Source organism: Temnothorax nylanderi, unplaced genomic scaffold, assembly GCF_030848795.1.
Source record: "Temnothorax nylanderi isolate EJ_2023f unplaced genomic scaffold, tnyl_v1.0 TNYL_tig0107_pilon, whole genome shotgun sequence".
NCBI classification, from domain to species: Eukaryota; Metazoa; Arthropoda; class Insecta; order Hymenoptera; family Formicidae; genus Temnothorax; species Temnothorax nylanderi.
Window position 1 is genome coordinate 1 of NW_027249169.1, and position 108,566 is coordinate 108,566.

Here is a 108,566-nt window from a genome sequence, read left to right on the forward strand (position 1 = left end):
TTACGACGATGGCGCGCAATAAAGCGTAGTTCTCGTTTCTTCTTTTATGTCGAAAATCTACCCGAAGCTGCGCATCGTAAAATTTTTATTTCGCCACGGGAAAAAGAGAGAATAAATCGCGTATTAAATGTTTCCTTCACAATGGGGCTGAAGTTTAGCGCGGAAAGTGAGAAAAGCGGGGCAAGCTCTCGCGTAGAACAGCAAGACGCACCTTCCCTCTCGCGCGCGCATCCTTACAATGACAATCACCGTAGACGAGGACACTGAGAAAACACGGGACGAGAGAGGGACAACGGCGAAAAAAGGTTGGCGAAACCCTTAAATTTACACGCGTCGCAAGTCGCCTTTTGCGATTCCTCCTGCCCTCGCGAGCTCGTTAGAAATCCTTTGTAACGGCTCTGGATCATCTTTTATTCTCGAAACTGTGGCGTTTTTTTTTTATCATCGTCGGCTGATCGCGCGTTATTACGGAACATGGTAATACGGTCTACTCACGAAAAACCGGGGAGGCGCCAAGATCCAATTAGGACACCAGCAGTATCACCTTACCTGAAACAAGGAAAATGATCGTTGTCAGTTACACCGCCGTAATAAAGTAATGAGAAATGACACTTTAAAGATCACGAATATTGCAATCGCATTTAGCTACCTATGTAGTATCTATGTAAAGAGAGAGAGACAGAGAGAGAGAGAGAGAAATGAGACAAAAAGCATTTTGCGTTACGACATAGCTCGCATCGCAGGATTGACGAACGGACACGCATCAAGTAATTCGAGACATCGAATGTTTCCACGTGGTAATCTCTTTCACGGGCATATGCGGTGCACGCTGTACTCCGACGAGAACACGTGCGCGTTCACGCGTAATGGTACTAACCCGGCGATTGCACTCGTTGGCTTTTTCATAGCGCGATGGCGTCCGTTCTTTGACAATGGAATCGTTCGGAAAATATTTGTCGAAAGACTGGGGAATATGGTAGCCGTCGCGTTGTATCAATCGGTCGTGTAATTCGTTGATAAAGAATATCGAATACACGCTGTACGTGCGCATCGATATTCTATAATGCGTCAATTATTATTTGTAATCCGTTTAGCGTAGACTGATAATGGTAGCAAATATCGATGATAATGCACGATATTGTTATAATACTATATCACTGTATTATTATGCAGGATATATGTGTACGTTTATCGACGTCGAATTACACTTAGCACACACTAAGGTGTTGGTATTTTACTAAATAAAGATATGCGCGTGACGATTTAGAATAATAACTAAATTAGTTTATAAAACGTTGTTAAAACGTTTCTGCAAGTAATATTTGATGAAGAAAAATATTGTAACAAGCCATTGTTTTCCACTTTCAATGATTTAATGACTGTAATGGGAAAGAGCGGCAATAAGCTCTACCGGTAAGAGACCTCGAGAAAGAAGTGGAGAAGATGAAGTAGGAACGAGGAGAAAGAAAAAGCGAACGTGCGCAATTGCAATTGCTGTCGACGACGACATTTTACCTTCGATATCTGATATTTCGAGAGTATTAAATTCCCTGGGTTTGCACGCCCACGCCCTTGTAAGCGACAGCCCCGAGGGAGAAGGTTTTCAGCATGGCGGCGGTAGCGAAAAAGACACCATCTCACTCTCTCTCTCTCTCTTTCTCTCCATTTCTCTCCCTTTGCCTGCCATCCCGTTTTTCTCTCGTTCTTTAACGAACCATCGTCACGCAGCATCATGTGACCGCGTTTCTTCGAGGATAAGCTCCATCGCTATGTCGTCTTCATCTCTTTTATGTCGACATTCGCTGGCCATGCGTAAATGCGTGTAAAGGATTAAAGAATGTGGGGCAGTAACGCAGTATACAACTGAGAAAGAGCTTACGAATTCAGTATTCTTTATATAATAGCTTTGTGTGGAGATTATATGGATACTCCAGCAGTCTTTCTTTCAGTCTTATATTCAAGCGCGAGATGCTTTAGATGAGAAGAATTGGCATAATTCAAAATAATGCGACATTATCAGAGAATCTCTAACAATATAAGAACAATAATTTACAATAAAAATATTTTATCAATTTAGTAGTCCTATATTGTGTATGTGTGCCGTTAAATTGCGGCAAAAAGAGATAAAAGAGTTCCCTACTCTGCCGGACTTTTATCTCTCAATAAAATGAAAAATTGAAGTCTTGCGCAATAAAGAGCAATTTCGCGAGCAAACAACTGCAATTAATTACGATTCTAAATGAAGTATTTATTTTGTCGCATGAAAAAAAATTGCGTCAGAAATAAAACTGTCCGTCAAAATGCTGTATTGATGAATCAATCTCTTGTGTATTTAATATTATTTAGCCTAAATATTATATCTAGCCGAAATGCGAATCCTAATTTTTGCATCAAGACAAAATTTTTATTTGAAAGTGACACATGAGCATATTTATGTCACGATGTAGACATCATCGTTAATCGTTGTGATGAAACGTCGCGTCGTCTAACGATAGCGAAGCCAATACTTGTTGACTATTACGCGACTCATTAACGATAGCCATTGTTTGATGCGCACCTCCATTTCGACACAAATGCCAAGGTGACTGTGTGATCACGATTGTTGCAAATGCTGCAAACCTTAATTAATATGCGAATCTTAGGAGAGACACATATGACGTGCATTGTCGTGGAAACGCGCGTTAAAATCGTCGTCAGCGAATTAACTCCCTAATTAACGACCGCGGGCCTGTAACATCGTTATTAGGGTGTTAAAACGAGAGATGATATACATGCTGCTGAAAAACCTCCATTAGCGTGCTCCAGCACATGCATCGTTCAAAATTAACCTAAAGAAAAGATTATAATTAACACTAGACGATTATGTGGTAAACAATTAAAAATCTAGCCTAACAAACTTATATAAATCAATGATTAGTTACTAAGTTTATCTTTTTTTTTTAAATAATCTGCCAAAGCAATTTTTATCTCTAATATCATCTTCGATAGGAAAAGGAGACAAAGCGATATATCGCATAGTGTAGCTGCGTAAGAAGGATATAATTTCTTATCTGAGGGCGGCGTTCACAACGCGAGCGCACCTTCCACGAGTTAATCGATCGCGGCTCGAGCGTACCCATAACTTATCTACGTGCAAGAGAGCTCGTAGGAACCGGTGAAGTTAGCGGGCGCCCGCGCCGTCATAACGCCGCGTGCGTTATACGGGCAAATCGTTCGATCGGCTGGAAATGAAATTTACGAGCCGACTATACGTGCAACGTTGCACCCTGGTAATTTTCCGGCGACAAATCTCACCCTCTCCCTCAGGCGGGAGAAGAGTATTCTGCCAACCGCCGATTCTCCTCCTCGCTCCACCTTTCGAGCCGCGTGAAAGTCGACTCACATTGAACAATGTGGTCACCAGATACGCACGGTTATTATGCAAAATGGATTAATCCGTCGGATAAAAGTTTTTCATCAGTAAATTAACTTTGACGCGCGGAGTTTTATGCATCTCGCGTTACGCGTGTAACATCGTCCTAACTTTAGCGAAGTGACCGTGAGTCTAATTTTCATAATAATATACAGTCTAAATACTCCATCGTGATAATATCGTATGACTGAATATCCGTAAGTATGCAATTTATGATCTGACACGAAGAAATTTGCAAGCCCGAAGAATAAATGGGGAAAGACAAGCCCTTCTTTTCAATTTTATTAAAAGACTAAATCCTTAGACGTATATAGCATCATAATCCTTTTCTTTGCTATTACGAAAATGAAGATGCTGTTTCTCGTAATAGAACACTTCGTGGTGTCGTTGCAGGCATGTATGGCGTCATGTATCGCATAATGTGAATCGACCTTAATCTGTCCTCATCGCTATGAAAACCAAAACCGGTTTTCGTATTCTCAGACAGACCGAAGCTTGATCCAGGTATACACAGATCGTCGATTATCATATTAAATGTACCGGTGTGTTTGCGATCATTGGGTTGAGATGGGACACATGCCGGATTTACATTCGGTCTTCCATTCTCGCGTAGCCGTCGCATAATTGATACGATTTGCCCCACCGCATCCTTTCATTTTTCATGCAATCAATAAACGGTCGGTTTTGAACGAGCCAATTAAAACTATTAACTGTTTGCGGTCGATATAATATCTGTTGCAATAATAATTAAATTCTTCCAAAAATAATTATAAAATGTGTGTGTTCGTATAATGCAGATTGCATTTAATTGAGTGTAAACATGAATTTCGTTTACGATAATGAAGTCACACACAGCAAAACAGAGCGAGTGTAACAGTAACGATAATAATGCTCTGATATTTAATATAGTTATCAGAGACACTGACAGGTTCACAAAGACAAAAAATTATATTTGAACAAATTATTATACGAGATCTAAAATATTAATGAAATATTTGGCTTTAGAATATCACGACTACAAGTATAAAATTAAATTCTAGTGATTTAGGGGGAGAATAAAAGCGACGTCGGCACTTGCCTCGAATTTTACAGACGCCTGATTACCTGAAAATTTTTCGAAGCTGGTACGATAAATTTTAACGCAGCTACTACCTGATACTCGGTCTCTTTTTTTTTTCGTTATAACGGACGAACTTGAAAAGGCAAATTAGAGAGTTCCCCGAATCGATCAGTCTGTGGTTACTGCCTCGATGATGATAGGTCGAGAATCTCAGGGGCAACCGTCGAATGCATGGTTTGTGTGCACAGCACAGCGAGAAGGAGCATGCCATATACTGCGTTATCCAAGGTTCGCGTTTATGCGAATCGCACGAACGTTACTATTATTATTGTTAGATTGAAGGGAACGCGACATGATTGCACTGAGAAAGGGACACGTGGCCTTTCGAAGCTGTCGATTGTGTCCTTTCATAGTCGGTTAAGTTTCACAGTCGGAGACGGGATAATATTTTTTCATTCGCGCAATTTTTGCTGTCCTTCATTGCCTGCACACGATCGAAACAATTAATTCTTTGCACGAGGCCGTATCGATGAAGTAAGCGTAAACTTATTCATACGGATCGATCATACCTACCTTCCATGGATATCGCGGGGATTAGTCTGATTCGGTTTATGTTAATCAAGCTTTTCTAAAGATTGGAACGTTTTTCCTCGAGTTTTCGCTCACCACTCGGGAGTTCCATAATGTATAAGATTGCAATAAGCGCGCGACGTTGGGTAGAACGCTTTAAGCTCTTTCACCCACAAAGGGAATCCGCGGAAATATAAAGGTATCTTCATTATCATAAGCCCTATAATAGCAAATAAACGTCAACGGTAAAGAACTAAGATGGAAAGATATTATCGCTGCTGCAGGATTTTCCCGATATAATGGCAGTGATATCTGCATATCGCAAATCCATTTGCTCTTCACGATTTCATTTCAGTAATGTTCACCATCTATAAATAATAGTCATTAGTGGTTAAATAATGAAACAGGCGACAAGTGCCCTCGACATAAACGATTATTGAAATGACGAAATGCAAACATGAAACACAAAACGTGAAACGTGCTTCTTTGTTATAGCACAAAATGCCCTTTCCGGCACTTTGGGTAATATTTACTCGCCATTAGTTCGATCTATCTACTGCGCTTTATTGCCATCGCTCGGTTCTTAGGTCGTCATGGCCAGCCGATCGTAGCCGATTTGTCGATTCCGCGCAACGACGTGTAGCCAGCAATAGCGAGCAGCGAAGAGGATCGGGGACCGATTTGAATGATAATCGGACGGATATGATTGATTTATGAATGCGGTATGGTCGGTGCACGCTTGCTAGACGAGATTAATCTTCATTACACGACGTTATCCCGTCTGGCTGCTCTTGTCGTGCAAAAGGGATCGAGATACACGCCGCGGTAGGTAGCCGCATTATTAAGATTGGTCCGCGGTCCCCGTATAGTCGTTTTCAAGAAACGATACCTCCCAACGGAGATTCTCAGGAACGGACTTGAATGTGCAAGTCGAAGGAACGTTACTCAATGTATGAATATGGATGATGCAAGACCTTTTTTTAACTACATTTTCTCACACTTTCGATATGGGAAACAAATATGTATATCTCTAACGATCGTAACATTTCTTATTTTAGCAATAATAAGATGCAATAATAAAATAAACTACATTTGATGATGAGATAAATTTCAGATAAACATGTTCTTTTAAACTAAATAATAAATAGTAAATACAAAAATAGTAAATCTGAAAAGAATAGCAAAGTAGTCAAGTATATCTACAATTTTATTATGTTTCTTTTATGTTTATAAATGACAATATAACTATATTTTAACAAGTTTAAAAAATTTAAGTAAGAAAATATCGATAAAAAATTGTTCCCTAGAAATATATGTCAAATACGAATTATATGTCTAAACGAATTTCGCGCATACTTCTTTCATTCTTGATAGTCAGAGTGACAGGTCAGACATCGAATTTTTTGAATTCGTAAAAATACTATAAATATGGGTAGATATGTTTCAGGAACAGAGGTTATATCATCCTTCTCCTCTTCCTGTTTCCTTTCATTAAAGTCAACTTGGTTCACGAAAAGAGCGAGTAGTTGAAGATTTAAATTAAAAACTTTCGCGATATATTTATAAACTAGTTTCACATTATAGACTAACTTTCAAAAATTTGTACTCCAATCATAATCATAGAGAGAAAAGAGGAGACAAGGATTTGTAAAGCATTCAATAATAAATATTGTAATTACGTCTTATACGCCCACTTGTTAGAGATACCTAATTGAAGAATGCGTGACAATATTGTATCATGAAAATATTACAAAGCTTATCAGCTGTTACTAAGTTAAAAATTTAAGACATGTGAACTCAGAGATGCTACTCCAAGCATTGACATGCAACTCGATTTTATATGTATAATAGTATTTGTGGTCGATAAAATCTTAAGTCGTCTGGAGCGGATAGTAGCCGGTACATACAAAAGTGACCGCTGTTAGATTTCACAAATAAAATGGCAAAACGGGAGTTTATAGCACGTCTACGCGAAGTCTTTTCTTCGCTTTGTAATTCCAGCAGAAACCGACCCAGATCTGGAATGCCCTTCGACCTCCACCGACCGTTGGACGATGTCTACAGCTAGTCACGAAGTCGAATACTCGGCGACCCGAAGAAAGAGAAGCAGCCGGTGGAGATCAGAAAGACCAACGCGACTTTGAGCGGACCAACTCGAAGATGGGGATTCAGATTGATGAAAAACATATCTCCTGCAGATTACACAGATTCCAAATTTATTTCGTGAGAGACGAAATAAACTTGTAAATCCCTCTGAGAGTCTGCTGAAAATTATGAAATCACACGAACTGAGGGAGGTGTTCAATTATAGAAAGAGATGCATAGTAATGCGAGTGTAATATTGATTAATGTAATAGATTAATCCTCATTTAATGAGAAAGGAGCTAATTGTAAAAAAAAAAAACGGAAAACGAAAGATAAAATGTTATTGGAGTAAGATAGAATTTCCGACTAGGTAAAAATTTTCTATTATTCGGCTCAATTGATCTAATTTGAAATTAGGATCGATTTTATTCTCTACGTGTATTTTCAGCTTAACTATCCTGATGTTTCGCTGGCGGGACGCGTCGAAAAGTGTCGGAGAAACATCGAACTTGGCCGGTGTAAACGAGAAAGTTCGAGCTGTTCGATCTACTCCGATAGTTTGAAACTACTCGCGAAATACCAGTGCAATATCAGGAGGTTACGTCCAAACAACGAACCAACATCGAACCAACATAGATCCAAAAGGACAGGTAGAAGGAAATCGAACTCGTCATCGACAGACGAGTCCTTCATGATCGGCTCGCTTTTATCGAGAGATTGCAGAATGTCGGATATTGAGCAGAGGAAAGAAAGACAGAAAGAGAGAAATAGAGCAAAGATCGATCAGGAAGGAGACGAAAGGAAAGGGAGAAAAAGGACAATAAAGGTGACGTTGCACCGAGCCGCGGCATCTGTCCTAGGAAGAGATGGAACAGCTGTGTCCGAAGGAGGTGAAGTGGGCAGACAGAGAAAGATGGAAGAACGAAAAAGAGGAGAGAAGAAGTAAAGAGAGAAAAATATGCGAGAAGAAGAAATAGATAGCTGGATAGAGGGAAAAGGCAGAGGAAAAGGGAGAGGAGTCTCTAGCCGCGATGGGCTCTGAGTACGAAGTGGATAAAGAGAGAAATATGGACAGCCATCGGCGAGGAGAAAAAGACAGACAGGGCGGGAGCGAGAGAAAGGGGAGGAGGGCTGCGTTGGAAAGGGGCGATAAAGGGGCATGGAAAAGGAGCTGGCAACGCCGCCCGGTCGATAGAAGAGTGGGACCTGCGAGACGCGGCAACGTCGCAAAGCGTCTGCTTTAATGCAGCGGTTCTCATCTCGCGTGAACTCGGTTGTTTTTCATATCAGATATAACAAAATCAGATACAACGTGATTGTTGCTTAGAATTAGGATCATAGCATATAAAGAATTTAAATAGTTAAACTTAAACACAGTATATGAATCGACCAATTATAGTCGAACATTTTCGAGAACCTAGGTTAGGTCTCGACCTAAATTCTTCTCGGAAAATGCTTGGTTATGATTGGGCAGTTAAGTTTTATTATATATTATTTATTATGTAAGTTTTTGTGTGTTATAGTTCTTATTGCAATTAGGTTATTACATATAAAATATTATTTGTATCTCACACAATATTACTCACTTTGTATTACTCACAAAATGTTTTAACCATGAATGTGAGGCTTCGTGGAATGCATAACTTGTCTTTTTTGCGCGTCTTTGATGATAATTTTAGCTTATTTCAGCATATTTAACATGTGATCAAAACTACGGTAACCTCGATCAACGGCAATCTTGATTTTCTGTAGGAAAATCTTAAATGTTATATCAAATAATATGTTTTGTTTTCGAAAATTGATCAATAAAAGTAAATTAATATTCCTTTAATATAAAATCTACAAAATATTCTACAATTAAAAATGTACAGGACGTAAAAAGATAGTATTTTATAGGTATTTACTATTAAAAAATTGTGAAAAATATCCCACATTACAAAAATATACTGAAGCAACTTCTATATATATACTTATTCCTGTTAGATTCATTTTCTTGTGGTAAGATTCCCATCAGATTTATTTCGCGAAGCCGCAGCATGAAAGTTACGTATATATGGAAAACTAAACTTTCAAAGTGCGCAGACGTTGTGGAGCTTCAAGGAGCTTGAAGACGTAGAAATATTCTAGGAAACCGACCGGGCTGCGGTCGGGTTTGCGAGTCTTTCGAGCCGGAGTCTTTTTTGCCGGACCGGTTTGCGAATTGCAGTCCGAACTTTTCCGTGCACAGGACGATGGGAAGCACGGAGAAGATAGCGGTTGGGCGTGGCGGCGATGTACGCAATAATTTGTCTTAAACGGGCATAATTGAGAGTGAGTGATTAAAAAAAAGTACCCGAAGTGTTCACAAAGCGACACGCGCGGCTTTGAGGGCAATCTGTTTTATACGGCTGGTCCGATATTCCGTTTTGCATGAAACGGTTAAATCACATGTGACGCAAATTGACACGCGGCTTTGAACTCCGAACATTCGTGCGACTGTGTATACTACATTTTGTGTGATAATTTAAACCCAGCAAATTCTGTGAAACTTTAGATTTCAAATAGTGATACTATAATATATTGCCTTTATATGTACTTCAAAATGACTAAATTATTTCAATGTGTTACTATATTATCCTTCTTGCTTCTATTATTCTCTTTTATCGTACAATTTTCATAACATTGAAAATAAGTTATATAAAAAATAAATTTTATTTTAAAATCGTTCAACTATATATTAATATAAAAGTTGTAATGTTTTCACACTCATATAATTACTTTGATGTTTATATATTAGCACATTCAAAACTTTTTACATAAAAAAATTTAACAATGTATCATGCAAGCGATTAAAAATAATAATACAATAGAACAAATAAATTCTTGTAAGGATTTATTCAAACATATAGTCTTTTCTCATAGACTCATAGAAAAACAATTAAATACATCTTGTATAACAAATAAATAATGTATAACAAATAATTACAATAATTTTTTATATAGGTCACGAATTTTCGCGATAATGCAAATAATTTAAAAAGGAATTTATTAATACGTTTATTAATTCAAGATTAATATTTGTATAGTATCTATATAAAAAAGTTTTATTGTGTGCATTATTAAACATATTATGTAGTCTATTTTAATATTATATCGTATATTTTAAAAATATTATTAGATATATCTTTCATTGCAAACAATAAAACATTAGATAATTATATTATTAAAGTTATTAATCATATGGACATATGAATAATTTTTCATGCCACAAATTGTTTTTCCATTTTACAACTCCTTCCATTTCTACATGCATCTTTTATCAAGTGTTTAGTGTGCAACTGCAATGAGTGTAATTGCAATAAAATGTGTACGGCCATTCAGAATACATTCGCTCCCTCTCTTCTGTGAAATAAATAATTTATGAATGAGGAATGGCCGACTGTCGGCACCTCTTGTGTATATCTAAGTGTATGGCTCAGAAATGTGTGGTCGAACGTAAAAAGGGGAAGGCAAGCACACAGGAGTTGTACACAGGAAACACATAATTCTAAGTAAGTTTCGCAGGTGTTCGCAATTGTACCGTACAAAACCAAAAGCGTTTCGAAATCTTCGTCAACATGCAAAATGTGATAGCTCTCATGGAAAATATGACCTGTCTGCCGTTTTGTACAAAAATCGTGCATAACAGTTTCTATGGTATTCGTGAAAAAGACCGCTAAAGAAGATCAAGTAAAAGACCAGTAATAAAATTTCATCAATAATGAGAGAGCTCAATGTATAAAATTAATATAAATCTTAGGAATAATCATTGCTATAAAAACAATATAATAATAAAGGGATTGAAGAAATGGCAATTTCATGTACATATTCAATTCGTTCTCGTTGAGTAGTAAAAGCTGTAGGTATAGTCGGCGTGGCGAGCATTTTATATTCTTAATGGAGACAGACTCAGGCACGATACGAGCTTCTTTCCGTTCCTTAGATTCGTCGCACGTTGCCGCCATTGGTATCAACTCTCTCGGAAGAAGTCGGCGAGAGAATTTGGCCAATGCGGCATCGCGAAGGCGCTGAAGATTCGGACCGACGCTTGAATTAAATCTAACGTCACGACGAACGACGTAGACGGGGTTCTCCTCGCTCCCTTTTTCTTCATACTTGTCCGTTATTCCCTTTTACGGGATAGTTTCTGATGGCTCGTGTAACCCAGGAAAGTCCCGGGGAATCCGAGGGGTTTTTATCGCTGAGCGTGTCGAGCGGGAGAAAGAGAGATCTCGGGATGTTGGGAGTATAACAGCGCGTCACTTTTTTTTTTTTGCTTTAGACAAACCGTCTTCAGAAACTTTTGCAAGTTCTCTTTGTCCCTGCGATCGTTCGTCAGGATTTTCCCGACGCGTGACGAAGAGATCTCACCCTTCCGCGAACTCCGATGATTCGTGACGTCTAATAACGTACGGTCGATCTTCTCGTTCCTACGAATGTTAGCTCATTTGTCGAAGAAGATTTCGCGTAATATATCTTAACAGAATGCGAATTGTGGTCGCGCCGAAAGAGACTTGACGAATCACACGTCGCGCCAACGAGTGTGAAAAAAGAGGAAATCGTTCCGTAATAAAGACTCCTTGACTTTTCAAAACTGCCTAGGCTCATAAGAATGTTCATTTTATGATGGCGCCTCTGATAAATTTCTAATTGCAAAATAATAACGCATAATCGCAATGTATTTGCTCGAAAGGTTGCGGTAATTCAGTTGAAATTCCCAACAGCAAATATTAATTATTGCGCAACGATCTCATTGTCAGCTGATCGAGAAAGTTCGCTTCTATCGCAACAATTTCTCTCTTCTTCCTCCCTCTCTCATCGACTTATGCTGTTCACCTCCATGAACTGATAATACGCTCTAAACTAGTTCATTATTAAAATATAATGATGTTATTAGGTAAGCGCGTTTTATCATATACAGAGAAAACGATACATATTTTGCGAGAAAAGGAACTGATACCGGTTTGCTATTGATTATTCTAGACGGAATAGTTACCTGATGCAATAACCATTTTCTCTTCATGGTTAAGATATCTTCCGGTTAAAACGGCGAAGGTAAAAAATCCATTTTGCTAAAGAAGAGATACAGAATTATACAGAATGCCCTCTTTATGTGTACCGAATTTACTGCGTTACTACTTCTTTTCTCTCTCTCTCTCTCTCTCTCCCTTCTTTTCTCTATCTCCTCCGTTTATCTAGATAAAACGTGAATCACTTTAAGCGATAACGACCACATACGTATAAGCCACGTACACATGATCGGAAGATCGACCGTTATTTTCGTGAACTTTGCAGTTTCAATTACGATGGTAGTATCAATCTTTTTTTTATGCGTGAAGACATCCGTGAAGAATTAAATAAAAATTAGAATCTTTGCCATTTCGACTTCAATGTCGTGGGAAATCATACGTGGCGATAAGATGAATCGTTATTGCATATTTCGAAACATTCGAAGTAATTTATTGAATTTGTAAACGTTTACTCATTTTTGACATTCAATAAATGTTGAGAGATAAAACTTTATTTCCCTTGATATACAAGTGATTTATTGTATTCTTGCAAGAAATTTAAATTTGCAATCACTACTCTTTATATATTTTTGTAAAAAACAGCTTTTTTCACAAATTTTCACAATTTTGTAAAGCGTTAGTGCGTAAAGTAATAGCGTATAGTGTTGGATAAGAACTTTAAAGTGCATGTGACATTTATTTGTACAAATTTGTATTCTTAACGCATCGTACGTATCTTCATAATTTACACAAAAGTTATGACATCGATTAATTATTTTTATATTAGTGTTAGTTATATATTATCTTCTTTGCTCATCCACATTAACTTTCTACAATCCTGTTTTTACATTATCTTCTTATTACACTGTGAACCTCGTTGTTATAAGCCTTGTGTGAGTATATCCTAGATTCTAAATAAATCACTATTCGTATGTGTCTGGTTCATTCTACGACTGTACATAATTTTCTGAAGCAGTTCGCGACTTTACAATGGCAGTAATGCGTGATAATAAGGCTCTATTCTTGTAAGCAAAAAATTTAAATTATAAAAGCGAACAAGATCTTAAAAATTCAAGAAAGCAAATACTTAACATAGACAAATACAATACAAACTATCCACTTTAAATTTTACATACTTTTTTTGTAATAAAATTAGGATGCAATGAATTCTTGCTCACCTTTAGAGATATTATACATTACAAAAAAAATATAGTATATTTTTCATTAAAATATTTCATTAAAATATCTAAATTCTGCATATTTAATTTTCTTGAAAATGCCGAAAAAAATAGTAAATTTATATTTCTTTTTGTTCATTCTCATATAAGATATTAAATAAACTCAGAAAAAACCGTTCATATATATTGCATAACATGATATATCTTATTCGGCATTGTAGAGTAACAATACGTTAACTTTTTATGAATGAATAACAACTCTTTCGTCGACCATTGCAGTGTGCGACGTTTGCTCATTGCATTTTTTATGACGTCGATGTGGACAATTTGTGTCACTTGGGAGCGAATCTATGGCCTAGTATGTACGAACAGACGCTAGAAAAATATACATAGCCGATAAATATTTCTTCGCATTATACTCCATAGTAGCGAATCGAAGAACTATGAACGATAATAATGTTACGAACCGTGAAAATGATCTCACGATGTAAAACGTAGTCCTTACGTAAAGCGATCTGACTTTCGAGTTTCGCGAAATCTCAACAACAGCTACGTACGTCGTCGAAAAATAGTCGACGCGATTGATCGACAACTGTTTTCGCGCACCTATTGTGAAGATGTAAAAGTTTAAAGAACATTGTGATGATATTCGAGCTTTGCAAAGCTATATTTACGCAATGGGAAATCGTCGGGGCAGCTACCGGAAATGGCTTGTCGTGAACGGTCAGCACAAAATCCTCCTCTTTTAACAATTTTTTTTCCGCGCCCGAGCGTGGTTTTTACGAGCGATCGTCCGTCGACCTTTTTATTCCGGACTTATAAAAGAGCCCCGCGGCGAACCGAAGATACGCAATGCTTTTGGGATTTGACGGGCAATCTCGCGTTACATGTCCCCGGCCAATGAGATACATTTGCATCGTGACAAATGTCCCTGTGCACTTGCGGGAATCGACTACTCGTATGGCGTGACAGAGTTAATATCGAATGTAAAATTTTATGTCTCTCGATTTCCTCCGTTGAATGGAATTCGGGTCTTTTGTTTCGACGCAACGTGAAACTTATGAGAGAACCATCGCCGTATATGGACAATTAAAATATATTAGAGATATACGATGTGTCAAAGTGTTATAGTACAGGTTCTATATATTTCTCCTCTTTCGTGTTTCCATAATGTGATGTTACACGTTATAAAGCTATATATACGCTCTTATTTGCATCGCGGTATAACAGTCTCAGATTTTCGTAGGAAAATGTGTTGGTTAAGGCTTGTCAGCGACAGCGGGAGGTAAACTCGAAAGAAGGCTGCTCGCGACAGTAGACGGGCGTTTATCCCTTTTTTCTTTTCTTTTGGAAGATATAAAGAGAAGAATATCTCGGCATGAGATCATTGCGGTGCGCTGTTACATTAACATCGCGCGCACCACATCATGCGTATTTCTTAAATATTTTCTTTCGAAAGAATTGCGGAGGAGGAAACTCCTTCAATTGTCTCACTCGTGCAATTTAATTTATCGGCAAAAAAATTCAAAAACTGTTTCCTAATTATGTAGATTCCAATGCCATCAGAGTTGTCGCTGTAGAACGCGATATAATTGCACAATGAACATTCGATAAGCATGCTGCGCGTGCAATGTTGACTGCGCGATATGCGAAATAGACTTTGCTATTGTAGGAACACCTGGCACAGTGTCAGCTTACCGCCGTCGAAGTGACGACGAAATGTTTCTATTTCGCTGTCGTATAGGTATATGGCCGAGGGTGCGCCACAAAGATACGGAGAGGGGCAATGAACTGACACATCGCGTATCCAAAAAGGCTATATGGCCACATTATGATGGCGGCGAAGTTTATCTATACGATGTGCTGTATGTTTATCTGCGAATGTATTTTCATTACAAAATTGTTTAGCCTCAATAAAAATGGTTAAAAGCTGTGTCATCATTAATATATCGCGTTATCAATAAAAATTACCACCATTTACCGTGACGCGCATGTGCGTGTTTAGTTATGGATATATCTTGATTGAAAAATAGAGTAAACGTTCTATGATGTTAAATTGTATTAGAGGAAGTTCGATATCATCATTGTATAAATATCAAATTAAAATATAATAAAAAAATCAATATTACGCGACTATTATAACCTTTTGTGATATGTAAATGACATTTTATTTCATATTCTATTTCATGATAATAATAAAACGAGCTCACATTCGTTAAATAAATTTCGTAAAACTAGTATTCACTCCTTTCAGATTTAATTTATTTTTAAAATGCAAAACATTAATCCTTTAATTACATAATACGCCGGAACGATCCGACTTTGAAGTACGAGGTAATTAAAGAAATGAAAATCTCTCTCTCTCTCTCTCTCTCTCTGTGCAACGTCGAAGCCGCGCGAGATCCAAACAGGCGACACGCCCGAGTCATGAAAGCCGCAGACCTCAGAATCCCGATTCCTCAATGCCTCCGAGTGGCACTCACCTTGTTTCCATACCAGAATCCGCAAGGATGTCACGCTGCGCGCCGTACGCAAAACGATGTTCCGTCGAAGGCGGTGGCGCAGGACGTGTCCGCGGCGCTCCTTCAAAGTGTCGTCGACGCTGACGGTGCTGTTGGTAGTGATGTTGCGGTTGTTGACGTTGATGTTGCTGTTGCTGCTGCTGCTGCTGCTGCTGGTGATGATGATGGACGACCGACGGATTAATCTGGATGCGGTGGATCGCGCCTGGCACCCTCCAGCAGAGCACATATGGAATCACGAAGTCAGGCTTGACCTGCACCAGCGGCAGCAGGCGATACTCGATCTCGCGCGGATTAAAGGACACCGATCGCCCGTTCGTATTACCGCTCGACCCGCGCACCAGAAGACGACCCTCTCCACGGAGGACGTTGTAGTTGCGCCAGCCAAGGTCACGGGGTAACATGTCACGAGGACATCCCTGCCAACCACCGAACTACCGGCTCCTTGTGCGTCTTGCCATAATGTCAAGGATATCCCTCTCGTTTCTCGCACCGAGGATCTTTCGAGGCGTGAGCTGGTTTTACGCGACAATCTCCGATCAATCGAGAAGACGACTGTCCATTGCCATAAACAGAAGAAGATTCTTTTCGCTTACAACGAAATATACCGTACAATTAGACGAAAGAGTAATGAAGGAGGCTCCTATTAGCTTATTAGCAATTATCTCACACGCAGCGGTTTAAATCCACTTGGCAATCGATAGAAGCTTCGTGTATTCGCTGCCACTGAGAGACGACGCACTTCGTCGCGACACATAAATATCCGCGACAACGACGCGGTGCGAATTTTCCGTGGACGAGTCTCTCGATTTATTGTTTCCTCCTTTTTTTTTTTTTCAAATCGTGGATTCGATCAAGGATCCAACGTGTTCGTTCGCGAATAATGTCGGGCGTACCAGATGGGCGAGACTGGACTCGGGAGCGTCATCCTCGAGCGGCAAGCGCGTGTGCTCGCGAGGAAATTCGGGATCACTGGGAGGACCGGGAGGGCGGCGAGACAGGCGCCCGGCACTCCCTTCTCGCGCGACAGCACTCCGACCTTAGCATCGACTTCCACGACCGGAGCCGAACGGTGCGAGAGCGAACGAACCCAACGAACGAACGGACGTGGAACGAAAGGCGAGAGAGGAACGCAGCCCCCAAGGATCTCCGCGGCGCGCCACGAATTTCAAACTGGGCTGCGCGCGCAATTTACGTGCCTCAGGGCTGTCTCAAAGAAAGCTCGTCGTGAGAGGGGTGTCGGCACGCGAAAATGTCGGCGGCGGCCTTTTCCAACCAGTCTTGAAAATATTAAAGCTATACGCGTGATAAACTCGTCGCGGTCTTGAAGAATAATAAATATTGATACCTAATATGATAATTATTAACATTGCAGTAATTATTTTTTTAAATAAATGATAAACGAAATATAATCGTCTATGAATGCCAATAATGTTATAGCTTTCTCCGAATTTGGCGACTAAATATTTTTTTATGAACACCAAAAAGATAGAAAATATCGTCATCCAGTCAAGTTTAGATAGAAGCATTACATTCGCATTGGATTACATTCGCACAGCATGCAGGTGATATCAATAAGATATATCCCACGCCATTTACTATTTACTGCGATTACATAATCGAGTATAGATATCGAGTCGGATCCGCGGCGCGGAACAATGCTCGCGATTTATAGGAAAACGTGAATCGTGCCTGACATTAGTAAACATCGGTAAAAGGTATCGTTCAATGTATCATTCAAAAGGCATTCAATTTGATCTCCAAGTTTAAACGCTCTACCACCTATAAGCGACGGGATAATTAAATGACTCTGTCTCTGCCAAGACATTAAAAGAGACGATCTGCCAAGTCGAGAGACAATAAAACCGCGTACAGATAGTAGCAGGTGTCAATTTAACAGTGTCTGAATGCCAGTTCAGAAATTATCGATACATATCTTTCACCAACAAAGATTAAAAATTTCGCCCTAGTCACTCTTGCGAGACTTCGGAAAGCTCGGTACATCTAACGTTTTTCATCAAACGCGCACGCAGGTGAGAGGCGGCCTTCTTTCGCGGATTCCCCTCTTTTTTTATCCCCTCGCTTGTTTTTATCGGTTGCAATCATGTCATCGTTATTATGATTCCACCGACACTTAATACCGCACATTTTTTTGTTGCCTGCATACGTTTTTTTTCGCGTCAACGCTTTTCACGGGAATGCAATTGATCTGGGACGTAGATATGGCAATTTTCCGAGGCTATTACAAGACATTAAAGCGATGTTGGAAAAAGATACAGAAAAAAAAGGTAAATGAGGTCATTCTCCGTTCGAAAAAAAAAGATTGCTCCGTTCAGATAATTTTAGTTCGCTATAAATCCGCGTTGAAAAGTACAGATTGCTAAAATTTCGATCTTTTACTTTAAGTAACTTTTGAAAGAAAATACGTAAAATCGAAGGCGGCGAGAAATATTCCCCGAAATTATAGGACGCCATTTATAAGAGATTAAAAAATTCAAGTTAATTATATAAACACCAACCGTAAGCATCACAATAATTTAAGAGTATTTAATAGTATACGGAAGATCAATATTGCTTTCCAGGTACGGGAATAGTATGCATAATATGAATTTCGCGACGATTTTCGATCGGTCGGCCGCAATTGCCGTTTAATCAGCATCGGTAGCGCCGCTAATGAGCACGAATCAGCCATGAAATCTCGATTATACGGTTATGCGTGTCCGCGGTGCCGTTAGCCCGATATCTTTCCGCCCGGAATGACACTGCACCTGCACCGGGCGCCGCGGTCAAAACACTTGAAAATTCCGCAGGGGGAGGGTCGGGGAGGTTAAACGATCGCGAAGGTCGTTTGCACCTGTTCGCATCGACCCTCTAGCCGTGCAACTCCCGCAGGTGCATCGGAGGCGCATCAAGGACGCCTCGTGGCTTAACGAGTTATTTTTGTTCCTGTTTCGTATAATATCGCCAAGAAATAAGTACACATACTGTTCTCGTAAGATTTGCATGCTAGAAAAGAAGTATACTCGATAACTACGTAGATATTAGTATTGGAGACAATTTTTTCTGAACGACATTTGGATTTTTACGTTTTCTCGCGGAAATTTTTGAAATTTCATATAAAATATCTTATCCGTGCCTGACGTAATAATCTCAATGGAATATACACTACACAATAATCCTGATTAAACTGAAATGCGAGTATCAAGTTCATGCAAGTATCACAATATCACGTACGCCATTAATCAGCTTTCGATAATATTAGAGATATACCATATACAGTATACCAGGTTTAATTAACCGCTTAATTGATTAATGTATTAATCAAGACAAAATTACATCGCTCACGGAACGTTGAGTTGTAATTCTCGTCAAGCAATATTTACTTGTTTGTTCATCGGGTAATAAATGTCCATATCAACTTAAATGTCGATGCATGCAATTGTGATATATATGTAATGTATTGTATCTGCTGTTAAACATTCCCAACAGGATTAAATGCGCCATGATCGGAATACAGCGACGTATGCAGCTATATTAATTTTTCGACCGACCGTTCCCTTCTCGCGGAGAAAGGGTATAAGAGCGCTGAATGAATCTTAAGGACGTCTGCTTCTTTAATTTTTTTCTCTCACGAGAAACGTAGATCAATCACAGATACATCGAGAGACTGACTGTTAAGGTCACGCGCGTCTGTAATTCTGCGAAAAATCAAGAATAGTAATTTCTATTATTTGAGAATTTCGATTATTTACGAACATTTCTCCGAGCTTAAATAAAAATATAGCGATCTGAAAAAAGATTGGCCTTATAATCTGTCATCCACCGCGAGAGAAGATAATCGTAATTATTATCAATCCGAAACGAAATAACATTTCATGTCCATGTTGCACAAAGAAATTCTTCTGATTACTCTCGCCGAAGATAGATAGCGATGGTTAAAGATCCGCATTCATCCTTCGATTGTACGGACAAAGAAATTATTTTTCAAAGAATATAAAACTGATCCTCTTCATCAGTAAATCAATCAATTAATCTTGTCACGAATACTTTATATTGAAGATGAAAGGCGTTTGTTTTCGTTCAGGAAATATTACAATAAATTATCATATTTTTAAGTATATTTCACTAAAAAAATTCTCTCGTATTGCTAGAGTATATTTAATACATAAGAGATATAAAAGCGACATATGCATCGTTACGTCACATTGAGAGTTCCGTGTTCTACACATTAATGATCTCGGCAAACGAAGACTCGATACGTCACGATTCGCGAGTTACAGCGGCGGGACGCGCCGCGCTAACCTTCGTCGGCGATCGGAAAATCGATCGATCATATCGTTGCAAAAAATCGAGAATATCTCCCTAGTGCGGCAACGCGGATCTGATCGCTAAGGGTCGCAGGCAGCGCGTAATTATCGGTTATGGCAAGGAACTAATTGGTAAGAAGATCGCGACGGTCGATAGCGATCCCGAGTCGGAATCGTGATCGGCACACGCCGCGATCGCGGGCGCCCTTTCCAATGCCAAGCGCGCGAGCCGCGGCACGCGGGGACGATTTTCAATTATTGTTATTGCCACGAGAAAATGCACGCGGTCGCGGCAGACGTTTATTACTGACGGCCGACGTTCCCCGTATGTTCCAATACAACGTAAATGAATTTCTACCGTTTGCAACCGGTAATGCGCGGCGTCCGTCCGGTGATGAGGCAATAATTATGCGCGGCGATATTCGCCGACTGATAATTCATCGCGGGTTAATTTGACATGGCACTTCTTCGGGTTAGGCACTTGCAAGTGCACATGCACGATCCGCGCATCGAATCCTTGATACGGCGGCATCAATCGACGTCTCGATGTCGGAGTGAATCAATTTTTCAGCTGCCGTTAGCGCAGTGGAATAGAGTTATTGCGAGTAATTTGTCAACAAGAACGATGTTAACTCCGTAGCTTTCTCTTTTGCAGAATCATGTTAGCGAAACTGACACTGATTTGTTTTGCACTGATTACATCGACGTAAGATGCGCGCGAGACAGATGTAGAAAAAGTTAATCATGGATAAGTAAACACAAAATATTTAAATAAAATATTTAATTATCCGTAAAAGGAAGCTTATGTACAATATTTTCTTGTTTTTGTATCGACCTTCTCTACAAAACCGTATCTAGAACTATGAACAAACATTCAAATTACTGATAGCCATCGTTATAACGAAGGAAGTTCATAAAATAATAGTATTCATAAGACTTCCTAAAAAATTTTATCAATAACTTGCACACAATGCCGTCCCGACCCTTGCATATACGAAAAATATTTCCAATTACATTCGGCTAATTCATTTCACCGTTTGCAGTTCGTACATTGTACGAAGTACGCGCTGATAAAATCAGTCAGGTTTTTCACCGCAAATCATATACATGCATGTATAGTAAAAGTCAGAAATAATAATATAGAAAAAGAAATGACGATAAATGCAAGATAACTCTAATACGCCTTCATTAACTTCCATTATTTCTGTTTCAGGCAGGCCTGTATAACGAAATTAATGTTAATTATCGTACAAATAGAACGCGCCGTGGCGCGTATGTAATTACGGTTTAAGCTAAATTTCGATGAGGTAGATAACGCGAGTACACGGCATGTGTGATAGAAGCATGTATACGGTTTGTAAATGGTCCCCGTTAGAAACGCGCGATTCTATGGTAACGCCGGCAATACGATAAATGCTCTATAACGCACGGGCCCAACCCCTTTGACATTTACCAGCCGGCGCAAAATTCAAGGCTTCCATTATGTAGCTCGCGCACGTCAATGAACCTTATACCTCAGAGTGTATCTCAACGCCGTTTCTCGCGTTTCCCGATTTTCCGCGACGTTAACCGATTCTTAACACACTCGCAGAAATTCTAGAAATACTTTCTCTCGAATGTGTTTCGCGAAGTTCGCTACCGTAATTACGCTAAACTGCAGCCAGCGGTCCGCATCAATGTAAAGCAGATGAATCCAACTCTTTTGAAGGAGAGCTTCTGTGAGAGCTTGCGAATAAACCGTGGACTGTATTCAACGATGTAGTAACATCGTTGCGGAATATAATTATTATGCCTCGTCGCATTTGTTCGTGCAAATTTGTGTTTCTTACGAAACACGGTGTTACATGTGTCATATTATGATCTGTTTGTACATATAAGAGAACGTATTGTATTTGATATTATTGTCATAATTTTATTGAGAACGAGAGATGTGCCGATCTCTTCTATAACGTTACATATATCGTTAACTCTTTTTTTTTTCATATTATAATATATTTATGAAGTTTGCGATACGCGAGCAAACGTTTTCATTATCGTAGCAAACGTATCGTTGATGAAAACAAAATAATTGTATCAAAAAATAAATAAAAATCACCGTTTGTTTTTCGCGTGTAAAAAATAACCTCGCGATTCGCAGTGGGAGCGCGAACAGCAGGGGGCGAGAGACGCAAAAATCTGCATGCCGAACGCTACTGTCGAAACGTGATGTCCTTACGAAACAATCGTTGTCCTTGCCTGACGTCGCGAGCAACACGTAAAGCAAAATTCGTTGATAAACACGCGCGCGACTTGTATCTGTGGAATACAGAAGCGCGACACACGGAAAGTATATACGGGTGCCTCGACGACGATTGATTATTACGTTTAAACTCAGCCGTTTCCGTAAATACATTTTACAATATCGAAACGTTTTGTCGATACACCTGGCATAGATCAAATTAAATCGTCCTTCGTCTGCGTCATCGCACGTGTCCCGTTATTGGTGTTCGCGGTTTGGTTTCGCCAGGCTGGTTATACCAATCTCGGTTAACATGGTGAAGTTCTGGACGAGCATCGATATGACGCTTGTGCAAACTATAATAATTACCGTTGAAGCTCGCCCGTGTTTATGTATCTATAATTATAGAAAATGTATTTGTATGACATGCTGTCGGATCGGTCAAACTCTGGTCGCAGTGTCGTCAAACTAAATGCGACAATCCATATCTGTATATATCTCTTATTTTATAGGTTTAGCCAGCTATATATTTACTTTTTATATTTATACCGTTGCAACGTTGCGGAATTTTATACGCGTACACGCGTATCACAACGTGATTATTGTGCGCGAATATCCGTGGACGATTCGGAACAATTCGCGAATATCAATAGCGCGCAGAGACCCGGCGTATGATGGGAGCGCTCGTTAAAACTTCCGAAAAAAATTAAGCCCGAGTGGCGAGCGCGAAATTTTTCGTCGAGGGGCACCGCCGACGGCCCTGCGGGCGTCGAGCCCTCCTCCCGCGCCCTTCTCCTCTCGTCAAGGGCGACTCGTGTCGTCGAAAGAATCCTCGCGCGACCATTGGCTCACGCGATCGCATGCGCGCCGCTGAAAAGCATCCCTATCGATCCGTCGCGCAACGCTCTCCTCCACCCTTTCCTACCCCGTCTCACTCGCTCGCACGCCGTTCGTTCGCCCTCGCTCCCTTTCGACGAGGGCGCGCAATTGCGCACGCAAGATCCCCGACGATTACGACGTGGACCACACAGCGTCGCCGTTGCCGACGGCCTTCGTTGTCGTCCGTTCGACCGACCGACCGACCGCGCTCCGTTTCCCGTGCTTAAACCCTTAACCCATTAAAACACACCGCTTTAATTGTCACGGGCCTTTTGCGTTTAGCGCTACCTGCATGGTGCAATTATTGCGACACGCTTAGTGCTATATAGGGTTCCGAAAATCGTTCAGGACATCACGCTTGCGGACGGAGTGCGGAACTTGGATGCGTTCAACAGCAATGTCATATTCCAGCATATATCGCATTCATTTCATTTTTTCATGGACAGCAAATTTCTTGATAATTTAATTTTAGGATCTTTGCGTTTCAATATTTTTTAAACGAAAATCGGAAAACTAACTTTTCTATCAGCGGTCTGCTTTGTCTCAAATAGAAATTATGCCGGTACATGGGCGGAACTTGTTTAGCGTGGCAGGTCGATCATTCGTTTTGTATCGGATGCCTTTTCATCGTAGAAAACTAGAAAATAGGGAGGCAGCCTGCTACCACTTGCGTTTAGACCTAGGAAATATGAGAAGGGGCGACGCGCTCGATACCGAGGACATAATCCGGTTATGTCGTGCGTTACAAACACGTAATGCGATGTATTAAATGCTTAAGCGTGTATTAAGTACTCCTGAAACCATGCAATACGCTTTTCCATCGTCATACATGTTATATAGTTTGCATATAAAACTGTTATAATAATTTACGATCGATTTTTCGGATATTTTACTTGCACGCGCAATTATTTGAAATTTGCCATTCATAATTATAGCTAAGAAAGCTCGCTCTTTTTATTGTAACATTTTATTATATAGATACTATTTGTGCCGCTTGACAATTGATAATTTTGAGAAAACGTATGTTAAAGGACTAAAAATAAAACTGTTCTAATAAAGGTAACGAGGGTTTGTCTTTTAATATCAAAAATAATTATAACAGAATCTAAATAAAAGATTTAATGTGCTTATAAGAGAGAATAAACTAAATTTCTTATAATATTAGATTAAATTAGTAAAATTAGTAAAATGGATCCCAGATGAAATAATAACAATTAAATAAAATATTACTAAATCAAGAATTGGGGCTTAACTTCCAGGATATATATATTCCAGGTATTAACTTTATTAAATTCGTTATGCTTTAATATCGTAATGATTTTGCAACGATTTTCTTACGTAATAAAAAAATAATACGATGTCTCACATTTGTAAAGATAAATTCGAAATTTAGTGTTGAGTCGATACCTAAGTTTCCTAAGACTTCCGATAGAGAAATTGATCCATGCAACTGCTGTAAGTACAGCGTAAGTGCACCTTTGACATGTAGATATTAGTTGTACGAAGTGAGTGACGGGTATGGATTAAATAATATAATCGAACCGGTAGTTTCGAAGGTAATTGGTAGATGAAAAGATGAATGAACGCGCGACGCGTGTAAATTGCAGTAATTTGCTGTAATGCATCAAAACATATTGCAGAAAAAGCAGCGTAATGTTTTATTGTACAACAATGTAAATTATTTTTAAAAGAGTTTTGTATTAATAAAAATATCAATGTGAAAAACGTAGAACAGTAGGTGTAAAGCTTTCAACTTTAGATGTTACTTATTTTTCTCAACTTTTTACAAGATTTGTACAAAAATTTATCAATGTGTGTTTTAATAAATAAATAAATGCAAATAAATAAATTTAAATAAATAAAATTATTTAATCTTTTTTAAACGTAAAATTAGTCAAAATTAATATAACTGCTATCATAATATTTTACTCTCGCAGAAAATTATTAGTTGAAAGATGCAGAATATTATATCAAAGAAATTAATTTTTCTAAATAAATTATTCACACACATATAGAATGCACAGAAAAAAATTAACTTTTCACAGGCAAATTAAAGTTAAATTTCTGTTAATTTTGAATATCAGTTTCACTCGATGAAAGATTAATAAAGAGATGCAAAAAATCGCATATCGAGTACATCGTAAATTTTGTTTTGTTTGCAGCTTCTTTTACAGATAATACAATTAAAATAATTACTATAATTAATTAATATTAATAATTAATATTATAAAACATTATTCTCTATATTTAATATTATATTTTTAAAAATATTGTTTAAAATTTTTGTCTTTTGCCAAGTCGAATGAAATAAATCGATATTTATTCACGCGCGATTTTGTTGACAAATATTACTATATATAATCCGACTGTAATACCTAATATCGGAAAACTTAGAAAAAAGACTACTAAAAGTCATAATCCACATACTGTTCTTCTTTAAATCTCTAATTTGACTGTCAAAAGAACGAAATTGTAATGTAAAGTTTCGCGTCAGAAGATAAAAGAAATAATCAAAGGACTCGTTTCATTTTAAAGGAAGCGTTTTTCTTTTCGATGTAAAGAGGAAAGAAGAAAGACGAAAAATAAAGGTGGACCAACAAAGATGGCAAATTGAATATTTAAGAGCCGCTCCTTCCGTGCGAAAAATCGAACGCTACTTCTCCATTATAAGAGGCGAGGTATACATGAAAAAGAAAAGAAAAGAAAAGAAAAGAAAAGAACGATTCCTTTTGCAGAAGTTCTACCCTTTTCTTTATTTGGCCAGAGGTTAAATCTATACCATTGTTCATTGATTGCTGATATAATGGAAAATGCATATCAACGTGCTAAATCTTCGTTTGCTTGTTTCATAAAGTATTAACCATTGAAACTGATGTCAAGCGGAAGATAATAAACAAGTAAATAATGACTCAGCGATTTGTCGATTGCCTTATTGAGACAGAATTGGTAAATACATCGGGCAATAAATGGAAATTTCTTACACATAATAAAAGAACAAGATAAACTGTATCATGTCACATATTTTTGTTCCTATAATATTTCTTCTAACAGGATGAAAATTTAATGAAAGATTATTTTTTAAAAGAAATTTTTGGTGCTTTATTTTTATCTATAGTATATAAGCATTCAATTTTATTTTACTGTATTAATTAGTTTCTTTTGACGGAATTCCGTTCGATAAAAATTTAACGCTTAAGACGCTTCTTGCGAGGTAGGCAAAATATTTAAGCGGCTTCCAACGTAAAGTAGCAAAAAATTTAGAACGTCATGTTTAAAAATAACGAAAAGGAGCTATCAGGCATTGAAATTTTCCTGAGGATGAGACATGCTCAATTATTTACGCTCGCTTTGGTCTGAGTCTAAGCATCGTGACAAGATTAAAACAGGACGATTAATCGCCCGAATATATTACGCGATATAAATCAGACGGTGAGGGGAAAGTACCAAGTCGGCGAAGATTAACTTAATTTTATCGATGGAAGAGGGATGGCACATTGTCTCGCAATACTTCGATGGATGGCTTCAACTTTCATCCTTGTTGAATACTTATACCCCGAACTTACAAATTATTGTCAAATATCGGTTTAATTTTTTCACGACTAGATTATTTTAAAATAAAATATTTGAATATTTTTTTATTTATATCTAGTTTCTCGCTTAATCTTCTTGAAAATTTGATTTAATTTTCCTGTAACTTTTTAATCGATTGCTATAGGAACACATTCAAGTATATGTGTTTCAAAAAATGAATTGTAAAAAAAAAGTTATACATAAAAATTACATAAAAATTTAATTCATTAAATTGTTTGAGTATATTTTAGGACACATAGTCTATAATAAAAAATTTAATTGTAAAAGAAAAAGAATATGCAGTTTTCTACAAATATCTCTTCCAACTATTTTTAAAGTATTAGAAATATAGAATGACGATTTATCACCGTCCGTGCCCGTTTCTATAACGTTTCTAGGTCATTTTTTTGGTCGCGTTGAATGATCCAAGCTTACGACTGATGAAATGTCTGAACGTGACAAGAAAATAAATGTATTACCCAAAACTGATTTAAAGAAAATGTAAATTGTAGCAATATTACCGGTTTCTTAATAAAATAGAAAAATTTGAATATACAATTACCGTCTAGCAGGCATCATATTATCTTAATTATTAATCTTTTAACACAATCACATCAATATATAATTAAAAATCATATATTACAAATCAGTATCGAAATCACAAATTAATGCTAGAATATTACTCTTTTTGCTTATTTTACTTTGCGATTGCACAATACCGACTGTATGAATAAGATTAAAAGATTTTATAAGTCAAAGCGTATGGGTTACTCGACGATACTTTCAAGAGTGCCAAGAATTTTGCACAGTTAGCGAGCATGACAGTGCGTTATCGAAGCAAGGGGATTTCTTCGTCGAAAATAAGCCACAGGGATGAAGAGTAGACGAGGGTGTACACAAAGTACTACCAAGGGTGAATGGCTCCATGTAAAACAGCTCCGCCCTCTCCATCCCTCTCGCGGGGTGCTCTCTTTCTCTCTCATTGATCCACTCCCCGCATCGGAGCATTGTTTCCATACTCTCCTGTTTTTTTTTCTTGCCTTGCCTTCCGAATAGGGAAGCCGAAAGCATCGCCATTTTTCAAAGTGTCGGACATCCAGGGAGCATATATATATATATATATATATATATATATATATATATATATATATATATATATATATTACAATGGATAAGCTGTATCGCGATTCTTCGTTAAATTTCGAACTAACAGCATTGCGCGGGTACGTTTTAGGACAGAAGCTATTTTATTCAAAACATACGCAATAGCAATATTGCTGCTGCGCTATGTCTGATGGAATCGCGACATCGAGATTGCCATTGATGATCTTCAACCGCAATGAAAATTCACGCAATTTAGATAGATTGTTACCGCAGATAGATTGCCGTTACATGCAACAATATTTGGGATGGAGTAGATTGTATATTTTTGCTCTATACATAGCTTTCAGTTTCTAATTCTTCTAAATCGTATTTCAACGCTAGGTTCGCTATAGATATATGTATACATCTCGTTTGATTTAACTTCGAGAGAAAATTAACCGTTTCCAAACATGTAATGTGTTTGAAACGTGGATTATATTTCAAATATTATGAATTATTAAATTGTTATGTGCGTTCCGTAAATGTAAATCGCATCCGGGTTTCACGGATTTCGTTAAAGCTATTTACTTTTAAGACTCTGATGCATGTCCTTTTTGCGACTCATGCTGTTATTGCGCTCCAAATACCGCGATTACTTTTTAATGCGCTCGCGCAACGCGACAGAGGCCATCTCTTTCTCTCACCGCAAATCTGAAGTTCATGTCCGCGAAGTTGCTTCTTCCTCGAGCATCGCCGGCGACCGCGACGATTACTTTCATTTAATGAAAGTCACCACTCGCATGGACTCTCTCGTACGGTAACAATTGCGAGACACCTTTCCATTTCGGCTGGATAAACAATCGAAATTCCGAGAACGCTGGATGTGCGCGCATCGCTTCCCTCTCGTTATTTTTTCTCGCCCGTGGGTAACCGATACGAGACCTATCAATGCGTCCGGGGGTGCATGGCAAAACCGAGCGATCGCGTTCATTAATACAAATGGCGGATCGCCGTGAGCGAGACGGGGTGTCCTGCAGTGAGGATGCGTATCACGGCGAGAGGGGTGGTTTGCAGCAGCAATGGTAGCAGTAGCGTGGTTGCGTTTTTCAGCCATCGATCGTACGGACGCTTTACGTGTGTGTGTGTGTGTGTGTGTGTGTGTGTGTGTGTGTGTATCTGTGTGTGTGGAAGGAAACGCGTGCGCGCAAAACAGTTCGGGGGAAAAAAATGCTCCAGGAGAGCGCGGCAGTCGGGACGAGGGTCGAACGGCATTCGTAAGTTCAACCCTTCGGTTTGTGGGTTTTTCGCGATTGGGGGACGCCCTGTCGAATTTGTCGACGGATTAACAACAGGATTTGCGGATGGCACGTTCGCCAGGAGTTATATCGTATCGCGTACACCATCCGTCCACTGTCCTCCCTGATAACTTTATGCAAAATTCTGCAGGTTTATATTAGTTTCAACGTTAACTTCCTACGCCGTGATGTTCGCAATTTGAATATATAATAATGTTGCAACGATATATAGAGAAATACGAAACCAAAACGATTCCATCAATATGTTGCTTTGAAATCTTGTTTCCTAATTGCAGGTAATTTAATTGCTTAATGAAAATCGATCTGCGTTAAAGATAGATTTTATTTTATTTCACCTAAAGTTTCCATTTTTGCTTTTTCATTATTTTGAAATATACGAAATATATTATATTTCGTTTATTTAAAAAAATATAGATAGATAGATATATATAGATAGTGTGTGTATAGCGTATTTAGCTTTTTCCGTATTTCTGACATCTTATTTCCATAAATAACAGAATGCAAAAACGTGCCGATTAATGGAAATTGGATTTTGAGAGAGAAGGGGGGGGCAAAGGGAGATGGAGAAAGAGACAGAGAGAAACAGTTAATTGTTTGAATACCATATATGATAAAATTAGAAATAAAATAAATGCCGAAAGTCGATAAAAATTCAGGCGATGTCGTCTGTGCGTCCATTACACCTGTTGTGTCATGTCTGTTTCTTGTTTCGGTCGCTATTAGATTGTCGCCGCCATATTTGGTGAGACGATGGACGGTATACGTCAATGTCGCTGCCGATAATAGATAATGTCGATAGTAACGAAAGCCAACGACGCGCGATAATGCTACGTCTTCTGTAATGCCAGAGGTGACTGACTGTCGATCCTCGTTGCCGCGAGACATCCGTGACGCAAGGTGTTCGGCAATCTGTTGAAATCGACAATTGTCGATTCGCCGACAAATAATTAAGAATTTCGTTGAAAGTTCTGCGTCAGAGATTGAAAGCCAGATAGGACATGATATTCTTTTTTCCTCGAGTTCAGATTTAAAAAATATTAAATATATATTGTACAATAATGAAAGTAATTCCGATACTTATTCACGACAATAAAAATTATAAAGTACATCTGATCTATAATATACATCGAAAAATATTAATATAAATTATACCAAAGTTTTTTCTGCTAAGAACTTGCAGATCCGACAGGATCAATAAGTTTATTCGATACGCTAGACATGGGAGTTGAGGAGGCGCAAGATATTAAAATAAAAAAAAATTAATATTCCTTCTCCTTTTCTTTGTTCTCATCACTGCTGTTCATCACTGAAGATGTTCGCTAAAAAGCTGTCTTTTATTCTTTCCGCATTATACTGAACGCTCTCGCCAGAGTTTTTCCCTCCCTCAAGTTTTAATTGACATCTTTCCGGAGATCGTAACTTTTCATAACGGAAACTGCGTCCAATGGCACGCCGGCTAATCCAATGATGATGAAGAAAGAGTATGGGGACCCCCGGCATGTGGACTTCCGGGATTGTGGAAGTTTCTACATATAAGAACACGGTGATTACGATTTCTACGATGTCCTGAATTTCTTACGTCGAAAAATTCGTGATGCGTAACGCAGATTTATTTAATAATCAGGATAATAATAACTATTGAGATATAGACGTTCCGCTACATCATAAATTGAATGAGATTTCTTCATGTTTCCAATAAACAAGTGTATACGCGACTTAGGGTAACACTTGGAAGATAATTTTTCACACGTATATCTTTAAACTCAAAACAATTCTTATTAGTTTAACTACCAGTACAGAGCTCGAAATGAAGATTCTTTTGTTTATTATGTCTCTCCCGCAGATGTGACTCCTTATTTCTCGAGGAATAAGTAAAATATTGTAGAACATTGAAACATTATTACAATTCTCTACAAAGAAAAAAAAGAAATATGTTTATAATGATATTCGCAATATTGTTTTATACTTGTATAACTATAGCTCATTAAGTTCTTTCTGGTCCAGCTATTACGTATACGGAACGTAGGAAATACTTTATGAACTGGGAGGTTAGGTTCGCGATTTTCTCAAGAGAAAAAAATTCAGATTGGAGTCCGATTCCGTCTGCGAAACGCGATTCCTTCTATAAGTTTCTCGTTCCCGCGTTTTCCCCCGCTGCGTCGTGTCGCTTTAATTGACATCTTCTACGGGAATACAACTTCCCGTTGTGATAGCTGGGTCCAGCGGCGTGGCGGCGCCTGGATAAGCTAATCCAGCGTAATGAGGTAAGAATAAGACCGGAATGTGGAAGACGAGGAGGAGAAGGAAGAAGGGGGAGAGAAGGCAGCAGAAGAGCGAGAAGACGTCTCCTATCTTTCGGAGACTGGGGGATGGTATAGAATAAGATAGGGAACGACGGAGATCGGAGAAAACTTTCCGCGAGATTTCTTATCAAAATGCAAATCCGGCGAGCGGACTCACTGATCTTCTTCCGCCCCCGACTCGACTTCCTTCTCTCCGTCTCTGCCGTTCCAGCCGCGCTCTCGCTGCTCGCTTCGATAGATCTGTCGTTCCTGCAGCTTTGCTGTGACACCGGTTTAGATCGCTCTCGGGCGCTCTTCATGCTGTTCATTCTGCTTTCTCTTTCCATTTCAAGTTGTCTTCATCTGATTTTCACGTCACTGCATCCTGTCCGCGCGTGGACCTTAGTAGCGCGATTGTCGATATCTACTTTGCTGAGAGCATACTCGAAAACGGCGAATTTCTATCCTCGAAGAATGTACTATTTTTGCACAATTAACTATACGTTGTCGTTAAATATAAAGGTGCCAATTCATGAGACGCTGAAAATGAGCGTCAACAAGGTGAACGTGGTGGTTTCGCTTTGACGCTAGCGTCAAAGAAATGAAGTTGTGAAATGAATTTGTTTAATATTCAGCGTCGTCGCTGAATCGTCGTTAATCGTCCCAGTACAATCAAACATAAACTTCGAAATACGTAAAATATTAATTATTTTCAAGTAATATCTTCAAGTAATAATATTTTATGGATACATATATAAATAAAAGATATTATTTCTGAAGATTTTTGCTTGCTGAAAATAAGCGTCGAGCGTCAACGTGAAAAGGCCCCTTAAATCAAGAATATAGAAACAACAGAATTAAAAATACTCATCTGTTTCTCGCCATAAATATTTCGAGAAATAGAAAAAAGAAAATAGAAATAAGAAAATTGAAAATATTCTAACAAAGATCTCGCGTCCAAAGTGAGATTACAAATGTCGTATCGCGAATGCAGAAGATTAATCGATAAATGAGATACTATTTTTATGTAACTAAGTAATTAAGAATACTTATTAAGTTGGGGGTATTATCTTGCAACAAATCATAAATAAAGATTTAGAGCGAATATTAGACACAAATAAAGCTTTTGTGCGATGAGAACCAATAGCCAAATATCGACGGGCAATAACGGCCGTTTAAAATTTTACAATGTCGAATTTACAATTTAGATGGAGATCCATTGTCTGGCGCAACCCTTCTCTTGTCTCGGTTATGAAAAAGCAGGGGAACCCTCGGCCACACCACCCCCATCGAAAGCACCCTCTTGCTTTCTTCCTCTCTTCCATCCTCTCTGTATTGCTGTTGGTCATCCTCGAGCCAACATCACCCTACATCAGCTGGGATACTTTCATTTCGCGCATTCAGCAGTTCCGTGCGACTCACAGTTCAATCGGGAGAGCCTAAAGCCTATTTTTTATCAGTATTTATGATTGATAACGATATTTTTACTAGAGAGTTTCAAAAAGAGAAGTTTCGTTTACAAAGATGAAGGAAATATATCGCTATTACTGGTGATATATTCATCTATTATTAAATAATAAATTTTATTTTAAATACATTTTTAATTATCGAAAACATTACTATTCAGAATCAAAATCTTAATTTTATTTTATACATTTCGCGCGCGTTACCGAATTCTATTTTATATCTAATATCTATTTTTATTATGAGGTAAACTTTTAACACGAAATTTTCTCACAATAACATGATAAAACAACGTAAAATCCCAAGTGACGTACACTGACATTTTATATGTATAATATAACGTATACAAGATTATAAAATATGTGTTACAATTAATTTCACTAATAGGGAAGATTAGTATTTTGTTTTTCGATCTAAACTTTGTGATAAAGGGTCGCAAAATGAAATAAACTTTTCCGCGTCAGTCTTTTCGCGCACGACATTACACGGGCGTTTACAATTAATAATGTACGCGGGATATGCACGTTCGGAACGGACGGACTCGCACCGTGTCGCTCGTATACGCAGACGGTTGAATAAATTTGTACCTGTCTCTATATCGGCAGACAAGATGATTCATCGTTAGGCAGCCGGTTGATGAATGAAAATGCGGGAGAAACCCGCGAGCGAAATACGCGCCATACGTCCAATCGGGTGAACGATCCGCGAACTTTAGCTCGTATCAAAGTAATAAACGTTTTGTTTTTTTGTTACGTTTGTTTACCGTGCTAATGCATGCTCGGTCTATCAACGTAAACTCGCGACATCATGTATTGTTTTGATACGTCACGCGCACGCATCGTAATGTGAAAACACTACTGTGCGTTTTTGAAACAAATGGCGAGTTTGATTTTACTCGTCATAGTACTGTATGACGCTATTTGTTGACGATTTATGATATGCCGTCATTCTCCGCAGAGATACAACGATTCCAGATATTAATTGATAAATACACCGAATAATTTACAAGAATTACAGCGTAGTTCGTGAAATACATTTACGAAACATATCGTCATTAGTGAACGTTTTGTTTAACAACATTACGGCATTATAAAAGATATTAATAAAGAGCCGCGAATTAATTAGGAATCACAAATACATCGGCCGTGTATTAACTGGCATTTTAATCAGCTAATTGGAGCGGCGGAATATACTATCGATAAGCTGTGTACGAATGTAAACGAAGTGGCAGCCGGTTAAGTTTCATACTACGATACATGAAAAATTCAATCACAAAACGCATTTGCTAATGATGCTCCCTGCGTTCTTGCTATAGCGATTCATCGTTTTTCAATTAGCTGATTGGACCTGAGCGGCGATTCGTTAAAAAACGGAGCGGTAAACGTGAAAGAAAAAAGCAAACCTAAAAATTCGATCGCCTTTGTTGCAACCAACCCATATAGCTAATCAAAAACGGCTTACCTCGGAAACAATATGCTATAATTTAACCAAAAGATATAAGAAAAAATACATCTTATAATTTGCAAAATTCACACGCGATGGAGTCGATATTTGAACTTAAAGCTGTAATTTTTCATCGATCACTGTATGCACAACATTTTTAGTCTTATAGTTCTGACATTTTCCGTCTAATGTTTCTTTTAAGGAGATCAATTTCATCGCGTAAATTCAACTTGTGACGATATTCACGCCAGCATATGCATCATCCTGATCGGACCTAGTAATTTTCGGCAATTTTCGGAAAAGTATAATCGCGTGTACATGAGTTCTTAAGGGTTCGCGTGACGTCGACGGTTTCGACTGGACCTGACAATTATGGCCGTTACAAGGTAGATAGGTCGCGGATAGCTGTCGGTCACTCGCAAAGCCGCTTGTGAAATGCACTCGTAAAACATGCGCTCATGAAACATGCAGATCATCGTCAGTGCTCGAGAAAGTTGTCTCCGGACATTTCCATATCGTCGGTTGTTACCGAGCTTTTGGCGTAACGTAAAAGCACCCCTATTGCGGATTGTCCACGACTTATCAGTTTGAACTTTGAGTTGTACACGCTAAAGGCGGAAAAAGATGTTTCAATATCCTCACGTCTATAGTCTCTAAACAATTCACTAAGGGGCGAACAGAACTCCGGGGATATAAGCAGCAGAATTTTATATTGCTTTCTCCAGTGAGAGTATCACTTTAATGGAATCTGAATTCAAGATTTGCAGAAATTGAGGAACGTGAATGCATTCCCCTCTCCCTGCGATGTCGCCGCGGAGTCTCGAGAGTTTGATAAATGGTTTACGAGAATTACGAGGTAAGTCTTATTTAGCTAGTAGTAATTCGAAGTAAAAACGAAAGTTGGCGTTACTCCAAAATAATCCGCTATTTGTATGAGTTATAGCGGAGATGAATTATACATTATGCATTTATATATATACTAGCACTATACAACCATCTACTATATCTTAATTGATTGTTATGTAAAAAGGTTCTCACATTGGTGCGATTGGCTCACTCATAATTTTTCAACGTAATCCTATCATGAAATAGCCTTATTCGTGGCAACATATTTAAAAGTATTTTAACACGGGAACGTAAACAACAAAATAATCGAATACGACTCGCAATCAGTCAGTCGTGAAATCTTACGCAAATCCACTACATGTCAACCTACTAAACCGTATGTTTCCACGGCCCCAAACATCTCTTTCCACGGTCATCTGTGTTTCTTTCAACCGTGAAACCTCGGCCTAGCTTGTATCCCTGATAAATTCAGATCGGCGAAGGTAGGATCGACCGGCCGATCACCCTGCCGTTGGATACGTGGATGGCAATTTCGAAAGATGAATCGATAGCGAGGAAAAACGAATCTATTTACAATTTTGCCATCGCGTGAAATAATCTGATACAACGCACGAGTACTATTGAGAAATTCCCATAAAAAATATAGTTAGCAAGGAGAAACTTTTTTGCGAAATATCTCATAGATTCAATTTCTAATTTGCCTAAAATTTGTAATGCCATTATTTTCCCAGTTAGATATTCTTTCGAAGAACAGTAATCTCCATAAAAATGATAAAGAAAAAGAAGAAAAAAAACGGCAAAACATGATTTGTTTTGAATTTTGTAAGTACCAAAGAATATATGATATATGATAAAATATAGTTTCTTTATGTAATAGTTATCACTATTGACTCTCTTAAACTGATCAACTTCATGAAAAAAGATATATTGATGAAGTTATAAGCTAATTATGGAAACTAAAATTTAAAAATTTATAAAAAATAGAGTTTGGTTTATAAAAGGCATTTATATTCATGTTCTTTTAAAAATAAAACAACGTCTTTTAAGCTTATTTTAAGTAAATCGTTTATTAAGAAAATAAAACTTATCGTTAGCACGAGCCAGATTGTAATTTCTTCCAAATCTGCCAACACCGATATATCGAGATACTATAGAATTATAAATACTACTAGAATTATAAGTTGTGTTGTGTCGAATCTTTCCCTAACTTTCCTTAAATATTCGTGAAAAATCCAAAAAAACTCTCATGATAATATTTCCCGCGGGGAATGCTACTTCCCGGGAATTGCACGTCCCTAGACGTGGCGCGTCGAGATTCGAGAAGGGAGAGAAGCCTCCGACGAAAGGATACGTTCAGCCTTGGAACGAAAAAACGTAACGGTCGTTCGCCCGCAAGGTGAAGAAAAGTTGGCCGTAGCCAGGCACTGACCGAAGCCAAGGAGACGCTTCGAGCGATCGCCGCTCTGGCGATTCCTGTTCGCTCGGACGTGCCTCGGCTCGGCGCGGCGCGGCTGCCCCCGACCGGTCTTCTCTCCTCGCTTCTCTCGTCGCTTCTCTTCTCTTCTACCGCATACCGTGGTGCGGACACCTCTCTCCCTCTCTCTCTCTTCGTCTCAGAACGGACCGGTCCCGGAAAATTATCACGGACGGGTGATCTTTCAACCGGAAAGCTCTTGGGCGCGCCACCTCTGGGACTTGAAGGCTGTTCTTCATACGGGAACTGTGCATTGGCTGTGTCTTGACTGTAAACTGCTTGAAAAAATGGACGAGAATTCTCTTAATTCTCCATTTCTTTTCCCTCTCTCTCATGGTTACCAAGAGAATATCGTAATTATTGGTAATAACAATAACATTGATGATATAGATAATTAGAGGAATACTAATATTGTTATAATAGATAGTCGCTAATTAAAATTTATGATAAATAGGGATTATTAACGCGATCAAGATATAACATACGATACAAATGATTATATGTGCTCATAATTGAAAATGACGGAGTCATAAGGAGTTTCAAGTAGATTTGTAGAAGTATCGCTTTATGACAAGATATTTTGCAAGTTTATTCATTAATGAAAACCTGATCGTATCAGAAGCGTATTAAATATTGGAGACATGCTTGCTCGTGACCAGAAAAATATATCATTCTGATCGGCAAAGTGTCGAAGCAATCCTGCTATTTAAATTGCTGCATCGGAATTAACGTGTTTTCTTTGACAGTTACATCGTTTCTCCGCGATGCGTTTGAGAAGTGATTCGCAAGGAAATTATCGCGAAGGGACGATTCTTCATCCGGAAAATTCGCAGACGCACGTTTGATGCTACGCTGTTCGCAACGCGTATAGCATCGATAAGACGCTTCAGCTCATTCAATTATGTACAAAGATGAATAGGACGAGTTTCGTTCTCGATCAGACTCCTCTTCGCTCCATCTATTTTCATTTCTTCTCTCGCCTTTCGTACAGTCGAATCTCAAAAAGTTCCCGATAGGAATAATTAATCAGAAAGTTCAGATGACATTTTCTCTCACTAAGCTTTATATTATCTTACGATAAAAGTTTTGACAAGAGAAAGGTGGCAAAGAGGCGATATCTCGACGAGGCAGAGTTTAAATTACGGCTTTAAGAAACTTGCGTGACGAATTAATTTGCATGTTTAAGGAAACGCATGAAGCGCAGAAATTATGACGAATAGAACGTTACACGTTACACGTTACACGTTCGGTTACACGAGCGGCCGATTTGTCTGTGTGAAACCACGCTCGTTTTCTTTCTTGTAGTTACGCGGCCGAGAACATTTGTTCGCGTCGCTCGTATCGCTGTACGTGGCTGGAGAGTCTTAATATTCCGCGGGTGTGATCATTTATCAGACACTACGACTGCGGTCGAGCGACATTCCTTGCCGCCAGGCGGATACGGCCCGCGTGACAATGCGATTTCGTTGGATTATTTACGCCGCGTGTATGCATTATAATGTCCGCGGAATTCTCAAACGTCGCACGGCTTCCGTTTCGTTAATTTATGCACGGCTGGAATTTGCGGTAAGCGCACGATCGCGATCGCATTCGAGACTGCCTGACGATCGTGTCTAACGGCCGTAGATTTTTGTCTACGATGCCAGGATCGCTGGACAATATATGAAGATATCGAGAAAGGCGTCAAGATATAATCTCAAGTAGTTTTCACGCGAGAACGGTTTCGATGTTTCGCAAAAGTCACGTTGTTAAAGAAAAACGACGCATTCGGCGAACCCGTCGCCCGTAGCTTCGCGTTTAGATTTAAACTAGAAACGGAGAGGGTCACGGTCAATGGGTTTTCGCTACCTCATGTCCACGGCTTCCACATCGGCGCGAGTGTGTTATTAATATCGACTCTTCTGTATATGTGCGGGTACGTTCTCCTCATATGCAGTCACGCGTATATGCATCCGCGGAGAGCTGGCGCGGCGCGTAATGAATGACAACGTGAAAGCGCGGCGCGGCGCGTTGCGTAATGAGTTGTTCTGGCGCAACTGTGTCGAACCTATGCGCGCGGAGAACGTTTCGAGACTTGGCGTTTTTAAGGCCTCCCCTTGTAAACGCGCGAGCGACGGCGATTTTTCGCGCGAATATGCTCACCCTCGCGGCCGCGAGAAACGTATTCGCGAGTCAATCATGCGTCGCGCCCGCGCCGTCGCGATTGGAAAGGGTTACGATATTTTACACCAACGCGCGTGTGTTGCTTGAGTAATTCCCTTGAATCAATAAACCGCCATAATATTGAGATAATCTGACGTAAGACCAACTACGATCCTCGTTTAGCGTCACGTACAGCGCTTTTAACCGTTTTCGAGAAGTCAGCACCGGGTATATGATTTCAGGAGGGCACTTGTAGTCCTTCTTTTCCTTCTCTCTCTCTTTCTTTTTTCTTTAAAGAAACGCCTACTGCAAAGCGTACGAAAGGAGGACACGCGGGTACCATGTGAACCGATGCACTTTTACCGACCCATATGGCACGCGAAGGCTATTTTTAACGGCAAATACCATGACGACCCGCGGCATGCGTGGCCCGTAAACCAGAAATTCATCGCGCAATATTGATGTCATGACTCGTGGAGTGAGGGTGTGAGAGTGCCCCGATAGAGTTAACTTCGCAGTACAGAAAGAAAAAGTTGTAGAACTAGAACCGTTCAACGCCTTAGAAGCGGGTAATAGATAAGTAACGGAAAAGTTTCATAAATATTAAAACCAATTGTCAGTTACTTTCTAAGACATTAAATATTCCTATTTATCAAAATTTAACGTTAATCAAAAAGATAAATACTGAGAGCGTATATAGCCCATACGCATATTATTCAGTTGCAAGTTTTAGAATTTATAAAAATTGAAAACGTATTATATAATAATATCCTGTTGTCGGGTGAGCTGAATTTTTATCACTCTGTCTCTATCGCGCAGCATTTGGTCTCGACGCTGAGTCGTCGCAAAAGTCTCGCATATGCATTTCTCACGCTAGTTCGACCCTTCGCTTCGCTACGGATTGATAATTCCGCAGACCCCTACGATTGACAATTGTCCGCCTGTGTTTCAAGATCCCGACTCATCTCCTTCTGTTTGTTAGCGTCACGTGGGTCAAGCCTATCGCCCCCCCCGGGTCGTCGCTTCGCGCTTTATGCGACGACGACCGTGCAGGCACAATCATCTTGAGCACGCGCACGCTCCAAGAGTACATCGAACCGCAATAATTTTGGGATTTAACGTACAGCTGAGCGTCACATGCCGTCTCTCGCCGGTCGGGTGAACCCGACGCGGAGACGGGGTGCTGCGTGAGGAAAGGGGACGCCGCGTTCCGCCGAGGGGGGACCAATTCGCTTTCCGGATTGGATGCAGGGGCTATCAACCCTCTCGCACCCCCGCGCTGAAGGATATTAATAATTTCATACGTTTAATTCTCTCGATGTATAACGGCGCGAGGGCCGGAAGCAAAACTCGCGCAGTTCGGTATGAAATTTGAACGCACAAAGCCTTTTATCGCGACTAAAATTTATCGAAATCTCGCGTTCTTTAATGCAGGATAAATAAAGTTAATTGAAATACTTTGAAGAATGAACAAGTTTGGAGGACAAATCGGATTTTAAATTACATTCTCGTGCACTTCGTCTCACTATCGCTTGTGCCGATTTGCTATACGCGCTCTCTTGGTGTCCAGGAAGTACTTAGTCTTATCCAATCACTATACTTTCTCTAGAGCGTGACTTTTTAGCTGCAATTCGATTCGGTTTCTAGTTCCATTCACTCGATAGTACAATATGTATAATATTGTCATTCATGTAAATTGCAGTATAAAAGAGAGCAACTTAGGATAAACTCGGGTAAGATGGCCATACAGGAAAGATGGCCAACCCATGTTCATTCGATGTTTCATGGCGAGCTAGATTGAAAGAACATAGGTTTCCTGTATGGCCATCTTACCCGAGTTTACCCTATTCCTTTGACATAATGATACATGCACTCCTAATCTACTGTTTTTAAAGTTATAATATCTTATGATTTATAATTTGTATTTATATTTTAAATTTACAAAATATGCCTCTCTGTGACGTTTAACATTTTTTAAGGAGTTCTATTTACATCGTAGATAAATATTTAATGGCAAGAAGCCTAACAAATTATACAAGAATGATAAAAATGCGCTAAAAGTCATTCAAAATGAATTGCAAGAAATTCATATCAAAGTAACGATGCGTGTGCAAAATTTTCTGCACATGCATGGAATAGTTTCTTTCCCGCGAATTACGGTGCCGCGGCTTTCGAGTACCGATTTAATTAGTCCTTCGCATGCGACTGAGAGATTTGTATCAACCTTATTATCTCGTGATATGCGGGCGGGCGGGCGCGTGCAGAACGTTGGAAGAAGATGAAAAGGCCTGTACGAAGATCGATAACTGACGAACGATTCGCCCGTAGGATTTGGTGGCGCCATCGAAGGCACAAACAGCGAAAGCGAAATCGTCCTACAACTCTGTCGGTAATGCGACAAATTAAACAATAACGTATTTATTGTTTAAAAAAAAATTGGATCCAATAGACGAATATACAGTATAATTCGAAAATATAATCGCGTGTCGATGTTATACATCCTATTTTATTTCAATCGCAAAATAACGATCAACATACTTATTAAAAATAATAAAAAGTAATAGATACTTGCAAAATGTCTATTTGTTGTTAAGAAAGTGTTTTAAAAAATTGTATTCAAACATTTCAGTAAAGAAGCGTATTTTACGATTTATATTTCGAAAAGTTTATATATGAGTTATAATGAATCTGCCTATACGCAAATATATTCTAAGTGGCCTGTATAAAATATTTTTTGCTATAAAAAAAATAAAAATTGGGCGCTATTGTTAGCTGATAATTAGAAGATCTATGTTACCTACTTGTTAAGGTCACGTTGCAGCTCGCTTTACATATCTCTTTGATCACTCTTACCTGCAACAGAAAGAAAACGGTGATAATTAGTCATGGTAATTAATGATGTGCTGAATAATTTCGAGGCGAAGCCGGCTCAAAGTTGTTTATGCAAAAAGGATTAGTGAGCTGTTAAGTAACAGACGTCGATAAAAAGGGACTCTACTCGCGCTACGACAGAAGGGCATTTTCGTTATCAAATTTCCAACAGCCGTTTAGCCCGCGAGCCTGCCGTTCGATATCGATTCCGAATGGCAAACTTTGTCATAAGTTGTCAATAACAATGATTAATAATGCCTGTAACATTAGTTCTCTGTTATAAAAATCAGTAAAAAAAAGTCAAGACTATTTGTAAAAGATGCCTGTTATTGTATAATAATTTAATTCAAATATAACATTTTTTTTGGCTGACCAGCCGTTACTCGAGTTCTGCCTGTCGCTAGTTTTAATTATCCTTTTGCAATTAAGATCTCAGTGCGTATATTGGAGATATAAAAGTTTGCGCCGCCCGACTTTTCAGTTCTGCCTGTTCCTTTTTCGATCGACTACATGATATGCAATGAGATCATCTGCAGATTTTAAGTCTTGCTTAAAATTATCGATTTAAGTTAAATAAAATATCGTAAACACGAACTTGTGTTTCGTCTATCCAAACAGCAGTTCGTTGTCGTAAATCTGAAAAGACGTACGCGGTTTTCAGTAAAATAGATTCTATTAGAATGGTCGAATATTCCACTGAAATGTATATAATGATGACGTTGCATGCGATTTCATTTATTCACGACTATACAATTTCGTTATGTCATTTGCGCATGTACGCATTGTGTATGCCATGCACACATTATACACAAGCTGCAGTTTTCCGTTTGATCGCTATTGAACGCTCGATACGTTCCGTATATCACGGCTCGTCTTGTTCGGTCGAGCAGATGCCATTCGCAAAAGGAAACGCGATACACGAAACGCGTTCCGTTTATCGATGGAACCTTTCAGGACGTTTCGCTTTTGGCAGTATATTGCTCTTTAATAAAAAAAATATATATCAGAACTTCTATTGTCAAACCACCGCCGAGAAAAACTCACACGCTGATCGATTTAAATTACCTTCCCATTTCGTCGCTCGCGCATAAACGAGTTCGCCTAAATGGACTTGGCGTGCAACCGGCGAAAACTGGATCGCCTTTGTTTACACGCGCGTGGGGAGTATTTCGGCGAGAGGGGAAGAGCGGGGGGTCCTGTTTGAGCGCCGAGCACGAGATGCGAGATGCGAGCGAAGATCGAGATTAGGCGGAGAACGACGCGAATCGGATGCGAAACGTCGTATATGAATTGCCTATATATTCCAAGGCGCAAGGCAACGTGCCAGTTGTGACGGTCTTTGAAAACGGTCGACGAAAACGGTTACGGGTTTAACGCTGCCGAATGAATCGCGTAATCACAGGCAGCGAAATAGCACGATCGAAGGCCAAGCCTGTTTGTCAAAGTGAACATCGACCTGCGCAAAAGTCTTCAAAACGCAGCGCGGGCACGTCCTTGCATCGTCATATTATCCTTAGAAGAGATTTTCAAAAGTTTTCATCGACGAGTGTGAGATATCAAATTGATTATATGTTGCACATAAAGAAAATCTTATAGGATAAATAAATTGTAAGATTAATAAATAATAAAAACTAAATGATTAATTATCAACTGAGAAACAACCGTCTACTGCAGCCTTGAGAAATGCAAATATTTTCTTGAAACAGTATATAAATAATATTTTTTTATAATCCTCCTTGATTATTAATTTCATGCAGAAAGCGGAGCATAGGAATCCCTGACATTTATCTGTTAAAAGAGAATATATACATTTATTAGTCACTTCTAAATGTTAATTATTCAGTTAAATGTTTTTTTTTGTCTCTTTTGAAAAACGTGGTGTCTATCGCGACTTGCGGTCATTTAATAAATCTGTGATCGAAAAAACTATCCTAATTAAAAATGTATAAATTTATATGTCCACAATTTGACTAATATTTAGCTCGGTCAATAACCTATTAATATTCGGTTGATTACTCAAATTGTTTGAAATCACAATATCCTAATTAATTTAATTATATGTATATTTGTTTCTTAGGAATAATACCATAGTATAACAAATCTTTGCACGAAAAATTAGTAAATTATTATCAGCGCATTAAATGGCTATATTGAATGATCAAAACTGGCAATAATTACAAAGCAATTAGTATCCTGCTGATGTTTCGTTTTACAGGTAATTAGTAGACAGGATTAAACGATGATATGCGGAACAGCACGCGATCAGACTTCATTTATCAGCTTTGGCATTGATGACGATACTACTATTTTTCCATCGTAATCGATGCCACGGTAAAGTTTCGATATAATGTACGAGATTGGAACACTGCAATCGAAAGCTAATGGTATAATGTCGGTGTGATTACGCATAGTTATTATCCAATGCGCCTGAGCAACGTCGATTTCAAACCCAACCACGATTTGACAAAATGAATTATAATATCCAAGTGGCATCGTAATTTCGAGAACAAACGCTGTCAATTTGAAGTGTGCTTTACGCGCTATGATCATCCGCATTCGGCAACGACACGGATGATAAATGATGACACGATTAAATTAAATCTAAAGAGAGGTTATCGAACTGTCATGGACATGCTAAAAGCATGTCGTTGCGTCATGTAACTTGTAGCGTATATGTGATATTGTCTAAAATATCTTGATTAAAAGAGTATTATTATTTTTGAAAGAATATGTTGATAAAAGAATAATGAAGTTTTAATGAAAATTCATGTGTGTGTATATATATGTATGTATGTAAGTATATACAATATATATACGTACATACATACATTTCGAAATTGTAGAGTGCTGAGATAAAAGATATATATCACGTTTATTTGAGTAATTAATGAATGCTTTTAGTGGGCTGGAAGGATCGAACCGCTAAATATTCCATCAACATTTATACTCTACTCGACTCGCGTTTATTTTCATTTCGCAACAGCGATGTACCCAATTATTCTGGTTGTTCATTATCTTTAATCATCTTCCCACTACGGGTTAGCCGTAATTCGTATCACGATTTTTAATGAATAACGCAATAGGATAGTTAATAATCATTATATTATGCATCAGCGTTGCCTGCGTTCGTATTTAATGTATACACACATACATAGCCTAAATTATACTGAATTCTATTGATAACGTGCGTTGCAGTGATAAATAAGCAAAAAGTGAAAAGCAGATACAAATAATAACGCTAGAAATAAGTATTAAGAATTTCACTCGTTATGTAAACAAAATACGAAATTATAAAAAGTAGGTATGAGAAGTACGAAATTGAAAAATATTTCTGATTATTACACAAAATGATATGTATCTTTAGTATATGTTTAATTACATTTGATGCACATAATTTAATTATTAGTAAAAAAAATACTTAATAATTTAGCTTTAAACTGAGATTACAATCATTGATGTCAACGCAAGCGTCAATATTGCATATTACTCGAACATTATAACAGGATGCGCGAGTCTGTCTCCGTAATAACGGAAATTAACTTCGTATTATCCAGTCGTCAAGCGTGAACCGAATGGAAATTAATTCCTCTCGGTTTATAATCAGAAAACTGATACCATACGCGACAAATGTTTATTACAGAGATAACTTTATTACAATAAAATTGAGACGCTTTTAATATAAAGAATATTTCCAGTACAACGAAATTTCTTTCAAAATAGACTAATGTAATTTTACTCAAATATGGAAATATGAAAAAATACCTTTTTCCAAAACACACTTAATATATAAATATATACTTTCTAAATATATTTATATTTTTGTTTCATGTAATGATATCTTATAATATGTTTACAAAATATGAGCTTCTCAGAAATCAAACTGATTAACTTCGTAAGATAAAAAGTAGAGAATATTGTTGATAAAGTTACAAATTAATTATGTACTCTGATATCAAGATAAAAAAATTTGCAAAAAGTAAAGTTGATCAATTTGGCTTTTGAGAGACTCATATGTGTCACTTTTTTGTAGCAAAACTTTTAGTTAAAAAATCATTAAATGCAAATTAAAAAGTAACGATACCGTTTCAAGTCCTAAGTATTTCACGTGATTGAATGTCGAACAGTTCGAAGGAGGTTCGTACGTGGATTAGTTTGCACTTAACTTTACGATTAATCTCGCGGCGTTCGATTTGTCACACTGCGCGATAAATCCCATTGACCTAAAATCGCGGTTCAACTCGCACTTCCGTCTCCGCGGAATTTGCATTTTGTGCTAGATCTCTGACCAATCCCTAATTACTATAGGCGCAATCGGCCGACACGCAACACGTGACCGCATTAGCGTTCACTTTTATGCGAGGGATAAACGAGTCCTCTTCCGCGAGGAGGGAGGGAACGAATCGACACGCCGAATGACGAACGTGTCAGCTGGAAAACGAGTGACATTTTACACAGGCAAACGTGGACGCTGACTGTCGCGGCAAAAAGAATCGCACGGACGTGCGGCGACATTTTCCACTGCGGTTATCGGATCGCCCGGCCGTTTCTACGTATGGAAACCAGAGGTACTCTGGGTGGCCGCGCGACAGCTATTTTCCGAATACCATTGATTTACTTTCTTTTTTTTCAACGCTTAACTTTTTCACCGCACTTTATTCGATGACGAGGAGCCAAAAGAATTTTAGGAACGTTTAACTCACGTAACGTCTCTCATAATACCTCATTTTTTTCGGATAATAAAAAGGCGAGACGAAAGCGATATGCTCTTTCCAACCAAGTTCGTATTCTACAATCTGAACAACATGAAACACGTGAGTTTCAGAAGAAACCAAAGCAAGGCGCCTATAAATATGCATATTTATTGTGTAACATCTAAAAGTTATAGAATTTCCGTAGTAATGTGTCTTATAAAGTAACTCGGGGAGAAAATGGATGGAGGTGGCACGGCGCAGCAACACAATGTCGTCTCATTCCTGTTCGAGGATTTTGATGAAGGATCACGCATCGAAAGAGAAAGTTGGAACTGGAGGGTAATCGGTCGTTGGAAACACAATTTGCTCGCAAACAGGCGAAGGATGACGAGTAAAGGGAGAACGATAAAGGCGCAAGTTGCCGAAAGTGGAAGGAACTTGCGTCGTCGTCTCTTGAGAGGGGCTGGCTGCCCCTCGAATTGTTAGGAGCTATCAGGTTCCCCGCCCGTTACATCCCGCCAGGTAATCCGACTGCGGTATGCCGAGCTAAGAAAGTTTTTAAATTACGAAAACGCATCTGTGCGACTGCTGCATGTCGAGCGCGATGCGAAGCACAGAGCATGTCAAATGACCCTCCGAAAGCAAAATTATATACTCCTAAAGAGTGACAATAGCGGAGTCTTATTGTACCATGTAATAAGGGTCATCCTTCGTTTCTTTCTCGTTTCAATAGCGTGTGAATTTTCCTTTTACATATCTATAATTTCTTCTCATACTCGTAGATATTCGTAGGAAATGTTTAAAAGATAGAAACATGAAATAAGCGTAATTTCTTCTCGACCAGGAATGCTTACCACAAATACTTCTTCTGTTGGTATCAAATTTCTCACAATTTTATAGAATATTTAATTTTAAATAATTATAGAACATTTAAAGTTTTCATGCGACACTTATTAAAAAAGAATTTACCCTTCGTTAAAAGTTGCTAAACAAATTTATATGATTTTCAACACGACACAAGTTGTAATGTAATGACCTAGAGGAAAAAAATAATCGCGTAAAATCGAGCCGAAGTGATGAGCGATTGAAGCTATTGTCATAGTGCAATGTGATCGTTGCATAACGCCTGCATTTTATCAACAACGAACGATCGATCACCGCGGGTGAATTACGAAAAGCGGATATCCGCCGATAGCACGAGGACGTACCAGCCTTCCCGGACGACATTGGAGGCCATCCATTTTTTTCTCGCATTCCCTCTCTCACCACTCTCTTCTACTTCGGAGCATCGGGTCAACTACCTCGACCTACGCATTACTAATACGCGTATGTACCTTCTGGGTGTCGTTTCACGATTCAAGGCCTGGCCATTTAGCATCATTAACGCCGCGTGCCTTGGAATCGAAGCGGACGCAAAAAGAATGACCTCTGACCATGACTATCGTAGGAAAACAAACAAGCGGAAGTAGACTTTGACAGCAATCTAACGGTTGATATATGCGTATGAAGAAAAAACTTTGCACGGTATGAAAATCATAATTTGTATAATTCGATTTATATTTGGTACTATTACAGCACGCATTTGACATTTTAATCCAATAAGGAAGAAAATGTCGATATTTTTAGCTTAAATGTATGAATATTTATTTAATTTAAAAACAATGTGGCATAGAAGTCGAACGTGTTTGGCATTAGATATGTGGCAATGATATACAAGCCGAGGACAGGACTTTAAATCTAACTGTAAAAAATCACGAGGATCACGAGAAGAGACAAATGGAACTTTTATAAAACTCAAATTAGCATAATAATGAAGTGTTAACACAAAAGTCATCATTTTTGTCTCTTTTGTCTTATTCTTTATCTCTTAGCTCAGTGAGCGGCTCGGACATGGAGACGGTGAGCGCGTACTTTCTCGGGAGGATAAAAGCGTTAGCGAGCGGAAGATAAAACTTTCGGACCAATGAGTTCTTACCGCGGCCGGGGACGACGCGACGATACGCCGAGGAGAAAAGTATCTCGTTCGAGAAACGTGTTGCCGCTGACGAAGAACAATGCACACAAATCGTTCGTGCTTGTCAAGACAACTTTGTCTCGAGAGTTCACGCGGCAAGTGCACGCGGACGCCGGTGAGTAAGGGGAAGAAATAAGAGTTCGGCGAGTTGGTCGAGTCTGGGAACAAGTGAAGAAGAGAGCGATCCTTCCTTTACAAACCGCACGAGACCGTAACTTCGTTGCGAAAGCCTCGTGACTCTCGACTGTGAGTTTTCGGAACGTGTACGACAAGACGCGATGAAAAAATTTCCGGACTGATCTTTTTTCCTCAATAACAGTATAACGTTTTATGTTATTCCTCCTTTCAAAGGATTCTTCTTATGAGTAACATACAGAATTTAATGTTATTCCTTTCAAAGGATTCTTTTCATGAGTAACATACCGAATTTAATGTTCGTATTATTGTTAAAAGTCCGTTTTTCAAATTTAATAAATACGTTCTGATTCTTATTGAATCGTTCCTCCATCATTAAATCGTCATAAAAATGATATCCCCACATTTTATATTCAAATAATATATATGTTATTGCAGTATCGGAAACAGATTTAGTTTAAATACGTATATAATTATATATATATAATTATAAATTCTATACCATATCGATTAAATGATTCATTATAAATAAAAGAGATATAAGCATATATTGCGCACACACTCGCGTATTTAATCTTATCTAGGCCAAAGAAGGCTTCTTTCGGACTGCAAGAGCTTCTAATACTTCTAAGAATAAAAGATGCATGATCGTAAGTCTTCCGAATCGATCGATTCGTCGTCCAATGGTTGTTGAAAGTGCTAAACACGTCGCATGTATCTATATATATCCCAAGCTTTAGGTAACGAATAGCAGCAATTTTATATCGTAACGTCCCACGTCTATTCACGGCAAATAGAACAGATTGATGTCGCTGCGAGAATTCCTAATTCCATAACGAGTCCATAATAGGACTATTTTCTAAATATAATTCACACGATGATCGTCATCAAGCCCTCAATCCAAAGACTGGTTGGGCGCATATCTCCATCCTTTCCTGTCCTAAGCTAACGTATGCATTTCCCTGAAAATAGAGCATCCTACGTCTTTTTGCGAATAATAATCTGACCTGAGTCTACATCTATCTCTCATTATTCCAATTTTCGCCTCCAAATATGTCGCGAACTAATCCTTCGTGTCTCAGCGGGTGTCCTACCATCCTATCTCTCCTACTCTTTATTCTTTCCGTATTTCTCTTGTTCTTATTTTTTTCTAATACCTCCCTATTTGCCCTATTTGCCCATGATATTCTCATCCGCTTACTCGCGAGGTGTCAAAGTTATTTCAATCGATTTGAAATCTTTTCGAATGTTCATAATAGGAAAACTGACGAAAAACGGAATTATTCCGATCGGAAACGCTTCCGAATAGATATGTATATAATAGCTGCCCTGGTTTCTAAATTTACCGTTCTCGAGTATAATAATGATTTTTTTTTTTTGTTAAATGCAACTCGGCCCTGCGCTATTCTGTGTTTTATGATCGTGTTACACGATCGTGCTATGTATATTTTCGAGATAAATCTGTACACACTATAGGTACGCGCGCTCACGTCTGGAGAGGTACAAGAATTTACATTTATAATGCGTTTTTTATGCTATTTATAAAGCTACATAGTAATGTTACAAAATAAATAATTTATGTATTCATACAAGATGAACGCAATTACAGCTAGCATAGAAAAGTCTTTATCGTGATAACGTATATATTTTGTACATATTTAAGGAACTTGAGAACCAAAAAAGTTTACCGGAATTCTTACTTTTGTTTTTATCGCTTCGCGTGTTCAGAATGATTGTTAATTTTTAACATTTTTTTTATGCTTAATCGATAATTCCACTCTATTTTACCATTAATCGCTAGAACTCTTCTTGAGGCTGATTAAGAACTCCATCGGAGAGCAGCCAGAACTCAATTATATTGAAAATGAAGTGCTAACTTTTCGCAGAGATGACAGAGGAAGTGTTAACTATTCATCACGGGTTGCATTCGCGTTTCATACTGTATGATTACACCGGGTACACCCTTTTCTCCGCACATATCTCGACGCGAGGACGTTGCAATCATTGTGCGATTGCGTAATTATGAAAGCAAGGTTGCGCGATGACTCAATGAAAAGCCTAATACTTTATTAATGATACTGTATGATAATGCATGTATGTAGGCGCGAGCGTGTATTTCACGTTGTTGTTTCTGTATAAAATGTCAGTCTCACGATTGATGCTGTCACCATAGGCAGCCGTAACTTGCCAATCTCCCTCTTTTCTCGGGATCGACGGAGTTATTCGAGGCCGTTCTAATCGTTCTTTTTTGAATTACTCGACGCGAAAGGTTATTACCGTAATAAAAATTATTATCGTTTAAATATTAGCTTTATCTTACGTGTTCCTTGAAGACTCATTAGCGCTATATATCTTTCTATTTCGCGATAATGAAGCAAGTAAAGATTGCTCCGCAAACATACCTACCTACAGCATATTACAATAAAATTGAAAGAATCTTCTCGTATACGCATTTTTCTTTTCATTTAAAACGTTAATGAATAATAACGGATAATATGATAATATTTATCTCGGTTCGTTCTTTTGAAGATTTTATCATGTACATAAAAAAAACACGCATTCATACTTTTAGAAATTATATTACCTATAAGCGCGTTTACACAAACAATATTTTCGTTTCAAAATTAAAACATAAAACTCACTATTTCTCTGTTTTATCTTTACACGGTTCGTTAACGTGTTGATAACTAAAATAACGAATCCATATTACACGTATCTTTTATAACAGATAACAGTTCCGATTAACAAGACTTCCTCTTCTTTTTTTAGGTAGATAATTGTAATGCAATGTAATCTCATTTGACGCGACAACAAACGCAGTGGAATATTTTTTTCTAAAAATGTAAATTTATTCTTCTTTCCATTGCGAGCCATATCGCGCTCTTTTCTCGGTGCGTAACATTTCAAAATCAATTTTCTCTCGTGGCGGTGCGAGTAAATATTTGTGTCGTCGTTGAATTAAAAACCGGTAAAGCGCGATCTGTGCGCTAGATGTCGATATGTTTGACTGTACCGATACCGTCTATCGCATTCATCATCGTATATATATTTACTGTTCGATCAGACGTGCATTCCATGTAGTTTTCGCAATGGTTCCCCGTAATTTATTATCCTTTTGTTGTGATCGTCCGCGTAGACGACGCTGGATTCCCAAACAGATCGGCAGCTTAAATTTATCTATGGTTTTTAAAGGCCGAATAAGCGTCAGCGACTGTATAGACACTATATATCGTCCGTTCGAACTTCCCAATAATCCTGGCAAAGCCCCCAGAGGATTTGTCCAATATTTCAATCGGGATGATGATGATAATAGAGCTGCTTTTAAACGCGATGCAGCAAAGATTAAGTGAATTAAATTTTGTTGTCCGGCGATATTGGCGTGTTGTTAAAGTACCGATCATTGTAATCGTTCATGAAAATTTAAAAGTTATAGAAGATTTACATAAGAATGGCATTATACTGAATATAAGGTGAACGTTACAGCTTGAATCATATATGTGCTTCATATGTACTTTGGACACTGATGAATATCTTTTTTCCCTTCTATTGTGCATAATTTGTAAATAATAAAAATATATAAAAATAGAAGGCATTGATGTCGAATGTTAAACATTATTGAATAGCGTGTGTGTTTGTGCTCGTATAATCCATATGTTAATGGAAAAATAATTATTACCATAATTTAAATAATATTTCTTTAAAATTCTGCGAATTCACTCAATCTCACCCACATTGTTTAAAACAAGTGCGTGTATAATGAAAGATATAGATTACAGGCGAATATAAAAATTCTAGTTGAATCGGAAATGCAATTGGCTAACAGCGAGATAAATTGTACAAAGTGCACCAAAGATGCAACATTCTCCGCCGCTACGCCATCCGGAAGTCCGCTCCATGCTCCATGTAACACATTACGAAGTCAGTTAAAACGCCGTTAAAGGCTGAAGTTTTCCCGCTATTGCAGTTCGCGAAATGACTTTTATTCCCGATTAAAGCTCAAACTCCGACGTATTTTTCCACGCTCGATGTCGCGACAGCGCGTGGCAAGCGTGAGAAGGAACGTCGCGATAATAATCGTTGCACGCCCCGTGTACGTAAATAGTTTGCCTTGGACGTTACCGCGATAGGATTATTTATTATCCTTTTATGTACACGCATGTGTTGCACAGTGCGTACGCGGGAGTTGCGTAACGTTACAGGGACTGCGCCCTTCCTCCTTCCCCTCCTTTTGCGCTTCTAGTATACACTTGCACCGACCAATTACATCAGGCTCTCTCGTCCTCTCTTCTTCGATTCGAGCAACTCACACATGTTACGCGTACGCAAACAGATATACGCACGCAGAAGACTGTCAAGTACGCGCGCGCATGCGTTTAGGATTACATGCTTAATTAATGACTCGATCGGCATGTTAAACGTTACGATCACGTCTGAACTCTGTAATTGCGGTGACATAATCGTGCCGATTGACATCGCCCAACCCAATAATTCATCAAATTACGAAATTATACACGAAATTGTACACGCAAGTGTATAGTTGCATGTACACACTTGTATATATGCGTATACGCACAAAATGTAAATAACGCTTATACAAGATGCATGCAGGACAATAGAAATGACTTAGAAAAATGACTCCGTCGGGCAAAAATGCAGATGTCTGGATTGACTATACGAAGTCTTATCGATAGCGATCGTTCGAGAAATCGCACGAAGTCTGCGACAAAACACGGCCGAATGGTTTTAGAAATGTTATGCGTACATGAATACTCCCGCATAATTGTTTAAAAGTACTTTCTGAAATAATCGATTTCTATAACATATTCTGATGCGAATCAAGGAAATTGATTTTCATAATAATATACTCAATTGGCAATTTTGTTTTCGCAATATATTTTTTAATATAACTCTGAGGTCAACAAGAAACAATGTCCTACCTACATATTACCTACTTGTGAAATAAGTTTGAATTTATAATAATCAAATTTTATATTTAAAAAATAAACTTTAATAAGACAGAAAGATGTCGCGATTCGCTGTCTTTTTTAAATCTATATATCATTATAAAATGTGCACGTGCATAAATGTACATTTTTTATGCAATGTAAAATAAGATCGATATATTCTTTTCACATTTTATTCGTCTAATTCCAGTATTTACTCCGGTATATCGAAGTCGGGAGTTATACGAGGAAGTTCTACATATATCGAACAGAAGCTAAAACACACGTACATATGTGCACCGACAGTTATTCACTATATCGCTCGGGAATCATAAAACGCGCCATTACGATCGGCATAATGCACAAAAATTACCGTTTTGCGTTGCACATTACCGAATTTTGCGGCCCACGCGGGTGGTGTAAAGTGGTGAGGAGTTTGAGTCACGTGCCATCGTTAATGGCGGGCTAGCATAATAGCGAGCTTACAATGCAGAAATTAAACGCGAAATTACCATAAATTCAAATTTTATGTATCGCGTTAACAACATCGACAAATCGCAAAAGTAAAATGCTATTGCTGTGACATATAAAAATGTTTATATATCAGAATTTGTTGATTCTCATATTATAATAAAATCTATCTATTTTCTTCTCCTTTTATCAGATTTCTAAATCACAAAATGACTATATAGGAATAAAAATGCACATTACTATGTAATTTTGTATGAACAATTTAGTATATCATTTAAATTTACTTATTAATTTTCAATCGGTCTAAAAATTAATTTAATGGATATAGAGTATTTAATTATTTAGACAATTTAGAGCAAATCAATCGAACTCGAATCGTAAATAATTCCGTCTAATAAATAATTTCTTTGTCAGTAATAAAAGAAAACTATCACCCAGAGAAAATAATTTCTGTCATATTATATTAATATGTCGATATTTTAATCAGAGATGACGTTATCTACCACAGACATATTATTCTAGCAAATAATTTGTCGTTTATGACAAGCACGGTAGCAAGTTCAGCTAATCTCTAATGGCATATTTAAACTTCTCCATCACGGATATCGACAAAACTAACTTAATCGAGGTCCATAACGATTTGCATATTATTCGAGAGGGATAGCTTTATTATATCGCGAAAAGGAGCAGCAGGTTGCAAGCACGAACTTTTGTTAGAGGTGCGAGATGTCTACGAGCGCGTCGTGAATATTTATAGGACACCGTTGTTTATGAGCGACGCGTCTCTTGCTTCATGGATGAATATACTTCAGAAGCATCAAATTCTGCCTTCTTTGCAGTTTTGGCGAAGACATCGCAGAAGATTAGAAAAGTTTGTGTTGGCACATTTAAACAGCCATAACTTCTACGATTTCTTTTACCTTCTCTTAAGGAAAATGCGAAGCATGACGACATTGTTGCGTTACTTGCATCAACATGAGTTATATTTGAATGTTATTTGAACATTCAAAAGATATATTGAATATGTATTATATAGATTATTTTAATTGATTGAAAAATATATATTTAAATTAATTAATTTAAAGAATTTAAAGTTTATGTTATTACTTCAAATTTTGTGTATTTTTAGGGTCTACGTTATGAAAATATTACTATAAGTTACGTTAAAAAAATGATAAGAATAAACTTCGTTTAAATTTCGTTCCTAATACATAAAGATAGTGAGCATCGCGGCGACGAATATCATTCGTATGACTGCATGTGTATATTCCTACGTCGTCATATTTACGTACAGAAATTCGAGCGTGCTAAATGAGTGAGCGCGCACACGGTAACACCACGCGTTATGTAACTGCCTTAATTGCGCGAAAGTATTCGATATGAAAAAATCATGCTCGACGTGAAATACGTCGTCACCCCGGGCAGTGTCCACGATTACGGAATTCAAGCCGGTAGACGGGGATCTTCTTTGCATCCCGTAACTTTATTTTTGCCTCGCTTCTTCCTCTCTCATCGTCGGAAGGTGCTTCGCATGCAAATGGAACGTTACGTCGTTGTACTTGCGCGGGCATGGTATTAAACTAAAGAATAAAATAGAGAACGTAAGGACGTCCGGGCAAAGCGAATGACATTTTTCGCTCTTCTCCTGTCTCGTGACTCATTATTAGATGTATCTATCCCGAGAGGTAAAAAACTGAGTAGACGATACAGCATAAATGATAAAACAAGATGTGACTCGAGACACTTGAGTCGCAGCAGTTTATGCTAAAATATCAATTATTACATTATAAATAGAGTAAACTCGGATAAGGTGGCCATAGAGGAAAGATGGCCAACCCATGTTCTATCAATTTAACTCGTCATCTAGTATCGAATGAACATGGGTTGGCTATCTTTCCTCTATGGCCATTTTACCCGAGTTTACCCTATAAAATTCATAAATGAAATAAAAATGTTCAATTTATAAATATAGAATTTCAACCCTTTCGGTTCTATTTAGTTTCATGAGGATATAACAATAATCTAATGCACACATCACAAAATTGCAATATATCAGAAAATCTTAATTTACATTAAAATTATTTTGTTTTCTTTTCTGTATATTAAATATTTAAACGCCAATATGTATATGCCAAATAAAAAGAACATTATTATATGAATACGAGTTTCATTACTATGATTCTCTCGCTATATTCAACTATTTCAACTACACGCTTGCTGGACATCAAAGTAACATCTTTTAACAAACTTTCCGTTGAAACTTCTTAACAGGGGAAATATTAATATATTTCCCCCTTGGCTTTTACTACCTTTCTTGATCAGATAACTGAAAGAATCTTGTTAATTCACTTTTCACGCGAGGCTGGAAACTCAGCGGATACGAGAGACAAAACAGATGCGAACACGATAAAACGCGGGGGATGGAGATCCCAGTCGGATGGCTCGTCGGAACAATGCAAGAAACTTATTCCGATTCGAATCGCGACGACCTCGTAACATAAACTCGAAACTTCCGGCAGGAATTGCGTAATTATCGCGGGGACAGCGATGCCATGGTGGTAAAAAAGGTCTCTCTCTCTCTCTCTCTCTCTCTCTCTCTCTCTCTCTCTCTCTCTCTCTCGTCTGCGCAAATTCCCACCCTCGTGAACGAACTATTGACATGCAGATATCGAAAAAGGCACATCGACATATTCGTTCGATACTCTTACTCCAGATATTCATATTCACTTCGGATACATCAAGAGAGATATCGATATTGTGAATTATTGAGTACTTTTGAAAGCTCTGTAACGTCATTCTAATGCTAAAGCGAAAACCTTTCAGAAAGCGAAACGACCGTCACAATAGAAAAGCGTGTGCTCGTAAAAATAATTCAGATTTGTACGCTGTTTGTCAAAAGAATTGCGTTTGGTGCGTTTGTATTAAAAGTTCATTAATATTTATCGCGTATCGTTGAAGAATGCTAGTTTAAACCTCCTAACTGGAAGTCCCGAGATAGTATTTTAAACAGACTTGACTCTTAATAAATCCTTCTCTAGTTTTCCACAAACTTTTAATTAATATAATAGTACCAATTTAAAAAAAAAGATCAGGGTTTCACTCTCACAGAGCTAGTTTTGTTTTCGATATCGTAGAAAAAAACTAATTGCAAATATAAAATTACAAATAGAAATAAAATTGTTTGTTCCGCCAATAATGATTAAACCAGAAAAGTTTATTATTCTCGACTACAATTAGCAATACGTATATTGAAACGTTACGACGTTTCGACCCTTAGGATTGGGTCCTTCTCAAGCAATCTGGTAAACTAATCTTTGTCACGAACTTAAACATCTGTATTTACGAAGATTTTACCCGAAATGGTCATAAAATTAATCGATGTATAAGTCAGTGACAGCAGAGAATGCGTTTTACAAGGAGAGTGTGACCACCGTGATGAAATGCTGTCGTTAATGCCCACAAGAATTTCGGAGCAAGACATTATCGCGGAGCGACGACTAACGACTAACGCGTGTTCACATGTCGGAGTTGAGAGGCGTACATCGGAGTTGAGTACGCCTCTCAACTCCGACATGTGAACACGCGTTAGTCGTCGCTCCGCGATAATGTCTTGCTCCGAAATTCTTATGGGCATTAACGACAGCATTTCATCACGGTGGTCACACTCTCCTTGTAAAACGCATTCTCTGCTGTCACTGACTTATACATCGATTAATTTAGATTAGTTTACCAGATTGCTTGAGAAGGACCCAATCCTAAGGGTCGAAACGTCGTAACGTTTCAATATACGTATTGCCAATTGTAGTCGAGAATAATAAACTTTTCTGATAAAATTATGAAATTGTGAATAATATTCCAAACAAATCGTAATTTCAAATGAAAAACCGCACTGCATATGTGTTATTGTGGTTCTTTTTCACATATGCGTAAAATTCGTTGAGTATTCATGAACACGATGTGAATGTGACTATACCATCAGCGATCGAATTTTATGGCAATGTCCGTTTTGTAAATTAAACGAATCCGTTTAATTAATGCTAAACCACATATGGAAGGTAACACCGTATGTTCTCGTGGAACAAAATAATTCGGTGTATGATTGTCATTTGTGAAAAATAAAATCTGTGGCTGACGATGCGAAAATATTCCACAAATGTGGTTTTGTTTTATACAAGATTGATGAATAATAATACGCGTTCCGGTGTTACATTTAAATATGGGCAACAAATTCTCTGTTTTATTGATGAATGTACGTCGACATACCTACAAATAATAAAAGAATGTTCTTTCTTTATAAATCTCATTATATAGCTTTTTAATTGTTTTTAATTGTTAATATCTTTACGGCTGGTGTTTCCCTAATAATATTTATTTAATAATTTAACCCACCTATTGTCTCTTTTTAGATCTCACAGAGAAAAGAACTTCAGAAAAGAATATAAAATTAAAAGTGAACTGAAGTTGACAGATGATAGTGAAATATATCCGTGATTATTTAATCCAAATGATAAGACAAGGCATTAAAGCCGCACATTGTTTACTGCCATGCTGGATTATTTGCGAAGACCCGAACATACACGTGTATTGTAGTGACACGTATGTTTTGTCGCTAAACGTTCGCCATGCTGCACCGCAATCGTAGATGCGACATATGACAGAGCGATTGCACAAATCTACGTTCACCTGCCTTATTACATGCAACCCGACCTTGAGGAGCAGCCGAGAGGATATGTGCGCGTTTCACGTATGAGGCCATCCGACGCGACTGCGCCAAAAGAGACGGGTGACTTTAAGTGGTTGCCAAGACATTTACGTTATCTTCGCCGCGACGATCGCACAATAGTTTCCTCGAGAAAACCGTAAAGGCCTCCGCACAATGACAAATGTAAAGAACAAGGAACAGATATTAGCCATTAGGACTAAAGAATCAAGAATAAAGTTGGATGCACGATGAAAAATATAAGCAACAAAAACAGGGAATAACACAGGCAATAGATTTTTAACCTATCGGAAGCCGTGTATTAATGCTACACCAGCTTTATTCCTGATTTCTTATTTCTAATCGCTAATATCTGTTCCTTGTTCCTTATATTTTTCATTGTGCGAGAGCCTTAATACTTGAAATTCATTGAGACGCTCCGTAAAATCCGTGAGCATTATGTAAGCTCGCGAGCCAAAGTGAATTACATAAATATGACAGCCAGTAATATACGTATTTGAAAACAATTCTAAATGTATCATGACTTTATCTCATGAGTATGTTACATTCTTAATTTAAGATAGATGAAAATTTATTTCTACGTTGAGAGAAAGAGAGAAACATTTGATATAAATATTTGAATATCGTACGGTCGTATTGGCAATCAGTTCGTTTTTTTAATTCCGCGAACTGTGTTTGGAGTTGCCGTTTTTAATCATGCTGATATTTGTACACGTGAGAAAGATAACATTGAAAGCTACTCAATATAGAATTATAGAGGATTCGTTTCGTCCATTCAGACAAATTCGCGCCGAATACGACGATGCGAAGTTATTCTATTACAGTTTACACGTGGTCGGCCAAAGTGCGTTAACAAAAGCATGAGTTTCAATTATGACATTCATATCACATAGATGATATAACGAACAATTACCCACCATTCTTCGCTTGTTGCATTCACTCACAGCGCATTTAGCGTTAAACGTATAATTAACTATTTTGTTGCTCGGTTTTACGAAATAAAAAATTACTAAGACATTAGCGCGACGTCAAAGTATTATCGACTAAATATCCGTTTTTTTAGCTAGCTCTCTTCAAACATATCGAGAGCATTAGATATATTTTCCATTTGTAGATGTGAATAATTTTATATTGAAACACGGGTAAATATAGGATATTGATTTATTCCTTCAAATATCGTAGTAAAATATTGCTCTTTTGATAATCAACAAGATCCGAATTCACATTTCGTGTTAGTGGTTATTTGACCTTTTAGCTCATAATAATATTAAATACAATTTTCGGAGCAATAAAACTGGGTGTCAGTTACATTTAATATGAAACTTTACAGCGTGAATATATTAATCACACATTATTCATATAACGATACCGTATATAAATTTCATCGTAGTCCTATTACAAAAAATAGCCCACACATGTTTGTAAAAATAATTCCGGAGGATTATAAACCTGCCGGAGTATTTAATTGCTAAAGCCAAATACGGGCATACATAATTAATGGATAACGCCAACCGCCTCGCCGCGAAACCACCGCTATTCGTTTTACGAGTAGAATAAATCGGATCGTACACGATAGTAGAGAACGCCATTCAATTAATTAAAAAAGTCACTTTAATAAAGCAGTATAAAATTAATATTTAAAAAATCAATATTAATTAATATTAAAACAAGACAAATTTAAAAACGTAATAAAAATGTAAATATAAATATACACACTGTATATACATACGTACATACATACATATACGTGTACATATGTATATCAGTATTTTTTTATTTTGTCTTTATGTATAGAACGTTAGGTCTATATATAAAGACAAAATAAAAATAACTAAAATAAAATCTAAAATGCAAAAAGGAGTATTTTAAACAATGCAGCAATATGATCTGCAAGAATTGTGTGAAAATAAGATTAAAAGATGGAAAATATAATTATAAATAATTATAAATAATAAATTAAACTAATTTATCTCATATTGACATGCCTTTTTGAGTAAACTCTTCACTTTTTAGTGGTAGATTTCTACTTATTTTACGAAATCGAACGAACGGACGGTTACACGACCGTTTCTACTGAATACCTCTCAAGACATGTGCGTTCGATGCCGATTTGACCAGGATATATGTGCCGAACTCAGTTTGTAAGAAAGCGTCGCGCCGTCTGGCGCGAACACTTCTGCCACAAACTTTTGAAGCTCGCAGGATGCTGCTGGCACGACGTAGTTTATTTGGCTAACGTGGTAGCGTTCTTCCTGCACGAAGGATTCCGCTGATTCGACGAAATTGTCTGCTCAGTGGTAGACTGATCACCGCTCAGCGCTTTTTTTTTGTAAAATACTTTTACCAAAGCACACATGCGTGTAAATGTGTCTACGTGTGAATGTAATCTTTCCCTCAATCTTTATATACCTACTGACATTTATCGTTCCCAAGTTTCTCTTTTTAATTAAGCTTAGTACAATCGTGCAAATTAAACATAAACTTAATTATTACATAACTAAGTTTATCACACAGTCGAAGCAATTAATTATTAATTAATTATAGTTTATATTAATAAAATTAAATTGTCATTTGCGCTATCAGCGATACCACAAATTCGTTCGCAAATTAATTACTCGGATTTACACGCGAATACCTTGAAATATTACGTTGCCAATACGCGCGTTATATACAATAAAACGTCGTAATAAAACGTCATCCGTTTAATACATCTTTTTATTGAGGAGATGTAATAAGCTGGAGATCCCCTTTCAGTTGAAACGCGTGCTTCGTTATATCTCGCAGTGCTGTATCCAGCAGCAAATAGATACCATGAATCACGATGGTTACCAATTGCAATGAAAGTTCGCTCGTACCATGGAGACAGTTGGCTTGGAAACCGTAGAACCGCGCGTTTCTAAAGCCTCCACCGCAAAACTAGGCTACGCGATATCGATTCGGCGGGTTCGTGAGTAGCCATGTGTACGGTTACAAAGTGACGACGGGCTTGTCGCTGCACATAAATAAACACGAAATCACGGCGCGGCGTATCGCCGCGTCGAAAGCGACCAATTTGGCGAGAACAGTCCGGGAGCGATTATATGTATGAAAAAATAGTCGACGAAAAGTGTTCTACATGTGGCGCGAGAAGAGAAGAGAGAAAACGGACTTCCGGCTAAACAAGGTCTGACAAAATACACGGAAGCCCTAAAGATACATTGATCGGACTAGCACGTGACAAGAGTATAAATATAAAATACTAACAAACTGATTTTGATTGATTTGGAAGTTATTTCTCGTTTTTACCGCGTATATATTTAACATCAATTGAGAATACTATACAAACGTGAGATAAAAAGTAGATTATTTTTAGGATCAAACGTTAAGTCATGATGCTCATGAGGTTTATGCACAGTAGAGTTGCGAAACAACCCTATCTCTAGCATAAATGATTATTGCGCGTTTTTGTTACAAGTATGATGCGTAACTAAGGTACAGACTATATTAATCATACACTGAGAAAAAAATATTGTAATCCAAAAAAATATTTATTAGGTGGCTCCTAACAGCTTTATTTACTTGATATAATACACATATTTATTTAGAATTAGATAGTTTTATTTAATTTAAATAAAAATATATAATTCTAAATAAATATGTGTAAAAGTAAGTAAATAAGCTGTTAAAGAGCCCCCTAATAAATTTTTTTTTTCTCAGTGTATCAATAATTACACTTAATGTCAATTGATAGTAAGAATTGTAAAATGTCTGTTTCTGTGAGTTTATATACCTAGTTATAATTAATTAACAATCATTATTATCGAGGTATATTGGATTATTGACATCGACTTTATACGGCTGATACGAAAAGTATTTATTGTGTTTTATCTCTCGATTATTTTCAGTTCCGATTAAAAAATTATTATTCTGTGTACTTATAGTGATGTGTAATTAATAATAAATATTTCAATTTCGATATATCAAATCAAATCGTCTCATATTGATATAGCTTATTATGCTTCTTAAAGCTTTTATGAACATAGCTATGCAAGAAAAACTGATTAACATTCAATAGTATAATATCGCTGTATTAGCATTTTAACAATTTTATTAGAGAATTGAATATTCTGATTCTTGATATCGTTGTTGAAATAGACAATAAGGCTGCCTTGAATTCTTGCTTAACTGTAATGAGTCACAAGCCGCATTTTCCAGTAGCCTGATATTACATAAAGTACTATAAGCATAATTACATATAATTTATGTCGCGCAAGAGGACAATACAATTAATTTTTCGTGTCAATATTAAACCAAGCGTAAATTCCTCGCGTGCCGACAAGACCGAGTAAACAACTGAGTGTTATGATAAGTACCATTTGTAAGATGTAGAAAACCGGATCAATCACGGTCATTGTCGTATAAGATTAGTGTTATTATGCTTTTTTAAACAAAGCGATTATATCAATAAATCATTCATACTTGACATATAATTCTACACCTTGATTGTACAATACTGTACGAACTTTAAAACGTAAATTTTAGATTGTGTTCCGCTGACGTAATCAAATTCACGTATTAATATTGCATATAACAAAACATCCTTAATTGCATTTTGCATTTTTACAGAACCACACGAAAGGTTTTACCGCGATTGCTGCAAGTTTACAAAGTTCTAAGTCAAGCAGGTATCTCGTCGACGAAAATGTGCCTGACTTGCAAGCTCGTCGCACAAATATGGAAATGTAGCTAAACTAATTAAGGAAATATTCTCGCCTAGCGCTTTAGAATACTCGTGTCACGCGGAGAATCATAACGTAGTTTCGGATGCTCTCGCGTTAACTACGTTTCTAGCTTAGAGTAATAAAACAAAAGACCAGCACGAGTATACGTACACTTTAAACGCAACCATGCATATAAAGCGTAAACTACGAAAGATGTTTAACGGACTGAGTCAGTCCGTTTATTTCTACGTGCAATTGAAATAAATCGAATAAAACAGAAAATTATATATTTTGAAATTTATTATATATTTTAAATTACGACTTGAAAAATATCAAAGTTTATATATTTCACGTTAGTGCTTGTAACATAGAAATGACGTATTTTCTTATTTCAATTCTAAAATCGACATGGCAGTAATCTATAAAATAACAGACGTTTGGATGCAGGAGTGTCTGTTTTATGTATATCCTTCATCTTTCTGTTGATTTAATACGATAGATCCTACGTCGGAGAGCCTTGTCGTTGGAAAAATAGACTCGGTTGAGCAGTATTACCAGAGCATTGACATTCCGAGGATCAATTGGATAACGCGATTAGTACGACCTTCGGGATAGGTCGGGCGAGAATGTGATCGACAACCCGACCACGCGCTGCCTCCAGGGGCGGGATTTTGATAAGTTCGCTTTTGACAGACTCTATAAATTCCTATTCAAGGTTCAATGTTCACGGCCGGTTCGCCGGTTATGCCAGCGTCGCATTGACGCGTGCTTCAACAATGTCCAAGGATAACGAAAGCCACGTACGAGCGCACGTGCGCTATGTTGCGCGTATGTGCGTGCGTGCAAATGTGTAACTTCCTGCTGCTTCGCGCGCGAGTCATCCACGGTTGAATCCGTCGATACATTATACATTATACAACGAGCAAATCGCCGGTTTCACTTTGACGTAATCGAGGCGCGCGCCGGCCGGTCACTTTGATTGTAGTTACGAGATAGCCGAGGTACTTAGATGGTGAATGGGGAAGGAACTGTCCCGACTCGTTTGCAAACTTTAAAAAGTCATACGTTCGTGTCGCGGCCGGTTCTGTAGTAGCCTGGGGCACGCTGAAGGAAATCCACGCGTCATTTAATGATTTCGCAGATCGTTGCGCGTAGACCCGACTGCGCAATCATTTGCATAATTGACGTATTACCGATCGCTTAGAGAGCCGTCGCTTCAGCTCGTGCATGTTTAGAAACTTCCATCAATCAGTTGCAAATGATGATGGGGTATATGAGATGAAGGTATAATAGTGCTTCTATTAGAAAAGCAGTTTGATTATTAATCTTTTTTGCAATATTCTTCTAATTGCTGCTCATAAGCACTTAACATAAACGTAGAAAACAACAGATAAAAATTGACATTTTTGTGAAACTACTGTTTAATCTATATTCGCGTATCTCGTTCGTCATTAAACTGACCATTCAATGCCTAAACCTATTTGCGTGGTATGAGGATTGTAATATCATACGAAAAGCAATTAATGAAAATCAAACCGCTATATTTGAGCGTTAAAATATCAACATATGTTTGTAACATCGATAGTTAATAATATGATTCTAGAAATTATTAAAAGATTTTACAGAAGAATTTTTAGATGCAACCAATCAGTACATCCGCACGTAACTGAAACGGTTCGAGGAATCGCAGAGTTTCTTACGGGAATTAGACAAAGCAGTGTAATCTAAAATCAGGGAAGATTCCTAAGAATTTTTTAAGGCTAGGCATTCTTGGCAAGTTGCCTTCCGTGTCGATGTGCCTCGGAGATGGGTCGAAATAAGAAAAACAGGAAAGAGAGGAACAGAAGAGACCAGACCAAAGGAAGAACGTTGAGCTTAGGAGAAACATGATACAAGAAAACGAAACAATTGCCATCGCGAGCGAGTCGACGAGAAGAATTCAATTTTCAGCTTAGAAGAATCCGAAGAAGCTGCTATCTAAAAATTCCCAGATTGATCAAGCTGGAATTTATCGAATTTTGGTGGCAAAAAAAAAATAATATCCTCGTGGACGACAACGCTAATAATATTTTGAATCCTGAGGCGGGATTCTGTAACTACTTAACGACAGTATCGTTGCGCAGCTTTCTTACCATATATAATACCTACGCAACAATACCGAAACTGTCGTTAAGGTCTTCTTTTTCGCACAACGTTTATATCTATTTCTGTACTCCCGATTTCTGTATGCCATGTCGAGAAAAGCGCGAAGAAGTGAAAGAAAAACTCACGGCAGCCCTTTCGCTGCACTCTGCGCAAATACTCCAATCCAAATAGACCGCTCAGGGCGCTTTTCTCTCTCCGCGGCAGACATTGCGCGATGGTCCAGCGAACTGGATTCTACAGCTTGATTGAAAAGGACTATGAAGACATCGATCTTAGAATATCGCAAACCAGACTTCGATTCAGTTCTGCCATCGAGGATCTCAAACATGCTTGATAAAAAAGAAAATGATACCGAGACGAACATACCGATTACACGTCATAATTACTATGCTCTCGTATTTATTTTAAAAGAAAAATGTGTACATACATCGATTTTGAGTAGTCAAATGTGTTCATATCTAAATGATTTGACGGTCACATCATTTGAGGCACGTATAAAAATTTCTACGTCTATGATTATACTCGTTAGCCGTTAATGAGAATTCGGATGAATCGGACCGAGCATGATCAAAAAGTATATAATCACAAATGTGTAGTGTGAGGAAATAATTACACGCAAATAAATACCATTGAGATTATATAAATTCAATTATGAATATTAGTTTTAATGTTAATGAAAGTAAATCACATATACCGCTAAATTTTGACCAGTATCAGCAAATTTTGGTCAATATTTGGTCATATTGCTTCAAAACCATTTTCGTAAGAGGATAATACAGTCCCACTTTTATTACGTAGTGTCCGTTAAATATTTATTTTTCTGTATCTTTCAGCTCATATCTTTTTACGATTGTTCCACAAAGAAGACACTCTCATTAAGCTTGTAAGAGAAGTGACAGTCTCTCTTGCGCAATTCCGGGCGATACGGTGACGAAGGGAAAGAATGCTTTACGTGAGAGCAGTAAAAAAGTTCAGAGAAGGGCTCTCACGAAGTTTCTCGCATGCATATAACTAACGAGATCAACGAGATTTTCAAGGGAGAAGCGAAAGAAATTATGAGAATTATAGTATACTTTTCTATGTTGCTCAGTTGACATTTCACTTTTATCTCGTGAGAAATTCCCGGCAAAAAAATTGTACGGAAGCTCAGTTATATTGTTACATCTATAACGGCGTCAAATAAATTAGATAAAACAAAAGAATTGTTATAATTAAAAATTTATCATTTAAAATAACACATGTGATAATTTCTATGATATCAATGAGAGAAATTTATTACAAAGTAATATTAAATCTGTTTACGGATTCTTCTCAAATGTTTCACGAATTACAAAATTATATTGAGATCGTTTATATATAATTAAGTGTATAGTATATAAAGAGATAATTTAATAAAAAATAATTATACTCCTTATTAAAAATAATAAGAAGAGACTAAATTAAACTCGAATACTCGAGCGAAGCAACTTCACCGGCAATGGATTAACTACAACTTTTTGGGCCAAGCCAAGGATCAGGGATTAGTTACTAACTTGTAGCTGCAGTGGTTTACATCCTCTCGAAATGTTTCATCGATACACATATTTGCGCAAGCCCCTCAAATATTTGTCCTCGCGAGCAATTTGATTGTGGCCTCCGAACTTCGCACTGCTATATCCGCGGAATTGCTTCGCAGATGCGAACGTCATTAGAAAATTATGTTGAATTGACGAATAGCGTTGTATGCGCGAGCGAATTAACGATCAGGCCACGTGCGCTGTATCGTGTAACGTAACTTATGCAATGCAGAATGTGGCGCACGATCGAAAAGCGTAGTGTAACGTAAAACGTTAATGAGGGTGTCAGTAGGAACTTAACGATATTTATAAGAATCATATCAATGCAAAAACGTGAAGTATATTATAGATATTATACGCGATCTGAAAGTGCGGAAAGACTAACCGCGTGCAAAATGCCACATTTTAATTGCAAGAGAATTATAATCTACAGCTTTTATTTCAGTGCTAACGTTTCACGCTCAATATGTTAAACGCCTTCGTGCGAATCGGAGCGTACACAATAATCACGGTCTTTAATTTTCTAAGATCACAGACATCTTTTTGAAAAAGTGTATTTTCATTGAAAATCTATATTCCTCAATCAAAATAATCTTGTAGCTACACTTTTAAAAATTTTCTTATTTTTTTCTTATTTTATAGTAATCATACACTTCTTTTACTCTTTGTGACTATATTTCTTGCAAAATATCAAGAAAAATTGAAGACACTTCGAGCATCAGTAAGTTAGATGTTCGTGTTAATTTTCGTTGACATTTCTATTCTCCTTAATTCGCTTAAAATCACAAGTAACAAAAATAGCTTTGGAATCTTTTCCAATCTAATTTTGCGTCGCGAAAATTAGCATTCGAACCAGGTCGCGTCGCTTTGTCGTTAATTCGCCAAAATATGAGAACAGAGATATGACAGAAGGAGCGGGAGTTTCGTTTTTCCTCGCATTCCCAGTGTTATCCTCTTACTTCCGGTGTCTCTTACAGCTCGGACGCCGAGTTGGCGACGTTGGCGCTTTTAAGAGAGCGGGAGGTGATTCATCGCGCGCTATTACGCCGTAATGGAGTTTTCCTCGTGAAAAATGGCGCGGCACAGGTAGGGCGCGCTTTCGCAGATAGAGGAACAAAATAGTACCGGAGGTCGTGCAATAGAGACAGCGCGAATAAAATTTTCATACCCGGCCGGCACGTTCCGTTTTATACTTCCTTTTTACGCACGCGAAAGCGCAAAGTCAGATACGCCCCGCGCACAACGACGTCGACATAAATTCCAGAAACGGTGACCGCTTTCCGAATGTGATGACCGAAAAGATAGCAATGAAGAATAAACGTATGGTTTGTCTCGTAAAGATTACGAGGATATCGATGACTGCTCAATACCGTAAAATAAACGCGCGATCATAGATCTGTCGAGAAATGGAACGATCCAGGGAACTCCGCTTTCTGTTTTTTTTCCGAGAACTCCGATCTAATAAAACAAAATTAATTCTCTTCTAAATTCTAAAATTCGTGTTTTTAAACAATTAACTGGCACCATTCTACAAAGTTTTAGTAGTAAAATGCAAAATAACAGAAATAGTTGGCTTGAACAAACGTATTTTTCAAGCACTGTAATTGTGAGAATTGCGACATTATTCGGGAGAGAAACCCGATTTTTTTTTTTTTTTAACAAGACTCAGAAATTACGAAAGTATATCTTACCTAAAATACTAAACATATGCGTATTTCCTTGTGTAAGTTTCTGATGGAAAAGCCATAAACCCAGAAACTTTTGCTCTTCTCTAAGTTCCTTTAAAGTCGAGAGAAACGTGAAGCGTGAGCGCTTTGTGAAACTATAAGCTAACTTTCGATTAAAATCTCTGCACGTGGAAATCCGTTGGAAATCCAGGAAAAATTCAGCGCATCCGCATTTTCGCGATTTAACTTTATTACTCGCTAACATTCCAAAAAAGTAATTCCATGATATTAATCCGTTCGCGACAGATTAGAATTATCTTGCAAAAGTTTAAGCGAGAGCTGCAGTTCCTTATACGGGATTATCAATGTCGGGATGCTCTTTCACTCTTTAACTATTCGCACAGTCGTAGGTAATATTCCTGGGACATACAAATGTACATTTAATGAGATGATTTTGTTTTGCAAATGTGAGATTGCACGCGGGGATTGCGAGTCATATTTGTTTACGTGATGTAAGCGGAACGTCGAAGCACGTAATGCTATTATATCGGTAAACAATAAATATTTGGTAAGAGAATTAAACGTATACTGATAACTGCTATCTACAAATCGAGCAACAGCTTCGAAACCGCGCAAAATTTTTCGATTACGGTCAAACAATACATCACGTTTTTAATGTAGCTTAACGAATTGTTGATATTAAAATAGCACAAAATATGTTGAGTAGAATTAATGATAATTTTTATTCATCAGTTTCAATGCAGTGCATATTCCGAGTTTGGAAACAGTATGATATGCGTAAATAATGTACAGCGATATGTATAATAGATTTTGTGTAACGAGATTTCATGTTTGGATATGATACTGACGTATCTTTTTTTATATATAGAATGCTTGTAACATAAAAAAAGCAATTTTCAAATATTCCGTATAACATGTGCACTGTCGAATAAAATGGGACAGAGTGTTTTTATTTGTAATTCATACGGAAGAGTTACATATTCGAATGCAGAATGTATTGTAATATTAGTACTGCCTCATAAAATAAATAAAATTGTAATTATCGGATCGTTAAATATTAGCAACTGCAAATTTTGATAAAATAATCACCTTTCGTTTGCAATATATACAATATTTGCTATAACCCTCTAAACTAATTTGCACAAAAAACACGTGCTGCTAACAAAATAACTTATAAGCAAATTATTACATTACTAAACAAATTTTAATTCTAATTATAGAAATTAGAAAAACTTCAAAATTTCATCTGTCTCTGCCTTCACGTTTCTTTTTCATTTTTTATAGAAAATGCCACTTAATAAAAATTAGGAAAAGAAAAAAAAATTTCATAACATAATCTCAAACATCAATATTTTTATCAGAGTATCTTGGGTGGATTGGTTATTCTGCAGAATTTTTTTTATTCAGTTTACAAACACATTACTATAATTTCCCAGGATATTTCAAGAATATCCTGAACGCTACATCGCGGAAATATATTACATTGCAGCATCTATATACTTCATCATGGACTCTTCCTTTAAAAGCAAAAATACACCAAAAAATACAAGATTCGCATTTCGCATCAAATATTTCTCATTGTTTCACAAGTGCTCCGTAATAAATAGAATGCCACTTCATAATTAAGTAAAGTTACCCCGAGATAATGATAAATGCGCCACAAAATCGCATTAATAATGACCTTTGAATAATGTGTTTTTTGTAATCCTATTAAAAATTTCATCAAAAAGCGAGGAAAAGTGCGTTCTAAACCTAGTAAACGAGAGAAAAGAAGTAATTTGCGTGAATAGAAGTGGCAAAATTTGATGGAAAATTTACATTGTAAATGTCTATGAAACATCCTGCACTAGCAGGATGCAGCAAAATGAGGAGATACGGACATATTTGTGTTAGTTTACGTACTCGTTAGTTTACGTAAATTAACGAGTACTAAAAATTTCTTTTTTAAGAAATGTGATATCATCATGCAAGGAAGTAAATCATTATAGATGCTAAAAAATCTAAATGACAATTTTATACAACCATGTTATTTGATAATTGATTAACTTGAAGATGACGGACACACAATTAAAATTTAAAATTGTTAACGTGTTATAACCAGAACTTTGATTAATGCCATTTTTCATATTACTTTTCACAATGGAATAAATAAACACATTTGGAGACCCGATTATCGAACAAATGTATCACAAATGTTTACGTATCACGGGATATTCTTTTAGGGAGAGTCGAACTATTTTGCAATATCAAATCTAGGTTTGAGCGAAAAACCTTGAAAATGTTGGATCCAGGCCCGAGAAGCTGTGACACACACACATACACACACAAACACACTACGCACACTGGACAGCCCCTATTTACACGGTGTTTCGTGCCAGAAGAGCTTTCGAACTTGAAATCTCTTTAAAAGAAGCAACGCGCCTGCCACGACGCGCACTTTCGGCCAACGAGAGAAGTTCGTTCGAAGAGATTTTGTATTGGTATTCCTAGCGAGTATCTCGCGATGTTTTTGTTTCCTTCACCGATCGATGAATCGCGTATTTTCGCCCCTCGGGATTTTCAATCGGATACACCTTGCAACTTGCATCGGATACACCGGATTACTTAATCTCGACGAGGCCATGTTTACTCGAGCTCGCCCGTCACGTCTCTCGAAAAGCTAACGCAAGCATTTACAACTCCGCGCACCGTCGTCGGATACGATCGACAAAATTGTTTCGATGGTGCATAATAGTACTTTGCAATTGCACAATCGATTTACTTATCGAGCGTCGTAAATTGTTGTCGTCGAATTGGATGTTTTCAATGCTGCAAAGTTGCCTGTGTTATCACTTCTAGTTGAATCCCGAAGAACCTATTCAAGATTTGATTGAACTAACTCGTCTATTATTGTTATACACATAGACTGTGCTATATATTATAGATAGCTATAATATTGTAACGAATTTCCAATCAAATTGAATATGGTCATGTCAAGGTTTAGGATAAACCGAAGGACGTTTTGAAGCGCAAAATAAGTGCGATGCTGCGATGTAATATGTGCAACGAACAATCGAGCATATATGTGTTCCGTTTATAATTTCAATATCATGTACAGATGTAATTACGTACACGCGCATATTATCATATCTAAAAAAGGCATGTAATTATTGTAAAAAGCACATTGTATTTATGCAAAGAACGTGCTGTAATATTAATGTGACGGTAGCGTAAATCTGATATGCAAAGGACGCATTGTATTAACGTGCAGACATTGCCATATAATAAAAAGCACTCGAAAGCAACAAAGTAAAAAACGAATATGTACCAAAACATCACAAAAATAATAGCAATCACTGCTTAAAGATGATTACTATTATAATGCCAATAAGAAAAAAGAAATGTTCGATTCTTATATTATATGTATATGGTATATAATAAAAGTGTTCTATTTTCTGTCTCTTGAAATTATATAGCAAACGGAAAGCTATCTAAAAGTGTTATAACATATGCAAATGCAAAATGTTGAATTTTACACATGAAGATTGAAGATCTTTGCCGTAAAGAAATATCAAAATGTCAGTAACAACTGGCTTACAAAAATCTCTTGTTTAAGTAACAATACCTAAACAACACGTTTTCATATCAAGTTATATGTTTGTATATTTCTGATGCTATTATTTATATTACTTACCGAAGCTTTTACCATTTGATTTCTAACTAGTATCTTGTATCTTAGATATAAAAAAGAGATAGCATTTATCCGATGTATTTATAACTATATCACAGGTTTTAATAACGAAAAAAATAGAATTACGTGATACAGCGCTTCCGTCTCGTCACGAGCACGAGAGGTCATCTGATAGAAACCTAAAGTAGTAAATTGCAAGTTGTACACTGGCGCAATGCTCGGTGTAGCGTGAAGGTAATTCAAATCGCAATGCAGTTCTATGACAACACAATTTAACAGTAGGCATAAACAATTCTATTCCGGCGATGCGTAATGCTTCGGCAGATTAAAACGCTTACAATCGACATGTACGAATCATCATGTACCTACATGAATGTAGCAGAATGCCGGAATAGTGGCCTGCGGATATTTAAACAAACCTTATTTCTCAATAGAATTCACTTTTATGATAAATCAATAATGCAGCATTTAAATATAGCTTAGTTTGATCATATATGCGTGAATACTTTGCGAAACGGAATAACTTAATCACATGTATTTCCTTTCTTGCTTATATACCCTTCAACTTTTCAACGTCGTCGATAATCTACGAAATTCGCCGAGCTCAAAGACGCTACTAAACTTTTCTCATTATGCGTAACTATTTCGAGCCGCCATTATCTTACTTTAGTGCCGCAACCCAGACATCAAAAACTTTCCTAAACAAGTTTCTTTGTGGCATGGTGAAGAATAAAATCAGCAAAATCGCGAGACAATGCATAATAAAGAGAGATGTGTAACGGAGAACGGCGGATCATTGTGATCGGTCGTACTTGACAATTTTCCGCCTATCTCTTCTATCTCAGACTGCGTCCTAAGAGACGCCATTTTAAAAATGAATCCGCCGTCCCTTCCGGGCATGAGAAATCTAACGCAATATCTACCATCGGGGAGGATTTATCGCGGAAAGTACAAAGCTTTCAGGCTGGACGTGCCGCGAAACTCCTTAATCGATCCCTTTTCCCCTGTCCTTAATGTCGGCCCGCGCTCTAACAAAACGCTTTCCACCGTCGATAACCAAATTATTCGAAAAGCAGAGGTTCTCTCTTCACGAGCGAGTCTACGTGCGCAATAATGCGAAAAATTACGGGATAAATGTCGGTGACAAGAATTAGATGAGACTATATATCGTAAGTACAATCGTGTTAACAATTCTGTCAGTAAAAAAGAAAATATAAAAATATCGTTATACACATGCATTTATAACAGATAAAACTATTATAGATATGTTTTACGCTTCATAAATTGCATCTATTATACACGTTGGACTCAAAATGGAATGTTCCGTCTTTTCATCTAACGAGTCTTTCGGATAATTGCGTTTCAATTGTTCACGTTGTATGGAGTTTTCACTTTCCCGTTTATCCGTAGAAATTACCGCATTGCGCACGCGAAGTTGCCACGTCCTGAGTTTCCTTCTTTCGACGTAATCTGGCCGTTGTCGATAAACTGTAAATTGGAAAGCGAATAGATGCGCGTGTACAACACTACTGTACACTATACAGCAACACGGACCACCGAAGGCCGCGTTACCCTCGAAGTAGCGTACACCAACACGGAACGATTTCTTTGAGGAGTAAAAGGGCCGTTGCCCCTTTCCGTAATCGGAAGAACAATGAAAGCGCTGGTCGGCACTTTTGAACACCCCAATACCGGTGTTCCGGTCGTCGCAAAGGAAAATATTCGAGAAGAATCTGACCGGATCCAGGAGCAAGATCGACGAAGCCGCTGATACGGAATTCAACCTGACGACGAAATACTAAAACGGAAATGCCTCGTCGCGAAAAAATTCCAATCTATTTATCATCATTATTCTGTTGCTTTTCTTTCTTTATCGCTTTTTATTTAGTCCGGACCGAGAGAGAGTGTAATGATATTAAACGTTATGGAACGATCTTGCTCGCTCGCAAGTAAGAAAAGTTCTCGCGACGAATTTAGACAGCGCAGCACATAGCAAGCAGCGTTTGCATAACAGCGACGTGACGCTGCGGCCGAATAATGCGGTTGATTCATCGCGTTGCTGATAAGCCAATTCAATTTCCGAGAGGTCACCCGCGGCTCGCAGGTGAGATTAATCGCTGCGGCACACCTGAAGGGCAGCCCGAGGCTGCCTTGATGTTGAGGCGACAGGGCCGCCTACGAAGCGTTCCCGCACAAACGAGATGTCGCCTCGTTGAGAGAAAAGAGTATCTTTCTCCGTGTGAGGGCCACGATACTTCAGATACCGTCGTGGCTAATTGCAGTGCACCGCCCCGGAGCCTCGCAGCAATTAATTACGCGAACGAGCAGCCAATTAAATGCGACAAATCGTCGGCATTGTTGGGCGTAGCGACACGGTTTTCCCCCTCTAACGGTTTCGGTACGAATGGAAAGTCCGCGGATTACGCGACCGTGCCAGTGAGAGGCGAGATAGATTCGCCTTCATTTTGATAATTGTGGTTATGCATGCGCACATAAGATATATCTGTTTTCCTTTTGTAGAATAAGAAATATAACATAGAATAGAAATAGCTTTGCGGAATAAATCATAATCAACCGCTATTAAAAATATAACACAGGCACACAAAAAAAAAAGTGTCTTGGCCGAGACACTACACTAGTGTATTCCCATGTACTTTTTCCCGCTGAATCCGAATCCGAAGTCAGAATTGTCAGATTGGCTAAAATTTATGAGATAACCACAAAAAAATGCTCAAAAACACGAATTAAAGGGAAAAAAAATTGTTTTTTTGTGGTTATCTAATAAATTTTAGCCAATCTGACAATTCTGACTTCGGATTCGGATTCAGCGGGAAAAAGTACATGGGAATACACTAGTGTAGTGTCTCGGCCAAGACACTTTTTTTGTGTGTGCCTGGTGGCACAGGCACACAAAAAAAAAAGTGTCTTGGCCGAGACACTACACTAGTGTATTCCCATGTACTTTTTCTCGCTGAATCCGAATCCGAAGTCAGATTGGCTAAAATTTATGAGATAACCACAAAAAAATGCTCAAAAACACGAATTAAAGGCAAAAAAAAATTGTTTTATTGTGGTTATCTCATAAATTTTAGCCAATCTGACAATTCTGACTTCGGATTCGGATTCAGCGGGAAAAAGTACATGGGAATACACTAGTGTAGTGTCTCGGCCAAGACACTTTTTTTTTTTTGTGTGCCTGTGTAATTATCAAATATATAAATCTTCAATTTTATCTGTAACTTACATATTATTAAATTTTAGAAATCACAGATTATGCTATCAACAACGCGCAGTAATTGGACGCGCAGTCATTATAATCCATTACCTCATCGGAATCGATAAAATATGATCTAGAGGTGTAGTCAAATCACCAAGATATATCCAATTTTATCGCGTGACTATATAAATTTATCATCTCTTATCGTATCTGCGGTATATATCGACGATTATAAAAGATGACTATTATTGTTTATGATGACTATTTTAAATAATCGACATTTCTATATATTTCTCACGAAAGTAGGACGATCGACAAAACTTTTATTAAAAGCATATCAAATGTACAATCCGATACCACCGTAACCGATAATGAGGCCAATTAACTATCATACATAGTAAATTTTCCATCACTCGCGATAATGGATAACCGGCACGGCGCTAACACTGTCGGTTTCGTTTATCAAGAAAAATTCAATTTTCTCATTGTAATCCATTTATCTGTGATCTCGCTTAATCCTAAATATAATTTAGCGTCAGGACTTTCGTAAACTTTAGAGTACTAGTAATCTCTATATCTCACAGTATGCTCAGAATATAAACCACCGCTTATTACTTTCAGGCTGTTTTAAACTTATTTTATAAAATGAGAAAAATTAAAAGTTCCTCTGCATTTAAATAGCGTCAATTTGTCCTTACGTAGTAATATATGGTAATACTTTTTTTTGTAATATTATAAAGATGAATCGTATAAATTTATGTAAGCTATTTTCGATATAAAAGATGTCTGATCTCAGAAACATTCTTATTCTTATAAAGATTCTCATTAAAATAAATAAATAAGATGTCGAAATTTTTTACGTAGATTCTAATGTAAAAAAAGATTAAAGTTTATATCGTGTGATTTCGATAACAAGATAAAACCACGAAAACATAAAATATAAAAGCAAAAATATCTAAAAACTTTTCTTCATCATCAATGGTTCTGTTCTCCTTATCAAGTATCCCGAGATTATTTACGGCGACGAATTTTCGTCGCCGTCAGGCGTTTCCCTGTAACGTATCGTCGGCATTTTCATTGCAGCAATAGCGAACTCTCCCGACGACATCCGATTAACCGACGTCGACCCGGCGTCACTTCCGTTATTACGAGCGAATTGCCTCGACCCTCGGGTGCACGATTCTCCGTGGTTAAACAGCTGACTCCGTGTATGCACTGTCCGCGGCACATACGAGTTTATGGAAACGTGCTCTGCGAAAGCCAGAGGTTCTCATTCGAGCCGAGTGTTTGACTGGCACACTGCTATTTTCGCGTGACAGAAAATCGGTGATGTTCGGTTGACCTCTTTTACGAATTTTATCAGTTGTTATAGCTATTTCGAAAGACATAAGAATATGTGACAGAGAGACCGTATAAATAATATAAGAGTATTTCTTTTTTGTGGATAAAAGAATCAAATTCTTATCCTACGTTTTAACTATAGGTGAAGTAATTGCGTTATTATTAATTGTAAAAGAATTAGATTAAATAGTTATGATTTAATTATGCTCAATTTCACCGTTACATATAATTTTTACTGCGTTTTATTATGTAATCAGTCAGTACATTTAAACTTACATAACTGTCACTGACATATCTTTAAGAATCCTGATCAAAAGTATATACAGCTTTTAGAATACCTAATTCAACCAAACCTATCATTAGCGGTTGTTAAAATTGTGAAATATAGACGTAATTAAATGAATCAAAAGTTAAGGTAAAAACCTGTTTTGCACATATAAAATCAGAATAATCCACAGATGTGCTTCAAGAAGAAAAATTTTTTTGAAAATAACAAATAATAAAAATTTGACAATGTCAAGAGATTTAATTTCGCGCTGATTAGTTCGCTTATGACAGATAATTCGACGAATTAACAATTTAGTTTATCACTTTGCGAGTGAAATAATTCTGGTTATTAATATTACGAGTCGGTTACTAACGAACCGCGGACTTTCGACGAGGACCATTAAGCCGACATACCGGAAAACTAGAAATGTTGCACAGCACTACAGCTAACAGTTTTTAGATTGGCCGTCTTCGTACAATACAGCGCGTTCAGACTCACATATTCGTTATTGAATGTGAAAGGGGTCAGGCTAATGGTTCGTGGCTCGAGATGCAGTAATCTATGCGATTCCCGCGCTAGGCCATGTCGGTGCACCTACATGCATGTAGCCATATACAAGGTGTCACGCAGAAAATATGTAAATCAATAATAAAAAAACGATCGTCAAATTTATTTTCAAAAGATTAAATCACAATTTCAGGATTGAGATTTAAAAAATACAATTAAATGATAATTTTTTTTTTAGTTTGTCTAAAGTAGATTTTCTATATCTAAACTTTTTATTCTTTGAGTAAAAATCAACTTTAAAAAAAATTCGTGAAATATGACATATAAATTCTCATTATAGATACTATTTATACTTTCTCTCTCTTTCTCTCTTTCTCTTAACTACGTACTTCCAGCATTGTATGCACTGCTTGCGTCAGTGCATGCGACGTGTACACACGATTATACCAGCAGGTACCTCTACAGGTATCTCTATATGCCGTAACTGCCAGGTAATTTACGAATTGTTCAGATGTGGCTGCGAATGCGCGCCTCTCCGTTTCGCGCCGTTTCCCTCTATCTCTCCTCCCGTGACTCGTTATTATAGCCGAGATGCAACGTGTAACTCGACTATACTCGAGGAGAGTTATTTCCGCTTAAAGACGATCGCGATGCAAGCTTTGCCTGGCGATAAAACGTGCTAATAACTTCGTCGAAATTCAACGTAACTGTGGACAACGATGAATGCTCTCACAAGTTTCACAATATATTATTCGGCCAACATGGTAAAATCAAAGATGTTTAATGTTAAATGTACGTCGTACAGAAACTCATTTTTCTCAATTTATTATATGTACAGATACATTTCATATATTAGTTAAAGACATAAAGTACGAAAGTATTTCGTCTTTTTTTATATCACCCACATTCGTCGGGCAAAATTTTCTCTGAAAAGGGGAATGCAATAATTTAATTATTAATGAAGAACGGAGAAGAATTTTTTCCGTCCCGATAAATGGCTTTTCACACTCCCTCGACAATACCTCTCCCCGAAATTGCTGCGATCAATTTTACTCGCGGGAATTAATCGCCGAGCATATGAAGAGTCTCGAGTAATTTAATTTCTCATTAGACGCATGGCTGTTCTCGGAATGACAGACCAATATACGATATTAATTTCAAATGATACCTTGTCGAACGAAGTGAAGAGACTAACTGTAAAATTAGTCTTGCTACTTCGGAAGCATATACCAGTGTAATGATCACTTGCGAGTTTATCAGATAATTTAGTCGCCATTATATCACCGACGTTCTAATGTTCATAATATGGGAATTGCCTAACATTGCTTATTACACTATATCTATTTTTAAAAACGTGTGTGTGTTATTATTAGTTATAGATTCCATTAAAAATTTTGTTCAACAAATCGAGGACGCAAAAATTAATATATCTATATCATATATAAATGTTACGATAGTTTACATTCTGTATTACTAAAAGCAAGTTATAAAGACTGAAGCTTAAACTAGCTGCTTAAATTAAGACAAATTAATTTCTCGAATGACATAAACTCCTCATTAATAATAATAAAAACTGACATTTTTCTATAAATTCTAATTTTCGTTTATATACAGTCGTATATTTAATGGCTATAATAATCGCGACAGTGCGTAGAGAAATATAAACGCATAAAAAGAGCTGTGGTTGAATTGCACCAACAGTTTGGTTAACTAATTACAGGGTAGTAATAGACTATTGCTTCCTAGTTCATAGTCCTATCCATAATGCAGGCGCAGAAGGAAAATTTAATTAACTTACGTTTAGCTCTCACTCACATTGGTGCAACCTAACCTATAACTGTCGGTGTTTGACTGCAAATGCGAATTAGTGCAACGTTATTATCGGATGTCCCGAAATTAATGAACGGTAATATATCTCTGTTGCCAAAACTGCTATCCCTCTAGCGGACCATTTCGTTTGGACGTTAACATAGAAAATTTAACACACGTCATGTTTATGTAGTGACATACTTACTCTATTATACATCAACGCGTAATATCATCCAAGTGGATTCTTTCCTCAGGGTGCATTATTCTTTAGAATACTACCATTTTATAAAACAGACCGCGGAGTTTCTACTATAACGGACGAATGCTAAAAGAGGACGCTTCCGGCTGGTTTATGTAACACTTTTATGACGTACGTGTTATCGAGCTCGAGAGACGATTTACAAAACCCGGTGACGCAAAATGCATGCATCCCTTGTTAAAAAAAGATTTGCGTTTGTGTCGACATTGTATCTGTAACCTCGTCGGTTTAATAGACTGGGCTAATCGTCGAATCGCCATCGCGGTCTTTCCGCTTTGACGAACACGGCAGTAAAGTTTAAGCTCGAGTCATCGTATAAAAAGGGTCATGGCCCAGCTCGCGTTCAGCTTACAGCCCGGTTAACATTACAATACACTAACACAAAAATTTAACTTTTACATAAATTTTCATTAAAGATATACTCTCATCTAATACGCCGTGTCATAAATTATTCAGTATTGTGACCGAACCACGCGGGCCGCGTGTGGGTGTCTACGTATGTGCCTCGCCTCGCCTAGAGCATTGGTTTTACAATGGGAACGTATCTTAAAGCATCAGATACAAGAGGCGTACAGCGCGGGGAGCGAAATACTGCAGCAAGCGTGCGCTTGCTTCTTCCTCGAGGATTTAGTGCACGGACGAAAGAGAGTTAAAACGTTTGTTACTTGTGATTAATGGCAGCGCACACCGCGGTCGTTAGGATCCGCTTCCGTTCTTTTTGTTAACACTTGGCCTCGCGGTTCCGCCCGCTCGTATCTGATTTCTTTGCGCGTAAACGTTTGCACTTGATATATAACCGCTATTTTGTTGCATGCCATCGCGCCCTTTGCCGACTGTTTTTATTATTATTACGCGATGTTAAATAGCTTTTGTCACGTGTTCGAGGTTCGAGGTATATATGAGGTATATGTGAGCCATTGCGCCGAAAATGCAGCGATATCATGGATAGAAACGATACGTTAATTGGCGCTAGAATTAATTTTGAGTAAAAAAACATCAGTTCAATAATTCTTAACGGCTGCCGAGATGAATTACTTGTATGTTCGCTTATGACTAATATTACATTTTTAAGCTCAAGTAATTTGAAACAATCATTTTGAAAAAGAGTCAAGTATTAACACGACAATTTTAACAATTATCTCGTCGAAAAAATAGATATATTCAAAAAAGTTACCCGTCGAAAGACGAGATTAGTCGCTACGAACACAGTAATGAGTATAGTGTGCATGAGATTAGAGACAGGAAGGGTTAATGTTACCTTCGACGATAAAGCTATCGCGCAATATGTATACGGCACGATCTACGGCACGGAACACCGTTAATAGCTTTAACAGGACACTAACAGCTCATTTTCTACCCTGCGATAAGTGTGTAAACGCGCGACGAGAGAGATCGATCCGAAGGCTCTTACTGCGTAACTTCCTCGAAACGTCCTCGAAACGAGACCTTCCGAACGACCGGCCGTAATCGATGACATGACATCAACTGACATGAGAAACAAAGCCATTATTACCTGGTAGATAATATCCCTCTCCCATGTGTGTGATGCACTCCCTTATTCGAATTTCAACAGATGCCTCTGCCTAATGATTATGTGGATAACGAGGAAACAAAAGACTATGGATACGTAACGTTACCTCTCGATATATCGGAATGTAGACCAGTGATACCCTGACCCCGACAACGGATTAATAAAAAGCTTTTGTAATTTGATATTCCAAATACGATAAACGTTACAGAAAGTGTCATGTTTGGTGGTAAATCGGCTATAATCCCTAGTGGTAGTAATTCTTATTCTATATTTACGTATATTTATTATATTATTCGTTATACTTGTGTAACTTAAAGCGTCGAAACACGTTACCGTAAGAGCAGCGAAAAAAGGAGAAATAAAAAGCAAGAGGAATTTAATTGGGTGTACTTTTTTTATAACGTTTTTAAAGCGGTTTGAACCACTCCGAGAGCGATTAAATCCGATTTTCCTGAGCTTACTTTATTCAAAATGTATTCGTGAAGTACCAAAGTAAAATCTCAAATTTAAGTATAAAAATATATGGTCAAAGGCTATTCGTAAATCGCTCGATCGATATATTCACGTCAAACATGTTCTTAATCAAACCTGAATTTATGATAATTGGATTCAATTCCAGATCATCTTCAAGCCGCTTCAATAAAAAAAAAAAACACCATAAAGTGACCGTTACTCAGCGTTCATTGCACTCCCGTGGCAAATCAAAGTCCAAGGATACTCAATGTTGCTGAGATTTTGACAGCTTGAGAGAGAAAAATATTTCCGTTATGAAATATGCCTCGCCAAACTTTCGAGCAGATTTGTTGACCACCATTGAAAAAGTTTGATCGTATATCATGACCCATTGCGTGTAACAGAAACAAATAAAGTGGCTAAGAAGAAACCATCGCAAATTCAGGGCAGAAGTAACCGCTGGGTAAGATTAGAGATATATCAAAAACTACGAAACGGCAAGACAAATGGACAATAAGCTTATTTTAAAATCCAGGGACGAGCGGCTCTTCACCGCGAACACGACTTATGCGCTGAATCTTATTATTACTACTGAATATACTTAATCTTGTTGCACTGCTGATTAATTTTCGGAATGGCTCGCCGTTCGTCGTTCAATTGAATTTGTAATGTCGCGAATCGTTTCCGTGCATACATCATTGTTCCCAATATTTCAAAACAATCTGTATAGGACACATAACTTACGGTTCCATAATATGTCATCGTGAGAACTTGTGGTATTGAGTATCACGACGTAAGTCATGGTGAATATTCAATGTACGCGGTGCACTAAGATTCAAAAGACATTCGAAAGACATTTATCATTTGCCTATTATATCCGTGACATTATGATGCTACAGGTTTCAATGTTTTCAATGTAGCAGACAATGTACCCAGTAACTTGTATCGCAATGTCGGATGTTTATGATACATAATAACCAACATTATGACATAATATCAGAGCATAAGGCTTTTTAATAAGTATGTATTGAATTTAGGATGATAAAGAAAATTGAGTCATTGGAAAAGAAAGTACTAAGTCATTCATACAGTTATATATACAGTCTATAATAAGATAAAATATTTTTAATAAATAAAGATTGGAATGACATTATGTCATTTGACAAATTTATTATATATATATGTATATATACAATATATGATTAAAAAAATATTTTATGTTGTTTTGTATATGCTTCATTGCGCAATTATTATTTAACTAAATTAAATAATAAATTTTATACCGTGATATAATATTATAAAATTATTTATGATAAATTATTGTTTTACTATAATTATAAATAATATTGTTCAGTTGACGCGTTAAATGCATTTATCTCTCTCATTAATAATTTACATAAATTATAATAGCTTTTAAATTTCTTGGCTGTAATGCGAATGTTTTCTACATCGCGTTGCATGCAATTTGATATGAAGCAAAATTTCGATTGCCCGTATTGCATATATGCAGGACGACGAAGCTTATAGCAAGAAAGCTTCTGATTAATTACACACAGCAAAGCCCACAGGTCTTCAGCCGAGAGTACGGAGTAATTAGTCATGAGCGTCAGATACACACTTTACTATTAAGGAAAGAAACCTTCGCCACATCACAAATCGAAGGCCGTATAAACAAAATATAATTCGCAACTCGATTCTTGCGACAAGAAATCGTTTACAACAAAGAAATAATTTAAATTTAAATTCTTTACGATTAGTTTGTGACATATTATTTTAAGTTTTATGCTGGAAAAAAATAAAAAAGTTTGAAAAGAAGTCAGATATCATGTTGATGATACCGTACCCGTTGAAGTTTTTTGTTGAGAGTAAGATAAATATTCAAAAATATTTTTTTGAACGTGGACCTTTTAAAAATATTCTCTTGCAGTTTTTGTAACTTTTAACAAAAATAAATATTTTTCCAGTGTAAAGGTTTCTTTCCTTCAAAAGTCTGGGACTTCATTGTATTAATCCAAGAAATCATTTTAGCATCATCTAAAAGTTAAAGGAAATAACTTAAGAATATCTTTTGGTCGAAAATCGCGTCATGACAAAAGTAAAAAAAAATACGAATTCGCGTATTAGTAAATGCGTTGCGCGGTGGTGTCGCTGTTAACAACCAAGCGATTCATTAGAGTTTACCACCCGCCGTTTCATAAATTTGCCGATAAATTCTCATTAGTACTCCGCGAGGGCTTGGGACCCACGCGTAAGTACGCTGTTACGATCGCGCGGAGATAAATAAACTCGATGGTGATGACGACACGATTGGTGTTGCCTATCGACCGTGGGAAGCCGGAAGATTGCCATTTTGGCGATTTCATGGATATTTTCACGAATATCCTCTCTCTAGAGAATAGTAATGAAAAACGCCGATGACCTAACGATAAAAAAATCAATCGAGAACATTAATATTGATCTGTTGCGTCCGTTTACAAAAAGGCAATCTCCTATTCGTCAATTTTTCCCAATTTCTCACGCAATAAAATAGTTGAATACTAAACACTGTGAGAAGACACTTTTCTCAAATATCACAAAAAAATTTAGTTACTATAAATAAATGCATGCGCACTAAATACTTCCTCGAGTAAATGCGTCCGCGATGTAGATTCAAATATGTTTTAAATATTACGTAATTTTTAATACATTATAATATAGATAATAATAATTGAAATACCTCTGAAACGTGGCTTTCTTATATCTACACATATCTGCACAGCTCAGATATTATTTTGATTGACAATGACTAATGAGTCACGATATGCAATAATGTCTATCAGATTTTCCACAAAAAGGCGAAAATTTAGCTTTCTTTTAGAGATATAACGGCAATCGTGTGTGATAATAGTTTGTTTTGCGGTCGCGTTGTCCGCGTTATCGGCAAACAAGGGTCGGTGCCAAATTTCGAGCGGCGCGACGATAAAAAGAGATCGTACGTTTCAAAATTATATCAATTTTCGAGAGAACGCGCAATGCGCTGGACAAAACGGTTCAAAGGGAAAGCGGGCTTTTTCATCGCCAGACATCCCCGCGGATAGTCGACAAAAATATACAGCCGGGGAGAAAAACCGAGCGTTATAATAGTGGCCCTGTCAACCCCGTTCATTTTTATTCAATCTATTACTTATAGTGAAATTTTAAAGCAGACTATAGCATATAAAATTAATGTAAAGTTAACGGATGCCGCGACGTATCTGTCGTGTCTAAAACTCGAAGACTTTATTTGTATTATTCATACGAGAATCTGTGAAAGTGCAATTTCCCTTCAAAATAAATACTTATTATATATTAAATCCCATCAAGATTAAATTCAGTCCTATTAAATTATGAACATCGTTTCAGGTTAATAATACATTTGTAGGACTGTTTTCGGATCTTTTATCGCATGTGAGCGATTCAAATTTTATTTTACCTATTATCGTCACATTCCTTATTATTTTGGTTTAATCCAATTTCAATTTAATTAATTTCAAATAATAGCATTCGCATAATGCGCGTATACATTAAGCCAAGCACAAAAGACACTCACCCAGGGTCGAGATGGTCCTCAGCAAAATAGATATAACCTCGCAAATTTCCGTCGATCACTGTCGCGAAGAGGTTAAAACGACGCTTCGCTCTATCGCGTGCGAAGCCACAACGACAATTCTTCACGAAACTCCGAAGGCTCCGTGCACTCTCGTGCGAGTACTCTCTATTCTAAAAAGTTCCACCGCTTGTCACAAACGACCCTTTGTATCCGAACGTAACCGTTCACACACGGCCGGTCAAAGAAACGTCACGCACGTCGCACACACTCGCGCCCGACCGGAAAAAATACACGCACGGGAAGCAGCATCGGCGCCGTGGCTTTCGCTGATAAAACACCGACCTGCCGGTCGGTGGTCGGTGGCCGTCCTCACCCCGCTCGTTCTCTCACTCTCTCTCTCCCTCCCTCTCTTTTCTTCTCCGTGGAGTTTCCTCTCCTCGTCTACGATTGCACCGCTGCGCTCGGCTGTCACAGACCGAGCACGTGACAACAGGTCCACCTTGGCCGCCGAGCGAAGGAGGCTACGACGTGATGTACGGAGCAAGACGCGACACCGTGAACTGAATTCGGCGATGGCCGTGGCTACGCTCGGAGCCCGATTGACTGCTCGCGGACGCGGGGACGGGCGGCGGCGAGGTACCGCGCCGCACCGCGCCGCACCGCGCCGCGCCCCGCCACGCCGCCCGCGGCGCCTCTATATACAGTATATCGGCAACGTGGAAACTTACCCGCGAGCCCGCCCGCCCGCCCGCCCTCCGACTACCGTTGTTTATCGATACATATTCGCGGGTAACGTTCTCCTATGCAGGTGCGGGTCGAGACCGTAGTCACGCTCGATTAGAAATGTGGCGGTTATGATAGCGCCGAAACGAAAATAGAGAGGCACTTCGGAGACAGCGCGGGACAGCACGAATGCGGATGCATTAATGTATAGTTAAGTTTGATGGGGAACGATTCTTCTCGCTAATATATTTCCACAAAATAAATACGATGTGTATTATTTTAAAAAGTTGTTTGAAATTCCGAATATTGTATAATAAAAATTATAAAAAAGAGAATCAATAATATAAAATATAGAATAAAATAATATTTAAAAAAAATAAAATAAAAAGAGAATATAATAAAATGTGTGTAGAATAAGCGATCAATTGTGTGAAATCATAGAATTCACATAAATGGTAAATAATAAAAGGAATATAACAATGTACAAAAATAATAATAAATATTATATTCAAAAATATAATAAATAATAAAAACATCGAATTGAAACTACATTGAACAGTTGCTCAGATTGGCTGGAACTTAGTAATAATTTACTGAATTACAAAGAATTAAGAGGTTTTGTTTATCGATCTTAAAATACAAATAAACTTTTTCGCAATGTCGGCGTTATGTTTGTTCGTTTTTAATGCAAGCATAAAAGAGTGACGCGCAAAATTGCGCAGATATTTCTGGTTAAATTATTTATAAGAATATTAAGTACTGATAAGAAGATGTTTATTGTGGTGAGATCGCGGTTTATCTATCAGACATAGATAGCGTGATCGCGCATATCGACAGAATTTGTTATACTCTACAAGCATATTGTACTTCTCAATCGTATTGGCAAAGAATAGAAATCGCATTAAAACAGTTTTATTTTGGAAAACTGCGATCCAGCGTTTACGTCGCTCTCGAGTTGGCTGCATGTGTTAAGAACTCAAATAGACAAAAGGGAATTTCCCTATAGCGAAATTAAATTGAAGAACGTACCAAAGGAAACAAAGCAAAATAGATCGAAAAAAAATATATCGTGATAAAGTCAGAAGCACAATCCAGCAGCGACCAGAGGTGTTTTCGTTATCCTCATAGAAACTTCCCCGCGGGCTCGCTTGGTCGAGCACAGTTGTTTATCGATATATAAAATCGATACAATATATATATATATATATATATATATATATATACACACATATATATATGTACATGTATATATTGTATATACAGCCCCGCCGCACCTGCACCGGCATGATCGGAAGACTAGAGTTTTTTTGATTTCGGGAATAAAAGAACCACTTACTGATGCGATCTCGTAGCTGAATTCCGGTGCGCCGTGAGGCAGCGAGTATTGGTTGCTGCATTTAAATAATATATTACGCAAAGATATCGCAAAACATACATACAGGAAGACGAGTATATATCAATAAATGATAATATTAACTTTCGAGTGAATAAAAAAGTATAACATATGGACACTGTTTTTAATATAGATTTCAAATTAATCACTCAACATATGTAAACAAATAAAAATGATAAATATTGAATCTTAATGTAAATATATAATCTTACATTAAAAAAATTTTAATTCAAGATTTTTATACATATAGTGAACGTATGTTTCCAAGTTGTTAAATTTAAATTGAATATTTAAAGAAATAATGACGTTAAAATTTTTAACGTTTACATCTTTTGTAATCTGTCCGTAAAAAAACATAAAGAAATAATTGTTATCTCTAAAGATTGTTAAAGAAAGTGATTTTGCTTCTAATCAACGATTAATTTGTTATATTATTAAAATACCAAGTTGAAAGTAAATTAAAAAGTTATTTCGTTTGTTTTGCTACTAAATCGCTATGTCGAAATCCAGCAATCCTAAGTTTATACATGGTTTGTATGTATGTATGGGATTAAATCAAACAAATTGACGCATTGCATGCGGTTTAATCACCACGAAATCGTGTGGTTCACTGACTTTCTATAAGGGACAAATTAAATTAAACACGCTGATAAATTTAGCGCGCAGATTCACGCAGAATCTTTGCTAATCCAGGATATCTCTAAAAGTAAAAACAGTATCTATGACAAAAGATCAGATATTATACGAACGTGTGATATCTTTTGCTTTTGACCTAATTTTAAACGGTATTTTGAGCAAACTAAATTAATAGAAAATTCAATTTCGCGATTTCTATCTTGTGATTCAATATCGTATTTAAAAACTGTGAAAAATGTATTTCTGAATTCAAATTTTTCTAATTTTATATACATATATATTGTATATATAAATTATTACATATATAATTATATTTCTTATACATTATATTTATATTTATAACATAATTATATTTTTAGATATATATTTATTATACATATTATAAATGAAGTTAGTCTTATCAACCAATTTCGAATTTGTACGCGTAACAAGTCAAAGACACGCGGAAAAAATGCAATTAATTCGATCGCGATTTTGTGCATGCGGAAATGCTGATGATTCTCCAGCTCCGTAAGCAAATGTCAAATTTACAAACTCGCCGGAGCAGAATGCCGAAAGCCCAAACGGCGCGAGGTATTAAAAAAAAACCGAGTGCACATGATAAAGCCTCAGCTTGTAGCATAGAATATGGTTGATTTAACGCGGCACGGTAATTATATAATAAATACGTTCGGTCTTATTGCTGTGCGATATTAAATTCACGGCATTTTTCACAGTCATAAACTTTTTAACGGTTGTCCAAGCATTAAAACGGCGAAACCGTGATTAGGCGTGTGACATTTATACGCTACAAATATACATTACATATATATACATATATGTATCTGTATATGTGTATATGTATATGTATGTATATGAACATATATGTATATGTTCCTACCTATAGTGAACTGTCAGATCACACGTGCTGTCCTGACCGCACCAGCAACAATAGTTTTTCCAGACCGCTCATGTTAGGTGAAACCTGCGCCGAATAAATGTCGAGTCCCGTGACGCGCAGGTGCGTAAAGACGTGGCATTTATTCAATGATTATTTGTATCGGACGCAACAATCTTTATTTATATTGGATACGTCAAATGTCAACGGGGAGAAACGCGTTGCGAGATAAATCTTGAACATGCTTTAAAATGCCTTAAGACGTCTGTGGTGCGACGTGCTCCCATGTGACGTAATACGTATATACGATATTGCCTTGGAAGTTTTGCATTTTTGCAACATATATCCTGCGAAGGACGTTTTTGCGACACCCGTCGAACCGTTAAAGAAATAAGGAAGATCTCTCATGACACAGTGTGAAAAACAGCGACCTAACTCGCAGCACATCTGCGTGAAGAGATCGCACTTCGTTAACAAAAATAATATCCAGTTTTTAATCAATATTCGACATCAAATTTAAATGCATTCTCCTAACAAGCGGGTTGAAATCTATACTCCAATGTTAAATATAGCAAAACGAGAGTAAAATATTCCCTTAACGAGAATAGAATTCATAATATACATTTTCGTTTACTGTCCATTATCATTAAAATATCCTAGTTGTAAAAAGTTGGAAAAAGAAATAACAAATTCATCTTAAAGATAAAAATGATAAAAGTTGCTTTGGATACTTAATTTTATTCAGTTATAACAAAATTTGAAGGAATTTAACCCCTTTAATACGCAAGCCCGAATTAACTCGGGCAAGCGGTTTAGCAGAATAACTCGGGCAGCACTTTATTTTATATCACCATGATACACGCACCCGTGTTAACTTAGGCATACGTATCTGATGAGTATTGGTGCCGGCCGAACGGCTTATCAGGAATGTTTAGTTTTGTTTACTCTGTTATCAGCAATGTAACTAAAAAGATGTGCAATATTTAATGAGTGCATTATTATAAAGTTATAATTTTTAAAATATTGTCTTTGACCTAATATCTGTGCTTTTTTGTCAGAAGTCACGTTAGAAGTAAAATTATTGTGCGTAATTATATATCTATTAATTATATTAAATTATTAATTTCAATGGATAAGAAAAATAATTTTTTTCTGCTATTTTGTTGCAAAAAACCGTGCATTAAAGGGTTAATAGTAGTTTTAATTGCCAAGATACTCAATATAAAAAACTTTCTCTTTTTATAAAATAATAAGGAAAAATTAAATGTGCATATGTATATAATACACACACTGAGAGAAAACGAAGTAGTTGTGGCAACTATTCGTTTGGCAACTCTGCAATTTAAGTACTGGTAACTAGTTTTCCAAAGTAATAGGAACTAAATAGTACTGAATACTATAAAAATATAGTCACAGAAACAATATTTGTCAACTATTAGTTGATAGTGAAATAGCGCCTCAACTATAATTATTATATAGTTATATAGACTCCATAAAATAAGATATGACAATAACATTTTTCCAGTTTAGACAAATATTTTTTTGAAGCGAAGCATACTTCCAGAAGCCAACGCGGCGCGGGCGGCAGCGCGGGCTCGCGCGGCGAGAGAGTTCGGCTCGCGCCCGCTACGCGAGTATCCTTTCGCATCGCCAGTATCCTTTCGCGTAGTTAAAATTCAACATCGATTCCTATAACTAGGGCCGCTCAGCAGGGTTTTTCAAGCGAAGTACGAAAAAATATGTACAAATGAAAATTTTGAAGCGTACAGCGCAACTGAGAATTCTCTCTTTCTAGACAATTCTAAGGATCGCCAGTCAGGGTGTGCTCACCCACATATATTAATCAATTTTAAATTATAAAATTCTTTTTTACGTTAAAATTCTTATTTTTCATGTAGTGCTTTTTCACTTAATGTTTACTTTTAAGTCTTTTAGTTTAACAAATAAGAAATTATTCTTTAGACAACTCTAAAAATTATGTCCCCTTTATTACAAAAATTATGTTGATATTACTACAATAATATTGTTCATGTTACTACAACATACTTTTTGCATATACAATATATTTTTCGTTAATGCCACTATTTTTTTGTAGTTTATATAACTTATTTATTGTTGTTATTACAACTATATTATACATAGTTGAGGCGCTATTTATCCACAAATTTCTAGTTGCTGATACAAATTTTTTCTCTGAGTGCAATGTAATTAATTATCTCGATGTATGTGCTTCTTAAACATTACGCAAATTCTTTGCTATTTCATATCGTTTACTTTACTGGATAATCTAATTTTCCATGTAAGAAATTTCGGATAAAGACGATATAATTATCCGCATGCGTTTTCACTCGTAAGATGAATCGTAATACCGAATGACATTGTTGCTAATGGGACGGCGACAAAAGATACTTGGCAGCCAAGGTCTCGAAGCAATGAAAATTAATGTTGCATTCACCAGGATGACTAGTACCAACTATTACGAGGTCGTACGCGATTACTTTACGATCATAAGATCATCCGTAGTCGGTCGATAACGTGCGAATATCGATGGGCACCACCTACACGACTTTTGTATTTTCCAATTAATATAAACGTGCGCCTGTCATCGAAAGTTCAGAGAAAAGACCATTCATGATTTATAAGAGTTGTTAATATTATCTTTACGTCTTATAACTTTTTCAATTGAAGTTTAATCAAATTAATTCTAAACACAAGTAAACATTGCAAGACGATTTTCATACGTAACTTAACATTCAATTTGCGAGTCGTATTCTTGCAGTATTGAAAAGTTAATTAATTTTACAATTAATTAACATTTTATACATAACTTAACATTTATTTACAATTTATCCCCTTGCAGTGTCGGAAAGTTTAATTAATTTACAACTAATATTTCGTATGCAACTTAACATTTATTTGCAATATATATCTTCGCAGAATATTGGAAAGTCAATTTCTACTTAAATCGAGAAAGTATATATAAAAACTATAATATACCACGCGATAAGAGACGCTTACTAAAAAATTAAAATACAATGTAAAAATATTGTTTTAGCAGAACAATTTTCTTTGTTAGTAAAAAATAGTAAAAGAACAAAACACCCGCCATTGAAAATCGTAAAAAAAGACAGACTAGGATATTCGCATCATACTGAATACAAATCGCGTAAGATAACTCAGACATTTTGGCACCATAGTTTAAATTCGATTCTCGGCGATCGCCGATTTCAAGAGGCACGTATCGCACCAAAAATTTTTAAAAGACGAACGCAGAGCGAATGCTCCAAGCTATCCGGAATATAAAGTACGTTGGCTTACTCGTGATCGACCTTTTCGTATCAAGCACGCAGATATTTTTAAAACCGGTTTAAGTCTGTACCACTCCGGTCCGGGGCTCGCTCGGCGTTGCCGGGCTACCGGAAAGCTAATAAACGTTTACAACGGTGTACTAATTGTGCATATTCGACGCTGAATAACATAATGAGAATTAATTGATGGATCGACCGATCAATCGTCGGCTGTCTCTCAAGGTTAAAAATATGCGCAAGATTGTGAAAATATTTTATATAAATGTGTCTTAAATAAAATTGTGCAACATAAGTGTTGTAATGTCAGAAGGATGTATAATAATATATGTATTGCGTGTAAAATTAAATGTTTAGTTTAAATGTCTACGAATAGGCGATTTTACATAAATAGCGAATGACATAAAAACAAATTATATAGACTCTCTCTCTCTCTCTCTCTACTCGATTAAAAACTTTTATACATTTCTAAGAGTGGATCTTTTATTAAATAGTTTGATACAGATTGCGTATATTTTCTGTAAGAGATTTTGTTTACGTCTGTTGGTGAAATGCAATTAAGAATAAAAACGCGATTGTAGATATACCCAAGATAAAAACCGATCGATCAGTTTTCAGTACTCAACTGTACAGGTATATACTCGAGGTTTAATTAAAGAGGAAGAAAGACTTTAAAGGTAGTTTAGGGGCTTTTCCGATTGCGCGATTCACATTTGATCAGGGTAAACGAACCGTGAAGTATCATCGAGACTTGTGCAACGAAATATAGTCGTAAATGATGAGTATGTAGATACACATATGAACATATGAGCCGCGGATCGCGTAAGTGTATAGGGTATAGAGTTGGTTCTAGTTAGTTTATCTTCGCATACGTTTATGTGAACGTAAACTCTGACCAAATAGCCGGAACTCATGTTATCATAACTACACCGGATAATAACTATAGTTGTACAAGTTTCATACGTTATTATTGAAGTTTTAATTTTTCATTGTTAAATGAACTTGTCCGTTGTATTGCGACTTTACTTTTATATAATATCTAAAATGTAACAATATCTAAAGTGTACAGCGTAATGTCACAAAAAATCAAAATTTTTGACGAAGTTTTGATTATAACAAAGATAATATAATATTACAGTTTTAATATATTTCCAGTAAATATTTAAACCCTAATTTCGTATATACATTTAATCGAAAATTGATACGAATAAAAAATGAGAGTGCCAAGTGATATAAAAAAAATAAATAATACAAATTTCAATGAATATTTTATTGAATATAAAATTACTCAGAAGTGAAAAACAAACAAGTATAAAAATAAATTACAGCAAATATACCATAAAGTATATTTGACTCTTCTTAGCATGCATTGGCACAATAATGTAGGTTGGTAAATGTGGTTACTTATTGATTAAATTTAAATTAGCTCGAATTGGTATTCTTGAAATTCTAACGGATCTCGTTCCAAAGAAGCGATCGATACATCACGAAAATATTTAACGATAAGTCTTCTAATTGGTTCATTTGGACAATCAATATGTCACCATACTATATTGTATCCGAGCAAGCTGCGGTCGATGATGGGAAGCAATTAGTGAACCGGACAATTAATAGAGCGCGTCACATATCGCGATTTGTCTCTAAATTTATGTCTAAATTTCTGTTTTGCGCTAATAAAGGAACAGCTTGATATTTCATGATGATTTTAATAATGATCTCAGTCAAATTATCCAGAATACTATTGACGCGTATAAGGTCAGAAGCAGTTGCCTGTTCTATTATAATAAATTCATTACCGGATTTTTTTTATATAAGATTGCTCGTCGCACACTTTGCTTTCAGTCATCGAATATGCAAATGGATAAGATTACACATCACGTACTGGACCGTATCAGAAAGGTTCGATATGATTGATTCATAGTAAAAACACGAATTTATTCAGTAGCTAACGTGTCATCAAAGAGATTAATATGTTTTATATGGTGATTTATAAGACTTAAAAGTTATGGGATACGACTTGATTGAAAAGAACGAAAATAACATTTCTGTGAAATGATATTGACATTTGGAATAGAGAATATTATTTGAATTATTGAACGGGAGAAAATTAATGAATATATAAAATCGTGTTAAGAAAAAATGTGATTTCGATTTCAAAAGCGGATATTCTTTTTTATACACGTAAATGATTCTTTTTATATGTAGTATAAATGTGAAATATTGCAGCTAAAATAATCCATGCTGTGGAAATACTTTTCTTCTATTTTGAACAATAGGAAGCACGGTCATGGTGCTACATAGTCTATAATCGATTTAAGCTTTCTACTTCAGAAAATAAAAAATTGTTTTGTTTCTTTTTACGTTTTCTGATATAATGTCTCAAAAAATATCTTTCACGTTTCATTGAAAAATCTACAAAATTGAAGATATATAAGACATCGAATAGGGGAATTAAGAATGGACCTGCTTGGCGACGAGTCGAATATGGCAGAAAAAATTACTTTTGTCAGTTTTATTGATAAACAAAAACATTGTAGAGATATAAACGTATTCATATATATGTATATGTATGCATACTCATTATTGTGTATACTTATTTGTGTTCATGAAAATTTGAACATTGAAGCTATATACGCGCGATCAAAGACTCAATTGCCTTAGGCCCAGTTTCACAAGTGTCGGTTAACTTTTAACCTTAGATTAACTCACTCTTTCTAATGTCCTTAGAAAGAGACGAAGAGTGAGTTAATCTAAGATTAAAAGTTAACCGACACTTGTGAAACTGGGCCTTAGTGTTCTTTAAATCTTTGAAGTGCATGCGAATCGAAACATATTTATTTGAAATGCCGAGTTAAAAATTCGATAATTAATCATTTTAACCTTTAAAGAGTAAAAAATTTTCAACAAAATTAAAACATCTTGTTCTTCCAAACACACTACACTGATCATTTTTCCCTATTCTTGAAAAAAGATTGCTAAGCATTATCAATTTTTCAGGCCATTAAAGTATTGTAGAAAAATTTCTTAACGATCTTGACGTTGCTGGTTATAATGCGACATATATGTTAAAAAATCGCCAAATGTTTTGTTCATTTGTATTTATGTGTGCATATGTGTTGTGTGTGTATAAGGGTCGATTTAAATAAACCACCGACTCATAATGCGGATGTACACGATACGGATACATAAAAAATGTAATGCGCATCGTATACACCCATGATTCGTGATCGCTATCGGAAATATTGCACCCCGGAGACGTTGATATTAACGAGTCCTTTTCCTCCGATTTCTGTTTCTGTCTCGATATTTCTTCCGTGTCAAATGTAGTTAATATGGTACAGGTTTAAACGTGTAATTATGCACTCAAGTAAATAGTCACACTTCGTGGCTTTAAACAATATTTAAGAAATAGCCTTTTCTCTAATTGATTACTCAAGAAATATCATCTTATAGAATTTGATGTACTTTTTTCTATCAAATTTGGAGAAAATATAATTGAGTGTTGAACGTACGTTTATATATGCAGTTTTAACTTAAAGAAATACTGAACTTTTAAATCAATTTATATTTAAGCGCAACATTCAAATAGTGCGCATATTCAAATTAAAAAGCTAAATATTTTTCGGAATAATCCAATAGTCTGCAATCAATGACAAACTTCAGCTCCGACGATTTCAAGTAGCGCACTTGTATCGGACAGCAGAGAAATGGACGGCGAGTTTTTCAACGATTGTTTCGGAATTCAATTAAGAGATATATCGCTAGATTCGTCGTTGACCTTTCAGCCAATACGGTGACTACGTTTCAATGAGTTTTATGAATGTACCAGCGATATCGTAAACATCATACTTATTGGTTAATTTAGCTGATTTACGACTATACACCTGTGAGCCATTAGAATGCGACGCCTTTCCCGTGCCATCCCCCTTGCCCCACGATCCGCTCCAGACAATTTCACATATTTTATTTCCATGAAATCGCGACGGGAAGAGTGTGCGCATCGTGGGAATTTCCACCGTGCGTTGTGTGCAACGAATGCACTTAAATACAAGACGTCCCAGAACTATTATGCACATGCATTATCCATACATATAAGGTTATTTTTAAAAATCACTCGTCTTACAGAAAATTGCTACGTTACAATTTTTTCATAATTATAGATTAAACATTTAAAATAGTGCTGAAATAAAATTTGCTCGAAATTAATTAAAGAACGAAAATTTGTAATACTTCATAAATATGTTGATTTCTCTCACACACACCCTTCTCACGCAATTCTCCACTTTTAATTCCTTGACTGAAATGACTCGGAATTTTCATTAAGCAAGAATTTCGAAAATTGATCAGAGAATCCATAAATAAAAGGAATGGCATAGAGTGCTGGGACATCCTGTACATCGAAGAATTCTATGCACTTGCATCGCGGCGCGCATTCTACACACGCGCATCACCGGTATTCTAATGGCAACCGGCGTTTCTCAAGCGCCTGTTGTGTCGCCGTCGTCGTCCCGTTCGCTTCTGTTGGCCGTCGTTTGCCAGCTTCTGTCCTTTCTTTCTCTCTCGCAATCATACGGCAAAGAACCCCGTTCTACGGAGTAATTATCGTATTGGCAGTGGCTAATAACTGAATGTCAAATGAATAGTATTTCTCCTGACCGTGCCCGTTCTATTCGCAATCCAACGTTTTGCACGTGTTGGAGAAATTGCTCATACAGTAGTTTTGTGCGAAAAACGATTGGGTTTGACTGACATTTAACGGTTCGCGACCGAAGGTACGTCGAATCACCGTTTCATTTCAATTATATAGATTGAATGAGGCTGTGTAATTCTTGGTCGAAATATTACTGCACTACCGGACGAAAACCTGTTCTCCGTACGATAAATGCCAAGATAAAAAAAACCGGTGTAATTCGTGCACAAAACCTGACAAGTTTCATGTATGAATGCGGCATTACATTGTGCCGAGCGAAACAAATTAGCGAAACCGTGAGGCAGATAACGACATTGGAGAATCGCCGCTATCGTTTCTCTATTGTGACACGCGGACGTGACTTATAGCTTCTGCCGATACCTCCGCCGATCGCTGGCCACCGAGTTGCCGTACTTGCGTAATGGCAGACTTATATGTATGTTGGTCAAGGCAATTGGGTTAAAGCGCTCGTGATCAACGTAAATATCTTAACACTTTCACGTTTACACGGACTCTCATTGCGTGTAAATGCTTTCAATGCGAGAAAATACTTAAAGTCAAAACAAATTATATATGTATATATATGAATATTCATAACAAATTTGTACGCTAATTCAGTAAAATCGGGAAATTAAATAGCACCTTTTACCACTAGATAGTACAATGCAATAATTTAATTATTAATAGAGTTATTATAGATATAAGTGAGACGATTTTGAACGATTTTTCTTTTCTGTTTATGTCCTGAATAATGTTTTCTTTTTAAACAGGAAGTTTTTAAATTTACCAGATAAATTATCGGCAAAAGCAGACAGTAAATGGATGAAATAACATTTCATTATTAAAACAATTACCGCTCTACTCAATTTGCTTTTTATTATTTACGGAAAGCGCTTCTGGGATACCAGTTAAATGTGAAAACATTACCCATCAGTAAAAGGAAGGACGCATATGCAAACGGGATCGTATCTTTCTGTCTGTGTGCCGTTAAAAAAAAGTCTACAATATCGCTGATTCAACAACGGCAATTCGATGGCACTTGTGTTCGCTGAGATGGAGCAGGTTTTTTTTCAAACTCATCCCGTGTTGTCGATCAATCGAAATCGATAGGAGGGCATTAGAAGTGGGACTCGAGCGAAATTACGACGCTATCGAGAACACATTTAACGCCGCTGATCAAAACTCTAGTGCAAAAGGCGCTAAAGCGCCGGCCCGCGTCAGTTTGCAGTGGCTACCGCGTACAACGCGCACGTCGCTACCACTCGGTGAGAAGTGCATTTGTAGAGAAAAAGGAGCAGCCATTTTCAGTGGCCGCGGCCTTTGTACAAAGTGCTACTCGTTTCCTGCCGTCGTTTCTACTCAACTGCCCTTGCTCGAGAGTAGAAAAGGGGTGGTGGCGAATTCACCGCGCGCGGCGGAAAAACTCTCGGCGAGATGTATCAACCGCTTTTCCATGATGAACGCTTCGAGTCGAAATCATTATTTATGCGAAATGTTCACACGATTTACGACGATTTCGTTCCAAAGTGGATCGATATTTTTTTCCCTGTCGCGCGGAATCTAAACACTCGAAGTAACGTCAGGTTATAATAAATTCGACCACATTAAACACATTTATTTATAAAATGTCGAGTAAATTTCGTTAAAAAATTTATTCTAGCACTTATTTATTGATCTGTCTTATTACACGTTTAGTAAAATTCTTAAATGTTTCAGAACACGAGGTTCGAATTCGATTGTCAATCGTGATACGCATATATGGTTCCACGTACGTTGTTACTATGACAAAAAACTGAAGTTTTTGGTCGTTTGAAAGGAACATTCGCGTTTTTAAGCGAAGCAAAAAGAGATTTGCCTATTTTCAGTATCTGCCAAGTGGCACACGGCGATTTATTGTCTCCGCTTTTCAATATGAACGGCGCGGGCATAGTGAAGTGCATTACGCTGGCATCGTAGCTGAAGCAACGCATGAGAGAGCAAAGGTTTATCATTTTATTGTCGTTCCATAGGATGCAGCGCTCCAATGATACGTGAGAAATCTTGGCGCAGTGCTCCACAGCATCATTACGGCCCATATAAAAAAAAGGAAAAAAGTGGAAAACGAGCAAGCTGTATATCCGCTCGGAAAATATGAACTCGAGACTCGCGATAAATATAGATCACGGTAAACGTGATAAATTGCAAGACGCGTATATTGTCGTGAAACTGAAATTTTCACCTCTCGCGTAAGGAGATCGGCGTAATATAATAGCTATATTATCGCTGTATTATCAAGTGCAAGATCCTTCTCATTTTTAAATTAAGCTTTAACAGGAGGCACTCTCGTTTTCTCTCCGCCTCAATAACATTATTTAATTCTTTTTTACCGCTTAAAAGGTATATTACAGAATATATCTTCTTAATAGAAAATAGAAGACGTGTCTTTATAAAATTGAGGTCTAAATTAATAACTTGTAAAAGTTTTATATTTTGGGCATAATATTGAGTGCGACATTTCCCAACAACCTGCACAATATATCAAAATATTTCTATAAGATTAAAGCATAGACTACGGAAAAAAGTCGGTGTTGTATTAAAGAATATATTTAAAGCAGAAAGCTATCAAGAATGTTATCAATATTTGTAATATAATAGAGCGCACTCAATGAACTTTAAGTGGCTGAGAGACCCAGGAGACTCCGGGATAAAGTTCTTAGATAGGGGAGACCGGGGCCTAACCGTCGCCGGGGTTGAACCGTCAAATCAAATATCTCGGAACCTGTATATTGTGCGAACTCGCTATTAACATTGTAAACGCTGCTTTGGTACCCATGTGACCAACGGAGTTTCGGCAGGTTACCTGCCGTGTTATGATTTTTACGAGGGCAAACGTGTTTTCGGAAGGTGAAAGTTACATTTTCTGCGCGTGGAAATTTTGTAATATCTGCAATAATATTTGCTCTCCAAATCTCGAGGTACGTGATTATAAAGAGTAATGCATGCTGAACACGAATCCAGTGTAGTTTTTTCATTATCGTTGATGTCTAATATTTCGTGGGCGATCAAACCTGAAACTTGTGTTTGGGGTTAATCCGTCAGTAAGCAGTCCGGGTGCATTTCCAAGGCATTTCCGGGCATTTCCAGGCTCACTGCATATGGAATATGGATGAGACGGGAATTACAACCGTTCAGACACCGAATAGAGTCATCGGATGTCGAGGAGTAAAACAAGTCGGGCGAGTGACTTCTGCGGAAAGAGGAACCCTCGTAACTATTTTTTAATAATGTTTCGCATAAAAATTTTAAATAAATTTTTATATTTTTCTCTTAAAAAACAATTATTAAGATGTATCCTATCATTTTTCAGGATTAGATGTACGTATATGTATTGAAAATGCAGTGTGACGGTTAAACCCCGGCACTTTTGAGATTTCAATTTTTCCACCGTTGTCGTTTTTGCTCTATACCGGTTAAACAAAGCGACGTAGATAAAAATTTCCTATATAAATTTTGTAGCTAAAGGTTCACTCTTTACAGTGGTATACCACATTTAACTAAAATTATTTATTTTCTTGTTAAAAATCGGCACCGAAAAAAAACTGACGGTTAGGCCCCGGTCTCCCCTACTCAGTTTCTCAGATACGGTTCGGTGCGCGAGGTTGCGAATGTCATGGACGATACGTCGTCGACACATGACGAAGTTTCATCCCAAGCGCGCATTACTCGATTCTTATCGCCTCTCTGACAGAAGTGTGGAGCCGTTGACCCGCCATGTCTACTGCGTGCCTACACGCGTGCACGCACGCACAAGAAGACGGGCAAGTATTCGCGCACAGATACGCCAGTGTCGCAGCCAAGACGGGCGATAGTGCGTGGCCGTGGGCATATTGGATATCTGGCTGGAATAACGCCGGACCACGACAGACCTTCCAAGTAAGGGACAACGGCGGAACAACGTAATAACTGTCAACTCGGCAAAAGAGAACGCCAACGACCATGACGTGACTTTTATGTGTCGTCTAACGTATATCGAATGATGCCGCTGTATCGTACGAAACGAACATTATTCGCGAGGTTTCAGGACCAGATTGTCCTGCGGGAGCGAGCCAAGGGTCTTTAAATGTTTTTTGATGACTCAACGAGAACTGTGCTATTACCATTCCGCGTGAGGAAATGTTTCGATTTTGAAGCTTTGAAATTGTGTTTGTTTGCCCCATGTCGACAAGTGTCACATCATTCAAGAATTTTTGAAACTAGAATAATAAATTTACAAAGACCTATTAAAAAGCGGGCATTCAATGTTACTGTAACAAGCTCAACTTCAACTTGATTTACTTGGCGTGCGATGTATCGTAAAGACTTCGGGCTTAAATCTTTAAGACATTAAAAAACATTTTTAAAAAACATCGAGAAATAAAGTTTCTTAACTAAATCTTTGAACTTGTTCACGTTGATTTTTCTTAGAAACACAATCTTTTACATAAGATAATTTTTATGAAAAATCTCGAGAAAAATCGTTTCATCGTCGCGTTATAGTTTTAGGTGATCTTATCGTTAAACCATCTCTATACACGTATATACGTCAGGGCGTGTAGTCATTCGGCATTAAAAATAAGTAATAAGAGTTATATAAAGAAGGCCTGTATCTTATTTATGACGTAATATTATTCCCGAAGGATATTTAAGGGGATGCATGGGTCTTCGCGTACAAACTTTCCATGGGAATAGAGGAGGCGCCAGGGCCGCGGAGACTCGTAAAAAGAGCCGCGAGCGCGGTCTTATGAGTTTTAAATCGTGAGTTATAACGCGGAGCGAGAAGCTGTTTAGCTCTTTGGAAGGGATCCAAACCACATTACCTCAAAACAGTGTTACGTCGCCTATTCTCTGACCGATCTAGGCGTTTTTATATAATTAAGTAAACGAAGATAGTATAAAAATAATTAAAGTGTATTATATCTTTCCAAACGATATGTTTTTGACTTGACTTTTTATTTTCCTACATGACAAAAAAAAGATAAAGTTGATTTGGTTTGCTTGCGATACACTATTTATTTATAATTACTTCGCAAACAACTTCCAGACGCTTTAATTAACTGGCTTTGTAAATTGTGGTCTGAACTAATTACGTTACCAAGTTTGTTTTATAAAAAGGCTTCGGACGTCGCTTATAAACGCATAACTAATTTTTATATATGAAATACCCTAATTAAAAGCAATATAACAGAAAATGCGTTGCACAGAAATTTTAATTTAATTTTGTTGTACAAAAAGTATCAAAGCCGTAAATAATTGTAAATAAACATATAGACGATAAAAACCTGATTTGCTAAACTCTTCTTTGACAACGCTTTTATATAAAACATTTCCTTTTCTATTTTGAAGTAACGTGTGTTTGGTGACACGAGCATTTGTAAATTAAGCTAGCGGAAAGCGCGGAAAGTAATCTTGTTTGTTTAATTATGCAAAATTGGCTACTACGTAGCATGCTACCTGAGTTTGCGGTTTGTGGACCGTCAGACGATGCTGCTGAATCGGAAAAAGTAATTGCGCGCAAATGGCACAACAAGAAGAGGTCGCGTTTGCGCAATGACTTTCGTACATATTTCAGCGTGTATGTACATGGTGTATCACTCTCGCTACGTCACTTGACATTTACGAAAAAATGCAATCCGTGCATTTAAATAAAAATAATGTTGATCACAGCAAATGGAGAAATTCACGCTGATGTGTATAATCGCTGTCAGATTTTTCGTTAAATATTTTATTACCCAAAATCATAATGTTCAATCAAAAGAACAGCTATTTCTCGATCGATTTGACCAGTGACTTTTCGAATTTTTCGAAAAAAGAGAGAAAGAACACAGTAAAAAATCGTGTGTACATAGCGGTCCATAAGTTAAAATTTTCTTGTGTTACCAAGTTTTGATTATTGTTTCAATGTAAAATTAATATACAATAGCTATGTTATTATTTTCTTAACATTTTCATGTGTTACATTTATGTCAACGTGATAACTTAACACTTTATATATGTCATTTAAAAATTAAATATTATTTTGAGTTCTTTTAACACAATTACTTTAAAAAATCAACACGTCTTAAAGTTATTTTAACACATAAACAAAAGTTAAAGTAAATTTTCAAATAATCGTAAACTTTGACACACAAAATAATTAAATTTACTAAAATTAAATGTTTCTATTACACATAATTCAAGTAAAACTTGTAAAATAATTAATATCATGTGTTAATATAACTTGAAAAATAAAGTCAAAAGAACAAATATAAATGTAAAGTATAGTGTCAATTAATTAACATTTCTAATTTGTCAACAAGTAACACACGATGAATGAGTCATTTTAACTTGAAATTTAGAGTGGACTTTCTGGGACATGTAAAAAATGTTAAAATTACGTATTATTTTTTACTGTGAATGTCGAAACATTACACGTTTAAAAATCTCGCTGTAGACAGAGTTGAAGTTAAACCTAGGATGAGCCAATAAGAGACTGTGGATAATCGTTGCCTCAGGCGAACGCCGGAAACAACGGCGTTTAAGATTTGCCAAGGACGAAGTTGCACGCTGAGGGGCTGCGAAACAAAGATTACAAGTTACTCTTCTAGCTGGAAGTCCCTCGCGCCTGGTTCAACCTGGCCGAGTCCCTTAACTCGTAACTTTCGTTTCGCGGTACCTATCACAAAGCTCTCGCACAATTAAGTGACCACACCTGCGCGAACATGGAATCCGATGTTAGCAAAAGTGGAGTCTTTAAATGTATACAGACCAATCTCATTAATTGATGTTAATATCAGCGTAATTTGAGCTCTAAAAGAGACAAAGACGTTCAATCTAATGTATCTCTCCATGTAAAGTTGGGTATCAAATTTGTTAACTTCAACTCTGTCTACAGCGAGATTTCTAAACGTGTAATGTTTCAACATTCTTTCCCTCTTTTTTCGAAAAATTCGAAGAGTCATCGGTCAAATCGATCGAGAAATAGCTGTTCTTTTGATTGAACATTATGATTTTGTGCCTAATAAAATATTCAACGAAAAATCTGACACAGCGATTACACACAGCGCGAATTTCTCCACTTGCTGTGACCAACATTATTTTTATTTAAATGCACGGATTGCATTTTTGATAATCATAGTTAACGTTTATGTAAATAGCGCTGTAATGTATCTCTCCATGTAAAGTTGGGTATCAGATTTGTATCTTCGCAACGTGCGAAGATTTAAATTTCCATCAGTCAAGGCTGCGTTCGAAAACTTTACTTGAATGCACATTGCGTCGTTCTATCTTTGTTACTTACTAAAAATTGAACAAGAACAGAACGACGCTGGTGTGCACCCGAGGGAAGTTTTCGAACGCAATCCAGAAAGTGTGCGTCCCAGTTAAGAAATGCGATCACTCAAAACAAGGCCCGCGACCGTCGAATAATTAATGCGAAACTTTCCCGCGAGGAAATGAAAAAAAAAACCGGTACAGATCGGCGCGGAGAGTTAATAAAACAATTAGCATTCTGATAGAGCATCGATGTGCGAGATTTAATGCTCGCGCGGATAATTACGTTGTAGCGAAGACAGCGAAGGTAGATAAGATTTCCCTAGTGAGAAAGAGATTATCAGTGTAAGTATCGCTTCAAGAATGCATAGATGCACGCTCGGTCGCGCGATTTGCGATATCCGCGAGCGGTGCGAGTCTCGCAGAAATGTTTTTATTACAATTACGCGGCATGTAGCGTTACCCGCGAGTTAATTGCTCAAACTCGCCAGAAGGAGAAGCGCGTCGCGATTCTCACGATAGCTAGGACTGAACGTAAGAAAGTAAACGAATAAAGAGAAATTGATGACAGCTTCATTTCTAAAGATTTATTATTCTCGAAATTGCAGTTTGATTAAATTTCAAATTTTAATATTTTATATTTCGGATATACCAAACTTTATATATTCAACGAATAATTTTCGGTAAAACAAATTTTACCTGGAAAAACTGAATTATTCCGTCAGATTTTCGTTGAGGAAATAAAAATAATGTGAAAAAAGTAACGCTGTGATTTGCGATTGTTTATTTCAATTGATTTCTTGTGTCTGAATTAAAAGACATTTGTTTTCGATGAAAAAACTTTCGACTGGCTATTTATAACACGATTAAATGTCACGCGAAAATGTTGACTACTTGTAGCCACGCGGCCCTGAGTCTCGTGGCCGTACGTCATAACATCCTTGTTAACCCAACGAAGAAATTTCTCGTCCGTGAGCAGTCGTAAAGACTTCCTTGACGCCGGCTGGCAAAATACGTAAACGCTCGGCGTTCGTTTAATAAATCGACGAGAGGAATGCGCGGGCGCTTAGCCGATCGAGAAAAAACATCCCGAGCGTTCGTACGTGCGGCTGCAGGGAATTCGCGAGATCAATAGGCGCACAGAGAGGACGGTCTATTTCAGTGCCGATCAATTTTCGTTGGACAAAATTCATTGATTCAAGTTAGCTACAAACAATTAGAAAAATACGTGCTCAGGTGTCCTGTACGCCACTATTTCTTCTGGGATTCACTCCGGAGGCGGAGGATACATTGCGAAAGAATTTTAATGCTCGTAAAAAATTAATGCTCGAAAAAGGGAACGAAATTAACGCTTGCTCAAACAAATGTAGTATTGATCAAATGTAATTATTCGCCGATTAATACCCAGCAATTTTGTAAAAAAAACTTTAGCATGAAATAACACATACAGCGATAACATATCATAGCTTTAAATTACTGTAGTTTACTGGTAAAATTACTGTAACTTTCTAATATTTTAATAGCATATTATAGAGTAATATATCGCTAGTCAGAAATATCGTTCGAGTCGCTCGAGATAGTCCTCTATCAACGTTTCGTATTCTCAGTGCGCAGAGGGACTGAGAGGGAAGAACAAGGATGACGAAAGCCACGCGATAAGAGCATAATCGTCGGTGCACGGACGTCGCCGTGAAGATGAAAGCAACGCGCTTAATTGAGAGACACTTCCAGCCCGCGGGTATATAATAGGATTTACATGTGCGATTCGTGATTACAGACGCGTGACGTTCGCATGGTGGCTTTAAACTTGTAGTAACCCGTCTCCGCGATTTCTGATTTCTGACCGTGTCTTCTCGACATCGTGCCTTCGCGAATCGATCAAGGTTGCCAGCAACGAGGCCTCTTTTATGCATGCCTCCTTTTCTTGTCGTGCGTCGCGAAAACAAACAAGTGGGTCGTTTTGTGTATAATCGTACGGCAAATAGCAAATATCCTTCGCGATACTAACGATACGTTACGGGTCGTGTGTGGATTTTTACAGGTACGGACACGTCTTTCTTTCTTCCTTCCTTCTTATCGCGGGGCAATCGACGCCATGGCAATATTCCGGGATTCGCGATCGCAAGCTGTATCGTGAGAGTAAAACGCGCATGAAAATGCATATTGCAATTTGTGACCGTACGCCAATTGCGTTAGAACGCGCAAGGAAACGCATGCATAAAAGAAATCTCGCGGCACAATTGGTCCCGACCGCGACCGAGGCGAAATATTATGCATAATGCAAAATTAAGCTCTGACGTATTCGCGTGATACGTAAATTCGATGTAGCTGGTGACCTATAATTACTCCACTTACACGCTTTATTTTGTAGCAGTAAAAAAATGCAGACTCTATATGAGTCAAATATATTTTTATGTTTCAGTCGCATAATATTTCGAATATATAATAATAATTGAAGTAAAAATACCACAAAATCAATGCGGACACGAATTTGAAAAGAGCAATGCGCAGTATCGTGTTTGTAAAATCAAAAAAATTAGTATTTATTTAAGATCTCTAATATCTGTTTCCACGACGAAGCTTTAATTTAACTTTCTTCGTGTAGCTTCGTGTAGGCGGATCAGCGTGTACATTATAAAATATAAATCAAATGCACACTAATATATCATGAGATATATCGCATACTCCGAGAAGAATACTGTTACAACTCAAAAATTAATTTTCAGGAGAGCAAAAAAAGTTGGATTCAATTTTTTTTAAATTGAGATTAACGCACACAATTATAATTACTATTTTTTGATATTTTTTGTTATAATGAAGCTTATACTGTTTCTTGACGAGATCTGCTGCGATCTCTACTTGTCAATTCACTTATAACACTATTCATCCAGGAAACCGCAACACACATAACCGGTTTTTAAAATAACGACATTTCTGCCTCGTGCAGCGAATTTCGCATATAAACATGTAAGACTATTATAGCCCATAGGTAACATTTTAGGCGTACTTTTTACAGGCTTAACTCAAAATCGGAATTTTTTAAGTTGTGACAGTAATCTTCTTGGGGCGTGATATCTCTCCTCTTTTTGATCGAAAAAATCAATCTTGATAGGACGAAAATGAACGAGACACAGATTACGTTAGCTAAGCGCGGCGTGCGTCTCTCCTACTTCTAATAGAGTTTTCTACTGGGAAAACTAGTGCAACACTCGTATACACTGGTGCACGCCGATGCACACATATTTTCAGTATTTAATGTTCTACTGTGTTTAACTTGACAAATTTTTGTCAATAGAACATTATAAACACCGAAAATATGTAAACTGATTTTCACATTGGAGCAATAAAATTACACTCAGGGCGCACCAGCGTTGCACTCGTTTCCCCAGTAGAAAACGCTACAATAAACTGGCAAGTCTCGCGACGACGACGTCCGGAAAGATTTCGGGGCGATCGAGATCTATCGAGATGACAGTGACAGCAACCGGATACATACGCGTACGCCGTGTGTACCGTTAAGCAACCGCGGATAATCCCGCGGTGTCCGGAAGAGGAATCTCGACTCCCGACTCCCGACTCCCGACTCCCGACGTGATCGCGCGCGCGCTCGCGCGCGCGCGAAACGAATTCCGCGCTTCTTCTGGCACCGCGTCCGTCACTCCGCGCGTCGTTGCTCCGTCGAGATTGCCGAGAGGAGAGACGCGTCCGGAGTCCGAACTCCGGAGTCCGGGCGCGAGTGCCGCGCGATATCTCTCGCTATGTACTAACCTTGATCGTCGGTCCAGTTTCGAATGCTCCCCCCCGCGTCGTGGGCCTCCACCTTGCGCTCCTCACCTGCGACCGGGCGTAGACTCGACGACGACGACGACGACGATGATGGATGATGATGACGATAACGAGGAGACGGCGACGTCACGTCGGGGACTCGACGACGACTCGACGATCACGCGGAAAGGGAACCTTGCCCTTTCTTTCGTTCGCGACCGCGTATACGAGGACAATTTGTCTCTCGGCAGCGGGAAAATCCGGATTCCTCCTCGAATCTTCCCTCCTGTCCGCTCTCGCGCTCGCGATGCCCGCTCTCGTTCGTTCGTTTCTCTCTTTCTCTCTCTTCCTCCCTCGCGTTTTCCCCTCTCTCTTTCTCTCTATCTCTTCCTCTTTCTCTCCCTCGCTCCTTATCACCGTACAACACACGTAAAATGGCAGCCCTACTACAGCCGGACGACCAATGCTTGCCAACT

The 108,566-nt window shown here is 37.4% G+C and overlaps 1 protein-coding gene and 1 long non-coding RNA gene across 2 annotated transcripts; both read right to left on the bottom strand.

Annotated features, from left to right (window-relative positions):
* Positions 1 to 449: 449 nt before the first annotated feature.
* LOC139775867 (uncharacterized) lies at positions 450 to 107,903 on the bottom strand. Its single transcript, XR_011718950.1, has 4 exons — positions 107,839 to 107,903; positions 85,436 to 86,129; positions 41,680 to 41,731; positions 450 to 549 (listed from the first exon to the last, which is right to left on the bottom strand). It is a non-coding gene; the product is annotated as an uncharacterized lncRNA (long non-coding RNA).
* Positions 15,781 to 17,179, bottom strand: LOC139775866 (uncharacterized). Its single transcript, XM_071712192.1, has one exon. The coding sequence runs from the start codon at positions 16,256 to 16,258 to the stop codon at positions 15,812 to 15,814; it is 447 nt and encodes a 148-aa protein (XP_071568293.1). The 5' UTR covers positions 16,259 to 17,179; the 3' UTR covers positions 15,781 to 15,811.
* Positions 107,904 to 108,566: the final 663 nt, after the last annotated feature.

Coding starts and splice junctions, on each gene's coding strand:
- LOC139775866 (XM_071712192.1), bottom strand. CDS start 16,258: ATGTTACCCCGTGACCTTGGCTGGCGCAACTACAACGTCCTCCGTGGA.